This window comes from Amblyomma mixtum, chromosome 1 (genome assembly GCF_055824585.1).
Source record: "Amblyomma mixtum isolate Tamu chromosome 1, ASM5582458v1, whole genome shotgun sequence".
NCBI classification, from domain to species: Eukaryota; Metazoa; Arthropoda; class Arachnida; order Ixodida; family Ixodidae; genus Amblyomma; species Amblyomma mixtum.
This window is the reverse complement of record NC_143012.1, coordinates 308,901,444-309,021,682: the sequence shown is the minus strand read 5'-3', so window position 1 is coordinate 309,021,682 and position 120,239 is coordinate 308,901,444. Positions and strand designations below refer to the sequence as shown.

Below are 120,239 nucleotides of genomic sequence, written 5' to 3'. Positions count from 1 at the left end.
TTCTCGCTAATTTTTATTATATTTTTACTTATTGTATTTCATTTATTTCTATTTCATAATTTTGTAACATTTTATTTGGCTTTGGATGAGCAACTTCGCTGCCGTCGACGTAGGAACCCGCTGCGTTGCGTTTTCTGAGAGCGGTCACTTGCTGCTTTCGTCTAATGCCGCCGTCATGCTGACGTCAGGCTAAATGAAATGTATAAAAGATCCTTATAGAGTACGGCCCCAAGTCTGAATTTATTTCATGATAAGGAATTAACAAAGCCAGAGAGAAAAACGTGAGGCGGGTATAGGAACGAGTGTTGTGATGAAAAGGTGTCTCCTTTTACCTCTGTCTTCAGCACCCCGTGATCACTATACAGCTGTGCAACAGATATAAGGCGTGAATTAAATTCGTTGTCAACACGTTTTACCGGACCTCCAGCAGATTCTCCAGAGCCTCTTCCAGCCCCGCACATCCCCGGTAATCGGGTACCGAAGAACATGAAACCCTGTAGCGTTCGTTGAGCCAGGGATCGAACCGCTGATGTCTGCATGACACAGAACCAGCGCGTGGACATTGAACAAGGAAGAGACGACACACACACACGTCTCATGTACAAAGCCCGCGCCAAGCTATGCTCAGAGATGACCCCTCCTAACGACAAGCCGACTGGACCCGACAAAAGCAAATTCAGCCGACCTCTTGGGATGAAATATGTCTTTCGAGCTCGTGTAACCGTTCGGATTGACTTCAGTGACCGTCTGGTCGGGATGAGTCAACTCGTCGGTACCGCGGGTAAGCAGGCTCTCGTCAGTTATTGAGAGTAAAATTGAGAGCACTCTTAACTCGTGCGCATTTTGTCTGGCTTCAACGCTGTGGAACGCTGCCATGTAAGCCCGCCAAAAATATGTTACAATTGAGAGCACTCTTAACTCGTGCGCATTTTGTCTGGCTTCAACGCTGTGGAACGCTGCCATGTAAGCCCGCCAAAAATATGTTACGCAAACGCGGTCGGGTCGGGCTTTCTCATCTCGGCTTCAAATCCGACCCACTCGTATCGTGTTCATACAACCGGAGCATTCGGGGTCATGCAAAATGAACCAACACCACCTAGAAGTGGGTGGTCAGCCAGAAAAATGGGCGCCGCCGAACTCAAGGATAGGGCGCAAGTAAAGCTTTTATGATCATTACCGGCACATATCTTCGCACTCCATACTAGGTCGCCAATATAGGTCGCCAACTCATATCCTGACGGTACGATAGAGAAATTGACACAGACTCACTGAACAGAAAAACAAGAGTGAAACATTTACTAACATTTGGTGAAAAGGAACGTGAACCAAGCCAGGACTCAAGTCCGGTAAAATACGTCTGCAAAGTCACGTACAAAGAATGGATGTCTGTAGACGAAGACAAGAAAGCAATGTCGTCTGCGTAAAGAAGTGAGCATCGTCACACAGAGTAAAAAGGAAAATATTGAATTAAAGCGGTGAGAAGACCGAATCATGAGGAACACCACGATATTGCGCATACCTAGAAGATAAGAGCCCGTCCCGATAACAATAGAATGGTCTCCCAGAAAGAAATTCCTGAATCCAAGACATGATGTAGTTAAGAATGTGGCATTTAACAAACGAGAGACCATACACCCGTGGTCGACACTGTCATAAGCTTTAGCCATAAGCCATAACCTAAAATTAGTAGAGCAGAAATTGCACCTGACCGCCTAGCCAGACGAATTATACTGTCTGGATCAAGATGCGCAGACCATATCGAGCACTCTGGGCGGAAGCCAATCTGTCTTGGAGAATCTTTTTAGGTATAATAAGCTGGGATAAACGCGCGCAAATTACGCGCTCTATTTATTTGACCAGGACAGAAATTAGAGAAATCGGCCGGATGTCAACTACTTATCCTAGCTTCGGTTCTTCATTAACAGCGCAACTTTAGCAACTTTCCAGGAGTAAGGAATCCAGGAACACTTCAGGGAGCAGTTAATTATGTTCAGTAGCTGCTGCGAACAAACTTTGAACATGATTTTGAACATGCCTGAAATAACACCATCGCCCCGATGGTCGGGTTGCTGAGATTACAGCTGCCAGCTCTGCCATAGTCACTTCGGAAAAATCCGTCACTCTAAAGGAACGAGAGGGGCCTCGGACATGGCGACGAAGAAGAACGAGCAGCTAGACCGCGACCAAGAGTATCCAGTAAGTCAGCCGCCTCGTCAGGGCTCAACACCACGTATGACGACCACATCGCCTGCTTCTGAGATTTTAGCACGGCGCAGGAATCTAAAAAGAGAAAGCCGGTGGCTGTAATCTGATAAACAGGAATGTAAGTCAGTTTTTTGCCTTCCTTTTGCAATGGCGCGTTAATAATGGGCAGCGGGAAACTTGAGTTTTACCCAATTAGAGGGGGACTGATTACGGCCCAAAGTTTTCCACGCAGTCTTCCGGCACTGACAAGCACGAGCGCACGCAGCATCCCACCACAAGGAATTTGACAGCGGACTGGACGAGGCAACACAAAATTCAGCAGGTTGAAGGGCATCGTGCCACCATGGCACAGCAGACGCCGTCCGCGACTGGCAGTCAGAAGGATCAAAGACAAAAGGGAAGATTGAAGGGCGGATTCATGGCGGCAATAATTTACAAAGCGCCTCTGGCGAGCACCATAGTCCGGCTTTGAAATGAGCAAATCTTAGATTTAGGAAGACGATCACTGCTGGCTCTATTGTCTATGGTCGCCCACGATGAGACCAGAACTCCGGACGTCGAAAAATACGAGATTAAGAACTGATGAGCACTGCCCGCGCCAGAAGGTGATGTCGCCCGTATATTTTCTTCCTTTTTTTTATGGCAGTGGAAGCCATTGTCATGAATCCGCCCTTACAACTTAGCCCATACGAACGTGTTTTTAAACTCAAGAAATATGATGAGAGTTAAAATCATCTGCAAGGATATGATTATTAGTACATCGAGCTAAAAGAGAATGAAGCTGCGAACGAACGTCGTTTGGGGTTGGCCAAAGGGAATGGTGCACAACCGGGAAGCACAAACTCGAAACCAAGAATTTCGCAGTCAGGGCAAGCCAATTCAAATGAAACAGGGACTTTATGGCGCAGTTTAGACAACACTAAAATCAATAAACCACCGTCCTTACCTAGATAATTTCAGCGAAACGCACGAAAGTTTTTAAGGGAGAATCTATTTTTGAGATGAAAGCCAGGACTCTTGAAGCAAAATAATGTTAGGGTAGAATTTGAGAAGCAAATAGAGGAAATCGTCGAGAACAGAAGAAGAACGCCAGATTGGGCGAGTTGGTGTTCCATGGTGACAATAAAATTCAAACACAGCTAGGCAACAGGACCAGAAAAAGGAGGATACAGTTTTAAGTTCAGAGCCGTGTTTGTCTCCTCTTCCTGGTCCTGTTGTCTAACGCAGTTTGAGTTTTCTTGTCACCAAAAAACAGAAGCTATTGCGCGGCAGTTCCACTGCAAAAGTTTAAAAAAAAACTATGTTGACTCAAATATGGACTCTACGGCAGTCATTAGCCCATCACGCAACTGGGATTCACACTGGGAACAGATCTTGGGTCGAGATTTAGAAGACTGATTTGGCAAGCTCTGAAGAGGGGAGGTACTGCGCTTCTTCTTAAAAGAAATACGCTGCGCGAACGGAGACGACAGACGAAGAACAGGTGCACAACACAAGCGCTTATTGCAAGCTGCGGCGGTTCTTGAGCTAGAAGTACCAGCACAGACGCCTGAGGAGGACCTCTAGAGGGAGCAACAGAGGCTTCTTTGTTGAGAGGAGTTTGCATACCGGAGACCACCGACATAGCAGGGATCACAGGGGCACTGGCTTTCAGAGTCTGGAAGGAAAAAATGGCTGTGGTTCGAGTAGAGATAGCTAAACAGTCGAGTAGAGATAGCTACAGACCCCCGGCTGCGCTTAGGCTTCGCTGCGCTGGTCGACTCCATCAACGGTTTGTGAACGCGCTCTTGTAACCGTATCTCTCTTCCGTCGTTTGTCGAGTCGTTCGGTGCGTTCCTGTTCGGTCTCTTCAGCACGACGTTTCTTCAAAGTTTCAGCACGTATTGGAAAGCGGGCTGCCTTCAGAGATGTAGAACTCGAGCAGCATTATCATCAGAGGTCGGCGCTGTAGATTCATCGTTAGAGGCTAAGCGAGCCCGTCTAACGGCATCGCTTTCACGGCGTTTGGCCAACCATTCGGCACGCTCCTCTTGAGTCTCTTCAGCGCGCTGTCTCTTCATTTCTGCGGCGATCCCAAGCCTCCTTCAAGCTGGCCGACTTCTCACCATCCATACTGCGGCCTCAACTATGGCTGCGGCGACGCGAGCTCTCCCTCTTCTATACTCCCGGAAATCACAGCTGCAGAGCGCGGGGCGTCACGTCATACAGAGGGCGCATCGAGTGCCCAACGGCAGGAACGGTGGCCGCGCGGCGACCGCGACGAGCAGAGTTGCCGGAGAATCGAGGGCCGTGGTGTGACTTCACAGTGCGGCCACGGCTCGTGCGGCGACGGCGAAGAGGCGAAAACCTGGCGCAATGTAGCTATCGCTACAAAAAAGAGTCCTTCCTTGCCACAAGCATTTGCGAAAAGGTCTCGACAAAAGAGAAAAAGAAGTGCTCCATTACAACCAGAATGGACTTCTCAATTTCAGCAGCCACAGCTGTAGGAATAGAATCCTCTAACAAAGCTGTTCGGCGAGCAGTCACAGCAGCAAACCCTGAGTTGCGCTCGTTTAAGACTGCAGCAGCTTCTGCACGAGAGCAATCATGTTTTTCAATGACTGCAAGTAGGATTGCTACTAGCAGGACAGCTGCTGTAAGAGGCAGCGTGCGAGGCAGAGCAAATACAACAAATTTGCACATCGGAAGCACACTCTGTTGAGGGGTGAGGACCACCACATGAACAACACCATACAGCGGATCTGAAGGCATTTGCGCTGAGGCCAAAATAGCAGCAATGGCAAAATGGCTGCTGCTTGGAGCGTATACTGTATTTACTTGATTCTGACGCGCGCCTTTTTTCCGGAAAAAGAAAAATCGCCTAAAATTGGCATGTGCGTTAGAATAGAGTACGAAAATGAAAATAGGCCAACAACACCCCATTACTGAAGCGAAAGCTTCACTCTACAAGCTGAAACTTTTAAGGTCAACAAGGTCTCACTCTGACCTTGAGCCAGGCTTTGCGTGCCTTACGTCATACCACGTGCCTCTCTTATCTCTCTTTCCTTTATTTTTCATGTCCGATTATGCCTGTGTCGATGAATAACGGACGGTACCCGTGCCGAGTGCAATGCGTGGCTAAGTTTCCTGGGTGCGTGACCAGCCCACAATTCGCAGAATGCTCAATCTTCTATTGATACATCTTCCGGATTGGCCAATGTACTTGGATGTAAACCGGGATGTAAACTATGCGTGTATCGCAGTCCACGTACTTTTTTCTTTGGGCGATGCCGCATTTGCTTTTTTTTCTTCCGGTTTTTTATTTGTGCTTACCCTTGCGCACATAGAAATCAACTTCTGGGGCGCTGTGAAAATCACCTGTACGTACATTATATTTGCTGCCTATCTTTTCAAGTCCATGGGATATTCTACGAACGTACAGTATTGGAATTGGGGGCTTCTTTTCAGGCTCCCGTTTTTTTTTTTAATCTTTCCTCGAGTTATCTTTAGCGCTTTCTCTTCTACAGATGCAAGAAGAACGTTTGGGTACCCGCTGTTGTTTAGTCTCTCAACTGGCGTGACCAGGTTTTCTTCAATTTTGTGATCATACGATTTTTGTAGCGAACGCTACATTGGCCACGAACTTGCGATTTCGCTGTGGCGGTGCTCCGAGGAGGCACAGAGACCGACCTTGAGCCGTTGCCTAGCAACCGCCGCGGCTGGCGGACGCCGCGCCATCTGTCATGGCATCACATCTCGTGCCGAGCCAGCCGCGCCGAGCCGTCGTTTGGTATGACGTCACACCGCTTGCCTCGTCGCTCGCTTCGCCAGCTGTGTCGCATGTTTTCGCTATGTATATCCTGGCATATCCGAGCTAAGCCACTGCCAATTTTTAATGCTTTGTAGCATGCTGAAATACGCTAGGCTCCTTTACTAATTTTGAGTGGCCAGAATCAAATCTCAGTAATCCTTTTTCACTTTTTGTTGAATATGACCAGCATGTGTGGCTCCCCAGTTTCTTTTACATTTATTTATTTATTTACAGAATACTGCAGGCCCTTCTGGGCCCTAGCAGGAGGGGCAATACAGTGCAAAATAAATATACAAAATAAAACACTGAAAGAAAATTCGAAACACAAAGCAAATAAGTTAGATGGCGTCAATCTTCTATTTCTTCAATGGAGTCAATGTCACATAGTGCTGTTAAAGGTAAAGCATTCCATTCAGTTACGGTGCGGGGGAAGGAGGAGTATTTAAATAGGTTAGTTCTGGCGGTGAATGGAGTTAGTGAATCAGAGTGGCGATGTCTTGTTCGTCGTGGAGCGGAAAATGGCTTGACGTAGGGATCCGGGCACATTGACAACTTGTTATGTTTGAGAAGGAAAAGAAATTTTAATCTGAGAATTTTACGTCTTACCTGCAATGTTTGAATTCGGTTTGCTCGCATTATGGCAGTAGGTGAGTCGGTTGAACGGTATTTTGAAAAGATGAATCGAATGGCCTTGCGCTGGATCATTTCAAGCGCTTGAATGTTAGTTTTAGTAAATGGGTCCCAGACAATGCAAGCGTATTCTAACTTGGGTCTGATTAATGATGAATAGGCTAAAAATTTCAAGTCCGCAGGAGCATTCTTCAGTTTGTGCTTGAGGACACAAAGTTTACGAAACCCTGATGCACATACGTTACTTATGTGTTTGTTCCAGCTTAGATTATTAGTTATCGTCACGCCAAGATATTTATATTCAGTTACCTCCGAAAGTGGAAATGATGGAAGAGCGTAAGGGTATAAAAGGCTGTTCTTTTTCTTGGTTAATCTCATAAATACGGTTTTCTGAGCGTTAAGTTTCATGTCCCACTGGTTGCACCAATCCAGAATATTGTTTAGGTTTAAATTGAGTAATAGTTGGTCTTCACGACATGTAATTACATTAAACAAAACACAGTCATCTGCAAACAGCCGGATTTGAACGGGATGAGTAACTACTTTTACAATGTCATTCACATCTAAAATATCTAAAAATCTTAGTTTGGACTGCTGTGGAACTTCAGTCCTATGAATATCTTTTTTCGAATTCGTTCACAACTTTTAGTGCATTAATGGCACCCCTTTTTCCCACCGGGAAGCACAGCAAAAATCGTCCACGTAGCGAAAACAAGCTACTGCGTCCATATTTTCTGAAGCTACCTTTAAAGTGCAGTTCCCTTTTGCCATGTAAATATCAGACAAAATTGGCGCGATGCTGGACCCGATGCATATTCCATCAGACTGTACAAAGATTTCCCATCATGCTTTACATACAGTGAATTCAATACATACTAACAAGGTCCAGAAAATTTCCAACACTCGTTCCGCACTCATTCTGGAATTTAGGCAACCGAAAATTTCAATACAATGTATAAATACATATTCTTTACTTCAACAGACATGCAAAACACCGATAACATCTCCTGAACTTCGGACAAGAAACGGGTCTTCAATTTGCAGTTATAACAAATTGGATTGGTCCAATGTTTAGGGGAATCCCCCAAGGTGGAGTAGATTTCTAATAAGGGAGTAATTACTCACTGACATCCACCCAAGCGCAGCCATACGGCTACAAAGGAAAGCTATACAGCTTTCTCAGAAACTTCGCAGTTAAAGAAAAATTCGTCCTGGCCCCGGCTACAAAGGAAAGCTATACAGCTTTCTCAGAAACTTCGCAGTTAAAGAAAAATTCGTCCTGGTCCCGGACCAGGACGAATTTTTCTTTAACTGCGAAGTTTCTGAGAAAGCTGTATAGCTTTCCTTTGTAGCCGTATGGCTGCGCTCGGGTGGATGTCAGTGAGTAATTACTCCCTTATTAACAAACTGGATTGAATGTACTTTGCAATTGGCCGCGCAAGGGTAAGCGCAAATAAAAAACCGGAAGAAAAAAAGAGCAAATGCGGCATCGCCCACGGAAAAAAGTACGTGGACTGCGATACACGCATAGTTTACATCCCGGTGGGGTGCAGTACATTGGCCAATCCGGAAGATGTATCAATAGAAGATTAAGTGAGCATTCTTGGAATTGTGGGCTGGTCACGCACCCAGGAAACTTAGTCACGCATTGCTCTCAGCACGGGTACCGTCCGTTATTCGTCGACACAGGCATAATCGGACATGAGAGAGAAAGGAAAGGGAGATAAGAGAGGCATTTGCAATACTTGAAGCGGATCCTGATAAATGTGTCAGCGATTCTTCCATTACCTTAACCGAAGCAGAAATAGCGCTGATAAAAAGCGGATAGAGATGCAACGGCACGTGCCTAACCTGAATGCACCATTTGCGTTTTGATCGTATAAAAGGACAAAGTGTTTCATGTGTAATAAACAGTTGCGAGTTCACGCTTCGTCGTTGTGTGGGTTTTTTCGTCGAAGTTATCGATATCGCTTAGCTAGCCTACCGCAGTCTTGCATACAGAGAGGCCTCGCGAGTATCTGAAGCGTCCCGTCAACAAGGCGCTGACCTGGACCTGACCCAGCATCGAAACGGTTGGTTGGTTTATGGGGTTTACGTCCCAAAGCGACTCAGGCTATGAGGGACGCCGTAGTGAAGGGCTCCGGAAATTTCGACCACCTGGGGTTCTTTAACGTGCACTGACATCGCACAGAACATGGGCTTCAAGAATTTCGCCTCCATCGAATTTCGGCCGCCGCGGCCGGTATCAAACCCGCGTCTTTCGGGTCAGCAGAAGAGCACCATAACCACTGAGCCACCGCGGCGGCCCCAACATCGAAACGTCGGTTGCGAAGATGATCCCAGTTGACTGCGACGCCGGGTTAATTTTTTTTGAAGGCGTTTGCGTGTGGAGGCTTTCTAAGCACAGACTAGCTCAACCGAGTAGCCCCGCGCAGAGCGAGCAACCGCCACCGACGCTCTCGTGCAGAGCGCAGTCTTGGCGCTCTGGCAAGATCGCCGAGCGCGCCACGAAGTCGAAGCGCAGCAAGCAACATGGCACGCTACCAACGTCTGCACTGCGGACGCCAACAAAGGCGCGAAGGTAGTAGCGGAGAAAGTAAATAGGGTATCTCGTCTACGGAGGTAAGTGGCAATCGAGAGCTCTCACGTGCCCATTTCTTCATCGAAGCACGAAAATCTGGTATGCGTAACAATCGGTCGTTGCACCTTTATTTAGAGCACAATTCTTAAAGGGTTCCTGAAAAAGGTGTGGGAGGTTGGCTATAAAATGCTTGCATTTGTAGAGTACAGGCCACCGAGCGTTCATGCCGCGTACAAGACCTCAAAAGCGAGCCGGTAATTTACAATTTTAAGAACTCTCGCTTCCGCACCTCGCGGCGACCAGCGGTGGCGAGCTTTCGCCCGAATCCGCGCGCATTGCGTCATGTAGCGCTCTTTACGTCAGCAGCGGAATGCCATCATTGGTTCGCCGCGCCAGCGCCGTCGACTGCAAACCAGTTTAGGAGGCGTTGGCTCCGCCCCGTGGGAAATTCTCCCGCGAGTGCGTGCAGCCGGCGGGCCGACATTTCAGCGTACAAAAAGTTGGTTTGGTTTGGTTTGGTTTATGGGGTTTAACGTCCCAAAGTGAGAGACGCCGTAGTGGAGGGCTCCGGAAATTTCGACCACCTGGGGATCTTTAACGTGCACTGACATCGCACAGTACACGGGCCTCTAGAATTTCTCCTCCAAAGAAATTCAACCGCCGCGGCCGGGATCGAACCCGCGTCTTACGGGTCAGCAGCCGAGCACCATAACCACTGAGCCACCGCGGCGGCTTGTCGAGAGGAGTGGGAAAGGCACGAAGACGAGGAAATTCAAATTTTGACTACAGATAACTCAGCTCCCACAAAACGCATCAGAAAAAAAATTTGCTGGAGGATATTTGTGACGCTGCGTCCTTCAGCATTCTAGGCATATCGCATTCTAGGCATATCGCATCTTTGTTGAGACCCCCTTTCACAGCCCCTTTAAGTGCCCGTTCGCGTGTTGAACCAAGTAACCGCCGTCGGTGTAACCGAGCCAAACCATAAATAAATTAAATTGCGCATCGTCGTCTTTATCAACTAATACTGCTATTGAACTAACATCGTCGCCAGACGTGGTGACGACCCAGTAAAACAAGACAATGAGCCTACAGAGCCCGACACACTGACAGAGCTGCACTCAAATTTTGCACGTGCGTATCAGTAGCTGGGTGGACAGCATGAAGTGGCCACCAAGGGAAACGCTGAGCATCCACTAAGAATGATGACAGTTCTGTGGATATTCACCAGCGACTGGCGCCACATCACCCTTCCACAAGAACCATGTTGTCCAGCGCAGCCCTTGCCAGTCACTCTCTATGCTGTCCGCTTGGCTACTGAAGATTGTGGATTGTGGGGGTTTAATGACTGAGGGACGCCATAGTGGAGGGCTCTGGACTAGTTTAGACCACATGGGGTCAACGTATGCTGACAGTGCACAGCACACGGGTTTCTTGTATTTCGCCTCTGTTGAAATAAGGCCACTGTGACAGAGATTGAAACCGTTACCCTGGAAGCACAGGAAGTGAGCTGGCAACCACAAAATGAATGTCTCCGGTTAGTGCTGCCATCTGGTGGCAGAACGGAGCACTACAATGACAGGGACAACAAACGATCGGCCAGAGTATGTACGGTAGGCCAGAGTATATGGTATGGCAGATACCAAAGTGCAAATAAATATGGTACGGCCCTTGAAGGTTTCACTGTACCGTAACCAAAAATTTGAGTACTATTACATTTCACAGTACTTTATACCCAGTTTTGCCTTCCCGAGACCTACCACAGCTGTTATATCATCGTAATCAGCCGGACTACACCCACTGCAGGGACAAAGCAGTGGGTGTCCCTTACATCTTCAATTACCTTGGTCCTGTGCTAACTGCGGTCACCTTACGCCCACAAACTTCTGAATCTCATTCATCTGCCCACCTAACTTTCTGTCATCAACTGCTACACTTGCCTTCTCTTGGTATCCAATCAGTCACCCTTAACGATTATCAGTAACATTATTTCATAAATAGTCACCACTTCTATGGTTAACGATGGTCTTGCAGTTGCAGGGAAAATTTCATTCGTCATTATATATCTGCATGCACAACTTGCTGTTGGTGCATATGTGACAGCAACAGGTATGCAAATCAACAACGTAAGCACAGGCAGCACTTAACTCATATGTGAAGAGAAGCACAAAGTATTTAGAAGCAGCAAACATGAGCTGATTAAGAAACAAAAAGAACTGAACATTTATTTCATTCGGAGTCAACCTGACACATTTATGACTTCATTCGGTCAACTGACAGTTCTTTCAGCCTACTGGCAACCTACCAACAATGTGGAAATAGGCAACAATCGAATTATTAAATGCTTAGCATTTATAAGGCCAACCCTTATGACTTTCGTGACGGATGTCTAGCATCAACAAAGGCTCGATAAAGATGGTCATATTAGCGACGGGACATGTGGTTGCCTTTGTGCATGCCCTTCCCATTATAAGTTTGGCTCTCTCACTGCAACATACCATGAATGCACTCTGCAATGTATGCTTCATAGCTGCTGCTTTGTCTAGAGTATTAGCAAATGCATGATTTACTGAAAGACTTACTCGAGAAATCATGCCTAGTTGCACAGCACTATTGGAACAAGTGGTACTGGAGTATGTGCCGCAAGTTTGTCGTATTCACCTAAATCGATCTTTTTTCCGGCAAAATCTGCTCTTCTTCACTAAACACATTTAACACATAGCTCACCCTTGTAGGCCAACCAAGGTGGCCCTAAGCACTCACGTGCTGGGCAACCACCATACCACACTGAACTCCAGTTTCAACCTGCCTACTTAATCTAACAACTTGGACTTGGGACAGCTGGATTTTCTCCTTGGCTCTTTTTACATGGACGCCATATAAATGCTAAGCACTTTCTCACAACACCTTTGGAAGATACCAGAGAGAGAGCCAGTTGCTTTTTTCCATCGCTACGGCGCTTTGTTCTTGAACTGAAAAATAAAACAGCACTATTCAACACAACTTTCCCATCAACCTTCCCTTCTCTCACATGTAAGGAAGGAAAAAAAACACAACATAAATTACACTAACTTCACTCTTTCCAAATTTCACTGAAAAGAGAGCAGACATTTGAACTGAACTATGGATTCATTCAAAACGTCATTTGAGTGTATTTATATCTGTGCATACCACATAGAAAATGCTCCTACTACTTACTGCCTACAAGGTCGCAAAAACTAGCTTTGTCTCGACCCAAAATGTCAAAGTCATGTGCAGAGGAAGGTCCTTCAGAGAACACAACTTTGCTGCCAACGTCTCAAAGGGAAGGCTTTGCCATCTGCAGTGTCAATGCTTAGTGTATGTACAAAAACAAATTTACAAGTGACAGAAGTGCAGCACATGTAGAGTTACACACCATGCTTGTTCCTATCTCCAATCACCTCTTACGTGCTTGCAGGCTTCTTTTTTGTGGCAGCATCAACAGATATCTTGCAAGACAACACACAAGAGATGCCAAGACACGATGGAAGCTGCCAACTGTAATGTTACGTTGAAAATTACACATAATTTCCACCATTACACATCGCCAGCATGGCTCGGCCAGATGCTGACCCTTTCCATGAGCAGCAATCTAAATCGGAAAGCGAAAATGGCAACAAAGGCAGCCATTTTCCACAGCTTGCAATCTTCCAAGTATTCTCAGCCACTGAATTCACTCATTTTACAGCCCACAGCAAAATACAATCAAAGAACTGCTGCAGTAAAATAACAAGACTGCTCATAATATTGCCCTCTTAGAAAAATGGAAATTGTATAAGATAATACAAAAGTGGCAACCACACTGAACTTTTGCAAGCTGGGTTCACAGTAAAAAAAGTTTCTTTCTAAACCCACTGCTATCTATCCTTTTGCTTTGGGACAGCATTTCCTAAAGCCAAATGCGAGTTCAATCATTCTTACCAAACTCACTGGGGGTGTCCTCATTTTTAACAGCCATTCCGCACAACACGAACTGCCATAAGCTATTAAAAAAGCAAGCACACATGTGGGGAGGCCTCTTTAATGCTCTCCAGATGCCTCCAGAAATGAGCAGAGAGGCAATGTTTCCACTCCACAATGTCGTACTGCTGAGAGACAATGCCCACAAAAAGAACAAATGAATAGAAAAGACAGCAAGCACAAGTATGCTACTTTTTGGGCAAAGGTGTCTCCTTACAAAGCCACGCACCCTCCGTGCCTGGCATCACGACCATCTGCCTTCGAGGTCTTGGACGAAGAGTTAAAAAAAGAAGCACTGTCACAAAAAAAAAATTGCCTCAAGCTATACGCACTTGCGCAGAAGCAGAGAGAAGAAGGAAAAAAAAAATAATCCATGAATGGTACACGATGCAGTGCGCAGTTAGGCTCGGACTCGGCCATTAAAACATGCCAAATCCCTTGGAGTAGTTGATGGCTTTGAGCAGGCGGTCGGCCAGCTTTTCCTTGGAAGAGTACTCTGGCAAGAGAAGCACGTTGAAGCAGGTGTGCGCCGTTGGCAACCTGCGAAAATTACACGCAACAGCAAATCTTGTCACAAGGTGCTTCATTCTTGGAGCTTCTGACGTTGGTCCATCCCATCCCACCTAACAACAGTGCACACACCATACGAGCAGTGGCAGACAGCCTTGACCAGCGATGGTCTGGAGGACCAACATCAGATCACCCAACAGGTCCAGACATCAGCACAAGCCACCGAAGTCCTACAGAATCCGCCCACCTGACTCGTCCAACATGTAAAATGCTTATAAAGTTTTAACTCTCTCTCTCGGAGCTTCGCTTTACTTGTTATAATCATGATGAAACACGAAAGCCTTCAAAGGGTGAGTGATATAAGCCGCTTCAAGAACCGTTTTCCTCCATAGACGACATGACATCACTTTTCACACTGTAAGGCTCAAATAAAAATCAAACGCATCACATGTCGCACTTCAAGTTATGCTAAATCAATCATACCCAAAACCATTATTGATTAGAACCGGCTGCCTTACACAATCGCAACTGAAACGAATGCAACATCATTTCATGAACTTTTAAAAAATCAAAGCGATGTGTAGTTTTCTTCTAGTTCTCTTCTGCTCACCGCAATGTGTTAGAGTTTTGCTTTTCGTTCTGTTTATTCCGTTGTTTTTATCTTTGTGTGTTCTTCTCGTTTTTTTTATTTTGTTTATTTTGTGTCTTGTTGTTCCGCCACATTTCGATTCTTGCTGACTACCAGTTATTGCTCTTTTCTTGCTTCTTTTTTTTGCCCTGTTACTCATGTTAATGTTCCTTCTATGTATTCAAGTTGAAATTTTTACCACCCCCTATGTAATACCCTCGTGAAGAGGGCCTTTAGGGGCATCTTGAAATAAAATAAATAAATAAATAAATCTGGCTGAACAAGGCGCATTGGCGTGTGAACGTGTTACATAAACAGCCAGTGCAGATGCTGTAGAGTCCAAGAGCAAATTCATTACATGAACCTATGTCCACTACAGGTGACACTTCTACTTGCTGCATTCTGAAGGTGCCTACGTGGCACCTTCAAAGGATTTAGTGAAAATCGCTGCGTATGAAGAGGTGGAAACAGCAGTAGAATATTCAGTGCGACCAGTAAGAAAGAGCAGCCTGCCGCAAGCTCAGAGCAGGTTGGCAGTGGTGCCACGCACCTTTCTGAATCTGTACCATGGCGCGCAATCACTAGCTTGAGCTTGGACAGGCCTCCCACAGGCACTCGATCACTGCCGGTAGCGAACTGAAGCAGTTTCCGCTTCTGCTCCTGGCTGAACTCGTGCACCAGCTCCCAAAAATGCCTGCAGACAAGAATGAAGTGGACCAAACAACCAACAAAACAAAATACAGCAGCAAAGAGAAAGAGTACGAAAGGACATCACACAAAAGCACGAAAGCCTGAAACATGAAAACACATAATGCGCGCAACCTTCCAAGTCCCACACCGGATGTGGAACACGCAAAACCAGCTTTGCTCTGTTAGGCAGCTAACTTCTAAATTAAAATAAGTTTGTCAAGCAATCTTGGCATTTCCTGTTGGCCGCCGCGGTGGCTCAGCGGTTATGGTGCTCGGCTGCTGTCCCAAAAGACGCGGGTTCGATCCCGGCCGCGGCGGCTGGAATTTCTTTGGAGGAGAAATTCTAGAGGCCCGTGTACTGTGCGATGTCAGTGCACGTTAAAGAACCCCAGGTGGTCGAAATTTCCGGAGCCCTCCACTACGGCGTCCCTCATAGCCTCAGTCGCTTTGGGACGTTAAACCCCCATAAACCAAACCATTTCCTGTTGAGTATGAGAGAGAGAGAGAGAGAGAGAGAGAGAGAGAGAGAGAGAGAGAGAGAGACTCTTTAATGAAGAGCAGAGAATTTAGCCGGCGTTTAAAAATCGCTACTCTGCGTAAGGAGGGGAATTTGGGAGATAAAGACAGAAGAAGAGCAGTATGGAAGAGGTAAAAAAAAAAAAAACGGATAAAATGCGGCCATGAAATGGGTACTAAGGATGCAATGGCGAGTGTTGATGTAACCTATGGAATGATGGAGTGCATAGTCCATCAAATAGGCTGACGAAGTTCACTGCATGTAGAATGCATGAAGGTAACGTACAAGTGAATTTAAAGCTTATCGAGAGCTGCACCTTCAATGCATATACCAGCAGACATAGCAAATGACACCAAATAGACTAAACATAAAAACGAGGGCCTTACCTTATGATGGGACTGCTGGCTGTGTAGCCATCATATTCAGTGGACTCTTCAAGTGCATTAAAGTCAAAGTTCTGAAATCGTAAAAGGAAACAAATCTTTTAAAAGTGATCAAACATGCTGAGAAACTGACCAGGTATACTGAAAGCTCAGCAAAAACAGCCACTCCTTATCTACTTTGCGGTTAATTTATTTGAATGTTCCACTCGTAACAGTCGAAGAATTCACCTCAGAGAGCTCAGAGTTATATGCTACCAATTAATTGACATGCTAAAGCTTGCATCAAGTTTTGGCTTTCTGCAATGCACGTATCGTAGAGATGGCATAACCAAAAAACCAAGCCTCACCTTACTGCCACAAACAAGCAGTTCCACTTCCTCTGGCCGGAAGAGCATCTCCAGAGGGGAGTCCTCAGTCACGAGCAAGAAACCACGACGAAAGGCGCGAAACTGCTTCTCTATGCTCTTGTTGAGCAAAAAATCTGTGTACATGTCCACGAATTCCTGTTTTCAAGTGAAGAGAAATAAAAGAAGAAAGCACACACTATCAAAGACCAGCTCTTCCGCTAGGGCGAGGCAACCAAGAAGCAAGCAGCCAACATGGCTCCACCAACCCATTTGTTGTCCTGGTTGACTAGAATTGTGTCGCCGTTCTCCTTGAGGTCATGGGTGAGCACAGTGCCAAAGACATCCTTGTGGGTGATCCGAAAGCTTTGCACAAACACTTCCTCCATGTCATCTCCTTTGTAATCCAGCAATTGCTGCAAGCCCTTTGCCAAGCTCTGCACGGGGAGTGGGGCAGTGACAGGAAGCAACGACCACTTAGAAAAAGCACAAGGCTTCAAGCAGCAGGTGCCAACTTTATTCAAAGGGGCTGGACAGGCTCTTCAAAGCGGCATCTAAAAAGAAGTTTCTGAATTAACAAATGCACTGTGTTGAACGTGTGCTCCGTGTATTATTGATCAACATATTGTAAGCAGACAACAAATTCAAATGAACGACTGGACATGCATTCCGGCAATGATGTCCAGGTTTCATGGCAAAGCACTGCCACACGTGGCCGCCCAAAGTCTTCAGGTGTTAGACATGGTTACTTAAAGGTAACCTTCAAGAAAAGGGGCGAAGAGTTCAGTTACTTCAAATGCCAGCAAAAGAACTATATACTTCCATTTTTACGCAGTTCTGCACAAGAATGCTCCTTAGAAAGTGGGTAAAAATAGCTAATTATATTTTGAAAAAAAAAAAAAATCTGATTGAGGGTTTTACCAAGAAGCTGCTGATTTTGAACAAGACAGCAAAACACTTGCAGCAGGTCATGCAGCATGTGGCATACACTCATGACTGAAGACAACCTGAAAGAATCTGAAGCACTGATTATACTCTAAGGACACTGACAAAAGGTGGCAAGGGCATTTGCACTCACAGGGTTCCAATCCTGAAGGTCATGGAAGGTGCCCCTCCTCCCCAGTAGTTTCCTGTACACGACCATGGGGAAGTGCACATCCAGGATGACGTTGTTGTAGATGGCCAGGCCCAAAATGATCCCAATCAGCTTGAACTGAGCATCGCTCTCGAAAGAGGTTGGGTTAAACCAATAGGTCTGAGTTTCCCCATTCAGTGTGAACATAGCTGAAAGCACAACCAATAAACAAAATGTAAACACTCACACTTTTTCGCAAAGCATTCAGTGTCAAAGAGCTGACTAAATACGGTGTTATAGCACTCTGGTAAACCATTTGGCCGTCCCTAAATGGTTTGAATAGTACTGCAACGGCTACAAACCTGCGAAGACTTTTAGGCAGGATTAGTGAGCTGAAGAGAACAACAATCGTGAGCCTCTCTAAATCTAAGCTCTCATGCTACAAAAAGCTGACAGCAGACATCTGACTCAACCACATCCATAGTAAATCCTTTCACATGAAACCATATGTGTACCCTAATGCACTTTTTTCACCACAACTGTTTGTACAAAAAAATACGATAGCTCCAAGTGATCTTAGCCATGCTAATTAATGGCCCAGAAAGCACCAAGAAAATCTCCCACAACAAAATAGTACAATTTAAGAGCCAAATTAGGAGCAACAAACTGCAGATGCACAAAACATCATCATGCCAGACCGGGTTAAAGGTGAGAAGTGTTGCATCACTGACCCCCAATCATTCATGCCACAAAGTACACATCAAGCTTGCTGACCTATGTCAGGGTTGAAGATTTCCTCAACGACAAGCTGAAAGAACTCCTTAGAGACACCGCCTTCGTCGATGCCCTGCTCTCCTTCGAATTCCACTACAAGCTGCTTCTTCAGACTGGATGGACTTTCCATGGCCACCAGTTCTAACTGCAGACAGAAATATAAAGCACCATTTGTACGCTCAAAAGAAACTACAACAGTTTGCAAAAAAGAAAGAGAGAGACAGAAACAGCTTTTACAGCAGTGTGACTACTAGGCTGTAATGGAACTAAAGCATGCATTCATGCATTAAAAATTTATTAAAAATGGGTGTTTACTGAGCTCTTGCTGCATACCACATAAGGAAGGAAAGAGCAAAGTTAAAAAAGTTATTGGCATCAAAATTTTACTTTAAAAATTTATTTGTACGTGCCAAAGCTCTTACTGGGCTATGGTCATGTCATAGTGAAGGAGTTAGATAAATTTCAACCACCCACGATACCGATGCCTCAGTATAGGAACATTTCTGCAATCTGCATTCTTCAAGAAACAGGAATACAAATTCTTTTTCCTGTTTGTTAAGTGGCAACTTCAAAACCCTGTAATTCAACTTCTACGACAGGCAGGATAATAATTTTACCTTTACTGATAGCTTGAAGTCAAGACAAGCCAAGGCATGCATTCTAGCAAGTTCCCCGCAGAAGAATTGCATTAAAGCTCTCCACAAAAGGTCACATAACATATTGCATAAGTGCACAAGGACTTGTTGTACATAAAATTAAATTACATATTTAGAATAAGCAGGCAAAAATACATGTTCCCTGAAGATTTCATAATAAAATTTTTTTTCTAAGACCAGCTTCCCCCTTAACAAATGCTTGTGTAGCAAGCACAGATTTCAGATAAAAGACAAATTTATATCAGATCTATAAACAGGTTGCATGTCAGAGAAAGTGTCCACCCTAAGCGGTGTTCACTCTTTGTTTATTACCGCCATGCCAAGCTACTGGAGAGCCAACAAGCAATTCAAAGAGACAAGCCCATGCACTCTACTACTTCTGCCATTGCAAAGGTTTTGTGTGAACAGCGCCATCAGTGGACAATTCCCCTGAAACCACCAATGCTGTAAAAGTGTAGAAAAGTGGCAAGACAGGCTGCACAAGAGAATGCAGAAAGTAGAATTACCCTGTGGAGTGCGTCGTCGATGAGGTGATCCCGGCGCACGTTGAGCCGAAGGTAAGGGTTAGCTGGAGCACCGCCCACTAGCATTTGAATCACTGACAGATGACGCTCACTGTACATGCGGATGCGGTTGTCATAATAGAGGCCCAGCGCTTTCACCGCAGGCGTCAGGACAAAGGCATGCCCCAGGAAAGAAAAGTGTCCCTCCTTGGTGGAGCCTCCCCGCGTGTGCACAAAACCGCGGTCCGTCTCCAGTTGCTCACTTAGGGGTTCGTTGTAAAATTCTTCCCAAGGAATTAGCGGCTTGCGGCAGTCGGCCACCTGGAATAGCAAGCAGATGGCAGGCAGCAGAAATGTCATCCTGAATTCACAAAGACAGGTGACACTCAAGGAAATGACCCCTGTTAAAGGGACACTGAGGAGCAATTGAAGTTGGCTTGTATCGACAGAATACCAGCTCCTGATTACAAAAACGCCACTCATACTGACAACAAAGCTCTTGTAATGTAGAAAAGAGCAAGAATCAAAATAGGTATCGCCGCCACAGGCCAAACTCGCAAGTACAAGCGTGATGACGTCATAGGACAAAACAGTGTTGCTAGAATCAATGGTTCTAGCAACACTAGGACACGAGAGGCCACGAATCACTGAGGCGCAGCCAATGCATGCGCAAATCTCCTTGACGTCACCAGATGGCGCCACGTACCCGGCAGCTACGCGCGCGCCTGCAGCATCAGGATCAATCGGCGCCTGCTCATCGGCGGTAGGCGGGCTCCCCGTATTCCGTTAACGTTAACAAGGTACACGGTATGCTAAAGGTGTCTATTTGCGAGAACTTCGTTGACAACTTTGAGAACGGGATCCATCGTAACGCTGGCAAAACGCCAGTGCAAACGTAATCGAAGCGACGGTAGCGACGGCCGCAATAGCTGATAGATGCCTTCAACGTGCGGCCAGCGGTAGCTTTCTTTTCGGCTGCTGCTAGGCCGCACTGCTGTACGTCAGAAATCACGGAGTCTGCGTTACGTCATGTGCACGTTATGTTTCACGTCACTTAGTCCTGTGTCGTCATAAGAGAATCCCAAGTTTGAATCAGAGTGGCGGGAAAAACTTTTTCAACTTCCAATTCAAATTTCTTAGAAATAAATGCATCTTTCGCTGCCGGCCAAGTGGCAACAAAGCCATGAAATGCCGAACTATCAGATTTTGCTTTAAAAAAAAATATTAATAGAGCTCTCCTCACTGTCCCTTTAAGTACAACAAGAAAGTAGGCATTCAGGTGGGAGGCTGCCCCAATTACTGCGGACAGACCAACATCCATTCATATAGCAGTGATGGTGGTAGTGATTTTTACATATAGGTGGGATTAACCTTACAGTGGTCTGTCAGCTATTGCTCCGCCCATGTCAATTAACTGAATGAATGTCTCTCTACCACTATTCCATAATGCTAGTGTCCTCCAAAAACTTCCAAGTGTTTCTGCCAGTGTTTACCATTCAGCTCGAAAGCCCTCAGGGTACACAATGTGAGAGACGTTGTCCAACGGAATGTTCTTTCTCCTCAACCTGAGGAGCAAGTACAATGACAGTGGCCAAATTTATGTTAAGATTTCAAGAAGCACATAAAAGAGGCGCATAAACCAGAACTCACTCAGCATCAAGAACACAAAAAAATATTTCAATAACCTGCGACCCCTTATCACACTGCAACAGAAACTGCTGTAATGTCAAAAGAGCACATAGCCTTTTATTTAGGGGTGTGGGAATATTCAAACTTTAGAATATTTTTCGAATAGCATTTGCTATTCGATTCAATTCGTACCGCACTTTTACTACTCGAACTGCGCAGTGCCCAATTCTCGGCACGAACCTCGGCGGACTTCATTCACTGAAAAGGTCGACGGCCGCCACTGTAAGCTAACACTTATTTCAGCGCGGCAGCCGAATGCGCGCTGATGAGAAACGGTGCAGATTAGTGCGAAGCGCAGGACCTCTTTGTAGTTGGCGGGTGCCTCGATCCAAGCACAGTGGCACAGAAGGCGCATGGGTGCAAGTACGAAGCCATACTTCATTTTTGATCGGAGTGAAAAGATGTGACGAGTGGAAACATTTTCTTCTAGGCTTTTGGCTACTGGCAGAACCGCTGCACGCCAGCGAAAGCATGAGCACTCGTGCATCGCAACGTCAAATTTATTGCATGGCTATCACCTCTTGTTGAAATGCTAAATATAGATTTGCTTAATTCATAAATGACAAGAATGAAATGCACTATCGAAATAAAAGTTGCAGGAGGTCAAGCAGCCTGCCTTCAAATTTTTACCAAGTCTCCGCAGGGTGGTGACAACTACTGTCTAGTTGGAGATGCCCTTTCATTTCGCAAGACTTGTGTCGTCTTTTATGCCATGCAGAACTAAATTTCAAGCTGAAGTAAAATGTCACTGCCTATAGACGTTAAAAAATGCGGCCTTTCCGAATAACGCTGCAGCACTACAAAATCAGCCGGTGAAATAGAATTTCGTTAGCATCACCCTAAACACAGCCGAATTTCGAAGTTTCCTAGTCCCACACCTAAAGTTGCGCCATTGAACGGCGGCTAGTAGCATACTTTCGTCTTTCGTTGTCACGCCATGGCCTGCACTGTAGCTGGCTTAACGGAGTCCCATGCAAATACCTTGCTGTACTGTGTGTTGTAGCGTACTTTTGTCTTCATGCCTTAGGCTGTGCAAGCTCTACAGACTCCTGTGGGGAACGCTGTGCATTGTTGTGCGAATGTGGCTCTACCCCCCACCTCATCCTTCCCTCGACAATTACCATCAGACACTTTGGAGGCGGCTCCAAACACGCACTTTGCCCTCCCCTTATATACGCTCGCGATATCACCCAGTCCACACGAACCCTTCCTGTACCCTCTGCCACCACCCCAAAGCCACTCTCGACCATATTCTTTTCCTCTGCCCGGCGGATCCTCCCCCGCGGGGCCTGGAGCACCTTACCACTTGGGAGGCTTGGGAGACCCTACTGCGCTCCGAGGACCCGGCCAAGCAAGCCATCGCCACCGGCCGGGCTGCCAGCGTCATGAGCCTCCGGGACATGAATGTTTGAGTGCAGTGGGGCCGTGCGGGGGCCCAAGGACCGACGTGTCCAAAACTCCCTTGTTACAAATAAAGTTTTCATCATCATCATCATCATCTTTCATTTTCACTCCTTTGACTGCGGGCTAGCTTTAAAGGCACATCCGTGCTCGCCGTCATGCGACATTTACTTTCGTCTTCATACGTTTGGCTGTGCGCTTTAGCACTGGGAGTCCCACGTAAACGCTATGCGTTATGGGAACATACTTTCATTTTCGCGCCTTTGACGGTGTGGGCTGGCCCTACGAGCGCACTCGTGCATGCCATCACGGGACATACTTTCATCTTCGTGCCTCTGTGTGTATGCTAGCTCTGCGGAGTGTTGTGCTAAAAAACGCTGTGCAGTGTCGTGCACCGTACTTTCGTTTTCACGTCTTGGGTTGCATGCGCTCGCCTCAATGTCACGATGGAAAAGCGGGAAGAGCCTTAACTGAGTCCCCGCCTGGCTGTAAGCACAAAAGGCACGATTTGGAACTTCTTTGAAAAAGTTCCCCAATATGAAAGCAGTATGTCTCTCATGCGAAAACTCGCTGAAGACGCCAACAAAAATGACCACCACTCTCATTAACCCTTTGAAGAGGCACAAAAAACTGTATGCGGAGTTTCAAGCTACTGTTAAAGCAAAAGTGGATACCAGTCAACCAAGTGTCACCAATGTGTTGAGAAGAAAAACGGTATTGCTGGAATTGAAACAGCAGGCCTTGGACCTATAGAAAGCCAGCATGATCGCATTCGACTTGATCATCCGTATGTGATCCGTATGTGAGCTGTATGTGATCATCGAAGATAGTGGTTTCAAGGACTTGTTGAATGAGGAAGTTCCTGGTTATCAGCCACCATCAAGAACAACACTGTCTCGAACACTGGTGCCCAAGTTGTATGATGACACTAGAGAGGGGGTTTGTCTGGAGCTCAGTTTTTGGTGCTGTTGTCACCAGCAGGAGAGCATGCCTACCCCCTGCACATGTTGAGCAGCTCACTTTCCTCCATGCCAACATTAGGTAACTCAACTTGTAACCAACCATTCAGTTGAACAGCTGTATTGAACCGTTTTTTTTTCCTGAGAACTATGTGAAAGTACACTAGGGAAAAAGGTTGTGCAATAAATTTGCTTTTTTCCGGCCATGTATCGCAGAACATTTCATCTGTAATTTAACTCAGCAGTATTAGAAAAATATTCCGATTCGACTCACACTCAATTTTTAATATTTGAATTTGTTTCGCACCCAAATTTTGTTGTTCGCACAGCTTTACATTTAGTTGAAATGACCAGCCACCGAGCACATATACGTACTTCAAAACGATGTGCTAAAAGCCATACAGACTCCAATATGAGACAGCAAGCAAATGAGAAAAACTATAAGATAAAGTTGCCTCTGTCAATGACCATACTCTAGAATGCAAAGGACTTGCCTTGACACTAAGCAGGTCCCACAAGGGGTCTTCCTTCAACATCTGAGCTGGGTCCTTGGGAACAGGCCGACCATCCTCTGTGCCAAGCCCTTCATCTTCCTCTTCTCTGCACTGTTCTAGTTCTCCACCAAGAACGTTGGCCATGAACAAAATCTTCATGGTCTGCAATTATGACCAGAGGCACATCTCGTATTGATAAAAACAAAACCAAGCCGTACACAAGTGAAAATACATTCACACTGGACATAAACATCCAATCAGTTTATCATTAACAACATGCGATGCATTATACCCCAAAGCAATACAATGGGCTATAAAAAGTGCTGTAGTTAAACAGAATTAAAGTCATGTCTTTAGCTTGACAGCACAATAGCACACGGCTAAAGAGGAGAGGCAGAAGAAAGAGCAGAAAGTACAAAACACAACTACAGTACCAACCAGCATAACAATTAGGGGGCCAGAGGGTCTTAGAAAAAAAAATTATTAATTAATGAAGTCACAATTATGAAATCTCCATGGAATATGTATTTTTGCAAGCCGATTCCAAATTTACCATTTAATTTTATGTACAACAAGTCTTTGAACACTTATGCAATAGTATGTTATGTAACTTTTTGCCGAGAGCTTTAAAGAAATTTTGCTGCGGAAAACTTGTTAGATTGCATACCATTGGTTTCTCTTAACATCAGGCTATGCAATATGAGTAAAATTATCATCCTGCTTGTTATAGAAGTTGAGTTATAGGATTTTGAAGTGCTCACTTAAGAAACAGGAATACCAATTTTTCCTCTCGCTTGTGAAATAACCCTGCAACTCACCCTGTAACTAAACTTCAATATTGCAAAAGTGCCTCCTGCCCCCCTCTCTCTCAAAGTCCTTCACTCTGCCCACTGCTCTACACAACCTGCCAGTCAAAATGTCCACAACAGTGTGGAAATGTGGGCTAGCTGCCAATGCAGTAAAAAAAAAGAAAAAAGTGTGTGGCACTTTCTTGCTGCATCAGCCACACATTACGTGCTGCATCGCCCACAGTGGCATTGCTCGAGGCCTGTACTCTGGAAAGAGCATCTTTCCTGAGCCACCATCCACTCTGCAGATTTGCTGGCTAGGACTCCTACAGGCAGTGAACATGAACATTTCGTTGGCCATGTGAGCTTGCACCAAGATCTCACTGCTCAAAGCAACTTTCTGGAGCTCTGTGATTTGTACGCGAAAATTCCATAATGCAACATGATGCTGGTAGAACGACAACCTTGATGGAGGCCACAAGGAGCTCGTCATCGGCTACACCAAAGTCTCGGCCAAAGTGTCCCTCGATGACGCGTGCAGTCAGCACCTGGTGGAGAGCGTTGAGGGTGTTTCGGAGGCGGTGGGGAGGGCACTGGGCCCCCCACTGCTTGGCCAGCCGTGCCTGGGCCTCGGGGGGCAGCAAGGCACACGCGCGACACAGCGCGTGCAGTGCACTCCCGCACAGGGGGCCCTCGAGCAGCGGAAGCTCGAGCAGCACCACAAACACTGACAGCAGGCTGGGGTCCCTCTGGTAGGCCCTATGGTACCTGCAGCAAGTGCCACAGCCAAGAGCATCAGGGTGAACTGAAACTTTCACACTACATCCAACTACCAGTAACCTGAACACAAAGGGGACCAAAGATTTGTTCGAATTATACAGAGCTGTAATCAGGGGGGCCGGAAATAATATACAGTCGCCGATCGAAGTTTCGGACCCGACGGGACCCAAAAAATTATCCGAATATTCGAACAATTCGGAAAATTACGTGAACTTAAAAAAAAACTTCTCTGCGAAAAACCGTGTTATAGTTATGTTAACCTATCCTGGAGGGCGCCACAGGCTACCCTAGCTGTGTATATAATGACGCAACTAATCTATTAAAGGGTCTTCTTCATTCGGCTACTGGTGTCGTGCTTGCTTGGCTGGCTGCTGCTCTGCGTGTGCCAGCCGGCGATACAACAGATGGCGACGAGGGTCGCATCAGTGACAACGGGCTGAAGTTATATCAAAAGTGCATTTTCAGTGTGAGCGAACTTCCATTCCTTGGTCACCTCGTGAGTGATAAGGGCGTGCGACCATCGCAGAGCAACATGGAAGCCATTCAGAACGCGCCTGCGCCGTTTCAAAAATCGCGAAAATCTGAGTCACAGTCATGCTTTCATCATGGCTGCACCCTAGCACCCTATCACATCACGATACCAGACAGTGTGATGCGGCCGCAAGCCATGCCGCGAATGAATGCACTCGCTGCGCAAAGCAAGAACAGTCAGTTTGCATGAGGCCATGACGCTAGCGAAGACAGAAGACCGAGCGGTAACCCCCGCGAATGCCTCCAAATGCAGCCCCACCCCGCCCTCTACCGCGTTTGCTGCCCCACACCGTGAGGGGCATCGTCCAAGCCACGGCGGACACTGCAGCTGTCCCGCTATCCCACTATTTTGTTGTACCATTTTCAATGCGATCGCACGCTCTTTGTAGGCCATCTCGATGGCAAAGGAGAGCATCCCATTATCTCGAAAGCAACAATGGAGAACAAATAGCCAAGCCTATCCAAGCCAGTCTGATTTGCTTTGTCAGCGTCCACTGCGCCCGCCAATTTAGTTCAAATCTAAGACGGTGCCTTTCACGGTGGCGGAGTAAGGGTTGGCTGTGATAGCGATGCCCGCTCGCGTCTAATTAGGCCGAAATAACGAACTTTCAGTTGAAAAACGATCTCCACAGTATTGTTGGAGTCTATTTTAGTCCGGAAAATTGAACTTTTAGACTCCACAAAGTCTGAAATATCGGCCCTGAAAGTGTACATGTTCCTATGAGGTGCACGACGGTTCCTCAGCGAAGTCCGAAATATCGCACAAGTCCGAATTACAGGAGTCCGAAAAATCTGTCGGCTACTGTACACTTCATGCTGGCGGGTCCAAAACATCAGTTCAAACAATGAATAAACCGAGTGTTCTCACTCATCCTTTATAAGGCTCAAGCTGTATGCATGCCTCACACACATACAAATGATAAAATAGCACTCAGAATGACTCAAGGAATTGAATGACATCACCTTTAAAATGTTTCAACCACTGGTCTTGTAGAAAAAAGGGGCACACAGTTGTACCAATGAGCTTATAAAAAGACCTAAAATGTGGTACGTATCCGCAACTCAGTCTTCCGGACGTATAAGACTACTTGCTTTAGAAATTAAAATGGCTTCAAGAAGTATTATGAGGCAGCTGACTGATGGAAAAGGCTCAAAAGCCCAGTTTTCAAGTGTATTTTTCTCCTTCCAAACCTGGCCTTGCCGAATTCTACACTCGCGATTGTAAAAACACACAAAACACCAAGGAGGCCAATCAGAAAAAAATAAAAGCATGCCAGATAGTTTGTTTCACAGCTTGGAAGTATTCAGCACGCAAAAATATGGCTTGTAGGAGCATTTTTTTCTATTTGCCAGCACTTGAAGTAAGCAAGACATGTGTCCTGCTCTAGTAAAAGGGTTAAGTTAAATTTCATTGTAATGAAAATAGCCTATTATGAAAGAACAGATGCACAAAACGACAGAAGAAAGAGAGCTTCGCTGCAACTCATGTTGCAAAATGTTTGCACAGATGCAATCAAGTCAGGTCAAAATGCCATCAGCTCCAATATTACAAGACCTAACTGTACAACCATGCACTACGTTTTTCTTCTCTGCTATCAGACAAGTAGCAGACAAGGGAAGGGAAATGAGGGGCTCGTTATGACATACATACGAAGAAAGCCAGCAGTCATTGAAACCAGGAAGCACAGGGGAATTTTTCCATGTTTTTAACTTGTAACGTTGATCAAAACTAGATTAAATTTGAGGGATACATATCAGTATCCCTCGTAACATTCTCATGGTTAGGTTATACGAAAAACATAAATACCCCTGAAAGCAGAAAATTAGACAGCCGTTGCCGTGGCTCACTTCGTAGAGCACCGGACGCGAAATGTGGAGGTTGTGAGTTCGTATCCCACTAGCAGCATGTGGTTGTTTTTTTTTCTGCTTTCCAATTCGTTACACTTCAGCGATAATGTACTTGCACCTTTCATTTAGTATTCACTACAAGTAAAAGAAATAGAAGCATTCTCCTGTGCTCCCTGGTTTCAGTAACTGTTGGCTTTCTTCGTGTGTACACAAGTGCACTGTCATATTTCTACTCCTGAGCAAGGCGCACTGTGACATCAGATTGCTTCTTTACCGTGACAGTTCTGGAGTTTTCTACAAGTGTCATAATGACAGCACAGCCAACACAATCATATGGACCACCGCATACTAATCATCACACCCGAATGAAAAGCCAATAATGGCACTTTAAATTAGTTTCCCCAATTACACCACTTCTGTTCCGGAACAAATTTCTCAAGTACTAGTTATCAGTGATCAGCTAGGACGAAAAAGTAGCCATTCTTTAACCAAGAGCATTGTGCCAAGCAGACACAAACATACACACATGCAGGGTATCAAAAAGCCAGTATTCACCTGAGACCAATTTCCAGGTTCTCGCACAAAATCATAATGGCGTTCACTAGAGCATCAAGAAAAGGAAGGTCTGGTATGGAAAACAGCGCATCATAGGACCTCCTGACAGACTCCACATCCACTGGAATGTCCTGGTTCACGAGCCCATTGAGTCTAAAGGTACAGAAGCAGAGAAAGCAAAGGAAGGTTTTCACAATATATGCAGAGTCTAGGCACTCAGTTAAACACAAAAGAAAATCTTTCCCACCAAACAAACATACCAAATGAACACTTCACATGTGTATTTACATGTTTATTAAAGATAACTAAGAAGTCTTTAATGGACCTTCGAGGCAAAAAAATTTCATGGACTTTGTCAAATGCTGCTACAAAACATGGTTCGCTTTTCATGTTACTGCAGTGTGTGTGTTTTGTAGTTTTGTTTGTTTATTTTTCAACATGTTCAGTCTGCTCAAAGGCACTATTGTAGGAGGTGCCTTAGAAGGGAATCAGAAGCACAAAATAACAAGAAAACAACTGAGATTAGAGATGGAAAAGAATAACAAAAATTCTAGAGGCCCGTGTGCTGCGCGATGTCAGTGCTCGTTAAAGAACCCCAGGTGGTCGAAATTTCCGGAGCTCTTCCCTACGGCGTCCCTCATAGCCTGAGTTGCTTTGGGACCAAGCCAAAACAAACCATAAACATAACAGGCATAATAAGATTAATGTAGACAGAGTATTTATTAGTATACTGTTGAATTACTGCCTCCAAAACAATGCACTATATGACCAGACTGATACCACACAAACCACACAGAATACAACTGCACAGTGATGTTAACTAGAATATCCCGAAACACTGCCTAAAACCCTCAGATTTTGTTTTTAGAGTTCAAGCAAGTCAAGCAGCAAAGGTAAGCTGCAAATCTGATCAAACCAGAATGCTATTTAAAACAAGATTCAAAGTCCTCACTGTTCACACAACACAACAAACAAGGCTAGGTGTCAAGTTGAGGACTACGAAAATCCTACACGAATGAATAAAAAACTGTGCTCTTGTTTTTCCAATATACTGACACCTCCCTGAAGTAGTCCACGATATAGAAAGCCTTACCACCACCCTCAAAGACCAGCTGCGACAAAAATTTTTGCCTCGTAGTAAGGCATTTTTCTAGTACTATGTCCACAAAGAATAGTAAACATGAACTGGCATCCATAACAGAAGTGAGTGCATCAAGAATCGCTTCCAAAAGTCGTCATTTTTTAAACTGAAACTCGAAAAATGTCCCCCCTTACCGGAAATAAAGTAAAAATGGACTGCTCAGCCCCATAGCTAAGGTATTTCAGAGGCTCACTGCTTCCTGTAGAAACCCAAATGAGTGAGCACGCGTTCCAAGAGTGTATACTGTTAGCAACATGAACACCGATCATAAGAATTTACAGCAATGCAAACAAACTCGCGCTAGCAGAGAGCCCCTTTTGTTTCAGGGCTTGTTATTGTCCTTCTGTTACCAAGGAGACATAGTGCTGCTAGTAAAGCTTCAGCAAAGACCATCTTTTTTAGCCACAGCCACAGCAGAAGATGTGGACTTTCGATTCACTTTGACCAAATCAGTCAAGGGACCCACCACTATGCCATGTAAAATGAAAAGGAGATTGCTATATGCTGCACAACGATGGATATTTGCAGCACTTTGGAAACGCACGTGGAGCAAGTGTTCATGTGTGACGCGTGTAATTTGTGCCCCAAATGCTTTCACAAGTTTCGGCAAGTTAATCGCCTAAAATTTCTAAACACCTCTGCACAATGCCCCAGTAGGACTGCCAAGATGCATTTCAACCACTAGATTTTCAATTCATGCCGTTGGTAATCCGTATATATTTGCAATGAGCCTGGCTTGAGGAAGGCTCTCGGTGACCCAGTGACTGCATAACTGCGCGGTGTGCCGTCAAGTACACACAATATTTGTTACAGACCTTTTTAAATGCATATAACAGCACTGGCTCTCTAACAAGTGCAGAACACTGCAGAACACTGGCACAGTTAGCTCTATACCCTACCTAACTTAATAAAAGGCGCTCCAGCCAAAGTACAATTTCATTAGAGTTCCCCTTTAATACTAAGCATAAAGATGTTACCCAGTGTGTTAACTATTAAAACGACAAAAGCAAGCATCACATGAGACTACTATAATGAAGTAAGACTTTTCCATGACCTAGCTGATTCAAGATCTTTGGGGTAAGTGTGCATACTTATTCCAGAGGCTATAATAGCAGGCACTTTTTTTCTTTTTTTTTTTCCTGCTGCATTACACAGTAAAGAAGCGGATATAGAGGGAAAAGGAAAATGGTCGACGGATGCATAGAGTCAGGTGAAGAGAGCAGCCCATAAACTTTTCTGGGGAAGAGTGGCTGAGGCTGACGAGGAGATGGGGCTAGTTGAATGGGAAGGTATGAGAGGTGAGAGAGAGGCCTCTGCCCTGCAATGAACTTAACCTGGCCGATGACAGCGATGACGACGAGGATGACGATGCCATGGCGTACCTCGGCAACCCTCCACCAGGCAGCCGCGCCACGGCCATGCCGGCTCCAAAGAAGTCTTCGTCAAGCCTGTGCGCTGTGAGATCCTCGAGCTCCAGCGAGTCCTGGTCCTTGTCCATATCCACCTCCATGGCGCGAAGGTCCTCCTTGGTGAGGCCTCCTTCCTCGGGGGAAGGGGACAGCCTCCGGGGGAAGCTTCGTTTGAGGAACTTCTCCCGTGAGAACACCTGACCCAGTGCATGGATGAGGGGGGTGTAGTTGCCGCTGGAGCGGCACTCCGACACCAGCCCCAGGAGGAGCTCCTCCGTCAGCATGCGGTACGCCCGTGGAGCCTTCGGTGCCGGCTCAACAGGTGTGGCCGCTGCTCCTGAGGAGGCTGGGAAGAGGGCAATCCCGAGGTCCCTCCATGTACAACGGAATCCTGTCAGCCCTTACTCACAAAACGTGGCACTCCTTGCGGACTGCATGAAAAATCATTTCCTATACAGAAAACTGGCTGAAAAGAAGTGCCTGCAGGTGCCGCAGGTGCAGTTCTCTTCCACAAGGTGCCCACTGCACATGCGGAGTGGCAGGTGAGCGCTTGCAGTTGTCGCTTTCACCTGTCACCGACACAAACTATGTATGTGCACTACAAGTTGGTGGTTTCTTCACAACCAGTTGAGCATGGGAGAAGGCAGAGGAAGAGAGGTGCATGCATGTGGGATTTGAACTTCCAGTTTGCTCAAACTGACACTTCAGCCCCGTTGATATCAAGGCATGCATCAGAAAGGCTGTCTAATTCAAACTCCACAAAATATGCAGCAGCCACACTGTGCAGCAGAAAAAAGCCTGAAGGAATGCTTTGCCAACTGCATCAAAGGCGCATAAACACCATATTTCTGGACAAGAGCCCCCACAAAGCACTTCATCACAAGCACCCTGCGTCCACCTGCCCAGAGTTTATTTCTGGCAACCAAAACGGCTAAGTAGTAAGATAAGACTCAGTACCCCAGGAACTAGCCCTGGGTTCACGATTTCGAATAAGAGCATTCTACCAGAACACCACAGGTGCCATTTGAGAACGAGCATGCATACACCCGGCACAACAACTGCCTTACGTTCTCACAAAAGAGGCCTCAGGGGGAATTAGTTGGAAATTTTGCATAATTCTACACCTGCCACAGAAAACTATTGGAAATCAGCAGCTGAGGTTACCAAAAAAAATGGGGGCATAGGGGTGGAGTGAGGCAGGTGGTGGGAGTAGAGGTTATACAAGAAATTGCAGCTAAGAATTAAACCTGCTTTGTTAAATGACAAAGATAGGCAATCAAAGAAATAGTGTACTCATTTGTCACACAAGTTTATCCATAAGTGGTGCTGCTACATTTGACACAGGACTGCTCAAAAGCTGCACTTAAAATGTACAAGGCACTGGAGAGAAATGATTCGATTCATCAGTGGACTACAAGCACATGCCGCTCCATCTCATTCTTGAAGTACAAGACGCAGGGCTGCAAAAACTATGCAGTCCAAAGAAATGTGACCAGGGGCCCCAACGGGTGTACCCTCCTCTCTGAGAACCACCTCACTCCACAACAGGAACAATGGTTCCATATTGAAATGCAGCTCACCAGGTTTTTCCTGAGAACAGAGGGCATTTTTGACGGCAGTGGGCTTCTTCGGCAGGGTGGCCAATGGGCTAGTGTCACTGAATGTGCAGTACAAGTCTATTTCCATGTCCTGAGGACGCAGTTCATCCCGTAAGCTTGATGCTGCAAGCACTGTTGTATTTATACTTGAGATAGTTGCTGAAAAGGGAAAAAAATATTTTTATATCAGCTTGCATTCAGTAAAGGTATCACCACAAAAATTAGGCACAATCTTAGCAAGCTTACAAAAACAGCCACCGCAAATAGTGTGTGCAATGTAGACTACATTGCTAATTGCAATGCAAACAAATTGCAATGCAAATTGCAATACATTGCAAATACACAAATACACAATGCAAATTGTCATACACGAAGCAGTTCTTTAGCCCTGCATGATAAGATCGCATGTCAATGCTTGGCTTTGGATGGTACAGATACACTGGAGGCTCTTGCGGTATGTTATGTGGGCATGAGCAACAGTTCAGAATTGAGAGCTGAAGGTATGGCTTGTGAAATAGAATGCAATAAAATGATCATTTTATTTATTTTCACGTTGCTATCCTGTATACAGCGGTTTCGCTAATTTTTAACATGCATTTTCGTTATTTTTGCCGCTTACTGTTGCTAACTGTGTTGTCATTGCTTTGTATTATAGCTTGTGTTATGAGTATTTCTAAATGACCTTATGCCTTAACACTACTTTGTGTACTTTTGTTTCTCAAACCTAAAGTTTTTTCGCGCTTCATACTTTTTTGCAATATTGTTTACTTGTATTCTCTTCACTTCGAAATCTTGTGTAATGATGCTGCTAAATACGTGCGTTAGCTATTGTTTTAAATAACCCGTTGTGTATATATTCTGTACGTATTTGTAACCGCTCACTGCCTTCTCTAATGCCCTCCAAGGGCCATGAAGGAACCTGAAATAAATAAATAAATAAATAAATAAATAAATAAATAATTTCTCTGTAGCCGTTTTCTCAAGGCATTCATTACCACCACCATACCTATTCACTGTTTTCATTGCCGAACCCTAATAAAATAGATTCTGGACCTGCACTGCTTTCACCCACACATCACTGCCAAACAAGAGTTCGACAGTTTGTTGAATGTCAGTCATCCTGTTAATTCTCCAGGAAAGTACATGTGAGCACTAAGGACAGTATGACTAGCTAGTTTGCTGTTTTGAACAAGCAAAAGCAAACAAAACAAAGAGTAGAGTGGGCAAGAAAAATAACTAAAAATAAAATTGCTCAGCCCACACTGACCGAGGCACAATGGCCAAGCAAAGCTAAAAAGCGGACAGGACATGAAAGCAAAAATAAACGACGATAAAACTTCCTGTGGTGCGTCATTGCTTTTATGCACATAAATAAACCCACTGTATTCCCGCAGGTGCTACAGGTTACCAAACTAACATCTTTGGAAGTTAATGAATTAATGCTGCAAAATCTATTATACCAGGTTTGAAGAAGTGAAGTATGTTAAAAAAAAAATGTAAGAAAAACAAACACAACCAAGGTTAAACTAATAAAAAGAACTGTGACGTGAATTTCAGTGTATGAATATGCAGTGAAAAGTAGTCCCCCAACTGCTTATCCGAGACAGAAAGCTATTACTAAAATACACAAGATGTCCCAGCAACATTCCAAAATGCATGTTTCATATTTAGTGATTTAAGGAGGGAAATGGCCTTGAAATCAAGAAAATCTCGAAAGAAGTCGAATTTTAGAAAACACCAGATTTTATATCTATAAGCTCTTTCTAATTAAATCCCGAAAAATTTTCCACTGAAAACAGCCGAGAAGTGACTAAAAAATGTTTTTTCTGACCATAGGTAGCAAAGAACTGGCTGCAGCCTCCGTGAAAAAGTGTTTTTAGATCTGACCACCCTACTTGAATAAAGCATAGATAGCATGACAATGGCATCATAGATATTCATGCAGTTCATTGCACTATGTTATTTGGTAAATTTTTAACACAGTAACGTTCCTATATTTCTGAATTACTTTCTCATTTTTTCAATGTGCTACTAATTTGACATGACAGTAATGAATGCACTATACAAGCATGTATACAGGTTGTCCATAACTTTAGCCAAGGGTTAAAAGATCAGATATTTGAGATTGCCCAGGGCAACCACTTACATACAGCTACCAACCAGCTTGCGCATCATAGGCGATTTTTTGTTTTGCAATTAATTAATTAGCAATTTAGATAATTTTTCTAAATGCGTAAATATTGACTTTAGACACCAGATGTGAATAGCAAAGTTGGAGAGCACCCTGAGAAACCCCCCATTCAATTTATTTCCGATAAAGAAAGCCTCACGTGTACCTTTTTTCTGAGCTCAGTGCAAGTTGCACCGTCGCGCTTGCAACTGGCTCGCGCGGGTGCCGCAACCACAGCCGACATATCAGCCTGCCAAAGCAATGAGGTCGTCGCGCCTTGCCAGCAGCTGATTTCGTTCACTCAAGACACAGTTGAGAGCAGCACAATCATGGCGCACGAATGCGCTAGTCACGGGATTTTTTTTTTTGTATTTCGCGGGCTTTCTTTGGAGCTCGGAAAAAAGATACACGTGAGGCTTTCTTTATCGCAAATAAATTAAAGGGGGTTTCTCAAGGTGCTCTCCAACTTTGCTATTCACATTTGCTGTCTAAAGTCAATTATTACGCATTTAGAAAAATCATCCTAATTGTTAATTAATTAATTGCAAAACAAAAAATTGCCTATGATGCGCAAGTCAGTTGGTAGCTGTATGTAAGTGGTTTCCCTGCCCTACCTCAAATATCTCATTTTTTAACCCTTGGCTAAAGTTAGCCCGGACACCCTCGATAATGTTCTATGTAGGAAAAACTCGGTTTAATAAAAATATTTGCAGGATGTCACTGCATGAACCATTCCTTTGGCTACAATTTAAGAGTGACTGTAGGCTCCTACCACGTTTTGTTATCACACCAGGCTTTCTACAAGTTTCATATATCAATAAAGCATATAAAACATTTATAATGTCAAAACTACTGAAGGTCTATGAGTGAAAATTTGTATTTATTCATTTTGTGCACTTCCCATTAAGCGTGCCAGATTTCATTACTCTAACCCAAAAAAATAAAAAAATTTCACCTCCGAAGCACTCTATGAGAGCATAGAGACTTGAATATATGGCTTGATGAGATTCACTGGTCACTGACCATGGTCAAACAAAAACAAAAATGACGTTTCGGGAGCGCTACGGCTCCCTTGTTCACAATCATGGTTCACAATATATGGTTTAACTACTCACAGCAAAGGTATCAGATGCCCCTGTATCTTGGCAAGGAACTCAGAATTAAGGCACGAATAACATAGTGCCCCAGTCATTGCACAGAACCAGAAGTGTGCCCTGGTAGGATGATTTTTTTACAACCCTGAGGAAAGCGTCCCACAATGGGGTGCTTTTTTCTCCTTCAACCACTCCATACGAGGCCCACGGGGAGCTAGAAGCATCCCGTAAAGGGAGCTTCAAATAGCTCATATGGGCAGCGACGCAACAAACGGAACAGCCTGAATGGACAAGAAAATGAGACCACTCACGACTCCTATCATGATGTTGCAAAACGTCTTTTGTCGTTGCCGCTGAGTCACCGGCATGAATTGGAGGCTGGCGTCCTGGACACTCAGGGTCCAACTCCATTTGTTGCGACCCCCCAGCAGAAGTCCTCGATGTCCCACCACCCGCAGATGCTGCTGCTGCTCCATTGCCACAAGGCTCACTTAATCTGCCTGAAGAACCGAAACGAAATCGCATGCCAAAAATGCAAGGGCTTTAGCATCTGTCAAATGCTGTAAATCATCCAAAGCAATCATGCTGAAAGCAGACCATTCATATGGTTTGTGATTTGAAGCAGCATCAACATAAACTGACCCATTGCCCACTATGAGAAAGAAGGCAAGAAAACAGTTTCTGCCTCTTCCAGCACTTAAAGGGACACTGAGGAGAAATTGAAGTTGACTTGCATCGACAGAATACCAGCTCCTGATTACAAAAACGCCATTCATACTGACAACAAAGCTCCTGTAACATAGAAAAGAGCAAGAACCAAAATACAGGTATCGCCGCCACAGGCCAAACTCTCAAGTACAAGCTTCATGGCGTCATAGCACAAAACAGTGTTGATAGAACACTAGGACACGAGAAGCTACGAATCACTGAGGCGCAGCAAATGCATGCGCAAATCTCCTTGACGTCGCCAGATGGCGCCACGTACCCGATAGCTACGCGCGCTCCTGCAGCATCGGGACCAATCAGCGCTTGCTCTCAGCGGTATGGGGGCTCCCGGTATTCCGCTAACGGTAACAAGGTACACGTACGGTATGCTAAAGGCGTCTATTTGCGAGAACTTCGTTGACGACTTCGAGAACGGGATCCATTGTAACGCTGGCAAAACGCCGGTGCAAATGTAAACCAAGCGACAGCCGCAATAGCCAATAGATGCCTTCAACGTGCGGCCGGCAGTAGCTTTCTTTTCGGCTGCTGCTGGGCCGCACTGCTGGCCGCCAGAAATCACGGAGTCTGCGTTACGTCATGTGAATGTCATGTTTCACGTCACTTAGTTCTGTGTCGTCATAGCAGAACCCCAAGTTTGAATCAGAGCGGCGCGAAAAACTATTTCAACTTCGAATCCAAATTTCTTAGAAATAAATGCATCTTTCGCTGCCGGCCAAGTGGCAACAAAGCCATGAAATGCCAAACTATCGGATTTTGCTATAAAAAAAATATTAATAGTGCTCTCCTCAGTGTCCCTTTAAACCTTCAAGTGGTCACATCAGGTACAGTATCTGAATAGAGTTGTCAAGTAGCAAATCCACCAGAGCGACTACACATAGCAATATCTGGTTGGTTGGTTGGTTGGTTTATGTGGTTTAACGTCCCAAAGCGACTAAGGCTATGAGAGACCAGGTGACTTTAACCCACATCCTGACGGTTACCTTTTAAACTGGGTGGCAGGCAAAAGCCAACCATGGGCAGTGAAGGCCACATTACACCATTCCCGATATATAAGGGTGACAAAAAGAAATGTAAACAGCGCAGTGCCTATAGTGCCTAAGCACTTTGCTGTTCGCATTTCTTTTCATTGCACTTGTACCTTGGCACGAAGAAAAAAGACTCTATAGTCGTCCTAATTGTATTGTGGGCCAAAAGAAATGCGAACAGCAGTGTGTGTGTAAGCACCACGCTGTTCACTTTTCTTTTTACTGCGACAGTGCTTGTTCAAACAGTCAGCAGCCACAATGCTAGTGGACTGAACAAGCTGCCGCAATGCGTTACTGCTCATCCAGTTTTTACGACGTTATGCACAACAATTGGAATGTCCTGGCTGACCAGAATATGATAGCGACTGATGGCAAAGACTGGGAAAAAATTCCGACAAATGTTGCACAGCCAAAAACTTGTAACACACAGTGGGAGGCCCTCCTTTGCCCTCCACAGAGCACAGAGCCCTGGTGTAGCAGATTGTGACCATGTCAGTTGCCCCAAATGAGCAAAAGGCTGCTCTTTCCTTTCAGAAAAGTCAGAGAAACGCAGTAATTCATTACAAATGACAACGACAGGGGTGACAATAAAGAGGCTGAACAACCGTGTGCAGCTACCACTGAAGTAGAACCGGAACTCTATTTAGCCTCGCCTGCAGAAAAATTCTTTTGAAATAGCCTTACATAACGCCTCAACCTTAATTTGTGTCTTGATGTGCATGTTTATTTTCCATCTTTATCCCCATTTCTCTACGCCATTACTAAAATGCATTCAGCACTGAGTTGCCAATCTTGTGAGCTCATTCAGTAAGCACCCTCCATTCTTTTTCAAAAAACACAAGTGCAAATTACTATAACTAGTTATCTCACGTAAACCAACATGAAGTACAATGCAAGCCTTGATGACATTATTTCAATTTATTATCAGATAATTCAGACATTTTTTTGCAAGCCATGCTGGAGCAGAATTAATGAAAGCTGACTGTCCTTCATCGTATTTCAATGCAGCGCCTGGCAATTCTTCGGGGTTGGCACAAATGGGGAGATGAATATCAATCTGGATGCCAGAACTGCAGCCAAATTCTAAAAGGCTCTTACATGTGGATGTATGAGGTGCTGTATCTGCTGTGTGGTTAGGGGCAGTGCTGTCGCAGAGCGCTGCCTTGGCCATCATCAAGTGCAAGGCCCGGGCAGCGGCCTCATTTGGAGACAGGTGGTCCAAACGGCCACTGGAGGCACAGTTCTCATTGGAGCAGCCCTCGCGACCACAGCCAGCTGTCAGCTGGTAGTAGTAGCGCTCTATAAGTTCCTTCACTGCCAGCTTCCTGCAGGAGAGAAATGCAATAAGCTTAGCATTGTATTTCAACTGTGCTTCGGCGTCTTTAGGTGCTGTGAATGTCACTTGTTTTCAACATGCCTACACGTCACTGTTTCTGTTTTGTGATAGCGCACTGTGCATGTCACGTTACTGCATAGGATAAACAGAATCCCCTTCGTAAAATAAATATTCTTTGTTGTTCATTCGGCATCGACCACTAAATGTTGGCTCCTCTTCCAACCCGCTTTAGGCCAGTAATTACACTCTGAGACAGAGTTGTGTACACAACAGTAGTAAATGGCAAGTGTGTTGAGTGAATACAGGCATCAATCCACCCAAGAACAACGCAATAACGTTGCCGCACTGATACTTCTTGAAGAAAGCTGTGTTTCTTGAGGCCCTTGTTTTAAATAAATTTTCGATAAACTGGAAAGGAACCTAAAACAAGGCAATCAAATATGTTCTCGGTTATTAAACAGACACTCAGCGCATCAGACAGAAAAGGCAAGAAACTGATATAGACAGAGCTGAAGACTTGTAGGAAAAAGATCTTCAAATGAAGTTTTTGCACACCTTTATAAAACTAACATAGAATATCTTCAACTGCCACCACAAACTTCAAATAGAAGGGACCCCACTTGCAAAATTTACGAGGTACCTTCTGAGTATGGTGCACCTGATCGTTCATTTTTTGTTCAAACAATGCGTGAGTGATAAGCCTCTAAAAACAACTTTTGTCGTGTGTGAGGTTTTCCTTCCCGTGCTTTCGGCACAAGATTTTGACCATTTTCGTAAAATAGACCTCCCCACTGTAATGCCAGTTTGGCAGAGCAGGCATCAAATAAAAAAAAGGTAGCTTGAACAGTGCACAGCGTTACACCCCAAGCCAGACTTTCCTTATATATTAGGTTCTTTGCTAACGGTGAACAAGAATAAAAAAGCCTGTTCCCCATAACGAAAATTACTCGAAGGGAGTATTTAGCCAAAGTTTCCTCTATAAAAATTTGCAAGATGACAATTCGAAACAAATTAATAGCATGCGTTTTAATGCTAGCATTTACAGCCCTGTGCTTCATTTCTCTATAAGCCATAACTGCACTGGCTGCACAGGCTTTAAATGGGTACTTTAGAAAACAACGAAAACCACGTGTTTTTGAAGCATCAGTTGGCTAAAGCCGAAAACGCCTGCGAGTACCAGAATGAGCAAGCATGACACAGCAAGATACCAAACAAAAAGGTCACTCGGAGTTCTTTGCGCTAAAGCATTTTGCATCCACACACAAAAAAAAAAGCGTGTGAACGCTATCCTGAAACAAACAAAGCAGCGTTCTGAATTATTTCAGCGTTGTACATTACTTCTAGCGACAACAGCGAGCAAGGGCGCGTTCAGAATGCTCCGACGCTCTCTATTTCCTCGATTTCCTATCTGACGGCAATTATGGAGAAAGGCATATCAGCTCACCACCGTCCCCTCCACTGCCAGGCACAAATAGAGGGAAACGCTCAGGTTCCTAACCTTGGTTTCGTCGGCTTTGCTCAAGTTTCATGCTCGTTGCATTACAAGCGCGCGACAGCGTACGATTGCCAAACTAACTGGATTTCCACACCAATGCTAATACGCAGGAACTAAATTTGGAAATTTTACTAGCAGCTAACAGTCTCAGGTGTCGTGTATTACAGGCGCATTATCATGTTCGTTGCTAGGCACGGAAGTGGTGCACGTTTGCGAGCACAGGGAGGACGTACGCTTCAATGCAAGTGCGCCATTCGAAACTGCTCCGAGTGAACTGAACTGAGAACGCGTAGCCGACCGCCAGACATATTTAACGAGGCGATTCATTGGCCTCGAATATGACTTGCACAGCACAGCTCAAATGCGTAGAGTGAAAACTAAATGAACTGACTTGGAGTTGTCTTGGCCTCCGGACGCTCGTCCTGTCTCCCTGTCTCGGCGCTTGTTTGGATTCATAGGTCCCAAATTTGCAGTCACCCTCTTTCAATTCATCAAGCTGCTTCGTTTCAGAGCATTTGATCGGCAGACTTCGACGACATCCGCAGTTTTCCTTCCTTTTTAATGACAGCGGTGTCTTGACTGAGGGACGTTGCACGGCTGGTGTTTGCTGCGCGAAAATGAAAAAAAAAAACTCATCACAAGCAATGACAGAAGTCGAAGTTGCGTAACGTTTGCATGCAACCCGAATAAATAATACATTAATGTAATAATTAAGCAAAATAATAGATATGCCACAGTGTTATTATTTATTTTAAATTGCTACTTATTAGCCGAGCTCCAGGCTTGAAGACAGCGCGTTTTTGTGCGAAAAGGCGGCTTTGAAGACCACGCTAAAGTTTTGTGACTTCCACATGTTTTTGTTTTCAGTTACTGGGCGTTTGGTTGGTAGTTGCGAGTCACCCTCTGTTTTTGCAGTTTGAACTTGCAAATCTAATTTCACTTTAATAAGAACTCGAGAGCTATCACTCTCTGTCCACCTTGATGTAGCGTACGTTGAGTTTGTCTGCCTCATCCAGTCCCTGTGGGTAAGGTCTCTTTGGTGCTGTAGGTTCTCGAAGTTGTTGCAGCTTAAAATGCGACACTGGTGTTTACATAGAAGGAGCGTTTATAAATAGCGCCAGCATCAAGCAGTTCTTGAGCATTTTTGTTTACAAAGTATCCGGACGACTTTGCAGTCTGCGCCAGTTTGTTAGCTGGCGTTACGTGAGCTCTATCTCTCTTATCCGAAGGTCAGCTGCTACGTGCACTGGAGCATGCTTTGCACTTGAACTGTGAGGAATTGCAACAGTTTGTTCCGGGCGGTAATTTAGCTTTCTTATCGCCGGTGTTTTGCCTTTAAAAGTGCTGTAATATGTTCGTGCTGTGATATGTTCGTGGAAAAACGATAGCAAGTTCCTTTGCTGTCGGCGAGTTATCGTCAGCAAATTTTTTGCTATCGGAAAGAATCCGGATCACTTCACCCAGCGCTACTTTGTGAAGATCCACTCTTCCGCATACAGTGTAGTCGTTGGTTTTGCAGATCCGTACATCTCGCTTTACAAAGTACTAAAACATGTAGCCTATAATCTGATCACTCTTTCATACGTCGTGTGCTATTCCTTACTTTGCAGTTCTCGACATGGCGAGCACAAGCCGCTTTGATGCCGTCTACCGAACGGCGTTGCTGTCAAAATACTTTATCAAGGGTTGGGGCAAGCCAGACAACATTAAAAGGTAAATTTGCGGTGCTTGAAGCTTAGCAAAAACTTTGAAAGCGTGTTAAGATGATATTTTTTTTCTTTGCTGTTTCCACTAATTCGGTTGCCGAAGCTCCATAACTCAGCAGAGCTAAAGCCGCTTAGACGTTATTGTTGCGCAAATTTCGTATTTACAATATTGGTGCTTTCACTTTCGTTTCTGTAAAATGATATCTGTCTTTTTGCTTTCTTTTATTTTCCAAGGATATTTGACTTCAAGAAGAAACTGACGAATCGTGAAACATGCACTCAACTTGTACCCCATGACTATCCTGTCATGATTGACAAGGTTTGTACGCATATATTACGTTAACTCTTAGCGTTGTAGGCTGCTAATAAGTGCGTACAGCACATGAATCTGACGTAAGAAGCACGCAATAAAGTTGGTAGCCTCAGAAAAAAAAAAGTCTGACTGCTTTGTTTAAGCATTTCTGTTTATTATAGAGCATGCCAATGACTGGAGTATGTGGCAGGTATCTGCGAAGGCATTGACTCTAATGTGCATGAACTTCAATCTTGTAGAGGCACCATTGGAATTTGTAGAATAGAAAATCGTCTGCCAACATTTGTGCTTGGACTGCACGTTGCTTGCTCAGAGATTTTACTTTTGCCTGTTAGTAATGCTATTCATTCTGCATTTTCATAGATTGAAGAGCATTCAAGTTATCGCATCCTAGAAGGCCACCTTGTTAGTCCCCTTGTTCAGTACCTGCCTGAGTGTGTGCCAAAGGAATCGCACAAGGCCTGGTAAGCTGAGGCATTTTAATGCCTTTTCGCCATGTCAGTCGCTTCTGCTCAATCGTGGAAGCTGAAAAAGAACCTGCTTCTGAACAGGTTCCAAGTTCTCTTGCCAAAACGATGGGCAACTGACCCATTGCGGCCCGTGTGCATTCACCTTGCTGGAACAGGAGACCATGTGAGTTAGCTCACCTCCACTGCAGCTGTTGTCCCTCAGTCTGCACAGCTTTCTTTTCTTATCAGTTGCTTGTCTACAATCTGTTATCTTTCAGTTCACTTTTCAGTTACTCAGTTAGTAGCTTATTTTGAGCGGTAGTAATTAAATAGCATCAGTCATGGGTTATTATGTGGTCATGGTAGTACGCATGGTGTAGGAGACTGTGTATGTGGTAGCAATTTGCAGTGATAGCTCATAAGAGTTGTGCCGGGACTGCTGTAATTTCTGGCAAACAGTCTGCGCCCTGTGTGTAGTGTGCGGTTCTCAATTTCGGGTGAAAAAAAAAAATTATTTTACTAGTTTCTCTGCACCCTGTACGTAGTCCGCATCTGGTGTGTAGTCCGCACTCGGTAGATAAAATCACATTCGGCATTTCATTCTATGTTGTGCGATATGGAAAAAGAAAATTCTGTATAGACCACGCTATAGATAGTTTACAAAGTCCAAAATTTTAACTTTTAAACATGCGTAGCCCGTGGGCTGTATACCAGATTTTAGGATAGATTACACAACCTCATAGAAAGAAATGGCGGTTAAGAATTGGAAATTTTTATGCCATTTGGTTGCGATAACTGTTTAAAATTGACGACACACACATAATTTATCTGCTTCAGTGCCATTGCGGCAAATAGACAGAATCTGTTACATAAAAGTGAAGGATTAAGATGCCTAGAACCCGAGCACTGAAAACATTTCATTAAGAGACATTATGGTTTTCTTCATGTGACAGGCCTAAACCGTTGTTCTGCTTGTTGGTTTGTTTTTTTTCCTTAATCTGTGATGTATTGATGTTGATCCCCTCATTTATCAGGAAGGCAATAGTTTGTTTGAAATAGAGTCAAGTCAAAATGTTAAGATTCTCAGATGTGCTGTTTTTTGTCTTTATTCTTATTGTGGGATTAGCCACTTAGACACTGTAGTGTGGCAGCAAAGTGTGGGAAAGCTGGGATGGAAACACCTTAGGTATCTTGTTCAAAGCTTGATACGACATATTTCAAGCACGTCTAGTGTACTATAAGCAGTAATCACTGTCACTCATTTGTGGGCAAAATCGAGTGATTTTGACCCAACACCTCTGTAACCTTGATCTTTCCTTCTTTTATTCTAGTATTTCTGGAGGAGAAGAACTCTAACATGTAGGCCTCTTTTAAAAGAAAATGGTGTGGCTTCCATAATACTGGAGAACCCTTTTTATATCCTTTTTTGGTACTGCAACATACCATTTTCAATGCTTTGCATTGTATGGGTAATGGTAGCTGTACTTTCTATATTTTGAAAAATATTAATTGTACTGCTGGAAGAAGTGCTTCTGCCAACTGTAATAACAAACCACAGAATTTGTGTATACTGAATTGTAGAAGGTAAACATCAACTGTATTATCTGGATTCTGAGTATATTACCTTATACATTCATTTGCACTCTCTCTAACCCCGCCGCGGTGGCTCAGTGGTTACGGCGCTTGGCTGCTGACCCAAAAGACGCGGGTTCGATCCCGACCGCGGCGACTGAATTTCGATGGAGGCGAAATTCTAGAGGCCCATATACTATGCGATGTCAGTGCATGTTAAAGAACCCCAGGTGGTCGAAATTTCCGGAGCCCTTCACTACGGCATCTCTCATAGCCTGAGTCGCTTTGGCACGTTAAACCCCAATAAACCAAACCAATCATTTGCACTCTCTCTCTATTGGCTTTAGAAGAATGAAATACTGCATGTTGATTTTTGTAGCAAGGAGTGTTTGATTTTGGGCTTTGCATGTATGGAAATTGCGTCTGGTATGAGGCCTTAACATGTGAAAAATGGTCTAAGAAAACCCAAGGACCAAGTGTAAGTATATCTTTCTTACTTGAAAAAAAATGTATATATATGTTATTCCTGTGCATTATTGTGGACAACGAGCAAATGTTTTTGTTTCTCTTATGGTTGTAAATGTAATGGAGGTAGTAGTGGTGATAGTACAGAGTAGCTTTTCTCTTTCTTGCTTATATATTTAAAAAAAGTTGCTATGAGAAGTAGGCTCCAAACTCCGTATTTCCTAGTCTGCAGTTTGCACCCCTCATATACAGCTTTATTAAATTGAAATGCACTGTCAGATTACATAGTCTGTGTTGTTGAGCTTACATGTCGGCTGTCGTTGCAACATTTCGTTTTCACTCTATTCTGGTGCACCTCGAGATCTGGTTGTCACATTCTCTTACTAGTGGTCAATGGTAACAATTTTTATGTGATAGCAGTTCAGTTGCACTGACATTTTGGTAACAAAAAGGAATGAAAGCAGCATTTAAAAATAGCAAATTAAATCTATTGAAGAATTAGGTTTTTACAGCACTCACAAAAATTCCAGCACTAGTACGTCATTTTGTGTTCTGTCCTCATCTTTGCATTGCTTTTTGTTTTGTATAGTCCTGTTCACTGATAAGTCCAATTCTGTTCTCCTTTTTTTTGTTGTGCACAGCATGTGGTGCTAGTCACCTTATCCCTCATCACATTAGGGCCTTCTAGTAGCACGTTACTCTTCATATTGAGAGGCCGGTGGTTCAGCGACAGTGGATTGTTTGTGGGAACCACACTCCGAGCGCTTGGCTGTGACTTGACTGTCTCTGCCTGTGGGATTTCATGTATAGTATAGTAATTGTAAGCGCAACGTTTCAGGCGGTCAAACCTGCACTGCGTGTCTGACATCTTTGTGATGGGTGGCTGCCTCGTACTCGAATCTATTGCTCTGCTGCACTGGTGTGAGCATGAAGGTTTTGGGCCACTGGGCATCACGGGCATCTCTATGGGCGGCCACGTAAGTTCTCCACGTTTGCCATTCGCTGGGGGCTTAGGACAGTTGAATGCAGTATTTTCCTAGTTTTTTTTTGGACTTAGCCCTTTGAGGTCAGACGTCTTGGTAGCCAAGACATTGGGGAAGCTGCTTTTTCTTGCTTTGCACTCGACTTGTGGAACCATCGCTAGGAAGCTAGCTCTAACGTATGTTGCATTGTTTTGTTCTGTCTCCGAGAAAACAGCGCCGGCCGATGCACAACATCGAAACATTTGAATGCACGCATACTGTCTTGACGCTATGGTTAAATATGGCAACCTGTCTGCTGTGCAGGTGTTATGAGGTCTCGCAGTAATCTGTTGACAGCGATACCTGCTTCAGTGAAGAGGAACGTTTTATATTTGTGCCTTTGTTGACAGTGGTGGTGTATAGAGCGAAGAGGACGATGACTCTAGGTGCAACTCCAGGCCTCCATCTTGGAGAATGCTTTGAGAAGTTTTTTACATTGCCAGTCTGTTAAAGGGCTCAGAAGCAAGAAAGTTCTTCAGAAATTGAACATCTTGTTCACTACTTCTTCGTGATGTCTGAATTTCAAATAGGTTCTGATGAGAACATCCTGAACATGACCACAAAGGGCTAATCCTTCAATCCTATTATTGCAAAAGCACTTCTAGCCACACTCTCCAAGTTTCAGCATTATCTGTCTGTGTATGTATGTAAAGCCTCTGGGTAGCAAGCGTAACTGGCTTACTGGGTCAGTGGCTTACTGGTTACCTTGTGGGGTTAAAATCGGGGGGGATAAACACGTATTCCCCGTTTAAGCGCGGCTGACACAGTTCAAAACCGCGCTTACCCCACCCCGTGGTCGCGTACGCTACTGAGCGCACGCCGACCACGGCGGGCCTTGCTCTGCGGGAACAAAGGAACGACACAATGGCTGACACAAACAAGGCATTTATTGCTATAGCAACAATAACGCCAGCTAGCAACAAAATACACTGAGGAATCTAGGATGTCCGACTCACCAGCACGGCTACGAGCGAACGTCCGCCCACGGTAGGGCAAAGGGATAAACTCCGAGGCCCGACGGAACGAGCTGAGGGGAAGACGTTTCCACACGAGGACGCCCGCGGCCAAGAGCGGAGCTTTGCGCGTGAACGTCCACACGCTATCCTGTCCCGGGGAGAAGAGAGCTAGCCTTCCCCTACGCGCGAGCGACCAAACACGCCATCCGTGGCGCTGCTGTCGCTGCGACGCGAGCGCCCTCCCCTGTTAGCTAGAGTAACCAAACTAAAGGGAGTGCTTTTCGGGGGCAGCTAACAACAGTGGGGTGCAGTGCGGGAAAGTGAACGCAGGGGACGAAGGCGTCCCCACATCCCCCCAACCTTAAATAGACCCACGCGCCTGCAAGTTACACGCTATGGAGGAGTCTCCTGGTCTTCATGCACTTGAGGCAGGTCGTGCAGCGGAGGTCACGCCGACAGAGTGCACGCAGTCTTCCGCGGTATTCCGAAGGCGGCGTGAAGGTCTCCGCTGGGACGACTCGCATGGCCCGCGGACTACGTGCCCGCAGGCCCGCGAAGAGGAGGGCCGGTTGACCACTGCAGGCCAAGATTCCGCAGTAGTCGCCAGGGGAACAGCAGCCAGAGGTGGCTGCTGTCTGGTCTCGCCACGGCTGCCCCGGATGAATGCGGCGAACAGGATACAGGCCGCTCCGTCGCAGCAGGCGGCAGCGAGACGATGTGCACAGGACAGCAAGCCGCAGTGGCTCCAGATCTGTAAAATTTCTGAAACACACTCCGCATGCCTTTAACGTAGGTCACGGGAGGGGAAACGGTGTACACAAGGGCCTGGTGGCTCAATGCTCAACTCGCTAGCAAAACGTGTCGGGCGGCTGTGCAATGCAAAGTTCGAGTGAACAAAGCCCTTTCTTGAGTTGAACGAGAATGCTCGGTTCATGCGAGGTTAAAAAAAACGGGTGGCCAGCAAAGTGCGCCCCCTCTCAACACCACGGTCCGGTGGTCGTGTCACTTTTGACAAGGTGCAGGCAGCTATGAATAGCCTTAGGCCTCACTACCACTGTGAAGGTCGACGACCCCCAACAAAAGAAAGACCCGAAACGGATTTCGTGCGCGCAGCCGCGAGGAGACATCAGCGTTGTGGGGTGGTCCTCCCCGCTCACTGCACGAAGCAGCTGCTGAGTGATCGGCGCCCACCGTATCGGACGGTGTCGGAACGCCCGGTGCCGAGCTGCAATACCAGCGAGCTCGTTACGGCACCCGTGGCCCCAGGCCACCCGGCTCCCAGAGCCGCGACTCCCGGAGTCGAAAAAGAGACAGCGAGAAAATATATACAGAAAACTCGGACCACCCACGCGGCTTCCGTACTCACTCGCTTCGGGCTCGGCAACTACGCGGGCGCTAGGCCTCGCGCTCCCTCGATGCGGACCAAGTGGTTCTTGAAGAAATTCCAGGAAGAGAACTTCACAAAAAAAACATGCTGAGCATGTCGAAAAGTTCAAACATGCTGCAGCGCAATACACCTCGCACTCAAGAAAGCATGCCGCAGGTCCTAGCGATCAAAATTCACTCTAGGCCTAGCACTTGTCAAGTCCGGACAAAGAGCGTTCCTCGAACCGAACAGACTGTCGTCCAATGTTCCAAGAGCAGGCCCCACGTTGGGCGCCAGATGTGGGGTTAAAATCGGGGGGGATAAACACGTATTCCCCGTTTAAGCGCGGCTGACACAGTTCAAAACCGCGCTTACCCCACCCCGTGGTCGCGTACGCTACTGAGCGCACGCCGACCACGGCGGGCCTTGCTCTGCGGGAACAAAGGAACGACACAATGGCTGACACAAACAAGGCATTTATTGCTATAGCAACAATAACGCCAGCTAGCAACAAAATACACTGAGGAATCTAGGATGTCCGACTCACCAGCACGGCTACGAGCGAACGTCCGCCCACGGTAGGGCAAAGGGATAAACTCCGAGGCCCGACGGAACGAGCTGAGGGGAAGACGTTTCCACACGAGGACGCCCGCGGCCAAGAGCGGAGCTTTGCGCGTGAACGTCCACACGCTATCCTGTCCCGGGGAGAAGAGAGCTAGCCTTCCCCTACGCGCGAGCGACCAAACACGCCATCCGTGGCGCTGCTGTCGCTGCGACGCGAGCGCCCTCCCCTGTTAGCTAGAGTAACCAAACTAAAGGGAGTGCTTTTCGGGGGCAGCTAACAACAGTGGGGTGCAGTGCGGGAAAGTGAACGCAGGGGACGAAGGCGTCCCCACAACCTCAATCTTGCTATGAGTAGGCGGTGGCGTCCACCTACATATTGAGGCACTTATGCGCATTTGCTTTTCTGAAAACCGGGGGAACATTTAGACTCCGTTGATTTTGAGGAAAATAAAGGCGCATAACTGGCTGCCTGGGTCACTGGACACCTCAGTCACGGAGGTGCATGGCAGTGGTGTCCATCTGGAAAAAACCATGCTTTTGCACAATATTTCATGCTTAGCGATGCTAAACCGCCATCCACTTTTTTGTGTATATGTATTGCATCTCTGTCATTGTGACATGCAGCCAGCCTAGTTTATAACATTTGTGTGTTTCACAAATGGTCTACGCATGACAGTGGCTGTGTCTGCGAACATTGAAAGCACAGCTGAAACCTCAGAAATGAATGAAGCATAAGGAATTTAACCAGATTTATGCCCGGTTTTTCTACTTGGCTCTGGTGGAATAGGGATAAAAATTTGTGCTTGTTTGATTGTGCCCCAGAAAGAAGTCCTCATTTCCTGGGTGCACAGTGGCTGAAAAGGCTTTAAATGTTAAAACCAAGTCTCGGGAAAGCACGTTAACAGCCAAAAGGCCGATTATTCTGTATTTCCGGCAACTAACATGTTTTTCACAATCCTCCACAGATGGCATCACTCGCTGGGGCTAACTGGCACAAACCTCTAGGCATCATTCCCTGCCTTAGCTGGACAACGGCATCTTGTGTTTTTACGCAGGCAAGTTGATCTTCAGATTTGTCATTTTTTCACGTGGCTGTGGTCAGCTAAAAATATACTCTTTCGTAAGTCATATTAGCATGCATGAAGGCCTTGCCTGTGACAGCTGAGCTTATCCAGCTTGAGTAAGCATGCCCACAATTGCCTGGACGAATGCTTTAAAATGGTGTGCAGTGGTATCTTGACCTGATATTTACTTGGGTCACTTGCCTGACTTTGGGCAACAGATTGACCAAGTAGACTTCGCTGCATAACATGCTGTTATCAGAGTGCTGCCGCAGATTTTGCAACATTGAACTTTTGTTGCGTTCATCTGCAGTACTTATTTTTGATGTATCCAATGAAGAAAGAGATGATCGGCTATGTAGGTGATTACTGCAGGAGTAGCCGCAACATTGTGTTGCTGCTAACTGATAAGATCTTACTACTCTTCTTTAGTTACTTTCTGGCTCAGTGTACATTCAAGTGTTCATTTTCCTTCACTGCAGGGTGTCATGAGCGGTGCTATTCCATGGGAGCTCCTACAGAGTCAGTATTTCTCTGACCAGGTCTTTCGGGAAGAAATTGAACAGCTCATTCACACTCCAGAAAAGGTAAGAACAGAACGTATGCTCTCACATGAGCTAAATAAAATGCAGAGCATGTGGATAAGTGGGAACACAAGTGTTGTTAGCTACATTAGCTGTGGCTACCGCTACCTGTGTGTACAAGTATTTCGCTGGACCTCTTAGTGATTAGTTTCAGCATGGTGTTCTCGGGTGTGGGATGGTGATGTTGCTTGCTTTGTGTAGTCACTCCTATTTGAATACATTATACTGCAGCCCACTTTCTTTGCTAGCCTGCGTGGGCTGTGCCACGTTGCATGCCCATAAATGATGTCGTAAGGAGCTCTTTGCTTTACAGGAATCGAAATCGGAACTTTGTAACAAACACTGTAATGAATTGTGCAGGGCACCCTGACGCATGTGATGCTCACATCTATGGCCTCCAAGGCACAGTGTGTGACATAATGGCAAGAAATGACATCCTGAAAGTTTTCATGTGACCACTTTTTATTTACCATTTCAAGTACAGTTAGATCTCGATGTTCAGCGTAACTTAGTAGTCCAGTTTTCATAACTTCGTGCCCGTAGAACGCCATATATATTTAGCCTCAGTATAACGAAGTAGATTTTGGTGCACTTTCAGCGAAACGAAATTTCATTGCTGGCTGGGAACGAACCTGCGGAAATATTTCTCTTGCATGGGTGAGTGGTTGAGCGGACCGTGTGCCAATGCACGCATCAGAGCACCTACGTAACATGGGCACCGTCTGGCTTTCACGTACAGAGCGCAAAGCAGATGCAAATACGATGATGATCATAGTGGTGAGTGGCGAGTATGGGCGAGGCTGGCGCAAGTGTCTGTGCAGCCTTGGCAGCCTGCGAAGCCAGCCCGCTGCTCTCACTATCTCTCCAAAAAACCGGCTCCGAATGCGATGCACTGCTCTTGCTCGAGGGCAGCGCGCCGCGTTTATCGCGTTTATAGATGCCCAAAGCTTGGTAAAAGGACTGGAAGGGTCAGTGCCGTTGGCACACCCATCAGCTGTGAAGCCTGTTGCTTGCTTCACACCTGAGGGGGCGGGGAGGTGCTGACGGCATGGCCTGCCGCAAGGCCGCCGGCGCCGGCCATGAGGCAGCAGCAGGGGCAGCGGTGGAATGCGTTATCATGTCAGCGGTGTTGTGGTGTCTCTTAAACATTTACAAGAGGATGATGATGACAGTAAAACCAAAGCTCAAGACGAGTGCGTTGTTCCTATCACCCACGTGGTGGTTGGTGTGATAGACATGCTAAAGTACATAAGCAAGACGCGCGTAACCACGTTGCTGCTGGCGAAGAAAGGGCAGAAGTGAAAGAGCACTTTAATCGCAAATACAAAGGCTTTTCCTGTGAGTTATCCGCCACGCGTTTTTGATGGATGTTTAGCATGCTAGGAGACGAATTTCTATGTAGCGAAATTTCAGTACTGCGAAGTACTACACTGCCAATTTTACAGACTTCGGCGGCGCTAGCAACAACTGCGTTTGGCAGCTGTCAAAGAATAGAATCGCTGCCTCTGTCAGCCATGCTCAGTTTAAAGCTGGCAAAGAACTTTCGAGATAAGGCTTGAAAAGCAACTACGACAATCTTGAACTTAGAATCAGTTGCTCATGGCTGCGATCATTCAAGATAAATGTAACATTTTGTGTTGCACACAAAGTGATAAAGCAGCATGCGAGACTTTGAGCATAAACAAGCATACCATTCCAAATCTTTGTGGGAATATATGCAGTGAAAAATATGTGTTCTGAAGTGTTCACTAGCCGTAATGGGAGCTACAGTTGCCATTCTGCTTTTACAGAATGCGGCGTTCAAGGCAGGGCAGCAGTTTGCTCGTGACTTCACGCACAGCATGACGAACTACAATGACATCTCACGAGCACTTCAGTCAAGCCCACACGTGCGTCCAGCGGAGGCGCTTAACTTCATGAGAGGCATCATGGATGAGTGCACCCACTTGGAGAACTTTGCACGACCAGTTGATCCAGGCCTTGCTGTTTGTGTAGCAGCCACAAGGGATGCGTACGTGCTTCGTGAGGGACTGAAGCCTCTGACTGAAATCTGGCCTGGCTGCGAGGTACGCTACGTTGACTGTGGTCACGTGGCAGCATTCCTCTTCAACCAGCATGTTTTCAGGTAAGTATTTTTAATACCATGTGATGTAGGCTTTTTGAATGCCCTTGAAATGGTGAAACAGCTCAATGCTGCTGCTGCTGCTGCTGCTGCTATTATACATGGCTAGCTCTAGAGTTGATAGTCTGTTGAGTTTATGTAGGGTCTCAGAACAATTGAAACTCTTCATAGTCTTGAAGCAGCAACAGAATCAACTCTTATGTATGATATACTCACAACTACTTGGTATGTTCAGGAATTGGAAGGGAGGTAATTGGAACAAATTAGCATGTGAAAGCAATTTATTTTATGGGAAGAAAAAGTTCAGACACAGAAGCATGGCTGGCAGCAGTTTTTGTGTAATCTGGGCCTCATAAGTTATTTGACACCAGCCTGTCCTACGATGTAGGAGTGCAGTTAGTTGTCCAAAGTGTAGTTTTAATTTTATGAGTAATTAAAAGCTTTTTACGTAAATGAAATCTGTTTCTCCACCTTTTCATATTATAAACTGGCCATAAATTTTACTGTTTGACAGCAACACAACATTTTTGATATACTTCAGGTTTATTCAACTGTCAAGGTTGACTCGCCTACTGTTCAAATGTTCCCATGTCGTATGGAATCGGTGCGCATTTCCTTTTTTCTTGCTAGAATTCATAGATGTTTTGTTGCTAGAATCCATAGCTATTTGACCAGCAGCTTAATAGTGGACATTTATTAGCGTTTGTTATAAAGATGCGCAACCTGTTCATTTTTCATTTTAAATTGCAGGAAAGCAATTGTGGACTCTCTTGAGAAGACAAGCTTGAAGTACTATGGACGGTCACTTCTTGAAAGGCAAGAGGAACCTTCCACAACTACAGCCACAACTGCATTGCACGCTGTAGTGGCTGACAAAAGGGCTACAAAATCTGAAGGTTGAGTTGATCTCAGAAGGTCACTGCTGTCATTCTGAGATCAAGTTACAGTTTTTGCAGTCGCAGTTCATGCTCTAAATGTGATCTTTCAATGATTGTTCACGTAACAGCTGTACGGGCTGCAGCTTCAGATCGTTCTCTTGCCATCAACCATTCATTTTATGTTTTGTATGGTGAATGGTGCATGATAAGCCAGACAATGCCTTTTTGCCAGATCTTTGTAAAGCATTGACGAGTCCAGTGTCTTTAACTGTGTGACAAAACCAAGGATTTTCTTTCAGCCGCTGAAAGCCGTTGCACACCACAAAGCTTGGTGCATTTGTGTACATAATGCAGCGTGTAAATATGATAGAAACTTGTCATGTGCAAACAGATGTGTGAGCAGATGAATTGCATTCATTTTTGCTTGCTTTTATGCTCTAAGGGGACCCGAAACACTCTTGATAGCACTCTGTTTCTCCAATTCTTCACCATTCTTCAAAGCTTCTGTTGTATTTTAGGGCGATGCTCTGTTGCCACTGAAAATAAGGGTCTACTATTGATCAAGTTCTTTTATTATTTAGCAGCAAGTGTAGAGTAAAGAAATGGAAAAGATGCAGTACGATGGCTAATGATTGGCAAAGCTACAAATGTATTGAACCTATTAGGCTTGCTGTTATGTCTTCTGTCAGGCCAGCATTGTAGAGGGACAAGGTTATGTGGACAAAACGCACAATTTGACGGCAGTTATTCTAGAGTCCCCTTTAATATACTTCAAGCCATGCCTGTACAGTTTTATGAAACTCCAAGGTGTACTTGAACCTTCTGCTTTAGGTTTGCTGTTATATCTTTTATCAGGCCAGCATTGCAGAGGGACAGGGCTGTGTGGACAAAACGCACAATTTGACGGCAGTTATTCCATAGTCCCCTTTAATATAGTACTTCCTGTACAGTTTTATGAAACTCCAAGGTGTACTTGAACCTTCTGCTTTAGGCTTGCTGTTATATCTTCTGTCAGGCCAGCAATGCGGAGGGACAAGAATATGTGGACAAAACGCACAATTTGATGGCAGTTATTCCAGAGTCCCCTTTAATACTTCAAGCCATGCCTGTACAGTTTTATGAAACTCCAAGGCGTACCTGCCATTTTGAAGCTTGTGCATGTATTTGAAGATTCAAGAATGCTTTCTAGCTGTTGAGATGTACTAGAGCGCACAAGTGTCTGTGTGTATGTAAGCCATTTATGGTTGCTGTAGACCTACCATTTTTGTGAAATAAAAATGGTTCACAGGTCAACCCGACGAGAATTAGTTTCCATATCAGTGGGTTCCTCGTCCTTATCACCAAAGGCAAAACGGCAGCAAAAAGGTAAGATGACGGTAAGCACACTTACATTTTCATAAGTACTACAGCTGTGAAGCTGTGAGTGGCTTTGACAATGACCTCAATAGCAGTGGTGGCACTGCAGCGGCAGTTGCACCAAACTGCGCCAAATGGCAAATTGTGCTACATGTTGCGACAAAATAGTTTTTCTAGCGATAGCTACACTACACCAGCTGCGTGCTGAGCCATGGCACCACCGCTCCGCCAGCTGTGCGCATGTGTGGAGTGACGTCATAGCCCACAGCTGGTGTGCGCGCCGCGTGCCTACATTACGTTTGTATTTCGAGCCTTCAGCATGACTGCGCCGTGGCTGGTCACGTGGTTGGTCACTTAGTGCGGAGCAGCTGCCAGCAAAAACCGGTTGGGGGAGGAGTGGAGAGAGTGAATCCACGTCCAGGGACGAAGATGAAGGAACGCCCAGCGAAACAGAGCGGCAAAAGACTGACTTTGCAATTCGACTGAGCGAGTTCCACTCTGCCAGCTGTAGCTATCGCATCACTCCAGGTTTAACCAGAACCAGTGCTGTAGGCGTTACCGAAAAAAATTAACTGAATACGTTGCTCGTTACGCTAAGAAAAAAAGAATGCGTTACCGCACGTTACTTTGCCGTTACTCCATGACCATAAATTTAACCAGTGCGTCTTCGCTGTAACTGTAACCTATAACTCGTCTTCTTTGCAAGGCTTGTTTTCCAACTGAAAGAGCTTCACGCGAATGGAAACTCCGGATAGTCGCGCTCTGCTCGCAACAGAATCTAGGCCGGAAAAGTAGGGAGGCCGTCCTTGGTCACAGTGCTGTGGGGAGTGCGTTGTTCCTTGTTCTGGCTAGGGGAGAAAGGGAAGGGGGGGTATGACTATGACGGGAGAAAGTTGGAGCAACAGTGTTGTTCAGCAGAAAATTTTTAGAAAGTTTAGTGTGAGGTAGCTCACTACTGCGGGCACAGGAATTAACAAAGGCCCATTTCCTTTCTTCCTCTACTTCGGTGCTACAGCCTGCAATCCCCTTTGCTGTGCTGTACCATTGCACTCTTTCGACGGCTCTCTTGGGGCCATCTTGAAGTAAACTGGCGACATTCCCGAGTTTACTCAGAAGAGGGAACTGCATCCACAAAGAATGCGAGAGTGTCGCCTGGGAACGAGACCTTTTGGCTGGAAAACAAGCTTACGGAGAAACTGACTTACAGATTTCTGCAAATGGTCCATTGGTGGCTCGGCATGCGTTCAATCTTTAGAGAGTTGTGTGTGTGAGTGGTTTGGGGGTGAAGACGAGTGTGAATGCGTGTTCGTGCTTTTTTTTTTTTTAGTTGAATGCATCGTCAAGGGCAGGTGTTTTCTTTCGTGCATTCGAGCTGCAACAAGGGTCGTCGAGAGCACCCGTAGGTTTTGTTTATTTGCAACATCATTTTCGGCGTTTTTTTTTTCTGAAAAAGAGGCGGAGGGGGACAATTGTAATAAAAAGTAACTAGTAACGTGACACCTCATGTTACCGGAAAATGTTACTGCAAGTACGTTACCCGTTACAGTTCCGAAATGGTAACGAGTACATTACTAAGTTACCGAAAAAAGTAACGCGTTACCAGTAATGCCGTTACTTGTAACACGTTACCGACAACACTGACCAGAACTAAACCACTGTCAATTTTGCTCACTTTTGCACCACACCTGTGCCAAAAGGTCATGGAAAAATTTTGCTGAGAATGAAACCGACACTGAACCCGACGCATTTAAATGTTGGCTGCATGGTCCTTCCACGACAGCGCCACACAAAATAGGGATACGGAATTATTCGAAATTTCAAATAGTTTCCAAATAGAATCTGCTGTTTGAGTTGAGTTTTAGTGCGCGTTTCCCATTCAAAGTATCAAAACGAATATCCAAAAATCGCTGATTTTCCTGCTACCCTGGACTCTCGGTAAAAAAACTGGCGTTCCTAACAATGCTCATTAGCTTGACATGCGCAATCTAGCACTTATCACTAATCTGCGCTTTTATCATGTGGCCGGTCGCCAGCACGCAGCTAAATACACACGCAATAGGGCTAGGCCTTACATGAAAGAAATTCTTTGACGGACATCAAGAGTTGCCACTGCCGCTCTCCGCACTCGTGGATCAGAAAACGTTAGGGCAGCACCATGCAGCGTGTCATTGGGTTGTGCCATGACGCATCCGAAAGCTGGCCGTGAACATGCGTGAAGAATTTGAACAGGCAGTAGTGCTCTTACTGTTTTCTATCTCTACTACAATGCATGGTGTATGCGGAAAGAGAACTTGCAGAAGATGGCGGGGTTTATTCACGGTGATCGCTTTCACCCTGCACATTTTTTGTCTCTTATAATGATCCTTTAGGGCACATGGGATAAGAGAATGCAGAAGACAAACAAAATCCTCAGAAACAGCTTGCGTAGATGCATCACGTACTGAGCTGTCCACACGCTCTCTTGCGGTATAGTTTCATTTTCATGCATTTGGGTGTGTACTGGCAGGTCTCCGCATAAAGGGAGGCCGATGTTCATGGTAGCGTCTCTTCAAGTCTTCATGGTAGTGGGGAACAACAGGGGACAAACCCCCCTCTCTCATGCCAATTGGAGGGGCCACTACCCCCTCCACCCTTCAGTGCTTGCCCTTGGTTGTGTGCGTACGCCTTACTGATGTGACGGAACTTTGATCAGCAGCAACAGTAAAATTCCAGCCGTGCGTAAGCACCAAACATTGCTGCTGAAGTCACTCTGCTGATTATTGTTCAAATGCAACAAACTTTATCAGCTCGGGCTGAGTGCGGTGGAACTGATACATGAGCACTGACAGAGGGCTACGTTTCATCAAGAAAACCACATTTGGACAGAATTCCTCTGCAAGCGCTGCTCTCCCAGCATTGTGAGGAAATGTAGAAGGGATGTGCCACTGAGCTGCGACTTCTCATTGCATTTTGCCAGTGGCATTGAACAGGCTAGGTTAATTGAAAAAAAAAAAAAAAAGGCGGAATAGTATGTGTAGGCTTTCGTTTCAAGGATGTCATTCTTGCATTTTGTGTAGTTCTTATTCGCATATATCATTATTTTTAGCTCTGTATTCAGCATGTATTCAGCCAAATATTTTTTTTTCTATTTGCTCATTTTCCTTTTTTTTTTTTATAAAAGAGTGCTGCAATTACAGGATTTGGGTTTGAGGTGTTTGATTTTTTTTTTTTTTTTGCAAAGCGAACATTCTAAGTTTCAGGCTACAAAAGCCGTAATTTCGCTGCACTTTTTACGTGGTGCAAAAGCTGAAGTTTCGCTGCAAAGTGCTTTTTTTTTTTTCCTGCTCGAACGAAAGCTGGAATGTCTGCTGCAAGACACCATTTTTCCTGCTACAAAAGCTGCTACAAGAAGCCTGTTGTCAGTTCCACCACTGCAACAGCATCTGGACTCGTACTCTTTGCTGTGCTCACTAGCACTTGTAGACGTTTTAGTTTACCATGGGTAGGCCATGGACAGATGAGTCCCTCTGAGGAGTGTGGAGAAATACGGCCACAGGCTGGTGAATGTAAGCAACAGCAGTCACAAAAGACTCAGATGTGTGCACAACACGTGTAAAAGCTGTATAGGTACTGTGACATCGCTTCATGTGAACCCAGCACACTACCAGAAGGCAGTGATCGCTGCTAGGCAATGCAAATTAAATTTTGCATGCACATTCACACACACATCACTGGTGTTCTGCTTTCACAGTGGATATGTGGAACAAATATCTAATGTCGTAGACCGTCTGCTCAGAGCTGCTGCTTTCAGCCACTAATACAGTGCATCACCTACACTCACTTCGAAGACATTTAGCAGTGATATTTTGTCATAAAAAGGTAAGCAATAGCAATGTTGTGGGAGAGAGGTGGTGTGGCTATAGGAAAGGAAAAGCACAATTCTCCAGCACATGGTGAATGCTCGGAACTGTGCCATGGGGAAAGGGATGAAGAAGGAGGTAGAAAGATCAAGATAGCGAAAGTCTCTTTAGCAAAAGGCTTCGAAATCCATGTGAGGTTCTGCAATGTGCAATGGCATCGGACAGCACACAGGCATTTTTGCATTTCGCCTGCATTGAATTAGTCTCCGCAACCATGGCAAGGAACAAATCTACTCAGCCACTTTGGCGAGTGCATTGTTTAGTTGTGTATTTGCACTTCTCCAGCATAACTGGGCATGATGCAATGAGCAAGGGCAGTCTAACTGCCACCCTGACTGGCAATAAGCAGTGCTTGGAGAAGTCTTTTGTTCTGCTGCATTGTTTTTCTCTTGAAAGGGAGTTAAAAAAAAATAGAGATGGGGAGGAGAAGGGCAGATCAGAGAACAATTTACAGCAGGTAATCCGGGTATGCTGACTTGCTCACTCCAAGACATTTCCCATCTCAAAAGGGAAGCACAAACCAGACAACCACAAAAAGGGAATGAAGACTACGATACAAGGGCTATTTTGTACGTTTTAAGCATGAAATGCTTTTAGCCCCCGTTGTCGGCAGTGTGGTGACGTCACGCCGAGACCGAGATCCACTCATCCGGGCATTGAAATCCACTCATCCGGGCATTGAAATCCACTCATCCGGGCACTGAAATCCACTCATCCGGGCACTGAAACGAGAACATCCGGGCAACGTACGAGACTTAACGAGAATTAACGAGACTCTGTAAGCCCTCCTACGCGACCGGCATGCAAGCACCGGTTGGTCTCCAAACGAGACAAAAAATAACTGCTGCCAGTGCCTTCTCAATGTTTATCAAGATATCAGTGGAGCTGTGGGTTTGATAATGCACGGAATTATAATTTCCGATTTCTAATAACGCGTGCAAAAAGCACATAAATGCCACGTTACACTTCGTTGACATACGTGATCTCTTAGGGGCTTCGCGCATCGAAGCAAAGCCGCGCAGGCGCACAGGGGCCCGGGGGAGAAGCGCTGCGTTCAAAGGGCAAGGCATCGCGCCGAACGGGTGGTGGCGTTCCTCCCTTCCATTACGGTGCGGTTCGGGTGTCCACCGAGATGGCAGAGAATTACTGCGCCATTTCCTTTCCTCAAAAAACCTTGCGTTCAAATGGCAAGGCATCGCGCTGAACGGGTGGTGGCGTTCCTCCCTTCCTGTACGGTGCGGTTCGGGTGTCCACCGAGATGACATTAGGCCCGTAAACATTTCATGCTTACTGTACTCTCGTTTACGGGAGAGGCAGAGATTTTTTTACACTAGTGCCGAACTGAGGAAAAGGTAGCCATACAAGCTATCAACTCGAAACTTTACTTTGAGCATAATTCTATACGGAAGGCTGTGTGGGTTAAGTCAGCAGTGCAGCACCTTGCAACATGAACAATGGGACAAAATGGAGTTTAGCAATGTCGGCAAGTCCGGCATTCAGCGAGCCTACTCACTATTCAGTCGTTAAATGCCCAACTATTTTCAGCATGGTAAAAGAAGTGCTTTCCTCTTATTACTTGTCATCTGAAATCTTTGGAACAGGTGCATGTTCTGGTATAGAGTCCTCCCTATCTATGCAAAAAAAAAGGAATCACTCACCAGGCATTTTGATTTTTTTTTTTTGAGCCAGGTCAAATATAGCTAAAAACTTGCAACACCCCCCCCCCCCCCAAAAAAAAAAAAAAAAAAAACGAGGTTTCGTCTCCACCCACTACTAAAGTCCCTAGATCAGCTTTGCTAAGTAGCGACAAGTCCCTCCTCTCCTACCGCCCTTTCCCCTGCGGCTCGCGTCGTCCGCCATGTTCTTCCTGACGCGCTCCGATGGCGCGGTTGTATGCACTAAAGGGACTTTACCCACTACCTCATCTAGTGGATGCAGCTGAATCCATTTTTAAACAAATAATCGAAACCTTAATATAGGTGGGAGCACAGCAGAGAAACTGCTGCGTTCTACTGCCTCTTACGAGTTGTTTAGTGTAAAGAACAAAGTGGGACGTGTGCCATTGTACCACAAAGGGTTGATGTTTTATGGCTTAAGTGTCATACATGCATGCTTCCTTGTGGCCCACCTTGAGCTGCTACTTCAATTGGGAGGCAATAGTTATTCAAGTTCTTATAGGCTTCAGTTAGTTTCAATCTTGTGAATTGTATACAGTGAAACCGGAAAATTTTGGACGGTCCTATTGGAACATTCGATTGCAATGCTCCACGCATTCCAGTTGGTTCCAAAAACACAATTGGAAACTTTCGTATAGGATCCAATGGTTTCTAATGTGAACCGTAAAAGCATTACTAGCCCCATTGGACAAAACTCCATTGGCGACCGTGGTTGTGGAGGCCGAGAGATGGACCCAAAAAAGATGACGTCATCATTTCGTCAAGGCCAGGCGCACTACAGCTTAGGAGGAGCAGATGGCAAAAGAACTTCAATGAAACTCGGCCACGCAAAAACTAATGCTTTCGCATTCCCACGTGAGCACTCTTAAGCATCTCTACTAATTTTTTTTGCCTGGGTGCCACCGTTAGCAAACATGGCGTCCACTAAGTCGGCCATACCTCCTGAGCGCTGTCCGTCAAAAAAACCTCGTTTCTTCAAAAAACAGATACAGTTATCCTTGCAAGTCTTCGAATCACTTCCTAATGAAAAAAAAAAGCTTAAGAGAGACAAAGTGCCACTTGCTGCAAGAAGGAGCCACCAGCGAGCGAATGTGGCACAGGCATGGAAGAACACATTTATGAAGCGTGCGCCATCATGACTGGCTCAGGTCTCCATAGCACCTACGGTGGATCCTTGGTCACATGGGCATTCCCGGCAATGAGTTGGCTCAGCAGCTTGCCTACGATTTTATAAACACCGAGCACCGGGGATCCCACGGACAAGCCCACCAACAGTGCACATAGTCGGGGCTTATGAACTCACTGTCCACGATTGCTATATACAGGCAGCAAAAATTGAACTTGACCGATTTACAATCACCACACCCAACCTTACCGATCCGTGAAGCTCGCATCCTTTGCCGGATACAACGCAGTCTGCTTCATAAGCCACCAGAATTTATCTGTACTGGTACACTTCCACACCCCAGTTCTTAGACTGTTCACATACATGCGCAGATATAGAACACTGCCTTACACAGTGCCACACAGCCATCAAGTCCCCCGCCTATCCTTTCCCCCACCCCCACCGTGGCCCATCTAGCTCGCCTCCTGGGACTTGACCCTGCAATGCGCCCTCATTACCTTGGCCAAGGACGTGTTAAACGCTTGACATAAAGGCTGTTCAAATAAAAGTGTCACACCACAACCACCACCACTGTGCTGCAAACTACTGGTTGCTGTGGTGAGGGGATGAAGTCGAAATTTTGGATTCATTGGAAAGCTTTTTCGGTGATCTCTTATCAAGCAGATTAGGGGCATCTTCCCCCTCCCTTTTTTTGCCAAATAATGCGAGATGAAATGCCTTCTGTGAACGACAGCCTTTGGTTGGAAAATATGCTTGCGGATAAGCTCTTGCAGAATTTTGCAAGCTGTCCATTTCGCAAGGTTTTCGCCGCAACCGCAAAAAGGTAGAACCTCCTTTACTGTGAAATGAGAAATTATCAGATTAACATAAAAGAAACAAGTCGCCACAATGCACAAGATTCCAAGCACGCCGAATACCGTTCTGAAGAACGCAGCCGACGTTCGGGCTTAAGTGGGGGATGCCCGGCGCTCACGGCGAGACGTGTGCGCGCAGAGATGTGTATGAAGATGTTGAGACAGCTGTGTACAAGTGGTTCCTCAACATTCAATTATGGAACATTTCTCTCTCCGCCCCCACAATATTAAGCAAAAAAGCTGACTTGCTTTTATGTATAGTACCTGTTAGCGTCCCCGTTTTTGCGTTTGGTTTGGCTTATGGAATTTAATGTCTCAAAAAGTGATTCAGGCTACAGCGGACGCCATTGTGGAGCGCTTCAGATAATTTCGACCACCTGGGACATTGTACAGTACAGAGGCCTCAACAATTTCGCCTCCATCGAAATTCTACCGCCGCGCTGGGATTGAACCTGCGTCTTTCGTGTCAGCAGCCAAGCACCGTAACCACTGAGCCATTGTGGCAGTTGCCATGTCACCATTTAGCTCACGCTGCAAACTTTTTTAACATCTGCAAGCTCGGCAAGGCAATCACTGCAATTAAGGCAATCACATAGCAATGCCGTGCACGTCGCCGCTGTGAACATGTGGACTGAAGAAACCTGGGGTGACATCTCATAGCAAGGTACCAACCTCGTGATAAAATTTAAACCAGAGTCAAAGCAACATTACTAAAAGTAGCTGAATGGAACTGTGTTATTTTGGCAGATAATTCCGAACAAGACACAGGCGCGTCATGCTAAGTCCCACGGTGAGAAAACGAAAAAGGCTCGATTATCAGTTTTTCTCGCCACCAGTATGGATGGATTGACAAAGTTTCGACCACTCGGGATCAGAAAAGTCTCCGCGAAGCTTGCATAATACGCTTTCGGTTTCAGTAACCCAGAGGTCCAATCTCAAACAAACCTCATAGACAACTGCCCTGCCCACTACTGCAGTGCCAGTTTCAGTAGCATTGCACTTTGATTCCTGCCACCGAAAGCTACGTTGGTGCTTCAACCCTTAGGACATAGGACAATCTGGCGGAGATGGCCGGTTCTATACAACACCCTACTGAGAGGCTCCTACGAATCCTGAGCACAATAAGAGAGTAAAAATTGACCTTTTAGGCGTCTTGTCTATGTGGAGTTGGTCATGAATTGACGTCAAAAACACAACTATAAAAAACTGCTTCTCACTTTCAAGTCTATACTTTCCTGGTGCAAATTCTTTTGTCGGGCAAGCTCGATGAAGCTATCACGGGTGTTAGTGCTTTGTTCAAGCAGTCCAAATTTCCAGGTTCTATCTGTGATGGAACAGCAGCAGGCGACTTTGCGTCCGTGGATGATGACTTTGAGACCACAGGAAAGCTTGCGGATGTAGACATCATTGCCAATATCGCGGGATAGCAGGCCACCAGTTATGCAAACTGTAACGAGTACTTGTCACAGCCTGTGCCCATGTGCTTCGACATGCATTGTAGAAGGCTGTGGCCTCAGCTGTTCCCAGCCCATCAGCTACATTGAAAAATGTGTTCTCTCTGAAGCAATGATGATGAACAGAAAAAATTCACGGCCATTTCGTTCGGTAATCTGTGCGCAGTAAATGGCTATCGCAGCAATACATTTTTCTGATATCAGTGTTTGTATGTTATTAAATTTGACACTTTTAAGTCGAATTGCAAGTCCTGTTGCACTCGTCAGCGTTTTTTTGTGAGTTTGATGTGCGTGGCTTCCATCATAATCAACCATATGAAGGCACTCTCCAAAGCTTTTTAATTGAATACTTTACACCACATTTCTAATGCTATGGACTGGAAGCGCATTCAGCAATGAGCAGGCGTAAGCACAACAAAAAACTTGCAAGGAATTTATTCACATGCCTGCAAAAACACATCACCTGATTTCCAAGCTCTTGGACTTCTCTCAGTTCATTTGAATGTTTGCACAAGACTGATCAGATCTTTTAATAAGCCACCAATTTGTTCTCTTACTTACAGAATGTTGCTGTCTCAAACAAATTAACAATCTCAAAAATTCGCATGTAGATTTATATTAATTTGTCATGGGATCACTGTGCACTCTAAAAACAACGGGGACCAAAAGCCACAACCCGCATTTTTCAGACATTCTTGTAAAACACGTCCATACCTATAAAACAAACAAGGACCACACAATGGGGTTCTTATAAATGTTTCCTTAAACAAAGTTTCACGATGGATAAGGAACCAATGGGTTGTCAAGTACCATTTCATTTCACCACTGTTTTAGAGACTTTCTAGAAAGGATCTCTAGCTCCAGCAACCTGCACCATGTACAAGGGCTGTTCACAAATTCATGCTGATCAAACACACCCAGCTACTCGGCTTCATAAAAACAAGAACAGCACAGAACGAGCAAATATTGCAGAAATGCGAGCTTTCCATTTAAAAAAATATTCATAGCAAAACTCCACTAAATTTCAAGCATGATGGCTACGATTATATGCTTGGCCATTTGGTGGACAAAAAGAAACAAAAAACATAAACCAAGTCACATGATCTTGCCTTTCACTTTCTGAAGATGTAAAACATAACACTATCCTTCATGCGGTGGTACTTTATACACTCTTCTTCAGCTTAGGTTTCCGCATCATTCCCAGCATCAAAAAGACACTTAAGTTATCATCCATCTTATCCGTCAATAAAAGAGGACCCACAGGTTCAGCTAAAGACCATTTCCCAAAAAAATTACCATGGTTTCGCAAAATAAATACATGCCAGGGAGCCAGTGCCCATTTTCCATAACTGCGGGCACATTGTGAACCATGAGCTGTGTAGCTGTTATAAAAAGGTGCAATGCTCTGCAAGAACAGCAATTTGTTAAAGTGTTGCACCTTGCGTTCTGAACGCGTGCCTGACCTACACTCACCATTCTCTCTGGCAACAAATCTTCCACACACAGTTGCAGCCAACAACTAACACTGTCGCACACACCAGAGAGCAACACTCGCGGCAGCACGAGATGCAGGAACGGTGCCTTCTGAATCTGCCTGTATTAATCATAGTCACAGTTGCCCGTGGAGGCCTGAACAAAGAAGAACGGTCCCTTTGGCCACTTCATAAATCACAATCCCCGCACTGTGGATGGCGGTCGCTTGTCTCGAGTCTTTTCACACTTCCTGGTCATCTTGAGCGTGTCAGCCGGCTGAGAACAGGATGGCAGCTGCTAATACCTTGGGTGCGCACTGGTCAACCCATAGTGATCATAGAATCTGGAACAGCTTCTTCAACTCCACCATGAGCTGCCAGTCTGTTTTGATGAGGTCATCTCGGAAGTGTTCCTTGCAGGCATCTATCGATTGACGTGATATCTGCACACAGAGATTAGTATTGATCAGTATGATTGCTGTCCATTACAGTCATCACCATCCTGACTGCGTCCAGTGCAAGACAAAGGCACCTCCCACTGATCTCCAATCAGCCCGGTCCTGCACCTGCTGTGGCTGCCTTATCCCCGCAAACTTCCTAATCTAATCTGTCCGCCCGATTCTGCCTCCCCCTACCTACTACTTTGCTTCCTACTAGTGCTTTCTCCTTGAATTGCACTCTGTTACCCTAAAGGACCATCGCTTATCTGTTCTTAGCATTACACACCCAGCCCACATCAGTTTTCTCCTCTTAATCTCAGCTAGGATATCACTATCCTTGCTATGATTATTAATTTTATCATGTACCATAAGATGGCATATTATGGATTACTTTTTCCTACACGCGCCTGAAGGAATGCAGACATTCCAACTCAACTAAGTTCACATTTAACTCAATTCTGATTATGTACTGTGCAAGCTCGATGGCATGTGCTTAGAACTGACATATGCTCTAAACAAAGTTAGCACAAAGCCACCACACCAATATACTGCCAATTGTCCTCCCAAAACGAAGTGAACATACCATATTTGCATGAATACAACACAAGTTTTTTTTTGTTTTTCCAGAATGGTTTCAGAACGCATCTCTTGTTATATTTGAAACAAAGGCACAACTACAACAGCATTACCGCATTTACTCATGTAATTTGCACACATTTTTCTTTAAATTAAGGCTTCAAAAAGGGGGTGCGCAAATTACGTGAAGATTCTGCGAATATTTCATTTTATTTCATTTCATTTATTTCATGTACTGAAAGGACATGAGGGGGCGAGAGAAAAAAGCTGCCTTACGGGCAGCTTGACAAGCTCGCACCCCCTGTTACATATGGACAAGGGCAGACACAGTAAGTACATGTGCGAAACATTGGGAATTACATATTTTGTAAAGCCATTAGAGTAATTAGATAACAATTATTATCAAAACACATGACAACTCTATAAATACTGTAATAACATGCAAATTTGACAAACCAGAGAGTGGCAATTTTCCATTGACGTGTAAAAAAAATGTCGACATAATAGACACCACTTTCACACAGACATATACACATTAACTGCATTCATCAGAAATCATATACCATAAATAAAATCAACTGTACAAGACGTCAAGGTTTCCAATATGTTCATGCATTGTATGGCCTTTATTAAGATTATTTAACAGTCTTGGAATTACATTACACAACATTTGCATTCCATAGTTTGTTCGTGATGAGGGAACTTCCCAGAGTTCTGTGTGTCGTGTGTGATATGGGTGAATGCTGTGACCTATGTTTGCAAACTGCAAGAGGAAGTTATACTTTGTTTTTTATCTTTCACTAGGGCCTTGCATAAACATATGCCCTAAAAAGCTCTACAAAGGTCACAGCGCACACTATACACTGCCGCCTGCATGTCGACCCCACAACTCACACCCTTTGCTGGCCAAAAAAGAAAAGCTGGCTCCAAATACTATAAGAGCCTACCCCCTCCTGCCTAGATCCCTGCGGGGTGGCATGACGGCACAGGCGCAACTCAAAGCAATAAACGCACAATAATACAATCATGAAGCCAAGAGTCACGACAAATGGAAATAAAAGGCGATAAAGTGGCACCCTCGCATCCAGCAAGGCTGGCTAGCAGCAAGCGGGTTGGTAGCTTCGAATTCCAGCGTGTGCCAGAGGCTAACGGAAGTTCGCTCTCACAAATGTTCCTCTGGGAGAGCGACCACCAGCGCGAGCGAGCCGGGTAAACGGCACGCAATTTGGCCACTCGCACCTTTCGCAGCCACACACGGCGATGCGGCCACAACGATCTTCCCACGCTTACCTTGCGCGCAATGGCATGCATGCTGGTGGTCTGGTGCAGCATGGAGTGTAAAATATCCCATTAGAAGTTTTTTTTTATTTTACAAACCCGGGTAATAAATTAGGGGTCCGCAAATTAAACGAGTAAATGCGGTACTTTTTTTTTCCGCTGCTCCTCAACACAGCAAGTTTCACCACCAGACTCGCAAGTGCACAGGAGAAACCAACTTTTCGACAGCCTTGGGGCCACATTGAGCGCACGCGCCACGGAAAGGGTGGCTGCTGCTACCACTGCTGCTACAATATGACACTAGACTTCTAAACAATCTCTACACTAGCTCGTAAGTCTCTTAACAGAAAGCACCGACATGCTAAAATTAAAATAAGCAAATGCATACAAGATTCCACTGCATCTTCTCATTCAGCAAAAGCAATGTAGGGGCCATGTTGAGGAGCAAATTTGAAAGACCTAAGAAATATCTTCAACAAGCACAAAGGTCTGAACCCCTTGGGATCCACTTGTGCTACAGTTCTAACCTAATTCTGTTCCACTTGGGATTCCTTTCAAACTTTATCGTAGACTCAAATGCTGCAACACTTATGCTATTAATCACTTGCTACAGCAAATTGTGAGAAATTTAATATAAATGAAGGAGAGAAAATGCATTATACCTGCCTTGAAAGCAGAATAAATGCAGAAGACAGAAGTAAAGAAGAATAAGGTGCCATATCTTCTTGCCATAAGGTACCGTATCTTATTACCGTAAGGTACCATACTGTATCTTGCAACTTGAGCATTGATCATGCAGTTCACAGCACAAAACATTATAGTATATAAGCTGCACCCAAGGTTGTGGGGTTACCTTGCTAACAAGGAAGTCGGTGTGGTCAAAGTGCCGGCCATACATCTTCGGTGCTTCTCCACCCAGGGGCTCAATCTTGATGCACACCTCCTGGCCTTTGCGGGCGGTCTCGATTGGCTTGTGGTTCACCTCAATGGTTGTCACGATACCAATGTCTAGGAACTGCAATGGCAACAATTTCCATCCTTCAGCTCTAGCTCAGCCTTCATGAAACAGAAGGTAAAGGTTCCTACCTAGCTTACTCCTAAACCATGTGCCAACATGCACATGGTGCCAACATGCACATGGTGCCAACATGCTAACCTGGCACATGGTGCCATCGTGCCAACATGATAAGCTCATGCCCTACCCTGAAAATGATAGGAACACCAAAACAACATTCTGTCTAGTCTCCATGTCATAACCTTCAAGACCGCTTGCCATATCATGTTCCAAATATCTTAGTACAAAGTTTATGAAACAGTTCTTCCACTGTTGGGTGTGTCAGAAGCTGCACCTTCATAGTGGAGTCATACTGCTACAGTTTTGCAAGCAGAACGAAGGCTGGAGATTATCAGTTGCGTAATTACTACCAGATGACATGCTGAAATCTATTGCTTACTCACAAGATACAACAGAGCTTTGCTCTTACATTCCTGGCTGGTACACTTTTGTCAGCCAGTTCTGCCCTAGCTCCAAAACACAAGAACTGTGCAGGATTAAAGCGGTCGCCATGAATACAACATAGAAGCACAAATGTGCCACAACTAAACCTGACACATGCACACTGCTGCCTCTCTTGCAGTGACAGCTGCTCAGGCAGATGGAGAGTCATCGCAGGGTGCTTAGGATGATCCGAGCAGGCAGAACTAACGCGAGAGCCACGCAGCCTTGCAAACTAGATAAGCATGTTGGACTTACAAGAAATAAAAAAAAAACAGACCGACAACACTGTATAATTTTTTTGCAAGAGCTGTATTCAGCTACTGCATTTCCTGGTTGGTATGTTTTTTTTCCACAGTCCCGTGAAGAACGTAACAAGGGGGTTCTACAGTGCACATAAGCCAACAACAGTCTTATGGGAGCATAGAAAATTATTTGCGTAGCTAGAACCCAAGAAATCCAATCTAATGGAATCTATGGTTTGATGTAGTTCCAGCTGTAAGTGCAGCTCAATGACATAAATGCTCAAATCCTTTGTCTCATCACTTTGGTTGAAGCCATTAGCATACTTTTCTTAACCTGACACCGACATAACACTATTGCAAACAGTTATGCAAGTGCATTTTGTGCGGATACACATTAACTTCCTGTCTCATAGTAATGGCTGCATGTAATTACCATGCTATGTTATGCACATGCCATTCGGGAGCCATAATGCTGCGAAAACCTTCCCTCTTTTCCCCCTTAGAAGCAGACAGACCTCTCTACTGCCTGGAATGAGCCGTTCCTCCCCAGGCACTTGCCTTTTGGTGGGAGCCATGCACGTGCATGGATCGGGTACAACTGCCAAGGAGACCGCCGCCATCACCAAATCACCCGACCATCGTGCACAACTAACTGTTGCAGGCCTTGAGCGCAGAGCCACGTGACATGAGCTGAACACTTCTTTCCCCTTTTGCATGTGCTCCCACTATGTTGTGGTTTTCCACCCCGTATGTAGGAGGAACACTCCGTCGCTACGGTCTGATTGTTGCCTTGTAACTCCTGCTCGACAGCAATAAACGCTCCTTCGAGTAGACTGCTTGTCCCTCTGGCCCAAACCAACATGGTGGTGACTCAACCCACTGCAAGCTGGGGGTCACAGTGCTAGAAGGCGACTACCATGTCTAGACCACTAAGCGTTACCACAGGAATAACCGCCATAATCGCAAGAATGCACTCTCGGATAAAGTGTAAAAACACATGTGCAAGACAACCGAGGCAGAATAAAAAAAGGGGAATCTGGGACTCACTTCCTTGGAGGGAACACACAATGGGGTGCCTTCTTTGACAATCCCAGCCTCCACGGACACACCAACAACAATAGGGTCCCTGGAGTTGAACACAAACTGAGGCAGAATGCGCAATTTGCAAGGGAACACAGCTATAGACTTGAACTCCTCGCGCTTCTTTTGGCGCAGCTCCTCTCGGTAGGCAGTGAACTTGTCAAACAAGTGGTAGATGATGTCGGCCTGGAATATCTTCACTCCTAGCGAGTCGGCCAATTCTTGGGCATCGCGTTCAACCTTCACGTCAAAGGCCAAGATCACAGCATACCTGCACAAAGCAAGCATTTCGTACATTCAGGTAAAAAGGCCAAAGAAGAAAAATAGGACAGCAAATCTGACACAAAGCAAGGGACAAACTAGTTCTTTTTGCAGCAAAACCAATTCTAAAGCAGGAATAAATTTTCCTTCCATTCATGCTTAACGAAAAGCTTTTCTGAAAAATATGCTGCAGTGTTGGTAACGCTCAGCAATTCCATGTTTAATAATCAAAACATACGGCTTTTAAGAGACCAGAATTACATCTCATGCCAAACCACAAAGAAGTGTGTTAAGGCCTCTTATCATTGAAAAAGCCAAATCGTGGCTTTGCATGCCTTACGCTTACGAAATTTTAACAAGCACGGCCCCCAAGAAATGTCCCCGAAAACAAAGCAAACGAAACAGCCTTGAACTCACTGGGCATCGTGTTCCAACATGATAGAGGCCTTCATGACATCTTTTTTCACAACAGGGCCTATCCTGATGCCAGAATACTGCAAAGAGAAGAAAAAAAGTATATGCTGTTAGGAACAACAAAAAACAAGGATAAGAGCCAATAAAATGAGAGAGCACTCACTGAAATTTTAGAAACCCTAAGGAACTCAAGGAGAGCCTCTAAAGAACCTAGCGTTGATGCCTGGACGTAGACACCCCGTTCCGACAGCTTGAAGCCACTCATCACCTCCTTCAGGGCACGAGCAACTTCTTCCTGCAAAGTACAAACAAAAACAAAAGAAAGGAATGAAGACAGCACAAAAGGACACATGAAATGGGCAGGGGAAGCATGTTACACCTTGGATTTCTGTTCCAGGCACATATTCACTTTATGCTGCTGGGTCGAATTGATCACAAATGGGAGGCAACCATTACCTTGCAAGCACTGCTGCAGCCCTGACAACTAGCAGCTGTGCACTTTTTCTCTCTTTCTTCTTTCACTCTCACCTTCCTCCCTTCCCTCACAGAACGGTTGAGGTCTCCACCAAGAAGGGAGACAGCTACTGTGCCATTTCCTTCCCTCAAAAACCACGAAAACCGGAACCATCAAGAGGAGACACTAGATTTAAAGCCTTTCTGCAATTAACTTCCTTTGCAAGTGCGTGATTTTTTTCCTCCAAAACATTTTTTTTTGTTTTTTGCATGCACGAGGAAGAAAAATATTGCTGTGTGTTTCCACTGGGCACTAATTTTTATTACTTCTCTCTCACCCACCCTAACAAATGCATGTCCCCAACAACCCTGAGATTCAGTGACCTCTTCTTTTTGCCGCGGGAACTCTATGTACACGCTCCTAGCATTCTTAGAAACTGCGACTTATTGCCCTGTGTGGCCGATTTCCCTAATTAAATCAAATTAATGTCCGGCTCCCGCCTTTTTTTTTAATTCTCCCTCGTACGGTGGGCGGAGTCGACCAACGCGTGGAGTGCCCTTCAGCCAGCTCCGTGGAGGCTTTGCTTTCGCTTCATTTTGTTTTTTAGGTTTCCGTGAATAAATAGTTTCATTTGCAGATAATATAACCACGAAATAAGCCCGCAGAAATAAAAATACGCGCGGACTATTTGCTACTACGGACTAGTACGTATTACTCCGCCGATGGCAGAGCGGCAAGCCGCCACGGGACTGGGTGAAAGGCACTCCCCGCGTTGGTCGACTCCGCCCACCGTACGAGGCAGAATTAAAAAAAAAAAAGGCGGGAGCCGGACGTTAATTCGATTTAATTAGGGAAATCGGCCACACAGGGCAATAAATCGAAGTTTCTACTAAGAATGCTGGGAACGTGTAGATTGAGTTCCCGCGGCAAAAAGGCGAGTTCAGATTCCTCTTCAGTGCACCTTTAAGGAACCATGCAATATGACTGCCAGTGAAAAAAAATATTTGGAGGGAGAAAAGATACAATTCTTAAAAGGATAACCACTATTTTGCATATTTACACCTTCATTCTCACACAATACACTACAGATAAACCATGATTTATCCAATAGGCACAGTCACAAAGCTAACGCTTATCAGCCTCAATTGCACATACTTAGGCTCATAGACAGCCAGCCAATCAGCAAGACTATGGTGGCTACCTATAAAGCCCCTGAGAACCTTGTAGATAGTTTAGTAGTGCCACTATTAGTTTTAACACTGTCCAGTCCAGAATGCCTCGGCAGCAGAGCCAAGAGTAGTAACACAAGGTGCACTGGACTTCAGATCTATGTTCAAGTCAAAAGACAGTACGGGCACAGGAGACAAGAAAAGATATGCCACTCCCATTTTAGTAAAAAAGTTAGCCGATTCTGCCGCCGATACACGCTCACAGCTTGCTACTACCTGGTTAGGAGATATCGCGCACTCTCACCAATAATCACCGACGCACTTGCACCTACTGCATGCCAACAATGCATCACTTCATGACAACGGTGGTGGAGGCACCAGAGAAACTTGCCGGAGACTTCACACAAGAACTTGTCACCAACGCCATACCTTCAGCACTTCAATCTCGTCCGGATGGTGGGCGACCAAGACCTGCAATCCTGCAATGGCCTTGTCCAAGTCCTTGGCTGCGATCTTCACTCCCTGAGCGCCTTTCACCTCCTTGTACTCCTGGTAGGGGTTCTTCACCCGCAGTTCTTTCAATGGCTGTGGCATAAGCAGCGACCGTATGGGTGTCGTGAACGGACCCTCGTGCCCAGCAAGAACCATGGTGTCACCCTCGCGGAGTGTGCCGTTCACCAGGATCACGTCGATTGTGGTGCCCAAGCCAGGGATGGCTTTCACCTGCAGGCATTCACCAGAAAATTCTAGGTAAGCTCCGTGTATTCAGAAAATACAGTCAAACCCTGCTGCAATAAACGCCAGGACAACAAAATTTTCACTGCAGCAAAGTATTTCCAAATCCCCACCAGCAAACAATATTACTGTAACTCAATTACCTCCCCCACAACAATCTTTTTCTCAAAGCAGTATTCTGCTTCAATGACGCTCTTGAGCAAAATAAAAGCGAACGCTGACAATTTATTCTGCGATGTAAGAACTATAAGCCCACCAGTTTGCTTATTTTCATGCATCCAAAGATGCCTACAAAGTTTACCTAATACCCCATTTGATGTCACACACACAAAAAAAAAGGCCTGACAGACTCGCACATTTGTTGTTTTTTTTTTAGGTGTATCAGAAATCAAAAGTGACTCAGCTGCTCTTCTTGGTGAGAACCTCAACTAAACTATATCGCATAGTATTTTTTTTCTTCTCGTGCTCTTTCTTCTATCACTATGAAATATATTGGTGATATTTATAAGCAGTGGAGCTAAAATTCTTTTGCACTTTAAATGCTGAGATCTGCACTGCGACACAAACCCACTTTATTTGCTCTCCAATTTTTGCAACTGTTCCTACACCAACCGTCGAAAACAAGCTAGCTGAGCAGAACGCTATTAATGTGTCACACTGCTATGATATCTCCAAAATTTTGTGACCACGCAACATAAAATATACAGCTGTTCAGTCAACTAACAGATTCTTGGTCTGATAGAAAGGAAAACACTGCTGTGCCTATTTCTGCATTAAGAACATTACTGATGGTGAAATCTCAGAAGAAAAAAAAAATGCAAAGGTGGCGAGTGTATCACGATGATGCACAAACCTCCAACACAGTGGCTTGGAGTTCCTCGGAGAAGGCAATGCGTTTGGCCATCATGGTCTGTGTCAGATCCACGATGAGACTGATGAGGTTGCCCATGCCATCACCGCTGAGAGCAGAGGTGGGCACCAATGAGACAAAGGTCTTTTGGTCTTTGTTCTCGTGGAACAGGGCAGCATTGAGGCCCTGAGAACAAAACGGAAAAAGGAAGGGAGAGGGATGGACACTTTAAAGGTGAATGCACAACAAGAGGTCAAAGCGGTTACTGTTCCGTGCAAGCACAAGGATCCTAAACCAGAAAGGGCTATGCAAACAGCTATGCAATTTGCCACTCTTGCTTGACTTTTTAAACACATGACCATACACCTTGGTTTCTTCAATCAATGCTACATTGTTTTTTGGAAATGAGTTCTTACATTTACTGCACCTCTACAGCCATGAGGTAAATTGGATGAATCCAAGACCTACAAGTAAACTTTCTGGTAGGAAGCCATACCTACTCGCTATACCGTAGTTACAGCAAGTAACATCTCGTTCTTCCCATCAACAGAGAAAGCAAAGTGAGTCAATAAGGACAGATATCTAATTCATTTAGTATATATGTCCTCTTGAGAAGGAGCTGCTAAATAGCAACACAGTAGAGCTGCTTTTATGCTATCACAGTCATTCTGCTCTGAAAAAGATGAGCTCAGTGGAGAACATTAGAAATTACTCTACTTGGTGTCAAGCAAACAGGCAGCACTAGCTTGCCTATGTTGGCCAGACATATTGCAGCCGATGACAGTATATGCTCTCAACACACCTGTTCGGCAAACTGGAGGATGACCTCACGGGTACGCTCCTCGAACTCGAGGCGGGTGTTTCGCGACTGGGCCTTCAGGACATCTGTGATGTCCTTGTTGCGGTTGCCCTTCCAGTCGTACAGCCGATCCACCTTGTTGAGTGCCACGACAAAAGGGGTCTTGCGAGAGCGTAGCATGTTAAGTGACTCGATGGTCTGCGGCTCCAGCCCATGCATGAGGTCGACCACCAGGATGGCCATGTCGCACAGTGATGAACCACGGGAACGCAGGTTGCTGAAAAGACAGACACACTTCTAACGTTACACAAGCACCATCAGGTTTTCTGTTTACGAGTGCTTAACTCGGTCTAGAACCAAGAACACCAAACACAAGACAGAAGCAGCATGCAGAGAACTACCATACAAAAAGTTTCCACACTTGAAAACTGTCAGAAGACAGCAGAAGTTTTAAGTCGATAACAGTACCAGCTTATTTCAAACTTGCATATTCCCTTCACCATTCCGTATAAAAAGTTCTGCAAGACTATATAAAAATTTATTCACCTGCACATCCAATATATCGAACAACATGCTGTAGAACGCCTCGCAAAGTACACTTTCCCTGAGCTCTTGCAACACGTTGGCTGTCACCATCATTTTCTTAGCCGGGTTATTTTGAAAGGAAATTAAAACTGTGCCACACACATGGCCTTCAGTGGGTCTGCCTGCCAAGCTGCCCATACGAAGGTAGTGAAATGGTGCATGGTAAGGAAAACAGTACTAGTGTAATGGTGAAAGAAACTGCCTGAATTTTTACTACAGTTTGATAGCTGTCCAAACAGCATCAATGAGCAAACGGCTGACAGCTGCTTTGGTCCAGATAGCTGACACTATTGAGCTGGTATCAACAGCACAATCAGCGTCCAGTTTTGTGAACAGCCATTCTAACCCCTCCTCCAGCTGAGTCACCTGTGCAGTTTGGCCTAACGCCATAACAAGAAGCCAGACAGCCAGACTGGTCAAAGATTGCGGTGTGCAAGCTGGCCAATTGTGCCATTTGCATGCTACTACTTTAAATAGAGCTGGCTTTCAGTTTGGTCAAGGTGCTTTTCAAGCCCACAACAGGCCCTGTAAATTAGATTTCAGTACACAATCTTAACCACTGATTCACTGCTCTCTGTTGATTCATTTCACAGATCGAAGTACAAATATCAGTACGACACAACCACAACATGCAGCAATCACCTGAATGACTCGTGACCAGGCGTGTCGATAATGAGGAGACCAGGAATATTCAAGGGCTTGTTTGTGAACTGAAAAGCAAGAAGAAAAAAATTTTAAAATGAACTATTTCATAGCATATCTCTAAGCAGCCAACATTTAGCTAACTACATTTATGCAATTTTTAAGCACTGAGGATATGATCAAGACAGCCTTTTTCACAACAGTCGGTCCCTGGTTTCTTTGAAGGAGCACGAATAAATATGGACATTTAAGCTCCGCCTTAAGGGTGCTACGTAGTAGCGTTAACAGGCCCCTTCAGTGGCTTGGGGTCCTCTTTGCATATTGCTTCACGGACACAGTTTTTATTTTCATTTCGTTTCTTTTCACTACAAGACACAAAAGGCTTCCATGTAACCAAGTCGAACAAATGTTCCTCGGTGGTTGAGGGGTGACGCACCTGGCTCACGACCCAAGGAGCGCTGGTCAGCGTACCGACTCAACCATTATGTTTCTTTTCAGAGCAATTGCTTTTCTTTTCTTTCTTTTCTGAGGCACTATGTAATGATGGTGTAATGACGTCACAACCCTGTTGACCAATGAGGAATTGTGTAGTGATGTCATCACTCTTGTACTGTGTGATCGTAGTGAGGTGTGACGTCAGACTCCACAAACTACCATGTGACCACCAAAGTCAGCGCCAAAAAATGATTCGCTACAAGGGTTGTGATGTCACAGCCCTTTTCGACCAATGGGGATTACCGTCCCAGAGACACTGGGGTTCGCGTCGAACGGAAGTCTAATGCTATCAAGTTGGACAAATGCCAAAACATGAGCTAATCGCACTTACCGTATTTACCCAATTCCAACATGCACCTTTTTTCGCGGAAAATAAGTCTTAAAATCACATGCGCGTTGGATTTGAGTGCAAACCGAAACTGCCTCATAGCTGCCCATCGCAATCGCCATTATAAGATGTGGGAGCTCACTAATTGCCGGCAACCATGGGAGCACATTTGCTCGTTGTTTTCTGCGTCGCAGAAGCCATTTTGCTTTTTTTTTGCTTGTCATTTCTGTCAGCGAGCGTGGCACAAAAGAATTCACGGGACGAAACGCCTCGCCTCGCTTTTGCTGCGTTTACGACGTGAGTAGCAAGCTATAGCGTAGTCTGTAGCGCGACTGTGGTGTTCGGCTGGCTCTACGTGCGATATCGTTTTTGAGAATGGATGCAGCGGCTGCGAAGAGGCGTCATGTCCGCCACGAGAATAGCCCTAAGCGCAAAGTTATTCTGCACGCAGAACAGAGAGGCAATAGGCGTGCTGCCCGTCATTTTGGTGTGCCAAAGACTTGTGTTCGTGACTGGCGAAGACTGAAAAAGTTATGGTTGTCCATCAGTTATAATTATGAAGGCATTCAAGAAATGTGGAATTTCTGATGCCCTGGACGGCACTGAAGACGAGATGCTGTGGTCGGAGTGTGAGATAGAGCTGTCCGAGAGTGACAGTGAATGAAGTTCGAGTGAGTAAAGAGCCTGTTCTCACCTGAAAATATAAAAATGGTTGCAAATTATTTTCGTTCGCGGAAATCACATGCACGCTAGAAGCGGGGCTTGTCTTTTTTTTTTTCGGCACCGAAATCTGGCATTCGTTAGAATTGAGGCTTGAAATTGTTTTTTTTTTTTTTTTGTGCCGTAAATTGGGTGCGCGTTGGAATCGGGTAAATACGGTAATCTAAGACACAGCACGAGGCAAAGTATACCTCTTTGACCATTTTGCACTGCTCCTTGATAGCATCAAGTGGAACCATGGTGGCACCTATCTGTTGAGTGATGCCACCAGCTTCACTGTCTTGAACATGCGTATGCCGAATCTGCAAAAGAGAAGAAACAAAAGAGTCAACTTTTGTACCATACCACACACAAAAGCCACAAGATCACCCGAATACCTCTACTTGAACCCCGAGAGCTACTGTTAGGCGTTGTGTTGGGTTTAATGGCACATAGGCATCTAAAGCCATCATGCGCCAAGCACAAGGTATAGGAAATGTTTTAAGTGGGATTTAATAAAAATGTGGAAAGTGATCAGTAATGTAAAGGGCCTAAAAAGTTTTATCTACCTAGTAATAACAGACAAAACTAGATTTAGGAATGGCTAATGGTAAAAGCTTTAAAAAAAAGGTAGCTATTGTTAGGCTAGCATCAAATTTGCTGTACTTACTCAAATGTATTAAGAGCTTTTTTTTTTTAGAACTTTTGTCTCTTAAAGTCTATCCTTACATCATAATCGAATATCATTATCAGAGTGCCACGGTGCATCAGCCTGCAAGACTTGCTCCGCTTATTTCCGCGCACCTCTCATCCCCACAGAGGTCTTATGGCACCTTGTGTTACATGTTACTGGAAACCGCCTCTCCCAGAAACCAAGTTCTTTATTAGAATGTCGATCTTGGCCGAGAAGATAGCAAGAAAGACCAAAGCCGTTTGCAGAATGCACCCTTGTAAATGTCAAAGTCGCTGCTGCTAGGCTTGACTCCACATTCAAAGTACTTTACATAGTGACAAAGTAACACATATGAAAGTTATACCCCTGTCAGACGAGCAAGTTTAGTGTCATTTTCAACGAGTGACACTCGCCTGTAGTGTCATTCGCATCGTGTCACACGATGAACTTTAATGACACTCGCTGCTGAACGCACTCGGCAAGAAGTGAGTTTGGGGTACTCACATCACTTTTCCCGAGGGGCGAAGTGTATAGCCTCGGTAGCAGCGTTTCGAAATTAGAATACAACGTCGGCAATAAAAATGGCATTTTATTGAACGCAGCTAATCTTTTTTTTTGCCCTCTTGTTCATGAAAACTTATTTGCGTTGCCATTAAATATATATACTGCACATATTCCGACATTCTTGTTTTCAGCTGCAATAATTTTTTAGGCAGCCGCAGCGGTATGGCTATGGCGGCTAGCACGGCGACCGTAGCAACCATCTGCAACCGTTTCGGTGTGACGGTGCAACAGTGCAGTGTTTGCAATCCAAGGAGGCGCTCGAATGCACATGTATGTCGCCACCACTTTTTGCCAATCAGATTGTGTCAGCTGCGCAGAAACGTTATCGCCGTGGGTCGCCATGATGCTTCAAAAAGTGAAGTACTGCTCCTGGCTTGTCTCGTCTTGCGAAGCCTTTTTTGTAATCGCCAATATTGCACAAAGCTCCATGATAATCATAAAAAATTGCTTGCAGTTTGGAATCTACTGTACATTAACTGTACATTAAAGCTTTGAAGCACGAAAAGTAATATTTTTTGTGCCTTACTTGAAAAGCCATCGCCACCACCATCAATTCCGAATGACACTTTATTTTTCCATGTAGCAGCACGCCCCGAAAGTGTCACTCGTTCTGGAGAAGTGCACTTCGTGAAAATATCACTAAACTTGCTCGTGTGACAGGGGTATAAAGTGAGAACTAAACAACGCACCGTGTCCAAAATTTTTGTTTTTCCTGTGTCAACGTGCCCCAGGACACAAATAACTGGTGACCGCAGGTTGTCCACAGAACGCTTCTTCTCAGCTTCTTCCCTTTGTTTCTGCAAAGAAGAAAGCCAGGCAGTCACTACATGAAGAAAAAAAAAACAACACTAAAGGCATCCCGACTCTTCCCATGAAATGACACCAATGGGGGAGTGATTACAGTCAAACCTCATTATAGCAAACAGGTAAAAAATCATAAAATCATTCGATATAGCTGAAATTTGTAATATTTCAAATTTTGTGAACCCTACTGTAACCTAACTACACTTCATGATTATCGTGATTGGACACAATTTAACATTTTCACATGATGGTTTACTTCAATAACAATATAATTAAAATAGCTCCAGATGGCAAACCTTTGGCTACAGCCCCATTTCAATCGAAACCAAAAATGTAAAAAGAAAGTGCCTTAACGATCCAAATTTAACTAAGTAGGCTTTAGTTATTTTTCTATAATATGGGAACTACTAATTGAGATATACTGAAACAAATTATATTTTTGAAAACAGGAAGAAGAAACACATACACACACCTAAATTCATTATGATATCTTTAATAATAAAAATGTTTATTTCAAGACCCACATCTCCCATTAATGGACTTCTGCAGTATCAGTGGAGGTCCTATTTCTCAGAGAGGTGAGGACAAGAGTTCCTCCCATTTTCACATTTGGAGTGCTAACGACGCCTAACGAGCTACACAGCATCGCCCAGTACCATACCCGCTTAGGCTCCATAAACTTTTGACAAAGGGTGTACGTTACTATCAACAAAGCAAACACTTTGGCTAGACTTATCTTCTAGTAAACAGATTGAAAGCAATACTACTTATCGAAAGTCTTCTCAGATGTCTCATGCAATTTTTTTGGAACACATGCACAAAAGCTAGCCTGATGTCATTTGCTAAATGCACATCAATGACTGCAATCAAATATTTGACTCAGTGAAGACACTGCACTTGCTGCATATGTACTAAATTAATCTTTCTGCGCCATATGCACAGAATTTATTTATTTATTTATTTATACAGAATACCCCTAAAGGCCCTCGAGAGGGTATTACATAGGGGGGGGGGGGCACAGGCAATTGAACAAAATAAAACAAAACCACAAATATAAGACAAACAACAAAAGAACAAATAAGACACTTTGCATGACATAAGTAAGCAAAAGAATCAAAACAAAAGCACAAATAAGACACTTTGCATGACATAAGTAAGCAAAAGAATCAAAAGAATGGCAGCGCGGCAAAGAACGAAGATTAGACAGTTTTAGTATAGCGTACGCAAAACCTTTGCGTACGCAATAAAATAGCGCATGTAGAATGCGCATGCGCAGAACGCTAAAAGAAGCTTAGCGTTTAGCGTACGCACGCAATTTTCTGGAAATAGCATAGCGTCTTTGCGGGGCTTGCGGGGACAACATGGCGGCGCCCTGTTTGCCCGCTTCGGTTCTAAAATACCTCGTCATTGAGTTATTCGGCGCTCAACTGGCAATAAATGGTGGTATTCGCTTCTGCTTTTTGTCGTTTCACTGGGACGCAATGTTATGTGCGATAACTTGTCGATACTCTTGAGATAGCAGTCTGTTTTCAAGCCCGTAAGCCTAACGACAGGTTGTGTACACTGTCGTCATGGCAACGGCCATTTTTAGCACTTCTCAACACGACCTCAATTTTTTTTTTCGACGTGTGGTGGCGCTAGGTACTTACCCAAACGGGGCTGAACCGGGATGTTGTATGTCTACTTAGCGCCTATTGCGGAACGGTCCGCGAACGCTCAACTAAAGGTGTTGTTCGCGCTTTGAATTTAGCGTACGCAAACATCTTGCTATATTAACATCTAGATATATTAATGAAATTTTCAGGGCACATGTATGTTTGTGTGCTGATTTTAGATATGTCATTTAATTTCGTGTAAAACAATTCCTTGAGCACTTGTGCAATTTCTATGCAAGTATTTTGCGGAGAGTTTTGAAGAAAATTTGCTGCAGGAAACTCGCTGAAATGTATGCCATTGGGTTTTCTTGACACCAAGGAATGCAATAAGGGTAAAATTATCATCCTGGCTATCATAGAACTTGAGTTACAGGGTACTGAAGCTGCCACTTCACAAACAGGAATACACACTTTTCTTCTCATTTCTGAAGCGACAACTTCAAAACTCTATAACTCAACTTCTATGATGGCCAGGATGATAATTTTACCCTTATTGCATTCCTTGGTGTCAAGAGAACCTAATGGCATGCATTTCAGCGAGTTTCCTGCAGCAAATTTTCTGCAAAACTTTTCCCAAAATACTTGCATAAAAATTGCACAAGTGCTGAAGGAATTGTTTTACACGAAATTAAATTACATATCCAGAATCAGCGCACAAAACTACATGTGGCCTGGAAATTTCATAACTGTGACTTCATTAATAAAAATTTTTTTTCAAAGACCAGGGTCCCCTCTTAAATCGGCTTCATCGAGGGCTCCACTGTCAAGAGTTAAGTGACAAGGACACCACACAAAGAAAATGTGCACAACATAAGTGCATGGTTCTACCTGCTGTTCGAGTGAATCTCAATGTCAAAAACATTGGAGGCTTGTTGCTTTCATAGGTATCACATGCCGCTAGAGAGTTATAGCATATCGTTACCGTGTTTACGTTGCCGTTTACCGGGCTCGGCTGGCGACATCTGCACATTCGCGCCCATTACCGGGCTGCTAGCACTTTACGGAATTTCTTTTCACGTTGTGGAGAGAGTTAACGTTCGCTTGTAAACAAACATGGCAGCGCCCTGCACGCCGCTTCGGAACAAATAAGCATCGCTGCCGCATTCTTCGGCGCCATTTCTCGCTCTAAATGAAAGCATTTGCTCTTAATACGGATATTCTAGCTCATTTGTCGAGGCTTAAGTGACAACTAGCCCGTGTTGTTGAGATAATTCAGCGATTTTCGTGCAGTCAAGCCTAACTATCCGCATACGCAGCCAAAGTAGCAACGACAACACCGTAGTTTTTGAGCCAGCTTTAACATTTTCCTCTTTTTTCATAGGTTTCTTCCTTCAAGAACAAAAATATTCCGGTAATGCTTGTCATATTCACCACTAAATTCAGAAAAAAAAAGTTTCTCCAGTTCAGAGCTCAAGCGGTTTGACCCAGATGGCGCCACTATGTTTACACCCAAATCATGCATCCAAACATCAAAAGAAGCGACGCTGCGCACGGCAAACAGAAGGTGTTGTTGCTGCATTTTTTACAGCATTCGCAACGCAGTAAGCGCAGCGTATGCAAGGCTAGTGTAGTAGACTTGTCTACTGGTCAGGGTATCTTTAACCCTTTCACTGTCACGGACGTACCGGTACGTTTTCGCGCTTCCACCCCACAGTGTCACTGACGTACCGGTACGTTCTCTATCGTGCGTTCAAAATTTCGCGCTTGAGCGCAAAGCTGACGCTCTTGGACTAGCTGCGCCATCTCTTGAATCTTTCTACAAGCTCGTATTTCCGCCCCTTACTGTTTTGGTGCGTGTATTGAAGAGTACGGAGCGAGCGACTGCCATCCCACACCTCTCTCTTTGCTGAGTGGCGTGGTCGCTCCGCGTTCGCCGGATCATGACGCGCGCGTGTGGTTATGGGTCCAAGGGTTGTTCTGCCTTCTGCCGCTGTTTTGCAGGTTTTTATTTTTCTTCTGTCGGCGTGTGAGCTACGGCGCTTCAAGTTCAAGGGCGCGCGCCGTTGCCACTCCGAGAGTCAGAGACTGACACATGACTCGATCGCTGCTTTCGCTCTCTCGTCGCACCCTCGCTTGCGGCTGGCAGCAGCAAAAGCAAAGCCCCTCAACTTTGTTTTAGCCTTTTTACATCTCCCTCTCTCATCTTTATTACACAGCGTCCCATTTCTCTCCGTTTTGCGGGCCACTGAAAGCACACCCCCGCTGCGCGCGGTTACTTTCGGATATGGCTGACCGCGCGGGACCTTCCTCTGCGCATTGGAGCGGTGGTTCTGCAGATTCTAAATACGAGCCGAGCTCGGATTCGGACTCTGACAGCGTCTCATCCGAGGAAGAGGCGAGTTCCGCATCGTCAGATTCTGACGTTGAAACGGCGGGACCATCATCCCGGAAGTGTGCGACACTGGGGGTGCGTCACGGGCAGAAACACCCGACAGCGAAAGGGTTAAAGCCGCAGAGCCGGCCAGTAGCAGAAAAGTAGTGTGCACGTCTTTATATGCAGAGAAAAAGATGATTAAAGGGCACGTAATATCTGACTGCAAGGAAATGCTTGCAATGCATGTGTATTTTTGTTTGTAATTAATGCTGGGGAGTCTGCCATCATCATCATTCGTTTTCCCCTTACGGTAACTTGTTACGGGAGAGACGGTATTCTAAAACGTCTTCTAGCGTGCGCAGCGCTAACCGGAAAGTCTGGCGTCCGGTAACACAGTAAACGGTAACGTAAACACGGTAACGATAAGCTATATCTCTCTTTTGTTTTCACCGTATTTGTTTAAAACCTTAAGTAGCATCACACTTCACAAGTTCAAGAAAGTCATGCTTTCAATAACTGGAGAAAAGTGCTCACCTGTAACCTAGCGATCACTTTTTCCTTTGAATGAGACTTGTCATCTTCACTATCACTGCTCTCGTCCTCTGACGACTCGTCTGACTCGGAATCATCGTCGTCAGACTCGGATGAGGACGACTCCGCCTGCTTCTTCTTGGCTGGCTGAGCTTTCTTCGCTGGTGGTGGCTTCTTGGGAGCTTCTGTTTTCACCTGGACCTTGAAGTCACCCTTGATCTTGGCTTCGAGCACCTCTTCCTCGTCTTCCTCTTCAGATGATGTTTCATCCCAGGCATCCTTCACATCCTCCTCCTCCTCCTCGGCGGGTGCCTCCACGGGGGACGTCTCCTTTTCTGGCTCCGTAGCTGCTTTGCCATCTGGACCCAAGATCTCCAGCTGCACTTGGGGAACGCTCTCATCAGCTGCAAAAATCAAAACACAGGGTGGGAATGATGGAAAAAAAAAAAAGGGGGAAAACAAAGTGAAGAAATCAGACTTAAGGGGGGACATGGGTCTTAGAAATTTTCTTTTATTTACAGACCAAATGCAATGAAACTGCACAGCCTTATTCAGTTTTTTCCGCTGATTTCAAATATGCAATTTGTATATTTCTAGGCCAATTAGTTCCTCAGATATTAATATATATCATGCCATTGTCTGCTGAAATAACAGAAAAAAAATGGGCCACCAGAAATTTAATTTCAATATGTGGGTAGATACTACAATGTGTGAGGAATGCAACGCTGGAAGCAGTTTTCAGTTTTTTGTCTGTGTGGACAAATGGGTTAGTTTTCAAGTGAGTTAACCAGACATACAGTGCCAGAAAACACGACACACATGAAACTAACTATTAAGCCCATTTGTCCACACGGACAAAAAACTGAAAACTGCTTGCAGCATTGCATTCCTCACACATTGTAGTATCTACCCACATTATAAAATTAAATTTCTGGTGGCCCATTTTTTTTCTATTGTTTGAGCAGACAATGGCAAGATATATAATAATATCTCAGGAACTAATTGGCCTAGAAATAAACAAATTGCATATTTGAAATCAGCAGAAAAAAATGAATAAGTATGTGCAGTTTCATTGCATTTGGTCAGTAAATAAAAAAAAATGCTCTAAGACCCATGTCCCCCCTTAAAAAAAACTTAATCTGGGCAGTTGTATCCAGGCAAGTCTCACCCCACCTTGTGCTACTATGTGGCCTCACCTTGTTATCCTAATGAGTTCCTTTCACATTGCAGTAGTACCTTAGGTAGTAAGTCAGCCATGAATGAACAGTGCACCATCGGCAGTCTGTTTAAAAGTAAGGCCCCTTCAAGGGACTTCAGACGAGGAAAAACGTCTGAATTACCCGAAGGCAGACTTATTGAATGGACTCTTATAAACTGCCAAAAACTGCTCGCATCATAGTAAATTTGTTTGCTGGAAAACCTGGGCATTGTTTGTCTGCTTCTGAGATGAAACTCAGTGGCAAAGACAATTTTTGCAGTTCAGTCAAATGCTTCACTGCATGCACAATGTTGATAACGTCAAGGCAGAACCGCTCCAGAATGATCTATGCAGCCTAATTCATGGTGCAATGCGGTAGCAATAGAAGCCTGATATGAGGGGGCTTTAAGTGTGATTTTTACTAACTTCCCATCGATTGTATACTTTGATTTTTTAATGCATAAAAGAAGAGGCTCGAAAGAATACAAAACACAACAAAACACATTTTTTGGTGAAAAAATCAGTTTTCACCCGCATCTCCCCGTTTTGCACTGCGAGAAAGCCCGCAATGAGTGCGCAGTTCCGGCACACTGGAAGAAAGGAAGAACCAAGCGAACGAAATCAAGGGAAAAGCGTCGGCACCAGAACGGCGAGACACACTAAAAAAATAAAGGTCTAGTGAGGCGCGAAGCGTCCAAAACAGTGAGCAGCTGTGCCCAGCTGGTTGGCCGGTGCACAGATGACAGCTGCATCGTCGGGGCTGGCACAGAGCTCAGAAAAGTGAACCAAAACTAGGTGGCCAGATTCTCTCTTGGCAATGGGGCCTTCAATCATCATCATGCCTACCACTGCATACATGTCAAGAGATACGCAGGCAACACTGCATGACGCACTTTAGGCTTGAGGAGGGCTGCATCCAAATTAACAAGCATCTGATGCCATAGAATGACAATAGGCACTGAGCGGGACCAAACCAACAGTCCGAATTATCCCCATTTCCAAATTAAAGGGGGTCAAATTCGTGAGGTTCCAATGTACTTGACATAACCTCATTTCGTGTTTCCCTCACCCACTTCACTTTTGCACTGTTTTCTACGACATGACTGAAAAACACTCAAAAGAATTTCTTTCCTCCATATTTGGTACAAAAAGAAAAGAGAGCTGGCATTGGTGCATTTAAACTTACTGCCTTTTAGCCTTACATGAGTGCTGTCATGCTGCAATAGTACGAGGAAGCATGACAGGCAAAGAAAAGTTTTATAAGCACCAAAACACTGCAGGAGCACCTGCACTTTTCATGCCACAAAATACATTGCAAGGATTGCTATTACTGTATTTACACGTATACAGTCGACGACCGAAAATTCGGACGCCTGATTTTTCGGACATGCTTGATTATTCGGACTTTTTCGCGGCACCGCGACATGGCCTATAGAGCCAATGTGTAAGAGCGCTTGAAATTTCGGACGCACCGCAACTGACCACTCGATTTTTCGGACCTCGTTCGCACTCGCCGCCAGTACCCAAGCCGCCATATAATGTGTACAGTGGAACCTCATTAATTCAAACTGCAGGAGAGATCGAAAACTTGATCAAACAAAATGAAATTCAAGCTAAAAGGGAGCCTCTTAACTTGCAACGCTGAAATTCTGCGCGAGTCGGCACATTGCGCTCGCGTGTTTTCTAATTCGTACTGTCCTTGAATGTCTTCCGCCGCACGAACTTGAACCGTAGTCTGAGTTCACGGAACTCATCTGTGCCGAGTCTTTAGTCCCGAACACGGAACGCGAATACGATCGCGGAGGCTACGCGCACGCCGTGGCCTCCGCGATCGAAGCGCGCCGCCGGATCTTATCGCGGCCACGATCTGCTCCGGCGCTGCGCCGTTCGCGGAGGCCACGCGCGCGCACCGGAGCTTCCAAGTGCCGTCTATGGATGGCGTCGTGATCATTATCATCAACATTTTTCTCGGTCGCGATTTTCCGCTGTTCACATCGGCATCAGTATCGCCAGCTCCAGCCTTTCGTGGCGTGTCAGCATGCGTGTTAGCGCGTTCGCCGTGATAGTGGCTTTCGCGTGCTGCTGCCGAGCTTCACAGTTTTAGCGCGATGGGCAAGCACCTTAAGCTACACGGCTGAGAGTTAGCTCTCGAACGCGGTCGGTAAGCGTGCGGCGGGCGGGAAATTCGACGTGGCCGAGAAGTGCGTCCGATGATGGTGCAACCAAAAGAGAAACACACGCTGCAAAAAGTGCGCTTTCCGAGTCAAGCCGTGCGAGTTTCCTGAACTGGAAGAAGAGCTGCTCCTCTATGTGATGGAATTTCGGAACAACGGCTACGCGTTGACAGCGGACATGCTGCGCGGCTTCTTTTGGCATGAGCGTGCACCAGAGCGCAGCACCAGCTCAGGAGTCTAAATACTTCGCGAGTGACAATTGAATGTAGAATAAATGTCGCTCATTCCCTGGTTGGTGTGTTTTCACTTAAAAATAATTTTTTTTTTTCGCATATCGCGTGTATGGGCCGCACCCCGAAAATTGGCCCTCGAATCTGGAAAAAAAAAAGTGCGGCCCTTATACGCGTTTATAAGGTATTTCGCGCGGCGAAATATAGTCATGAGGAGCTTTAGAATGTGTGCAATACAATTGGCCGCTTTCTCCGGCATAGTGGTAATAAGTTCGTGATTTTTTCGGTGAAATTTGATTTTCCGGACTGCCCGATTTTTCGGTCATTTTCGCGGCCCCTAGAGAGTCCGAAAAATCGGTCGTCGACTGTATAACACGACAAAAAATATAACTCTAGGAGAAAGTTTGAGACCACAAGATTATGAAAAAAAAATACAGACATAATAAAAGGGGGTTTGCGCACAAATAAAACGGGACAGACTTCACGGCGCACAACGCAAACCAGTAAGCAGAATGGTGGGCAACTCGAGACAGCCAGTCTAACCAAAGCGTTCTCGTGCCACACGGTGGCGCTTAGTCTTTCAATTTCAATTCATTTTCAATTTCATTTATTTTACAGAAAATTCTGGCGGCTGCCTGGACTAAAAGCTGTAGGTATACAGTAGAATCTCGATGATACGAATTCCTCGGGAGCACGCGAAATATTCGTATCACCCCGAATTCGTATGAGCCAAAACAAGTAAATCTCGACATGATAATGAACACACTTGGTGTAGAGAGAGGAACTCGAGTGAGAGACAGCGGGAAGCATCACGCCTGCATGCTCTGCCGAAGCGCGATTGGTGGCCCCGAGAGGGACCGTTGAAAAAAAAAAAGCTGCCGAAGCAGCTTTGAGAGAAGAGGAGGAGGAGAGGCGGCGTTGGGCGAGGAGACAGCCCGGGATCAGCCGGCCACGGCTACTTCCGGCCGAAAAAGTCAGTTATGCTCGCTTGCACTTTTTTGCCCTCGAGGTCGTTGACGAGACACGCCTGAAAGGCATAAAATCGTGCAGCGGTTTCGTCGCTCACGTTGCCGGCACTTACGGTGCGGCGCAGAACATCGAGAGCGTTAAGGCTTTCTGACGTCGGCGGCAGCTGATCGCACTCGTCGGCGTCTTCACCGTCGGCGTCTTCACCATCATCACTCTCGGTCTCGACTTCATTCATTTCGTCGACCAACTCTTCAATGGATCTTAACTCGCAGGTCGCAACGTTGTCGTCCGCGGTGACGAAGTCGTGTGCGGAAGCTTCAGTTTGCAGACTCCCCCAGCCTTCAATTCGAAAGTCCTCATCGGGCTCTTCATTTTCTCCCGTCGGAGCCGCGTCGCGTCCCGTTTTAAACCCACATTTGCGAAAACAGTTCGCGATGGTGTCTGAGGTCACATTATCCCAGGACATGGCCAAAAAATGCAACGCATCGAGCAGGCTGATCCGCAAATTCTCATCTTTGCGATCAATCTTTGCCAGGAGACGCCTTACTAAGAGTCCTTTAAAATGATGCTTCACATTCCGAATTATTCCAGCGTCCAGTGGCTGCAAATGGCTGGTAGTGTTGGCAGGCAGGAACCTTACGGTGACGTTGTTGAAGGTCGTTTCCTTTGGGTGCGCCGAACACTGATCTAAGAAAAGCAAGATCTTTCGTTTTTTTGCAGCCATTTTTCGATCCAGGATCGTGAGGAACTCGCGGAAAAATTCCGCGGTCATCCACGCTTTCTTGTTCCCTTTATAAAAGCAAGGTAAACGTCCTGCCGATCGAAAGCACCTCGGCTGTTTGGACTTGCCTATGACGGTAAGCTTAATTTTCTCCGAGCCGTCGGCATTCACGCAAAAAAGCACGGTGATTCTCTCCTTACTTTTTTGGCCGCCCTGGCAAGCCTGGCCCTTCACACATAAGCTCCTCTCTGGTTGTAAATTGAAAAAGAGGCCCGCCTCGTCAGCATTAAATATGTCGTGCGGTGCATAGTCTGAAATCAGCGCCGGCAGCGTGTTCAGCCAGTCGCTGACAGCTGACTGGTCCACTTTTTTTCCTTCACCGCTAACGACTCTGTAGACAAGTCCATGCCTTTCTTTAAAACGATGCAGCCATCCCCCGGAAGCTTGGAAATTTTCGATTCCCAGGGAAAGCGCAATGTTGTCCGCCTTCTCGCGTAGCACCTTGCCGTCCACGTTGACGCCGGCCGCTGTAACTTCGGCAAACCATGTCAGCAGGACCTCTTCCAGCTTCACGTGTGTAGCCGTCTTCGCCTGTTTCACGTTCACGCCGAAGTGCTGGGCATTCTTCATCACAACGTCTCGCTGCCCAACAATGGTGCACAGCGTCGACGGTGCTATGCCTAGCTCCTTCGCCAACTCGACACGTTTCTTCTTCGGGTTCTCGTCGACCTTCTTGAGTATTTCAATTTTCTCCTTAAACGAAAGGGCCTTCCGTTTTCGCGACATGTCGAACAGCAAACGCTTCGGTCTTTCCGCGCGCACTAAACTTCCGCCAGTCAGGTTCAGGTAGTCCACGTTGCAAAATGCACAGGGCAGCAGCAGCAGCGAACACTGAACAGACGCATGTAGCAGCATGCAGCATGCAGCTTCCTGTGATGGCGATGGCGATTCGGCTTTTCCTTTCAGATCGGGTCGCCCTGCGCGAAAGCACGGCGTAGCGAAAAAAGAAAGAAAACAAAACTAGCGTACGCCGATGGTTGCCAGGAAATGGGCGACGCAGAGTTGTCAGGCACGTGACTCGCCCTGGCTAGGCAGGTTTCGTGCCGAGCCATGTGCCGAGCGCACTTTATGCTACGGCGGCGGCATGGGCGGCGGCGGCGGCGTGGAGGTGAAGGGAGGCGTGTGGAGAGGAGGGCCTGTGGCCGCTGCCGCTCGGCCGGCAGAGGGTGAAGGGAAGCGGGCTTGGAAAAGACGTGGAGGTGAAGAAGGGAGACCGGTGTGGAGAGGAGGGCCAGTGGCCGCTCAGCCAGCGGAGACTGGATGTCAAGGGAAGCGGGCGTGGAAAGGGCCAGCTACCGCGCATTAGCCATGGTGGCTACTCTCCCCCTCCGAGACCAGCCGCGTTGCCCTGGTCGCCCCGCTCGCGTGCGCCGGCCATTGGCGCGTTCGTATCATCCGCGAAGGCTTGAGAAACTGTTCGTATAATCCCAAATCATAGCGTATTCTATATAACGTAGACCATCCAAAACACTTTTGAAATTCGTATCATCGCGAAATTCGGATCAACCGTAATCGTATCATCGAGATTCTACTGTACAGCTTGACGAGGCCCAGGCAGCCGTTACAAGGCATAGGAGCAGACTTTGTTGAGAACATTGACATACACACAAAAAAAAAATAAAAACGAACACATAGTCAGGTTACAGTTTTCACAAAAACAGGACATCCAGAAAGCACAAAATCATGAATAAATTACAATAGGGAAATACAGAAAACACCTTTGCATAAGATACAAGGGAGCAGCTGTACTGGGCGCGAATTATACGTCAGGAATTACCTACTTACTCGCTTGTTTTTCTTTTGAAGTGTTCACAGCTGTATCTACAGTCGACGACCGAAAATTTGGACGCCTGATTTTTCGGACATGCTTGATTATTCGGACTTTTTCGCGGCACCGCGACATGGCCCATAGAGCCAATGTGTAAGAGCGCTTGAAATTTCGGACGCACCGTAACTGACCACTCGATTTTTCGGACCTCGTTCGCACTCGCCGCCAGCACCCAAGCCGCCATATAATGTGTACAGTGGAACCTCATTAATTCAGACTGCAGGAGATATCGAAAACTTGATCAAACAAAACGAAATTCAAGCTTAAAGGGAGCCTCTTGCGACGCTTAAATTCTGCGCGAGTCGGCACATTGCGCTCGCGTGTTTTCGAATTCGTACTGTCCTTGAATGTCTTCCGCCGCACGAACTTGAACCGTAGTCTGAGTTCACGGAACTCATCTGTGCCGAGTCTTTAGTCCCGAACACGGAACGCGAATACGATCGCGGAGGCTACGCGCACGCCGTGGCCTCCGCGATCGAAGCGCGCCGCGCCGCCGGATCTTATCGCGCCGCCGGATCTTATCGCGCCGCCGGATCTTATCGCGGCCGCGATCTGCTCCGGCGCTGCGCCGTTCGCGGAGGCCACCCCCGCGCACCGGAGCTTCCAAGTGCCTATGGATGGCGCCGTGATCATTATCAACATTTTTCTCGGTCGCGATTTTCCGCTGTTCACATCGGCATCAGTATCACCAGCTCCAGCCTTTCGTGGCGTGTTAGCATGCGTGTTAGCGCGTTCGCCGTGATAGTGGCTTTCGCGTGCTGCCGCCGAGCTTCACAGTTTTAGCGCGATGGGCAAGCACCTTGAGCTACACGGCTGGGAGTTAGCTCTCGAACGCGGTCGCGTGCGGCGGGCGGGAAATTCGACGTGGCCGAGAAGTGCGTCCGATGATGGTGCAACCAAAAGAGAAACACAAGCTGCAAAAAGCGCGCTTTCCAAGTCAAGCCGTGCGAGTTTCCTGAACTGGAAGAAGAGCTGCTCCTCAATGTGATGGAATTTCGGAACAACGGCTACGCGTTGACAGCGGACATGCGGCGCGGCTTCTTTTGGCATGAGCGTGCACCAGAGTGCAGCACCAGCTCAGGAGTCTAAATACTTCGCGAGTGACGATTGAACGTAGAATAAATGTCGCTCATTCCCTGGTTGGTGTGTTTTTACTTAAAAAAAATTTTTTTTTCGCATATCGCGTGTATGGGCCGCACCCCGAAAATTGGCCCTCGAATCTGTAAAAAAAAAAAGTGCGGCCCTTATACGCGTTTATACGGTATTTCGCGCGGCGAAATATAGTCATGAGGAGCTTTAGAATGTGTGCAATACAATTGGCCGCTTTCTCCGGCATAGTGGTAATAAGTTCGTGATTTTTTCGGTGAAATTTGATTTTCCGGACTGCCCGATTTTTCGGTCGTTTTCGCGGTCCCTAGAGAGTCCGAAAAATCGGTCGTCGACTGTACATGTGTCTAAGAGTTTATGTTCCAACTTTGTTCTTTGTGACTTGATTACTGTTCGCCCCCCCCCCCCCCCCCCCCCCCCTTATGTAATGCCCCCTGGGGCCCTTAAGGATAAATAAATGATGATGATGATGAATTATTTTTGAAGAAATAATTCACGCAATGCTTTCTTGGTAGGGTTATTTATGTCTTTATATCTATTTAAAATTACTGGAAGATTGTACGATACCTTTCTTCTCCTCCTCTTCGGGCTTCTTGCGCTGGTTCCGGCGGCGGTCCATGGCACGCGAGGTCTTCTCCTTCTTCTCGCCGATCTGGGGCACCTCAATGCCCTGCTCCTTGAGGGCCTTCAGGGTTGCCTCCATGCGTGCCCGTGCAGTCTTCTGGGCCTTGGTGAGCAGCCGGCCCTCGGCCTTGGCCCGCTCACGCCGCTCCTTCTCCTTCTGCTTCTTGCGCTCCTTGCGCTCCTGCTCCTGCTTCAGCTGCACACAGTCAACACACACCTCGTGTCATCGGAACGTTCCACAGAAGCGAGGCTCCACTAACCACTAGCATCCACACATTTCCCTCGTGGGTGCAGGCGACATCTGTCGGTCTCAATTAGCTCGACATTCTTACTGACACACTCGTCATTACTACCCGAGTACACAGCTTGTTATTTCTTTTTAATGCGAAAGCATCATATGGCAGCATTGTTGTCCGGTAGCATTGGTCCGAAAACCCCAATGACATCACCATGGTCTCACATATGTCAGCAGCAGACCATAAGGTAGTAATGGGTGATCACAGGCAATGAAGCAAAGACATTAGATGAGACAGTAGTAGTTCATGATAGTTATTGTGATAGCAGTAGTTTTGTAATGACAAAGGACATTGCCAAGTAATGATAAGGGTTATTAATGACAATACCAATGATAAAGACCTTTATGTTAAAGGCCTCTAGGTCAGATGCTTTTATGATAAAGGCTTTTAGGGTAAAGGTCTTTAGGCAAACGGAATGATGTTCCAGCACCCACACAGGAGCCTAATTCCCAATGAAGGCAGGATAGAAAGGTCAACTAAACAGGCTAATGTTAAATTGGATTTCAAGCCTTTTATCTATGCCTCCCAGCAAAGTAAATTATGTTCCCTCACAAATTGTTGTCACAGCACAGTCTTTACCGGAGTACCAAAGAAGAGACTGCGCAACCATCTCGACTTCACCACGTTGCTCTGGCACTACTACCATTTCAAATGCATAACTAAATAGCTCACAAGACTTGATAACTACACATCTCTCCACTGGACACACAAGCAACTGGGGGCTCACCTTCTCCTCTCGTAACCTCTCTGCCTCTTCCTCGGCCTTTATCCTTTCCTCTTCCTCTTGTTTCCTTTTCTCCTCTTCTTCCTTGAGCTTCCTCAGGTGTTCTTGAATGGCCGCAATCTGAAAACAACCGGCAAAACTCACTGCAATCACTGCATGGCTGCTCAAAGCAGACAGAAGAATGCTACACACGATAACCAAGTGCATTTTTAGCACCTAAACTGGAGGGGCGACATGAAAGACAATCCAATGCTGGTGGAACTGACAACTTTTTCTTTTGCTCTTAACAATGTTACACCTTTTTCTCAACCCACTAAAACAAATGTAAGCATAATACGTAAAAATGACTACTTTTGTCTGCGGTTCTGGGATTTTTTTTTTCTTTCTTAATAGATACCTTCTAGATATAAGAGCACAAGACTGAACACAAAGCTATGGTATTTATCTATACACGGCCGCATCAGAAGCAAAACCAGCAAATCGAAAGCAATCAGCATAACGTCCGTGAAGTTCTAATTTGTCGCAGATTATCGCTCACTCACCTGCTTGGAACCTGGCTTTTTCACTTTCTTCTTGTCGTCTTCATCCTTTTTCTTTTTCTTCTTTTTACCTTCCCCTCCTTCTTCATCCGCACCTGTTTTCAAGGAGCGCCACAGATCTAGATTAAACATTTGAGCCTGCATGCATTAAGCATCCTTATTCAGCCACTGCCACCATATAACTTGAAGTTTCCACACTGAATGAACTACAGTTAATGAAAGTACTATGTATTGTTAAAATTGGATATAAGGAAACTGAGAAGAGTCCGCAATATTTATTGCATGTAAATGCAGTTTTTGCGAGACGGCTCGAAAGTTCATGTAGAATGAAACTGAAACAAGAAATAAATGTAGGTAAAGTCACCTTCGAATGGTCACAGTAAACCCTCTTACTAAAATCATAAACGCGAAGAAACATTACATGATCATGCTAATAATGTGACTTTGGAGGCAGCCGTCGTTGCCTCCCGCCAAGATTTGCGTGACGCTGCTATGCGTGGGATGGGGGAGAGTGGGGAGGTGTGGCTGTCGAAACCTTTTCCTGCATGTCCCCACTCTCGGCCTGCCCGGCAGCCGTTGCCATGAGAAACAGACTCTTTGCCTCTCATCGCCAGTACTCTTCACCTTTCCCGCTATCGGAATGCGGAAGCTGCTAGCGCCGGAATCATGCAAGCAACTGGGTGGCGGCGATGGGCGTGCACTGCCTGTTTCGTGTCTTTGCCATGTGTTCTTGTTTTGTGCTACTTTTGAGCATGAACTGTCGCAGTAGCACTCTGTGCGATGTTACAAAAGCAAAAGCTGCAGAGAATGCCGCATTTGCCACATAGAGGCACCGACAGTGCTGGAGAATGGTGCACTGTGTCAACTGTGTTCAACTGTGTTCAGTTGTTGCTACAGTAGACATTCCTCTTATAGCAGCTAGCGTTTTACCGTCATATAATTTTCGCAAGGTACGGCCTAATTTTAAGTAAAGCAACACTAGCCAAGAGGTAGCCGGTCAGCAAGTTCTTCATATCAAGGTCAATCATCGCAACACCTTCGGTACATGGAGTTCACAAATACATGCCCTTCAATAGGGGTGGCACTGGGGAATGGAGGAACTTCATAATATTGAGGAATGCGTTGCATGGAGGTTTGCTACACCTAGGTTTAACTGCACTGCTATCTGTGCGGATAGGAGACTTTAATAACGGCCACATAAAGAACATAAAGATGCTGCCCCTTTGAGTGGCAACAGCAAAGGTGACACGGAGCCCAGAGAAGCAAGTGCATAAGAACTACTACAAAACGATAGGAAAGAATATGCCATCCAAGCAAATATGGCCCCGAATAGGGCTTGTTTCATTGATACACACAAAAGAATAATCCCAGGAACACTACCCCAATTTGTTTCGCCCGTTTACCCATGTGCTGTGTTTCTCCAATGCAACACTGTGCATCTGCGCAATCACAGCTGAAACGTGCATGCCCTGAACATGAAAGATTCATCCAGCCAGGAACATTACAGGGTGGCACTCAACAGCAAGACTTTAACAAAGGACCCTGAGAACGTCCCTATGAACTCCAAAGGGCCTGCACACAGCCACTTTAAAAAAATTGATTTGTGCTTTTCAAGATGGCAATGTATTGTGGGGTTCTTTTAAAGCCACACCTTTGCTCTTTTATCGTGCAAGGCTATGTCATCAATGCCAAACTGACCTTCGGCACCTTCCGCAGGAGCGGCAGCAGGCTCCTCCCCGTCGGCAGGTGCAGGTGTGGTCTCTTTACTGGGCACGGCAGAGGCTTCGGCTTCTTTCTTGGCAGCATCCTTCTTTTTCTGTGCAGGTTCAAAAAATAAAACAAAAAAATTTGGCTGTGGCTTTTGCAAACGGGCCACTGATGGCCCACTCTAAAACTGGCTAACACATCTGCAAAAACCTTTGTTGCAAAACGTCAAGTGCAACCTGAAGAGCACCACAGCATTGTAGTGGCCACACTTGGTTCAGGCTGTGCATTCTTAAAGGAACAAATCATGACTTCACGTTACTAGTTTATATCTCCTTTACCACCAGCAGAACCTGATATATGCCAAGTAATTACAGAGCAAGGATCACTACCAAAGCATGTTCAGGAATTCTCCTATGTACCTCACTCCCAACACCCACCAAAGAAGAGTTTAGTTTAGTTTAGTTTATGGGGTTTAACGTCCCAAAGCGACTAAGGCTATGAGAGACGCTGTAGTGGAGGGCTCCGGATATTTCGACCACCTGGGGTTCTTTAACGTGCACTGACATCGCATAGGACACGGGCCTCTAGAATTTCTCCTCCAAAGAAATTCCAGCCGCCGCGGCCGGGATCGAACCCGCGTCTTTTGGGTCAGCAGCCGAGCACCATAACCGCTGAGCCACCGTGGCGGCACCCACCAGAGAAGAGTAACTAGTAAGCGTGATCCATCTGACTTCTACTATGAATGAACGATCCTGATACTAGTGACAAAAAGTATGTTCACATCCAAATCAATACACTAGACTGGCATTAGCATCTCCTTCCTGGCAGGTGCTAGTTGATTCAGGTTAGACCAGGTTCGGCTAAGCCTTTATAAAAGGTGCGTGATATGTGATGCTTCAATTTCGCACCAGGCTTGTCTTCAATATGAAGGCAGTCCTCAGCTGCAACTGCTCAATTTCAGAGACAATGCTCATTTGCAAGTGTAACAAAAGCACAAAAAAGTGTCACACCTCCAGCACATTCAAGCTACTCAGGTTCTGAATTTTTCTCCTTTATGGGCCACTGCTCCCATGCCTGAACAATCGTTTTCGAGGTCAAATTGAATCAAATCGTTCGTTTGAGCATCCAAAGTATTTTGGTTCCTTTGAATTATGCCATCAAACAGGTAGTAACATCACTGACGCCTGTTGCTTCATGGAGGCAACAGTCATATCAGGTTATCTGGTTATATGTAAGCACCATTTGCACGAGTATGCTAGCTTTACCATTGCTCTTTACTCTAGCTACGACCCATACTCCTTTAATTCTAGTGTTACACTGTCAGTGTAGCACTAGAATTCGACCTTTCGAATTCCAATTCAAAAGGACAATTCATTCATATGCACCTTTTTGGACTTCTTGGTCTCGGCAGCTGCACTGGCAGATGGAAGAGCGGGTGCAGCCCCATCCTCCTTGGACTCCTCAACTGCTTCTGCAAGCTCCTCTTGAGCAGCAGCGGCAGCAGCAGCTTTCTTTTCCTTCTTCTTCTTCTTTTTGCCCGCAGCACCTTCTTTGGCCTCAGCCTACAAAACACATGATAAAAGAATGACTGGTGGTTCAGCACGTGGACACCACCTCAAAGCAGGATTGAGGCGACCACTGACCCAAGGAGCCAGCTATGCGCCTTTACCTTCCTCAAAATCAAGGGAGTCAACACTTCCTAAGGTTTTGAGAAAAGGAAAGGCACATAACTGCCTCAACTTGTAGGTGGACATCGCCTACTCGCAGGTCAACTGAGATATCTACTGACCCAGTGAGCCAGCTGCACTTGCTACTCGGAGGCTTCACACTGAAACCCGGGGAGTGTGGCTTTCCAGTGCTTTGCATTGAAATATACTTTCTGGCACACCATGCTCAAAATGCCGATAAAGTTGAACCTCATTACAGTGAACAGATAAAAAGGTAGCAAAACAGTTCGACCAAGACAAAATTCATAGTGCAAAATTTCCTCAAAACCTCCACGACGAAGCGGACCATAATGCAAGACTACATCCAGAGGCTATAACTGTCTACGTCACTGCTTACAGGGCACCGCCGTCAGGTATGCGAGATGTGAACCATAGTACGAATGCTTGCCGCAGCACCACCAACCATATGTGTAGTGCAAGCCAGTCACACTACGGAGGCAGCTGGTGGTTGCGGGCACGGCTCGGTGCAGGGAAGTTCGATATAACCATTCTACATCCAACCGCGCTTCTATATGAAGTAAAGGTTGCAAGCGTTCATTAAAAATGTGTCTGGAAAGTTTGTTATCTCCAATAATTAGGCATATCCAAGTTCGATATACTGAGGTTGAACTGCAACAGTGCGTCCCAGCATCTTCAGACAGTGTAGTGTAAACATACTCCACAGCTAGCTATCAGCATATGCACAGCATGTAGGCTGTGGTGAACATAAAAGAAGATAATAAATTATAGTTTTAGTAGACAGGGACTGGAGCAGACCTACTTTAAAGGAATTGTGAACACTTGTAAACAAAGTGTGATTTACAAATAACAGAAGAGTATTCACTAAACTTAGTTACAATAACTCAGTTGAATATCGCGTTGTCATTCAAAACTATCCAATGCCAATGTCTGCCCTGGCCAGCACATACTCTCATGCAGCAGTGTTGCATAACATTAGTCAGCTTTGCATCTGTTTGCTCCTAAAGCATTTTTCACTTGTTTGGATGCAGAGATGCATGCTCCAGACCTCTTGCCTTGTAAAAGACACCTCGAAACTTCTTTTGACTTTCCACTCAGACCCTTCAGCTGACAAATTTGCTGGCAGTGTGCGGTTGAAGATTCCCCCATTACATGCCATACTTTCAAGTGATGAGCATTGCAAAGTTCAAAGTAGAAGTGCCGTCATCACGAGCGGAGGTGATGACTGCAACTCCGATGAGCAGCCGACAGACCAAGCGTGCATGACAAATGTGTAAGCTTATGATCTATACAGAGAATGTTGGCGATCAGCCACAGTCCCCCTACGTGGTGCTGAGGAAGCTGGGACCGGCAATATGGTGTTTACACTGAACCTTGCTTTTACGCTGAACCCTGGAAACTATGAAAGATCAGACAGAGCTTTAGGTGCGGTATCATAAGTGGAAGGCAGATAAGCTTATGATCTATACAGAAAATGTTGGCGATCAGCCACAGTCCCCCTACGTGTTGCTGAGGAAGCTGGGACCGGCAATATGGTGTTTACACTGAACCTTGCTTTTACGCTGAACCCTGGAAACTATGAAAGATCAGACAGAGCTTTAGGTGCGGTATCATAAGTGGAAGGCAGATAAGCTTATGATCTATACAGAGAACGTTGGCGATCAGCCACAGTCCCCCTACGTGGTGCTGAGGAAGCTGGGACCGGCAATATGGTGTTTACACTGAACCTTGCTTTTACGCTGAACCCTGGAAACTATGAAAGATCAGACAGAGCTTTAGGTGCGGTATCATAAGTGGAAGGCAGATATAAATGCAATTTTTGCGAGTCAGGTAAAGCACCACAAGCTCACTCCTGCCCAAAACAAGGCAAGGCTCATTCCTCTGGCACACACGAGATGGCACTACCTGTACTGTCTCTGCAAAACATTGCTCTTTTGGTTTGCTGCTGCTGCAGGCAGTGGTGACTTCCGATTATTTCTGACCAAATCAGGCAAGTGGTCACCCAAGGTATACAACCACAAGATGCAGGCAGAGAATATTGCTTTCGTGTAGTCTGTGTTGGTGACAGCTTGCGAGTAGCGACACGTAAGGTTGACATCACATCCCGTATCATCAGAGCTTTCACACGCGGCCGCTAGATGCAGCGGTTTGCGAAATATTCATTAAAATAGTTACTTTCCGCTCACCTGTTTACAAAGTGTTGCTTTGGTTGCTATCAGTGCCACGGCTATCATTTGGGCTAGACATGTCAGCAGCAAATGTTTTGTTCACTATCCCTTTAATGCAACATATAAGAGGAGAAGTCAAAATTCCTTAACAACAAAAGCAAATCCACACTCACTTAAAGGCACTTAAAAAATATGCTTACTCGCACTTTCAGCATACAAGTCACAGGTATGAAGTGGACCAAGTGCAAAACCATTACTAGAAATGTGCGCATCAGCTCACCTCTTCCCCAGCTTGAGCAGCAGCAGCAGCAGCCAGACTCTCCTTGGTGGGTGGAGGTTTCTTGCCTTCAATTTCCAGCGTGAGCTCTTCCAGCATTTTTTCCAGCTCATCATCATCCTGGTTTTTCTTTTTCTTCTTCTCCTTCTTTTTCTTCTCTTTTTTCTCCTCCTTCACAACCTAGCACAAAGGGGGCAGCAAGTACATTACATTACGCCGTCACTATTTTCCAGGACACACTGGCAAGCAGCCACTTTATTAAGGTGAGACTTTGAAAATGGATTTCGAAAGTTTGCTCCAGAGCAGTTGTAATGAAAGCTATGGCTATGAAACTTGTTAGCAATCCTTTAAATAGATGTGGCTTGCATTAGTGCTAAAAACTCAACTGAATCTGTCTGCTATTTCTTTTTCCACTAATGTACCTCTTTCTTAGACTATTGAATGCAGTGTGCTGAAATTTTGCATGACAGTAGAATATGTTGTTCTACACAACTGGTACCAAAAGTATGCAGACTGAAAAAATATATATATTTTTCGCGTTTTTTTCTTTCGCAGTGCAATAAAATCACGACCCATAAATAGATTTTTTTCAGTCATTAAAATAAAAACGGACTTCAGCTTTTGATTCTGGTACCAGTCATGCATAAGACATTGGTTGAGATCTGGGGAAAATTTTGTTGGCTTACGCCTTATAGTTCCTCAGAAAAAGGTACACGAACTTAAATGCTGTTTTGAGAAAAATGTGGATGAAGCATTTGAAAACTAGCACCTTTTTGCTCTATGCGACCACAAGAAAGGATGAAAAACTCATTTCTGAGGTCAAGAATAGCTAAGTGAAATATATTTTCTAAAAGCTAAAAACAAGCTCCATTAGAAGGTTTCCAAACCTACAAATCGAAAACAAAGTGCAGTGAGGAAAATGCAAATAAAAGCTCTAAAAGCTCACCTTGCTGCTAGATATGACCACGAAAAATGATTAAAAAAACCATCTTTAAAGTAACAAATACCCAAGTGCAACATATTTTCTAAAAGCTAAAGAAATGCTCAATGAACAGGCTGCAAAATCTAAAAATTTATTCCCTTGACAAAACAGTCTTACCCCACCTTAATTACAATGGTACTTAATGAAGAGAGATAAGCACTACTAAAGTGACAGCGAAACCAATTATTCAGCCACAGCCCTCATCAACTCTGCCTTTTTCATCTTATGCGACTCATCTTAAAGCCCTAAGCTGCATCTGAGATGGCAAATATGACAGCACAAACTATACCTCTTGTTCATTAACTTGTCTCACCATATAAACAAGAAACTACTTTAATCACACTATGTATAAAATAATCTCACCTTTTCCTCTTGCTCTTCAGCAGCCTCCTCCTTTGCACTGTCTACATCCTTGGCATCGTCATCGTCATCATCCCCTATATCAAGGAGCGCAAAACCACCCATCTTTTTCTTTGGTGCTCTGGGCACATCCTCATCATCAGAATCTTTCTGCTTCTTGTTCTTCTTCTTCTTTGAGACAGCAGGAGCAGTGGGCATCTCATCATCATCCTCGCCACTGTCATCAGGCAGGCCTTTACCTTTCTTCTGCTTTCTTTTGGACACCGGCAACCTGTCTTCTTCCTCCTCCTCACTTTCCTCTGCCCCCTTCTTTCCTTTCTTTGCCTTTGCAGGCAGCTTGGCCTCCACTTCCTCATCACTTTCATCTCCTGCAGCTGCTTTTTTCCCCTTCTTCCCCTTGGCTGGCTTGACCTCCTCCTCATCATCACTCTCATCTCCAGCCTTCTTCTTCCCTTTCTTTCCCTTTGCTGGCTTAGCAGGCTCTTCATCCTCATCGCTCTCTTCTCCCTTTCTCCTCCCCTTCTTCCCCTTTCCTGGCTTGGCGTCATCTTCATCTTCCTCACTCTCATCGCCTCCCTTTTTCTTCCCTTTCTTTCCCTTCGCCGGTTTGACAGGCTCCTCGTCGTCATCACTGTCATCCCCTTTCTTCTTACCTTTCTTCCCCTTAGCTGGCTTGGAATACTCCTCATCATCATCACTGTCATCTGCACCCTTCTTCCCCTTCGCTTTCTTCCCCTTTGGTGCAGGCTTCACAGGCTCTGCTTCGTCATCACTCTCCTCGGCTCCTTTCTTCTTGCCCTTCTTAGATTTCGGGGCTGGCTTTGCAGCCTCCTCGTCATCTTCACTGTCGTCCAATCTCTTCCCTTTCGCACCCTTTTTGCTGACGGCAGCCACCTTAGCATCCTCGCCTTCCCCGTCGCTCTCATCGTCACCTCGGCCTTTCTTGCCCTTTGCCTTCTTGCCGGCTGCACCCTTGGCAGGCTTGGCTGGTTCGTCATCGTCACTCTCGTCTAGCCTGTTGGCACCCTTTTTCGCCTTGCCCTTGCGAGCAGGCACGTCATCGTTCAAACCATCTCCAACGGCGTCCATCTGAAAGCATTAACACAATAAAAGCAATACAGTTACACAGGCTGCAACCAGAGTGCAGAATCTGCTCAGAGGAAGTAGAGAGATAACAAGGAAACAACTGCAATTAACATGCTTCTGTATTCAGCCATACAACTATAAAGGAACGCTGCATGCAAATGGTTGGTTGGTTGGTTTATGGGGTTTAACGTCCCAAAGTGACTCAGGCTATGAGAGACGCCATAGTGAAGGGCTCCGGAAATTTCGACCACCTGGGGTTCTTTAACGTGCACTGACATCGCACAGTACACGGGCCTCTAGAATTTCTCCTCCAAAGAAATTCAACCACCGCGGCCGGGATCGAACCCGCGTCTTTTGGGTCAGCAACCGAGCACCATAACCACTGAGCCACCGCGGTGGCGCTGCATGCAAATGCTGTAGCAAATTTACATCGCTCCAACCTGGAACTGTTAATTTAATCTTGCTCCCGTATAAGCGAGTCATTCTAGACAATTTCTACAGCCTGGCAATGGTCCTAGGTTAGCTCTTTCCCTACTGTGCCCACTAACGATTGATGCCAACGCTGACTGCAAAGAGGCACAACATTTTTGAAGATGCTGCGCCACCTTGCTTGAAGCTAAAAAAACTAGTTTAGTTTTCTCTCCAGTTTGTTTGTTTTTCTTTTGCGTGGTGATGAATTCAGCGGAGCGTGAAGGATGACAGAGAGAATGGCCATTTCCACCAATTGGCACACGCCCCAAAATGTGACAAATCTCATGATATGCGATATTCCCTCCTCCGTGCAGACAAGATATACTATAAGAAGCTTCTGGCCACCATACATTGACAAAAATTATTCCTTAGAACAGGCAATCATGAGACACCTGATTACCCTTTACGGTGCAACATCTGACACATTCCAAAAATAAGAACAAATTATGGCAAACAAACATTTATTTATAAGTGTACAGAAATAATAAGGAAGGTTGGTGAACAACTGGATTTCAGTGCCTCAGAAAATTCTTTCAAAAAAAAAAAAATGCTGAGGGCATTATTACTTCGCGATTCTATTCGCTTTTGCTAATAACTGTTACTTTATTGCCTTTACATATTTATGTATGTATGTATGCTATATACTATATTTATGTATGTATGTATGCTATATGCTATATACACAAGAAGTGGACTAAATTGTTTTTTGTAATTGTGAATGTGTATTGTTTTGATTAAGGTAATCAACAAATATTCCAATCATTTTTGTTACTGTAACTGCGTTGTGGTGTTCAAGAGGTGCCTATTATGAGTATACATTTGAATGCACTATCAACATGCTGTAACTGTGTACAGAAGGGGGTCAGTCTCTCTGTGCCTTTAGTCCCAGTCTCCCCTCGATTTGTCGAGAAATAAAGCTGTTTCAATCTTTTTTTTTTTTTAGAATATCTGATAGTAGATAGGCAGACGTTCTGCATATTCCAGAGTTTCTTTAGATTTCTTCTTTTTGGATACAAGAATATATTTACAAGTTAAAATTTTAACTAAAAACCCTGATTTCACAACTAAAATTTTGTAGCACACATGAAACAATTTAATGAAACCTGTATTATTAAAAAGTGTGTTAGCTTCATTTTGATGTACTACATTGAATTTTAAACCTGATAGTTCTATGACCAAAATAATTTTAACAAAAGCCCATAAAAAATGGCCACTTCTCCTACTGTAGCGAAAGAGTTAACCACCTACAGGACATTTTTTTTTTGTCAATTAACCCTTTATTACAATAATTATAAAGAAATCAAAGAAAAAATAACTACTTCTACATTATGCTAATATACGCATGTTCAAAATTTAATATCAAACATTTGTTACCGCTACTACAATCAGAGACATCAATATTTGTTTATAGTATCAGGGGTCCGATTAAAGGGTTATCACATAAGGTACGTCATAAATTTGAAACGATGGGCATCTGGTCCATTTTGTGCAGCTGATTGGAGTTTTGAAATAGGCTAATTCAAAGGACAATAGACAATTTTTATCCAACACATGTCTTCCCATCTTAGCCACAAAAGTTATCATAGAATGAGAGGCAAGCAACTATTGACCACTGGCTGGAAGTCACACATTGAAGCTCTCTTTTACTTGAAAAAGCTTCCTGACACACCATTTTGGCTGAAAAGTGCTGGCTCGCTACTGAGAGCATGCTGATGTCAAACTTTGTATGCAATCTCCATACAGTAATGTGTGCAAACAGTGTGTCGTGGCTTTGTAACAACAGGCTTATACAAGGGTAAAGATTTATCAAAGCTGCACAAGTTTCCTTTGCAACCATGCAGCCGTACGCGAATGGACATAAATTGTAATTTTATCTCCTTAAAGACATATTCCCTTAGAAAAAAAAAATTATGCATCATATAACAAAAACACAACAAGCAGGCCTGCAAACGAAGTCATGGGTGCCGCAATAATTCATCATGCATGTAGCTTGCTTGCATGGTGCAAGTTTTAGGTGATAGCAATAAACGGATCAGACAGATGTGCAGCCTTCTACCATGCTTCTGGCCTCCGACATGGCAGCCATTATAAGGCCAGTCATAGTGGCCAGCTGTAACTGATCATGACATGTCATAGCGGTCAATAAGAGCGCTCTAGGCTTCTGTGTTCTGCAGTCAGGTCAGTCCACCAGCAGTTTGTCATGAACTAATAAGAGCCATAAACCATTTTTCGCTGATGACCTTTGCCATCACTGCCAAACAATGGCCTCATTTGACTGCTTTGACAGACAGACATGTGTGCACAGAGCTGTGTGCACTATAATATGGCAATGCTCCCTAAAACTGTTCTGAAATATGTCGCCACAGACAAAGGCACAAATTTTGCCAAGCACTGACAAGGCAGTGACCTTTGATCTCAGTAGCACAGATAAGCTTGAAATCTCAAGACCATGATGTCACATGGCACACTCAGACCTTCTTAAAAGTAACTGCTGTAGCTTTACTACCAGGGTTCTTTCAAACCAATGTCTCAATTCTAAAATTCCATATCCCTGAGACAAAGAGAACCAAAACAAGGTCAGCACACTAAGTACTTTGCTCACCTTTTTCTTGGGACCCTTGTCAGTAATGGTGAGACTGTCCATGTCTTGCACCATGGTGTCATCACTGTAGGCGAAAAATCGCGCATGTGACTCTGCACTGAATACTTCACTAATTTCAAGCCCGAACCGCGGCTAAAATCGTGCAATCAACATGTCAACACACTGCGGACAAATGTTGTTTACTTTACGCAAACGCTGTCACACTCCAACAGCATACACAAACTGAACATGTCAAAAATCAACAGCAGAACAAATATTGGCCCTTCTTGAACTATGCCACGCCGCACACATTGCGATGTCCTGATATGGGACACGTTTACAGCACCTCCACTAACGTAAACAGCAGCAGATTTTTTTTAACATCTCGGACAAACGTCCTTAGCAGTAAGCCAAACGCGCATTAGTTTTCACGAAAACGAGCAGAACCTTTGATCGCCGGCTGCTGCACAAGCGACTACGCCACACCGCCGGTAGCCAGTGGAGCGCCGTCATTGACCCTGAACCTGTCAAGGCACTACGTGATCTGAAAGCGCTCACAAGTACTAAGTGATGTTTCGCACTAATACTTGGTTGCTCTGTAGTACATTTTGGCTGTCACGGAACACTAACGTTGTACGGGCACGTGTTTTTTTCATTAAAATGTTAGGCTTATTGTCGCCGACATACGGTTGATGCATTGCACCGAGCTGAGGTACATTGCGTGAGTCTCACCGACTACTTACTCGTCTAGCTTGTCTTTCTTGGTCTTCCTGTCTTTTCCCATGATTGTTTACCGCACTCCTGTTATATACAACACTATAGGTTTAGTATTAGCACCAGCAAAACACAAGTTTCCGTGAACTCGCATGTACAGACCCTTATGAACTAGGCCACGCTGCCGCGTTGAGAGACATCTACCGCTCAGAGCACGCATCGCCGCAGTGTAGCAGACGCGCAGTAAAATAAAGCGGGCGCTTAGAAACTTTTTCTTTACTGACGCGTAAAGTGTGCATTTGTTGCACGCGCAATCAGCAGATAGAGGCTGTAGTCACGACTTCGTTAGATGAAGGCGCAATTTTCTGATTGAGCCACTTACGCAGTTGCGCGTAATCGTTACACAAAACAGAAAGTGAGAGAGGGAGTGCTCGTCTGCTGCGAAAGAGCGCTTCGCGCACTTTTTCCATGTTTTCTCGGTTTTGTCAGTGCATATCGCCCTTTGACAAAGCGTGCTAGTCCTTTCATCTGCAAAATTTACGCGACAAAAGCACTATTTGACATCAAAAGGAATTATATTGCTAAATAATTAGAAGGGTGGCATGCGGTCAGTGAAGCTTACTGCGGCAGTTGATTTAAGTGCACACGCCAGAGCTACAACACTAGAAGAAGGTGCGCTACAATAAAAATATTTAGTTTTGTTATTAATGCGCTGAATAAAAAACATATTTGGCTGTTTCTACGAGAAGCTTTAAGAACTACGAATGTGCGGCTAATTGTGGCCGATTCCGGCAGCCAACAAAAATGGCGCTGTTGAAAGCAAGGAAGGCATTCAAGGTTTGACGCGTGAAAAATGAAAAATGGTGAGCATCCTGGACTTCTTTTTAATCCTGATCAACGCCTTTGTCGTCATCGTTGAAGTAGTTCTTAATAATTTTTTACGGTGACGTCAGGGGACCAGTGGTTGTGAGCCGACTACTCGCAAGTGTAATAGGCCGATTTCGCCGTGGAATGCCACCTTAATGTCTAAATTTGCAATCAACCGAGCTCTATTTCTTGTTGTCGCGGTGCGACGTGCGATAATTTGATAGTAGTAGTCGCACGATTCCCATTAATGTGATCTGATGGCCGGATAGCTTTGGGCCGTGTCTGCGAGTCGCCGACACTCGCGAACCCGGTTGCGTGAGAGTTATATACAAGCTCTGATAATGCGCCTAAAGCCATCGACATCTCTGATAAGAGACTGTCGATCTTGGACACAGTTCCGTCGAAAACGGCTACTCGAGTGTGTCTGCTGGGATGCGTTGGGGCGATAAATTCGCCAGGTGACCGGTGTAGCGAGCGTCCACGAGATTCAAAATCATGTACCGTAGGGTCTTGCGATGCGTGTGACTCTTGTTTAATTGAATCTTGCCGTTTCGGACCGCGAGCTTTTAGTTCTTGTTACAGGAACTGACGTGCTTGCTCTCCTAGCGTATTACGTTCACAGGTTTCCGAAACGGATTGTGAAAGGAGACGCGATGGTCGGTGATGATTTTTTTTTTTTTTCTCTCTCCTGCACGCAACTGATCAGCCGTCGGCGGACGCAGCTGTTAGTTTTTGCACTTGCCGCTCGTCAGAAACATCTTAAGCTTTCTAGTTGGGCGATTTCTTTGCTTTGCAAGTTTTAGTGTCCTGGCGATATAGTTCAAATTAAGTGGGCGTATACCTCCTTGCGATCCTTGTTGCGCAACTAGTCGTTCGCGGCTCTTAGTTCGGATCACAGTTTCGGGTAGCGACGGTTGTCGATACCAGCTGTTTCGATATTTCTTTTTATTGCGTGAAATAACAACCTCTTGTTCCATTCTTTTTCTTTATTCAGGGAGCAAATGGATCATTGTTGGAGAAGGAGATAGGTCACGATCAGTTTCCATCAAATGAGCACTATTTTGGTCTTGTAAATGTAAGTATGTGCATTTTTCCAGTCCAGTGTGACTGGGTCCCATATTCATGGTAAAACAGCCTCTGAAGCTTACTAAATGTTTTGTAAAACAGATGCTATGCTATGATAGGGTGTGTTTTATAGCAAACTTTTTGCCCATTAAGTTCGTGTTTTAATGTGAGAGGTTATGTGACACTTTCTTTATGGGCAAACGCACTTAACTGTGAATCTTGTATATAAGCAAAGGTAGTGTGAACGTGAAGTAATGCGGACATGTGACAATCCACATGTAAATCATGAATGGAGAGTGATGAGGGTAAAAAAACGAGTATTTACTTCACTATTATGCTTTAATCCTAAGTTCATGCCCTGTAATATTTAGATTTATGGACTGTGTCTACATTGACGAAGGGAATTAATTGTGTACACGTAGAACAAATACATTTTCATCAGTGATAATCGTGCGTTTTTGTTTTTTTCTTGCTGTGCATCTTGTATTTTATTAACATAAGTTCCTGCAATATATCTGCAATTTTCTCTGTGCTAAATGAATGAGTAATTCATTCATTTCATTGGCTTCGTTGACATTTTGTTTTTGATGACTATGCTGCCAACTTAGTGTCTGTTCTTTTGTCTTTATTTTCATGTTCGTACCACTTTCTTAGCTCATATCATCGTCATGGTTTTATAATGGGCCCTACAGTCTTGTGCTATCGTTAGGGGCATGGGTTATGTTTCAGGTTTTAGCGGTGCCATGGGTTTCCTCAGTCAGGATACAGAGCACAAGAGTTTTAGAGAAATGTAAAATGTGTGCCAAATGCTGGTTTTGATCTCTCGTAAAAAAGCTTGGAGTACCCTAAACAAAACTAATTTTGGCCACATGGCTGCAACACTTCTTGCTCCCCGGTGAGATAAAACTTCCATATATAATTGCAAGTGCAAAGGGCATAGGTCTTGTATTATATGGATTTTGATGTGGCCACCGCTCTCCCACTGATTGCAACTTTCTGCCGCCCCGCACAGTTTGGCAACACCTGCTACTGCAACTCCGTGCTTCAAGCACTGTACTTCTGCAAGCCATTCCGGGACAAAGTGCTGGAGTACAAGGCACGCAACAAGCGTACGAAGGAGACGCTGCTCACCTGCCTGGCTGACCTGTTCCACAGCATCGCCAACCAGAAGAAGAAGACGGGCACCATTGCGCCCAAGAAGTTCATTGCGCGGCTGCGCAAGGAGAACGAGCTCTTCGACAACTACATGCAGCAGGATGCGCACGAGTTCCTCAACTACCTGCTGAACACCATCGCCGACATCCTGCAGGCTGAGAAGCAGCAGGGCTCCCAGGCCAACTCCAAGGGAAACAAGTGCACCAGTGACGGTGCACACCCTCCGGGCGGTCCGATGGCCTCGGCAGGCGCGACACTGAGCGCGCAGAACCAGGCAGGTGGCACACAGCCCCCCAAGCCCGAACCCACCTGGGTGCACGACATCTTCCAGGGGACACTCACCAATGAGACGCGATGCCTAAACTGCGAGACGGTTAGTGTCCTCCCTGTTTGTATCCAGCCACTATATTCCTTTGGGGGCAGAGCAGGCTAGGGTTGAAGGCGTATCCATCTACTTTGGTAGCCGTTTTTGGTCATCAGAGCTTAGCAACAACATTCCACAAGTTTCAGTGAATAGCTTTAATGAAACTTTCGTAAATGCTGCATCGAAACTTTAGCCCAAGGCAGGATGGATGAAGCGGAGTTTAACTTAATAGCTTTAACCTGGCAGTTCTTTAAGGGAATGCAGGTGTTAGACCAATTAGTTAACGAAGAGACAGACAGGCATGATGTCAGCTTTCATCTGAACCAACATTGTTTTCTCATTCTGCGCTGTCTCATATAGTATAGTTTTATGACTAACCAAAATCAGTTATGCAAGAGTATAATATTGGCACAACGCTCATTTGAGATGCATAGGCACAGTGTAAAAAATATTTTCAAGGGCTCATGAAATAGTTTTGAAAGTGACTGTAAAATGCAAAGATTAGAGTAAATGCTATTGAGCATTCATGCCACATACAAGTCCCTAAAAGTGAGCCGATAATTTTCATCTCACGTTTGAAAATTTTCATTCCTGCACTTTGCGCACCGGCACATTTTAAATTGCTGATATCTCCGGAAGTTTTTTCCTCGAGGATGATGGGTGATCAAATATCAGTTTTCTGCTTTTTTTTTTTACTCTCGTTGCAAAACATTTCGGGGCCTTTTAAAATCATGGCTAAGCTTTTGTTGGCTGCACAATGTGGGATGCTATCTGATTAAAAAGATCTGTGTGGCTTGCAGTGTGATATGATATAGACAGGGGATTTATAATGTGAAGGAGAGAGCACGCACTGATATGGAGATTCAGTATAGTGCTGGTGGAGCTCAGTGACATGGAGCATCATGGCCAACACAGCATAACAAGTTGCATCACTACCTTCTTATTATTTTGAAATGGAAGTTAAGTATCTTCTCACAGTTGCTTCTCATTGGTGTTCTAATAGTTTTCACTGAACTCGCATTTCAGGTAAGCAGCAAAGATGAGGACTTCTTAGACCTCTCTGTGGACGTGAGCCAAAACACATCCATAACGCATTGCCTAAGAGGGTTTAGCAACACTGAGACGCTCTGCAGTGAGCACAAGTACTACTGTGAAAACTGCTGTAGCAAGCAGGAAGCACAGAAAAGGCAAGTGTCCACACAGTGAAGAGCTTTGAACATTGTGTCGCCTGCATGCTGCGTATGCACTCTGAACTTCATGCACACAGCTGACCAAACACTATCTGTTGTGAAGAAAAAATGTTGAAGCAGATTTAATACATTAAAAAAGTGTGTATAGTTCCTTGCCTCTCTTCGATGGACGGGTTTAAAATGGAAACTTTCATATGCGTTGAGACAGGGAGCCTTGACTTGTGCTTTGCTGCCATTATTTACAACAGCAAAGCTTGTTGCGACCAGTTATTGCCTGGTCTTGGTTAAAGTCTATACGGGGCGTAGCAGTACATTGTAAAGGCAGTAGACATGTAGAAAATGTTGTAAGACAGGCAGCTGCAGAATGGGGTATCAAAAAGCATGCCTTGGTCATCGTTCTACCCTGCGATACCATGTCCTGCGTTTGCCTTTTTACGCAAATGATGTGTATCAACTGCCAAGCTACAAGTTCTGGCAAGTGGTACTGTAAAAACGGTGGGTTTTGCTCTGTACACTTGATGCTGCAGGCACTATGACCTGTGTTTACAAGCGATTTTTATGAACACGGAATTGTGAAACAATCTTGAGGAAGGGCACTCACTAAATGTGGAACCTGGTGTGCTTTACTGGAGAGAAGGTAAAGCATTAGGGGAGCATGCACTCTGTTTTGTTCAATTTAAATATATATACATGCTTCTCTGGGAAGCAAAAGCTTAGGTAAAAAAGAAAAGGAGATTATTGGGGAAAGAGTCGAACAACTGCTTGTTTATATCAGATACTTCTGAGTTGAACCTTCTAGTATGTGTGTTGTACTTCTCTGCTGCACCCCTTGTTGTAGCCTTCACAACCCTTCTAGTTAGAGCTTTGTCATTCTGATGTGGCCAACTGTGATATGCAGGAGGGTTGGCTTACAAAATTTATTGTCTTGTCCAATAAAAGTTGTGTGTCCTGTTAAGCTACAAAGAAATTTCTGCCAGTGTATTCAGCTTCTTAGACACTTGAGCCCAGTTGCTTCAAGCTTGCGCACATTCTCTGCATATCAGTTGTTATTAAAGGTGCACTGAAGAGGAATCTGAACTCGTCTTTTTGCCGCGGGAACTCAATCTACACGTTCCGAGCATTCTTAGAAACTTCGATTTATTGCCCTGTGTGGCCGATTCCCCTGATTAAATCGAATTAACGTCCGGCTCCCGCCTTTTTTTTTTTTTAATTCTCCCTCGTACGGTGGGCGGAGTCGACCAACGCGGGGAGTGCCTTTCACCCTGTCCCGTGGCAGCTTGCCGCTCTGTCATCGGCAGAGTAATACGTAGTAGTCCGTAGAAGCAAATAGTCCGCGCATATTTTTATTTCTGCGGGCTTATTTTGCAGTTATATTATCTGCAAATTAAACTATTTATTCACGGAAACCTAAAAAACAAAATGAAGCGAAAGCAAAGCCTCCACGGAGCTGGCTGAAGGGCACTCCACGCGTTGGTCGACTCCGCCCACCGTACGAGGGAGAATTAAAAAAAAAGGCGGGAGCCGGACGTTAATTCGATTTAATTAGGGAAATTGGCCACACAGGGCAATAAGTCGCAGTTTCTAAGAATGCTAGGAACATGTAGATCTAGTTCCCGCGGCAAAAAGACGAGTTCAGATTCCTCTTCAGTGCACCTTTAAAGGGACACTGAGGAGAAATTGAAGTTGGCTTGTATCGACAGAATACCAGCTCCTGATTACAAAAACGCCACTCATACTGACAACAAAGCTCTTGTAACGTAGAAAAGAGCAAGAACCAAAATACAGGTATCGCCGCCACAGGCCAAACTCGCAAGTACAAGCGTCATGACGTCATATAACAAAACAGTGTTGCTAGAACCAATGGTTCTAGCAACGCTAGGACACGAGAAGCACAAATCACTGAGGCGCAGCCAATGCATGCGCAAATCTCCTTGACGTCGCCAGATGGCGCCACGTGCCGGGCAGCTACGCGCTCGCCTGAAGCATCGGGACCAATCAGCGCCTGCTCGCCGGCGTTAGGCGGGCTCCCGGTATTCCGCTAGCGGTATCAAGGTACACGGTATGCTAAAGGTGTCTATTTGCGAGAACTTCGTTGACGACTTCGAGAACGAGATCCATCGTAACGCTCGCAAAACGCCGGTGCAAAACGTAAGCGAAGCGACTGTAGCGACGGCCGCAATAGCCGATAGATGCCTTCAACGTGCGGCCGGCGGTAGCTTTCTTTTCGGCTGCTGCTAGGCCGCACTGCTGGCCGGCAGAAATCACGGAGTCTGCGTTACGTCATGTCACGTCATGTTTCACGTCACTTAGTCCTCTGTCGTCATAGCCGAATCCCAAGTTTGAATCACAGCGGCGGGAAAAACCTTTTCAACTTCGAATCCAAATTTCTTAGAAATAAATGCATTTTTCGCTGCCGGCCAAGTGGCAACAAAGCCATGACATGCCGAACTATCAGATTTTGCTATAAAAAATATATTAATAGTGCTCTCCTCAGTGTCCCTTTAAGTCTACAGGTAAGCAGCTGCGAAGGCATACTCTACTGAAACAACACAGTTTTCCAAGGAGGTTACCTGGAAATCAATGCACGACTTTATGCTGACACATGGAGTTATCTGCCGCCCCTGTCGAGTGTATTGTGTCCTGAGCAAACTGTTTCGATCTTTTATTTTTCTCTCTCCACAGGATGAGGGTAAAGAAGTTGCCCATGATCCTGGCATTGCACCTGAAGCGCTTCAAGTACACGGAGCAGCAGAACAGGCACACCAAACTTTCCTACAGGGTTGTATTTCCCCTTGAACTAAGGTTATTCAATACGGTAAGCACTGTGACATTGAATTTGATCCTTGCGAGCCCTATGCTGTGAAAGTCAGTAATTCAAAGGAAGACATTTCGTGTAGAAGACAGTCATGGCACGTAGGAATGATCTCACATTATCCTCATCAGCATTGCAAAATATTCGTAGAGTTTGTGCCGTGCTATTTCTGGAATTAGGCAGGTATCATTTATGCATGAGGAACATGGTGGGTTCCAAAGCTGCCTTGTTCAGTTTAATTGAGCTTCTGTTTGTGCACTGTTTATCCTGCTGAATCCTGCTGACATTAAACAGATGCTGGCATTACCTTCGGCTTTGGGCCATCTTATTGAATCACCAAACCTGAGTGGCAACTTCCTCTTTGTGCTGTTCATTCTTGACATTTCTAGCCTTTAAAACATAGCCACTCTTTACATTGTTAGTTTGTGGGCCTTATCCTTGAATGTCAACACCAGTGTAAAGCTCAGATCAGGCATGGGTGCTGGAGGTTTTAATGCATTGCATACTTCATCTTACTATACCATCACATGCCTTCTTTGCTCTTCTGGGAATCGGATAAAAAGGAACATTTTTAATGCTGTTTGCTTAGTCTAACCTCATTATAGTGAACAGATAGATTGTAATATTAATTTCATATCGCCAAAATTCACATCAAATTTCATCAAAAATGCATGCAAGAGCAGCACAATTTAGTCACAGAAGGGTCGTCTGCTCGAGTGACCCTTATTAGAGAGTAGGTAGAGACCTTTTCCGAAGTTTCAGTGCTTTTTCAAAGGGGATAGCGGCGGTTCCAGGGACCAGGAAAAAAAAAAACGGATTTCCAAATGCAGGTTAGCGACAGGTTGAACACCAGCTAGGGTGGTTTTTCCACATTACAGTGGTGTTCTGTGGGAAAAGGCATGTCATGACGAAGGCTGTCGCCATTTTCACCACTTTAATGGCATCCGACTTGAGTTGGACAGCCTCACCATCCATGCCACCCTTCATTGTGCTGCTGACGGGTTCTAGAGATGTGAATGCTGGCTGCCCGCATGACTTCCAACCCTCGCCGCTATAACTTCTGTGGCGCTGTTGTCAATACAGTGTTCCCGTGTAATAGAGTGATAGATAAAGGTGCAAGTCATGGCGAAGACCTTTAGCACATAGGAACATTTATTGCATTGAAATTTCTGTTTCGGGGATGGTGATGCATTGTTGTTTTTCAAACTGCTTTCTTTTGCTCCCATAGTCTGATGATGCCTACAACCCTGACCGGATGTATGATCTGGTAGCAGTAGTCATCCACTGTGGAAGTGGTCCCAACAGAGGACATTACATCTCCATAGTTAAAAGCCATGGCCTCTGGCTCCTCTTCGATGATGACATTGTTGATGTAAGTGCTCTCTGTACAGGACTGCTTTCCTTTGAATTGCAAAAAAGTAGGATTGACTTCCTCTGTCTATATTTTAAAAGCTTCCAATTACTTTAATGCCCGGATATGTAACTATCCCCAACATAACACTAGCCATTTTTGGCACTTGTGATCTTAGCTTCTTAGATTTTGATCTTAGATTTGCGGGCATATAGCAAGTAGTAGTGTGTGTGCAGTAGCAACAGTCTGTTGCAGAGAATACTACAGATCTTGTATCCACCTTCAAAGCTCTTTCAGTGAGTAGTGAATCGCTGCCACTTACGCAGGATTAGATTGTGTCATTGTGACATATTTATGCACTTGCTGAGATGAAGCTAGGATAATATAGTTATACTTGGCAACAGCTAAAGTGTAGGTGACCATTTAGTTGTACTTGTCTGTCATTAGCAAGAGCATGGCTTCTTGTTGATTGGCTTTACAGAAGAACTGCATGCTTCAGAATGCCATGTATAACCCTGCCATGTGTCTTTGTGCATGGGGTTTACAGCAAATATCGCAGAACAGTAAGGAGTGTTTGTTGAAAGTGCATTTTTATTTGCTTTAAGCATGCCCATGTTGATTGCTATCAGAGTTGAGAGATTTCTCCTTGTTATTATAATGCAGTTGAACCTTGCTACTACAAAATTCACGGGGATCTTTACAAATTTCACTGAAGAGGAAACTTCAGTGACGTGAAATCAGACTAGAACATTGACATATTGGACTGGATAGTTCATGAACAACATCTATGTTTCAAAAATTCTGTAAACTTTGATCTTTTGCCATTTGGAAATGAGTGCCGTGGTAAGATCTTCGTGGTACTACTCCCGAAATTTCAAACAGTGGACGTATGCGTGAGATACGCGCTCCCGCCACACTGCCTACCAAAGTGCCTCTTTTTTTGCATGCGTTATAAAGGCACCCCTGTTTTCGTCCTATGGTAATTAGACTGTACTCTGCTGCCTAGAGGCATTCTTTGATGGTTTGGGCAACGCAACAGAAATGCAGTGACTCCGATTCTTCAGAGATGCTTTGAACTCTGCCATTTACACTGCAGGGCCTGTATGGGGTGTTTGTACCAGAAAGGAAAAAAGAAAAACTTTATTATGACGCTTGCTGGTGGTGCAAAAGCAATATTAGAGTGCAGCCAGACTGGCAGTGATGCACTTTGTGCAATGACATGTTGCCCCAGCACGCCAGGCGACAGAGGTTTGGTTACATACCGCTTTCTCAGTGTCACTAGGCCAAACGTGCTCGACACTGAAGCTACAGTGGAACCGTTGTGGAACTATCCCCTAATTAAAACTGTGCATTGAAATTAACATTCAACTTACTTCCATCATTCCTTCATCAGCGAAGTAAGCATGAAAGTGGACCAATGTGCGTGCACGCGTTTCACATACTTAAATTGTTTCAGACTTCAGATATCATATCGATTCAAAACAATTATCTTTGGGCTTACGTAAATAGCATATCTAGCCTAAAGAAAGACAGTTCATTTGTTTTCCCAACGGAAAACACCAATGGTTAATTTTTTGCAAGCATATACAAAATTTCTTACAGTCAAAGTAATTGGAAAATGTAATAGTACGTAGTGCTAGGAAAATGTAATAGTACATAGTGCTAAAACGCTAAGATTTATGCAATCAACAACCTAGGGGATGTGGAATAATTTTGTGTTCCAAAGGTTCATAAATGCTAAACTGCCAGAAAAAAAAAGCAAGACTTACTTTAGTACTGGTGGTATACTACGCCAGGAAGAAAATGATGGAATATGGGCTACTAAGCTCACTGTTCTGGGAAATATTTGTGGCTGCATTTGCTAGTTGGCATTAAGGGGGGACACTGGTCTTGAAAAAAAAATTTTTATTAATGAAGTCACAGTTACAAAATCTTCAGGGCATATGTATTTTTGTGTGCTGATTCTAAATATGTCATTTAATTTCATGTAAAACAATTCCTTGAGCACTCATGCACTCTTTATGCTAGTATTTTGCAGAGAGTTTTGAAGAAAATTTGCTGCGGGACACTCGCTGAAATGTATGCCATTGGGTTCTCTTGACACCAAGGAATACAATAAGGGTGAAATTGTCTTCCTGCCTATCATAGAACTTAAGTTATAGAGTTTTGAAGGTGTCGCTTCAGAAATGAGAAGGAAAATGTGTATTTCTGTGTGTGAAGTGGCAGCTTCAGTACCCTATTACTCAAGTTCTATGATAGCCAGGATGATAATTTTACCCTTATTGTGTTCCTTGGTGTCAAGAGAACCTAATGGCATACATTTCAGCGAGTTTCCTGCAGCAAATTTTCTTCAAAACTCTCCGCAAAATGCATGCATAAAAAGTGCATAAGTGCTCAAGGAATTGTTTTACATGAAATTAAATGACATATCTAGAATCAGCGCACAAAAATACATGTGCCCTGAAAATTTCATAACTATGACTAAATTAATAAAATTTTCTTTTCAAGACCAGTGTCCCCCCTTAAGGAGTGCCCTATTTGCAAGGTCAAGGAAGCTAAATTCACTTGAAAAGGAGAAATTAGTGCCAGACAGAAAATGCTGTAAGTTCACAGTGTGCACGATTGTGTGCAAAGCACTTTAGAGGGCTAAGAATTCAAAACTGTATGATCATCAAGGAGACCTTGCATTTCTCACCCTGTCTATTGTGTGAAATTGTTGCAGAAAATTGATGCATCGGCGATTGAGGACTTCTACGGACTCACGTCGGATACGCCAAAGACATCGGAGTCGGGCTACATTTTGTTTTACCAGTCAAGGGAGTGACATCGACACCAGCATGGAAGACGGGTGGGCGGGGAGACGACAGGGGGGGCTTAGCCACCTGTGCGGGGGCCTTGTCCTGCGCCAGAGCAGCACCTTTCTCTGCTCCTGGTGGCCATTGACCAAGGTCCAAGAGAGGCAGGTCGGAAGCAGAGGCAGCTACCATTTGTCACCGCGCTGCACGGGGACTCATCGGCGCTGGACAAGAAGACCTGCACAGCACAGCGGCACAGTTTTGCATTTGTAAAGAGGTTGGCCAGGCAGGTCGAACAGGCACCAAAAAAACCGTGACATGTGTCCTGCGCAGAGTTGAGTGGATGTAGCACTGCGGCTGTTGATGAAATTTGTCTGAACAAACGGCGTGTACATAATAAAGTTTTTTACGGCCGCATCACAGAAAGGAAAGGGGCTATCAACAGCAAAGCAGATTCTTAAGCACTCTGCTGATGTCTTTCTTCAGGAGCAGGCACTAGCAGCGCTGAATTTGTGGGTAACAGAGCAGCCGTACGGCCTCATGAGACCACGGTTTTGAGCAACTGGTTCAGGCCCGAGTTTTTTTTTTCGAGTGCTGAAGCTGCCTTGCTGTTGTGTAGTTGTTCGTATAGATATAGCGTTAGGTTTTGGGGGTTCTGGGGTGGTGTACAGATTAATTTATGGTTGCTAGGTTTTATTGAGAGACAGTTCTAGCATTGGGGCTTTGGGAACAAGAAGTGTCACCTTCTGTGGTAAATAGGCAATATGAAGCAAACAAATTCAAAATGAAGGACTTTTTTTTTTCCTTCTTTGTTCTCAGTTTTTAATGTTTCAAGGGTGACAATGTTTCACGAGGAGAGATGTGACTCTTTTGCATTTTGGGTAAATTTCTTGATCGTGTCGTTTCTTTGTTAGATGTCAAAAATAGTTGCAGACTTAGTCAAGAAAGGAGTGAATCAAGAGTGCCCATCAAACAAAGTTGTACAAAAGACACAAGACACAGATTAAGGTGAGAATGTGTTTTTGTTTGTAGCATTATGCAGCATGTGTAAAAAGTGTAAGAAGAGAATAAGAGCCTCATTCACAGTGTATAATATTGTACAGTTGCATCGCCTCTTATTAAAGCTTTGGATGCAATGTTTTGTGTACATGTCATTTCCTTCGCTTCATACAATACGAACATTTTAGCTATGCAGACATGCAGTTACATGCAGGGTGTTTTGCCAGATATGACACACCCTCTACATAACTTTGTACTATGGCAGACAACAAAATTGACATCTTGTAAGAACACAAATGGGGTATTGTTATCGGTCATCTAGCATAAAGTGTATTTCTATGAAATAGAAGGTTACTGTTTTAAACCAGCTTTTTTTTTTTAGAAGACTGGAAGTGTATGAAAGAATACAGAAATTAGTAGACTGCCTTAAAGAAACCCAAACTATAGCATCAAAGGATTAGTTAGCAATTGTTGCCTGGCACAGGGTGCTCATTCCACAAATATTTCACATTTGTGCTTTGTTTAGGACACGGACTGCGAATAGAGTGAAGTGGCTGCTAATAACGGCATTGCTTAGTGCTTAGTTATCAGCATATTAAGTAATGCTGAGGGTTTTTTATTTTTGTAGAATATTTTCTTAACGCTTGATGCAGTTGAGTGCACACTTTTTTTTTAAGGAGAAGTGTATTGGCAGAACTTCTTAAATATATTTGTATTCAACATGCCGTGTGCAAGGCTTATCGGGTGTCTTAAGCACTATGTTGAACCACGGTGGATCCGAACTCTTTAGCTTGCTGCTATTGCATCTGCAGGCTGCTAGGACCGCAGGTTTACAAAGCACATGTGCACTTCC

General features: G+C 45.1%; 4 protein-coding genes across 6 annotated transcripts; 2 read left to right on the top strand and 2 right to left on the bottom strand.

The window, feature by feature from the left end:
• Window positions 1-11,405: 11,405 nt before the first annotated feature.
• Window positions 11,406-40,947, bottom strand: Ube3a (ubiquitin protein ligase E3A). Of its 2 annotated transcripts, none has more exons than XM_089566850.1 (16): window positions 40,698-40,947; window positions 38,574-38,800; window positions 36,036-36,224; window positions 32,443-32,619; window positions 30,788-31,208; window positions 28,313-28,465; window positions 25,063-25,366; window positions 23,811-23,972; window positions 19,271-19,588; window positions 18,109-18,253; window positions 17,338-17,543; window positions 16,529-16,696; window positions 16,263-16,418; window positions 15,919-15,989; window positions 14,876-15,019; window positions 11,406-13,727 (listed from the first exon to the last, which is right to left on the bottom strand). In XM_089566850.1, the coding sequence occupies exons 1-16, from the start codon at window positions 40,760-40,762 to the stop codon at window positions 13,607-13,609; spliced, it is 3,027 nt and encodes a 1,008-aa protein (XP_089422976.1). In that variant the 5' UTR covers window positions 40,763-40,947; the 3' UTR covers window positions 11,406-13,606. The 2 variants fall into 2 exon arrangements, with proteins under 2 accessions (XP_089422976.1, XP_089422978.1); XM_089566852.1 differs by having other exon boundaries at window positions 30,836-31,208.
• Window positions 40,948-41,131: 184 nt separating this feature from the next.
• LOC149372379 (cardiolipin-specific deacylase, mitochondrial) lies at window positions 41,132-54,662 on the top strand. Its single transcript, XM_089566853.1, has 12 exons — window positions 41,132-41,331; window positions 41,917-42,019; window positions 42,247-42,331; window positions 42,689-42,789; window positions 42,877-42,958; window positions 44,106-44,192; window positions 44,799-44,824; window positions 45,650-45,788; window positions 49,685-49,774; window positions 50,263-50,367; window positions 52,155-52,489; window positions 53,237-54,662. The coding sequence occupies exons 2-12, from the start codon at window positions 41,925-41,927 to the stop codon at window positions 53,385-53,387; spliced, it is 1,296 nt and encodes a 431-aa protein (XP_089422979.1). The 5' UTR covers window positions 41,132-41,331; window positions 41,917-41,924; the 3' UTR covers window positions 53,388-54,662.
• A 9,486-nt stretch (window positions 54,663-64,148) lies between these two features.
• Window positions 64,149-107,108, bottom strand: eIF5B (eukaryotic translation initiation factor 5B). Of its 2 annotated transcripts, none has more exons than XM_089566848.1 (21): window positions 106,818-107,108; window positions 106,096-106,159; window positions 101,940-103,025; window positions 100,598-100,774; window positions 97,850-98,026; window positions 96,456-96,573; window positions 94,761-94,852; window positions 94,222-94,338; window positions 93,142-93,394; window positions 84,291-84,691; window positions 79,673-79,780; window positions 77,959-78,069; window positions 76,225-76,292; window positions 75,001-75,274; window positions 74,202-74,384; window positions 73,043-73,336; window positions 71,154-71,285; window positions 70,994-71,070; window positions 70,283-70,586; window positions 68,349-68,510; window positions 64,149-65,644 (listed from the first exon to the last, which is right to left on the bottom strand). In XM_089566848.1, the coding sequence occupies exons 1-21, from the start codon at window positions 106,856-106,858 to the stop codon at window positions 65,537-65,539; spliced, it is 4,347 nt and encodes a 1,448-aa protein (XP_089422974.1). In that variant the 5' UTR covers window positions 106,859-107,108; the 3' UTR covers window positions 64,149-65,536. The 2 variants fall into 2 exon arrangements, with proteins under 2 accessions (XP_089422974.1, XP_089422975.1); XM_089566849.1 differs by lacking the exon at window positions 106,818-107,108 and adding an exon at window positions 106,522-106,593.
• Window positions 107,109-108,331: 1,223 nt separating this feature from the next.
• Window positions 108,332-119,523, top strand: Usp12-46 (Ubiquitin-specific protease 12/46; the record flags this gene model as incomplete). Its single annotated transcript, XM_089582055.1, has 7 exons — window positions 108,332-108,379; window positions 108,650-108,730; window positions 109,733-110,248; window positions 111,266-111,426; window positions 114,112-114,244; window positions 115,470-115,613; window positions 118,315-119,523. Coding segments are annotated over 7 exons (1,185 nt in total), but the record flags the coding sequence as incomplete, so codon positions are not given.
• Between the last annotated feature and the right edge of the window lie 716 nt (window positions 119,524-120,239).

Bases quoted from the DNA above. Each gene is read 5' to 3' on its own strand.
- Ube3a (XM_089566850.1), bottom strand. From the start codon at position 40,762: ATGAATCCAAACAAGCGCCGAGACAGGGAGACAGGACGAGCGTCCGGA. The intron at 31,209-32,442 runs GTGAGCTGCATT...CCCTCTTCCCAG, and splicing joins CTGTTCTCAGGAAAAACCTG to CCTCCTCAGGAGCAGCGGCC. The intron at 23,973-25,062 runs GTTGTCGTTCTA...TCATAATTGCAG, and splicing joins TCCTTGTGGCCTCCATCAAG to ACCATGAAGATTTTGTTCAT.
- LOC149372379 (XM_089566853.1), top strand. From the start codon at position 41,925: ATGGCGAGCACAAGCCGCTTTGATGCCGTCTACCGAACGGCGTTGCTG. The intron at 42,790-42,876 runs GTAAGCTGAGGC...GCTTCTGAACAG, and splicing joins AAGGAATCGCACAAGGCCTG to GTTCCAAGTTCTCTTGCCAA. The intron at 44,825-45,649 runs GTAAGTATATCT...GCAACGTTTCAG, and splicing joins AGAAAACCCAAGGACCAAGT to GCGGTCAAACCTGCACTGCG.
- eIF5B (XM_089566848.1), bottom strand. From the start codon at position 106,858: ATGGGAAAAGACAGGAAGACCAAGAAAGACAAGCTAGACGA. The intron at 98,027-100,597 runs GTGAGCTGATGC...TGTGTTTTGTAG, and splicing joins CTGCTCAAGCTGGGGAAGAG to GCTGAGGCCAAAGAAGGTGC. The intron at 73,337-74,201 runs GTTTGTGCATCA...GAATGCCTGCAG, and splicing joins TCCAAGCCACTGTGTTGGAG to GTGAAAGCCATCCCTGGCTT.